This window comes from Thamnophis sirtalis, unplaced genomic scaffold (genome assembly GCF_051295495.1).
Source record: "Thamnophis sirtalis isolate CommonGarterSnake01/CBP01778 unplaced genomic scaffold, rThaSir2_p1.2 scaffold_5, whole genome shotgun sequence".
Taxonomy (NCBI): Eukaryota; Metazoa; Chordata; class Lepidosauria; order Squamata; family Natricidae; genus Thamnophis; species Thamnophis sirtalis.
The window spans coordinates 113,583,317-113,720,300 of NW_028261385.1; the positions used below are offsets into that span (position 1 = coordinate 113,583,317).

The 136,984-nt window shown below is 39.2% G+C and overlaps 2 protein-coding genes across 4 annotated transcripts; both read left to right on the forward strand.

Annotated features, from left to right (window-relative positions):
• The first annotated feature begins 7,256 nt into the window (after positions 1-7,256).
• On the forward strand, positions 7,257-86,697 carry MLPH (melanophilin). 3 transcript variants are annotated; one of them, XM_087716598.1, is made up of 15 exons: positions 7,257-7,390; positions 21,595-21,728; positions 29,829-30,050; positions 31,673-31,809; positions 39,587-39,675; positions 41,500-41,625; positions 42,300-42,501; positions 49,058-49,200; positions 54,998-55,081; positions 55,769-55,960; positions 74,039-74,191; positions 75,218-75,310; positions 79,061-79,118; positions 83,515-83,612; positions 85,013-86,697. In XM_087716598.1, the coding sequence occupies exons 2-15, from the start codon at positions 21,619-21,621 to the stop codon at positions 85,037-85,039; spliced, it is 1,734 nt and encodes a 577-aa protein (XP_087572724.1). In that variant the 5' UTR covers positions 7,257-7,390; positions 21,595-21,618; the 3' UTR covers positions 85,040-86,697. The 3 variants fall into 3 exon arrangements, with proteins under 3 accessions (XP_087572724.1, XP_087572722.1, XP_087572723.1); XM_087716596.1 differs by lacking the exon at positions 41,500-41,625; XM_087716597.1 differs by lacking the exons at positions 41,500-41,625; positions 54,998-55,081.
• Positions 86,698-98,416: 11,719 nt separating this feature from the next.
• Positions 98,417-105,394, forward strand: PRLH (prolactin releasing hormone). Its single transcript, XM_087715145.1, has 3 exons — positions 98,417-98,601; positions 102,033-102,164; positions 105,196-105,394. The coding sequence occupies exons 2-3, from the start codon at positions 102,077-102,079 to the stop codon at positions 105,357-105,359; spliced, it is 252 nt and encodes an 83-aa protein (XP_087571271.1). The 5' UTR covers positions 98,417-98,601; positions 102,033-102,076; the 3' UTR covers positions 105,360-105,394.
• Positions 105,395-136,984: the final 31,590 nt, after the last annotated feature.

Consider the following 136,984-nt stretch of genomic DNA (forward strand, 5'->3'; position numbering starts at 1 on the left):
CGATGACGACGGACACTCCTCTGCCCAGGCATTCCCAGTGCATGCGCACTGACCTCTTTACTGAAATGAGTACGCATGCGCAATCTGAGGGAAAGGAGTGTTGCGTCCTCCCGATGCAGCCGGCAGTCGCAGCCAGAGCCCAAGGCTTCTGATTGGCTCTGGCTGCGACTGCCGGCTGCGTCGGGAGGACACAACAGAGAATACCTGTGATCCTGCATGTTGGAAGTGCTGGCTTTGCCCCACACAGCTGAGATGGAGCAGGCAGCTGCACAGCAACTCAGCGCATCTGACAAGGTCACATGGCTGCCAGTACATCGGCAGGCCGAATCGCATACCATTGCCTGCTGCTTGGAGCATCAGCCCAGCGGTCTTGGGGTTTGGACCCACCTGTGCTGTGAAGGCTAGAGAGCCCCAGCTGCCTCTTGAGGATAGGGGCTCCCTGCCTTTCCCATTTGCCAGGGCCTTTGCAAGTGGGGCAGGCAGGGGATGGGTGGCAGGCTTGCTGGAGGATGAGGTTTGGTGATGGGGGCTGACCATGCAGGGGCTGTAGCATGGTGATGGTGGAGACTAGCTGGGCTGCCTCACCCCAACCCTTGTATGTCTTTGTTCCTGTGGTGGAGCAGATCCGCCCTGGTCCTGTCCCCTTCTGCAAGAGACCCCTCTATCCCCCACAGCCCTGCTCAATCCCCCACTGGCACCTCCCAACACAAGTGACATCAAACTGGCCAAGCCCACCTGGCCACACCACCCAGATCTCTGAGAGCAATCACAATGCTGATGCAGCCCTCAAAGAAATTAAGTTTGACACCCCCGGCCTAATCTCTTCTTAAAAACCTTCAGTGATGAAGCACCCGCGATTTCTGAAGGCAAGCTGTTCTATTGGTTAATTGTCCTCACTGTTAGGAAGTTTCTCCTTAATTCCAGATTGCTTCTCTCTTTGATTAATTTCCAACCATTGTTTCTTGTCCTGCCTTCTGGTGCTTTGGAAAATAAATTGATGCGCTTCTATTTGTGACAGCCTCTCAAATACTGGAATACTGCTAACATGTCACCCATAATTCTTCTTTTCTTTAGAGTAGTCTGTAGAATATTCCTAAAGGGCCAGCAACAGCCTATGCTGCGCCCTTATTGGCTTGGACGCAGCATAGCCTGTTGCTAGCCAGCTAGCACATTCTGATTGGCCAAGGTACTGCGTCAGCAGTTGCTGGACAGTACCCGGCTCCCTATTGGTTCCCCGTTTTACAAACCGCATATAAATACCTTGGCGCGGATTCTGTTCTTTTGAATCACTGTCATCTGTTCCGTTCTGCAATAAAACTTTTGCTTGTTTGGTAGTCCTGGCTCTCGCGTCTTCTGTCCGCCTTCAATCTACAAAATCTACAAAAAACCCAAATCTTGCAACCGATCTTCATATGTTTTAGTCTCCAGGCCTTTGATCATCTTAATTGCTTAGTTGCTTTTCTCTGAACCTTTTCCAAGGTCTCAAGATGTTTTTTGTTGTATGGTGACCAAAATTGGTTGCAGCATACCAGCTGTGGTCTTACTAGGGTTTATAAAGTGGCACTAATACTTCACATGATCTTGATTGTAGGCCTCTGTTTATACAACCCAGAATTGTATTAGCTTTTTGGCGGTGGCTGCGCACATTGTTGCATACACATTCAAGTGATCATCCACTAGGACTCCAAGGTCCCTCTCATAGTTAGTATTTGTGAGCCAGGTCTTACTTACACCTTTGATTTTTCATGCCTAAATGTAAAACTTTGCTTTTCTCCACATTGTCTCCACAAATTACTTTAAAAGTTAACAATAAAAAGATTAATGGAAGAAAGGTCTATCAACAACCCCGTCTTAGTGGCTGAAGACATTTAAAGACAATAATTGCATCTTAAATGCTAGTAGCTACAAAGTAAATTGGGTGGTTGTTTTGAGAGTTTGGAACATCCAGTGTTTAAAGTATAGACTAAAGCAGGGGTGTCAAACTAAAGGTGCTCTCAGGAGGCTGCAGGGAAGCCTATTAGGTCCAAAATGGGGCACGGGGAGAGGGGGTGCGGCATAGCCCTCTCTGCAGCACATCTTTGCTCCAGGGGTGGGTTTCAACCGGTTCGCGGCGGTCCCTACGAACTGGTTGGTCGGCGAATCCGGAAGTAAGTAACTTCTGGGAATGGCGAAGGGTGCGCCCGCCCGCCCGCGGTCCTTACCCTGTTTTGACGAGTTCTGCGCTTCCACGCATGCGCAGGATGCATACAGCGTCTGCGCGATCCTCCAGGAGCAGCTGGAGCGTCGTGCAGACGCTAGTACGCATGCGTGGACGCACGAGGGCGCCGCTGGCCCCGTTCCAACCGAACCAGTTGGAACGGGGCGAGAAACCCACCCCTGCTTTGCTCCCAGGAGGCTGCAGGGAGGCCTACTAGGCCCAAAATGGAGCATGGGGAGGGGGACTGTGCGCACATGCCATCACTGGTTTAGTCCATACTGACTATTTTCAGATCACTTAAGACAATGTTTTTCAAACTTGTCAAATTTAAGATTGTGGACTTCAACTCCCAGCACCTTAAAGTTGCCAAGGTTGAGAATACTTGATTAAAGCCTTGATTAAAGGATATGTTTACATGTTTTGTTTTTTACAGAGAACCATCATTTAGTTGGCACCTGATCTTTCTGGTTGAAAAGCACAGAGGATAGTCGGTTATCAGAATGCATTTGTCAGCCAGTAACTAAATGCGTCACAGATATTTATGTCTAAACAACTATCATTGTCTAGGCATATACCATACCTAGCATTTCCCAAAGTAGAATCCCTATTGTGAGAATGCTCTAAAGCTGGGGAGAAAAGAAAAGAAAGTCATAAATGTTTGGTATTCAGATAATAGTTTTCTCATGTCTGTCTAATTTGGTTTTAGATCATGGGACTCTTTGCTAAATCAAAGCATAATGAATTTGATTCCATTTATGAGTAATGATAAATTATTAAATACAAAGAGAAGCTTGTTCAAATCACATGAACATCTAAATGCTTCTATTCCATTAATTGAAGAGCGCATTTATCTTCAAACATACATGTATTTGTGAACTGGCAAAAACAAGAACTGCCAGGTTGTAAGATCCAAAAAGAATTTTGGTTATCTTTTTTGCAGTTACTTTTCATTCTCCCAAAATGTTCTGCAACAGTTATTTAAAAAACAAACAGGAATCTCCCTTTGTTACATTAAGCATTAAATTCAGGTGGGTGTGGTTTATATTTCATACATTGCTTAGATTTTCTAATCTTCTTCAGATGTGTGAAACCTATCAGATATATCAATCAGACTACAATTCAACTGATAAAGCAATATCTGCAAAACGGTCAAGCAGGAGAGACAACATTTGCTCTACCGAGGGGACCCTGCAAATTATGTCTGAGCATAACAGCAAACAAGGGGAAATTGACTGCTGGAGGGAGACGTCAACCACCACCACCCCAAACCAGAGACCTGCTCCATGTACCCTGTCGGAGAGGATGAGGTGAGCCTGAGGACTCCAAAAAGCCCCACTGGTCAATCTGCATCGGGACGAAAGACGGCTTGGATGGGAGAACCAGGGGAGTCACTCTTACCCGAGGTAGCCGAAAACCAGGGTGGAAATTGGAGTTAGAAGGTCCCTTTGACCAGGAGGAGCTAAATGAAGCCTCACTGAGAGAGGATCGTCTGAAGAGATATGTAACCCAGTTGGTGATGGGGATTTTGGAAAATCTCAACATCCGGGTGGAACCAGAACGGCAACAAAGAGGCATTGGAAGGGCAGCAACCTGGTAATCTGGTTCAAGGGCGGGCTGAGTGATGACCTCTACAGTGCATGCGTGGCCTGAGGGATACAAAACCACCTACATTAATGATATCCCACTGCTGAAGAGGCAGAGATCGACATGGCTAGGAACCAGTAACAAACGGGGCGAATGTGGACGAAATCCCTACCCCAATGGAAGCAAGAGCCTTTCAATCCACAAACGACACCTTCTCCGAAACCCTCAGCCTGTTTCAAGTATGGAAAAGAGGGCATCGAGCTGCAGAATGCCATTCTCAAGCACTGGCTAGGAAACCAGAGCATAGGGAAATCCACGAAACCTGGTCAGCGTGGGAAGGAAATAGCCCTGAGGAGTAGGGAGATTGTAAGATCTCCACCCCTCCCCTCTTTGAGGAGGAAACCCCGGCTTCTCAGCAGGAGGAACAATACTCATCCGGAAGTGATCCAGAGGATGAACCACTGGTAAGCAAATCAATTAAACTGCTTACCCTTCCCCTAAGACTGTTTACCCCCAACTGGGAGAGGATAAAAATCTCTGCTTTAGTGGACTCGGGGTGCACCCGCTGTTTGATCAGCCCAACCCTGGTAAGGAAGTTGAAGATTAATGTAAGGAAGCTGAAGAGCCCCATAGCTTTTTGCCAATTAGATGGGTCAATAGCAGGGGGGGAGCCAGCTTCATTTGCCACTGAGCCTCTACAGATAGGCATCAGAAGCCACGAGGAAATGTTTACATTTATAGTGGCGCCTGGCACGGAATGGCCACTAGTTTTGGGTCTTGCATGGCTGAAAAAATGGAACCCCAAAATTAATATACTATTTGAGACAAATTGCTATTCAGTCTTTTCTTAAAAACCTCCAGTGACGAAGCACCCACAACTCCTTGTCCTTCCCTCTGGTGCCCCTCTCTTCTTTGTTAACCTTCTCACACCTAATTGTTCACAGATAGTTAAAATACTTTATCCAGAACAGTGAGATAAGGTGTACATAAGGACAGTTTCTCCTTAGGCAAGATTTAGAGGCCCTGTCAAGGAAGAAAAAATGTTGCTTGTGTGGAATGATGTGAGAAGAGAAATGAGTGACTGGTTAAGAGGGTGGTATTCAATAGGTTGATTATAGTGTACCTAATATCTACTGAGTGGAGCGGGTCCTCAGGGCTGCTCATCTAATAACTTGCTATCATCTCTCTTAGGCTTAACTTAAAAATAAGTAAATGAAAATATTCTACTACTATATTATATAAAACACTGTAAGAGGGAAGGGCGAAGGTACAGAGTAGGTTTAGTGTGGAAGAGAAACGAATAAAATATACATTCCAGCACTCTATATTATCTACAAGACTGTACTACGGGGATGTATTCCTATTTGCCTTCTGTACCTAGAAGTCAAGAACAAGTCTTACAGGCTCAGGTTACAGGAAGTTTAATTTAACATTACAGAAAGCCTCTTGATACTGAGTCATTTGGCCAAAGAAATGATGTAAAAACTGCTAAGCTCTCTCAATGGAGAATTTCCAGCCAAAACTGGTCTCAGTAGGTGCTCATCTTAGTTATCTGCACAGAGCAGGGTATTAAACCAGATGCCCTTGGGAGCCTCCTACATGATATATTTATGTAGGCTGGCTCAGTGTTGTTTGTGACTGAAGAATTAACTAAAACCCAACTGTTCTACTGTTCAACATATTCTCCATATGTTGCAAAAATCTGCATTAATATGTTCCAAACAAGCTTTGCCCATAATGAATATGAGAGTGATATCGAAGAAATTCGGTGTACTACTTACACAGAATTTCCTCTTCTGAAGCCAAGTGCTTCTAGCATAAAGTCATTCCATTAATTTGTATGTTGCATTTGATCAAGGATGGATAAAAAAAGAAATACTATTGTCAAGTGTTGGAAGAATTGTCCTTCTGGGTTCGGCTCCACGTGGGGAAAAAGGCACTGGAGACATGGAGGCTGCTTGGAAAGATGGTTTTAATGGTGGACAGGACCACATGGCTTGAGTCCTGAACAGAAAAGGTGATCACATGCTTCAATGTTGGTGGAGAAGGGCGGAAGAGAAGCTGAGTCCCTGGTTTTATGCCCCCTCTGACCTTTGATCTTGAGCTTGTATTCTTATTGGTTGTCAGACTCCCATGGGGCCATGCAGTGGCAACTCTCTAGGCTGTGTTTTGAATCCAGGTTTGGTTGAGTTCTTAGATGCCATGTGACGAGTTGGGTAAAGGGCCAATATTATCATGCCTTAATCCCATCATTCTGGAGCTGAAGGGGAGAACTCTTTATTATGAAAAGTAGACTAGCTCAAGCTTTAATGGCTCATTGAGAAAGGGTGGATGGGTAGGAAGCTGTAGGCAGCTATTCTGTCTTTTAAAACATGTTTCCTCCTTTTCACATCCAGAGAAATATTCTGCCTTTTCAATATTTCCTGGGTTATTTCATTTTTTCTGGGAGAGGACTGGGAGATAACTTCCTACAGTAGGATATTTCATTTTTCTGGGAAAGGGCTGGGTTATAACTTCCTACACAAGGAAGCCCACAGCTTACAGACAATTAATTCCACATTCTTTACCAATGAATACTATAAATAAATGTTTGTTCTTCTTCTGTTGCCCAGCCTCAAGCACATTTTTAAAGGGGAAAAAAACTAATTTAAAAGTCCTCTGCTACTCTGCCTTGACTCTTCAAAAGACCTAAGGAATAGCCAGTTTAAAGTATTGGGAATTCCCTGTTCCCTCCTGATTTGAAGTGCAGGATCTGATTTCATTCTAAATCAATGGAATGTCTGAATTAATTATCTTGTACACATTTACTTGTTCAAAAGAACGTTGCAGAATAATATTGGGAAGGTAATTTCCCATACCTTTACATCCAAAGATGTGCAGTGTGCCACTTATGTCGGAACAATCTGGCAACTGGCTTCAGTTGCCTTGCTGTATTTATATTTTAAAGGACAGAACTTGGTGCAAAGAAAAGTTCAGGATTCATCTGATCTAGCATCCTGTTTCCAATGTGGGGCAATTGGATACTTCCAAAAACTAAAGCAGGGCATGAAGAGTCTCCTCTGTTGTTTTGGTCCACCAATTTATATTCAGAACTGCATCGTCTCTGAATAGAAAGCTTCAGTAACCATCATGACCCATGGCCTTTGATAGGCTCACCCTAGTTCTCTTCTAGTAAAACAACAAAACGTTCCTTCTTTCTTTTGCAAAGCATTAAGCAAAAATCCAGTTTGGATCATACCTACAACTTCTGCAACCTTCACAATCGTTTTGTGCAAAATTACTTGCCAGCTAGCCATGCTCATTGGAATTGGGAGGAGGGGGACGTACAATGCCGGGCAGCTGATGAACCACAGAGCAAGGCCCTCCTGCCGCCTTCTCTGCACAAAGAGGCAGCTCTGCAGGAAGTTCACGCGGAGTCAAGTGCTAATCGGACCATGTGATCGCTGTGCCTGATTAGAGGTTTGTTCTGGGGAGCTACAGGGTAGAAGAGAAGAAGTCTAGTGTGGAAAGCATGTGATAGAGATTTTGTTTGTGCGGGTTTTCGCGGGATTTACAGCAGGAAAGAGACAGAGGTCTGGCCAATACGCAGCCAACAGAGAGTAGCACCAGGTAAGAAAGAGAATCAGTCCGTGTCAAGTTAAAATGCTGTTTGTTAAAGACGTTTGCCCAGTAGAACTGAGCGAGCAGGAGCCTAGATGCGGAGGATCGAGTAAAGGTAAGGCTCTGTGACTGGAAGTAGGTGACGGGCAAGGAACCTTTGTAGGTAGAGGCCCTGCACTCGTTGTGTCCTTTTTCCTCGGGAACCGAGGCTAACTGAAATCCTCGCACCAACTGCAGTATTACATTTGGTAACCAGCATTGTTCTGTGATTTTAGGATCAGAAAAAGGATTATCCCCCTTTACATAGCAGATTTCAGCTAAACGGGAGTATTGGAAAGAGTATCCAGGAGATCATGTGAAAGAATGTTTCTGCTCATTTTCTTTTCCGGAAACGAAAAACATATATTAACTATTACTAAATGTTCATTGTATTAGCCATTTCTAATATTTCCTGATTAATCAATGCAAAGCATGAAAACAAATCTTTCTCAAGTACTTTATCTGAAAAACTGGCCAGAGTGCTTGAAAAGGCCATCAGCAGGCCCACCCTGCTTATTTACAAATTAATCAAGAAAACTGATCTTGCAAATATATTAGCCTGCCAGAAATACTTAATGGCAAATAGAAAATTGAGAGCTAATAAGTGTTTGCAAATTGGTCCAAATCCAATAAGTCTGAGCAAATGGCCTGCAGATCCAGTACTTTTTACTATCATAGTAAAACTAATTAAAAGTAAATTATTTTACTAAAATTCACTAACATTTTTTTAATTTTTAAACAAACAGAAACAAGACACATACAGCCTTCCATTTCATATAGTGTGTCATTTGGTTACATGATTTTGTGCGTCCTTTCCATGGTCACCGCTTACAATTATATATCGAATCACAAATTGTTCATTAGATAAACATAAGTATATTATTGTTATATGTCAATTTTTCAACTGTAATTATTATTCCTTAATTTTAAACAAGATATTCTAAATATTGAATCCATACATTCAGCATCATTTTGCATCAATAGTTCAACTCCAATTATTATTCCTACATTTTAAACAAAATATTCATAAATGTTTCATAGACCCAGAGCCGAGGTGGCGCAGTGGTTAAATGCAGCACTGCAGTTCAGCAGTTTGGCTGTTCAAATCCCACCAGGCTCAAGGTTGACTCAGCCTTCCATCCTTCCGAGGTGGGTAAAATGAGGACCCAGATTGTTGTTGGGGGCAATATGCTGACTCTGTAAACCGCTTAGAGAGGGCTGAAAGCCCTATGAAGTGGTATATAAGCCTAACTATTGATATTCTATATATTGAAATCATACATACAGCATCATTCCATTACATCGTTCTAATCTGTTTAACAGTGCTAAACCCTTATAGTATTGCATATATCATTCTATTATTCTTAAAATATAAAAAGTTCTCCCACTTTTTCCATTACCATGATTTTTTACCTATTGATAAAACAAATCCCAAACCTTGTAAAATTGTTCTTGTTCACTAATTTCAAATGTCGATTTACTCATTTCCGCACATTCCATAATTTTTAGAATAATTTCCTCCTGAATTAGTATTTTCTCATTTTTTCAATTTCTTAAAAATACAATTCTAGCTGTGGTTAAAACATTTACAATCAAATATTTAAAGTCTCTATTATATATTTCTGGTATAATTCCCAATAAAAAAGTATCTGGTTTAAAGTCTATATGTTTTTGTGTCATTTTCTCCAACCACGTGTGGATCTTAGTCCAACATCTTTTAGCTTCTGTCCACCACATATGGTAATATGAACCAGGTGTCTGATAACATTTCCCACACTTTTCTGATTTATTCTTGAACATTCTTGCTATTCTCTTGGGGGGGGGGGTAGATGCCACCTGTAAAACATCTTATACAAATTTTCTTTATATGATGTTGACATTGTCATTTTGTAATTTTGAGACCACAATTTCTGCCCATGCGCTAAATCAAATCCCATGGCCAAAAATTTTTCCCCAAGCTATTATATTTCCTTTACATTGTTCTTCTAACTTAACCTCTAGTAAGTGTCCATAAATTTTTTTAATTACTTTTTCATCAGTACCCATCAAAATTTTATCTAACTCAGTCGTTTTATCATAAAAACCTTCCTCTTTACAGTCCTTGTCATAACTAGATTGTATTTGCACATATGAAAACCAGTTCATCTTTATAGCTTCCTTTTCCAGTTCTTGCATAGATTTAAGTACACCCTCTGCATTCAATATTTCACCATATCTGTTTGTTCCTTTTTGTATATCATTGCGCATGAAAAGGCTTCAATAGTTGATAGCCAGACTGGAATTTTAAAATAATATTGTCTTTTAATCTTCTCCCAATTTAGTAGCAAAGCCTTCCATAGGTAATGTCTTCTAAAATACCCCTGTGTTTTAGTTCCCTTGTGCTATAAAAATGCATGTCATCCCAACAATAGATCATGTCTTTCAAGGGTCAATAATCAATAATTAATAATAATTAAAAATTAATAATCAATAATTAGTGTTATCTATTCTTTAACCCACGTCAAACTTGCTGCCTGATGATATAGTTCCCAATTGGGCAGGCCCAATCCTCTTGTTCTTGTATCTTGTAACAATTTTAGATTTATTCTTGCTTTCCCCCCTGCCATATGTACTTCAACACTATTTTATTTAAGTCATCAAAATATTATTTTCCTAGTCTAATTGGAATCGTCTGGAACAGATATAAAATTCTAGGTAGAATGTTCATTTTAGATATTCTCCCTATTATCGAAAGTGGTAGATTTTCCCATTTTTCAAATCCATCACAATCTGTTGTTTGAGTTTATAGTAGTTGTTGTCTTTAAGAGTGCTGCATCTTGCTGTTAAATATATCCCCAAATATTTAACCTTGTTCGTAACTTGCATCTCTAAGATTTCCGCCAACTCTTCTTTATGTCTTGTTGGCATATTCTTTGTCAAGATCTTCGTTTTGTCTTTATTTATTGTTAATCCTGCCACTTTTCCATATTCTTCTATTCTTTCTATCAATTTAGATGCTGTTTCTAATGAATCCTCTAGAATGAAGAGCTTGTATTCTTCCTTTTTGATTTTCATTTCTTTTATTTCTTTTCCTTCTCTGACATTTCTATTTAAAACTTCTAATGTTAAGACAAAAAGTAATGGCGATAATGGGCAGCCTTGTCTCGTCCCTTTCTTTATTTCAATAGACTCTGTCAAATCTCCCATTTATCATTATCTTAGCTGTTTAATTATAATATATAGGTTTGAGGTTTATTCGATTTATATGCCGCCCTTCTCCCAAGGTCTCATCTCTTCCAGTTGTAACAGCATAAAGCTCCAATTCACGTTGTCAAATGCCTTCTGAGCATTCAAAAACATCAATGTCAATTGTTTTTCAGGATATGCCTCATAATATTCCAAAGTATATAAGATTATCCTCATATTATCTTTAATTTGTCTCTTTGGTAGAAATCCATTTTGATCAAAGTGAATGAAACTACTTAAGTATTTTTTAAGTTGTTCTGCCAATATTGAAGCAAACAATTTATAATCTGAATTTAACAGGGAGATTGGTCTGTAATTCTTAATTTGTAGTAAATCAGCCTCTTTTGGTAAAAGTGTAATATATGCTTCTGACCATTATTTGGGTATTCTTGTATCTGACATCATCTCATTCATAACTTCTAATAATGGAAGAGACAACGATTTCTGCAGGGTCTTATAAAGGTCCGCTGGTAGCCCATCCGGGCCCAGGGCCTTCCCGTTCTTTCGTTTTTTAAGTGCTTTGGTTAGCTCCATCATAGTTATTTTGCTGTCTAGCATTGTTACAGTTTCTTTGGGTATCTGGGGTAAGTTGGCTTCCTGTAAGTATTATTTCACTCCTGCCTCTTCTGTATTCTCATGATCATATAGTTTACAGTAGTAATCTTGTATATATTTTTTCTTCTCTTCATTCCCATAACAGGTTTATCCTTGATCATCCATTAACTGCAGTATCTTCTTTGAGTCTCCCTCTTTTCTAAGTTTGTATGCCAACCATCTGCCTGGTTTATTAGCATTTTAAAAGTAATTCTGTTTTGCACCCCTAATTTTTTAGGGCTAATTCCTCTTTTTCCATTAACCCAATTTTATGTTTAATCGTATCCATTCTTACTTTAATGTCCTTCTTTTGTGGGGAATTCTGTAGTTCTTTTTCAAGACCCTTCTATTCATTGTCAAGTCCTTTAAGTGTTTGTCTTTTCTTTATATTTCTCTTTCTTGTATAGTCAATTATCAGGCCTCTGGTATAGGCCTTCATTGTGTCCCAGAGGTTCTTCATTGATGTTGCCTCTATTCTATTTTCTTTAAAGAAAAAGGCCAATTCCTTTTCAATTTTCTGTGCAGTCTTTCTCTTTTAATATAGTGTTGTTTAATGCAGTGTTTTTCAACCTTTTTTGTGCAAAGGCACACTTTTTTCATGAAAAAAATCACGAGGCACACCACCATTAGAAAATGTTAAAAATTTTTAACTCTGTGCCTATATTGACTATATATAAAGTAATTCTCCCACGGCACACCTTACACTATGTCACGGCACACTAGTGTGCCACGGCACAGTGGTTGAAAAACACTGGTTTAATGTCCACCTAGATCTTTTTCTGTGTCTTTTCCATTTAATTATCATTGGGTTGTGGTCTGGCCAAGTACTTGTTTCAATCTCAATTTTCTGTATGTTGTAGGCCGATTCAGTCTCTACCCATATCATATCGATTCTAGAATAAGATAAATGTCTGTTTGAATAAAAAGTATATTGTTTTTTAATAGGATTTCTCCCTCTCCAAACATCCTTTAAACCTGTCTCATCGATCATTTTAAAAAGGGATTTAGGGAGTATCTTTCTATTTGACTTTGTTGTTTTTTGTGAGTTATAGTCCATATTCTTATCTACAATTCCGTTAAAATCTCCCATCATACAAATAGTTTTCTGTAAAATTCATCTTGCTTACCATTAGGTGCATAGATTGCTGTTAGGAGCATTTTCTTATTATTGTTTGTAATTTCCACCATCAAAATTCTTCCATCATCATCTGTATAAATTTGTTCCACTGGGATTGTATCTTTGATGTAAAGTATCACTCCTCTTTTCTTACGGGTTGCCAATGAAGTAAACATTTCTCTTTGGTTGCCTTAATAAGTATTCATGTTGCTTTTGAATCTGCACTTCTTGTAGACAAATTATATCCAATTTTAGTTTCCCTAGTTTGTGAAATATTATCCTACTTTTATTTGCTGAAATAAGTCCATTTATGTTAATTGAGATCTTTTTCTTCTTTTCCATATTTATGTTTTATACATAGGATTTATTGCTCTGGTGGCTCTAGGTTCTCATAGCTCTCTAATATCCATATAGATATATCCATATCTCTAATATCCATACAGCACTTTCTTCTATTTTGATCCCACCTACTGCTCCTTTTTTTTCAGTCGAGGCTAAAGACACCACTCATGATTCTGCCACCAAATTTTATGTCCAGTCTCCTTAGCCTTCCCTCTGAGATGTTCTTCGAAAAATGCTTCTGCTTTTTCAATCGAATCTATTCTGTATCTTTGTCCTTGCCATACAAACATTAAACCTTCTGATATCAACCATCTATAATTAACACCTTTTTTGAATTTTAGTCAAAAATTGATATTCTCTTCTCGATTCTCTCACTTTCTTGGTATTTGCTTCAAAATTACAATCTCCTTGCCTTTGTACTCCAGTTTTCCATCTCTTCCTTTTTGAAGTATTTGCATCCTAATTGCTTTCTTGGTAAATCTTATATGAGCTTTCCTTGTCAGGTCATTTCTCGCTGCATATCTTGTATAAACTTGAAATGCTTCATCTATAGCATCAGCTATCTTCTCGGGTTAACTCGAGGACATTTGTCAAAATTTCTACCATTATTTGTAACAGGTTTTCATCTTTTTCTTCTTCTATGTTTTGGAATCTTAGAAAAAATTCTGACCTTTCCATATTCCAATATTATCTTTTTCGACCACACTCAGTCTGTTATCAATCTCACCAATTTTCTTCTCTCTTTGGTCACCCTTTTCTTCAATTTTTTGTAGTCTATCTTCATATTTCATCACCATTTGTTGTATTGCTATCAATTTTTTCATCAGTTTTAACTGCTTTTTGTTCCATGTTCTCCATTCGTTGTTCTATTGTCTCAATTCTTTTTCCCATGTTTTCTGTTCTCTTTTTGATGGCATCTGTTTTTACTTGCAAATTCTGAATTCCTTGCACAATAATCTCTAAGGTAACTGCCTTCTCTCCCTTTTCTTTTTCCTGTTGCAACATTGTCTGTATTGATCTTTGTCCTCCTGCTGGTAAAGAGGAGGGTGTTGTTGTTGCAGAGCCGGTGGATATTATTTTACTCATCTCCAGATTTTTCTGCATTATAATCCACTTGGTATAAAAAATCAATTATAATCCAAAGTGACCATGTGGTGGTCCAAGGTAAAAAAAGTAAAAAGGTAAAAGAAAAAGAAAACAAACAGGCCGGAAAAAAATGGAAGAAGATTCTTTGGAGAAAAAGCCAAGAGTAAAACAAGAAGGCAAGACAGAGACAGTGGGTAGATCTACTATCAAAAATGTGAGATGGGAAAAAGAAAAAAACATAAAAGAGAATAAAAATCTTCAATCTTTTCTATGCCATAATCCAATTGAAAAAAAAATATCAAAAATTGAAAACAACTAACTTCACAGCAAAAAAAAGTAAACACTGTGACCAGCAAAAAAAAAAAAAGAAAAAATAGTTTCAAGTTTTCTTGTAAAGTTAAAGCTCTCTAAGCAAAAGAAAAACAAATTCAAATTTTTTATAAAATGCGAACACTCCAGACTTCCCCCTACAGTTGTTATCTATTCTCTCCAGGCAGAATTTCAAGAATTGAAAATTTCAGAGTGAGCACCTATGTAAATAACTCTTCTCCTATCAGTCCTGGCTGAGCCAGTAACCTTGGAGAGCAACCTTTTCCAAACATTCATTCAAACAAAAAACAAAAAATAGAAACAAAGTTTCAAAGCCTCTAGGTTACTTATCCAAAATTTTCCCTCTCCGTATTGCATTCTCCGCCTTATTAAGAGAAAAGAAAAAAAGAATAAAAAGCCAAATGAGAAAAAAGAAAATAGTACAAGGAACTTTAAACCACTGTATATAAAAAAAGATTCTTAAACAGTGGAACAGTAGGATTTATTTATCAAACAGTCCCAAAAGTAAAAAGCAGAAAAACGGAAAAGAAAAAAGCCCACTCCATTTAACACTACGCTGAATAGAAAGTCCAGTCAGGCTTCTAACAATAAAAAGGAGAAAAAAAAGTAAAAACTTTCACTTTGACTGTAGCCTTATATTCGCCGCTTGTTCTCTCTCATCAGTCTTTATTGTAGGTTAGTTCTCTTCATTGGGGTATTCTCATAAATCAGAAAAAAGGTAAAAATCTCACCATGAACGACATGCTCTCTCCTGCACTTTCACTTTCAAAGCTGTCAGCAGTTTCACCAGCCTTAATGGCTGCTTCCTAGCCACTGACAAAAGGGCTATTCCTGCATCACCAGAGACTTTGCAGGTGTCTCTGGGATCGGCAGGATATGCCCCTTCCTATCACTGTCTCTTCGGGACGGTTTAGGTCCAGTTGGACCGTCCTGTGGCTGGAATTTTGGCAGCGTTCTCAGAGCCCCGAGATTGACCATCGTGTCACCACGACGTCAGCTTCTGGTCTCACTAACATTTTGTTTTGATTATATGCTGCAAGTGGAACTCAGCTCTAGAGACACTTTCAAGTAGTTTTCTTGGGAACAAAATGGAAATGGTTTGCCATTTCCTTCCTGTGTGTTGTGGATTTTGTTTTTCTTCATTGACTTGTGGAGCCCCAAAGGCTTCTCTCTTGAGTGACTGAACTGCTAGATTTTTTCATGGTCTCCTATCCTAGTGCAATCAGGCTACCTGTAACTACCTAACTGGACAGAGGAAATCTTTACCATTTTGAGTTGAAGTGTCAGTGGCATGAACTCATTTCTTCTATTCGCTTTTGACCAGCAGAGAAATCAAGTAAGATGAAGGGAATCATAGACCCAGGCCTAGTTGGCACAGTTTCAATATGTCCGTGCTTTACTAAACATTGCAAGGATCTATCCTGAACACGGTTCATGTGAGTGTAGAAACTGCTTGGGACGAAAGAAATGCTCACTGCAAGAAAGAATTAAGTGATTAAGTCTTCACTTACACTAGAGTCTAGACTAAATAGAAGTGAGTAACTATATAGTTATGGGATGACTTGGCAATTGTTGGCAAGGTTTGTGGGTTTCATTGCATTGAATTATGCATCTGAGCAGAGATGACCATTGATCTCCTTCTGTTGCATCCATTTATAAATGGATATTTAAGCCATCTTTCTATATACAGATCCAGTGAAAATAAACATTGAAAAAGAATATAATACTAATCTAATCCCAAGGTCAGTCAGATGTATAAATAAACTTTGGATTAATCTTTTCCTTAAAAAGAATGGATAAAACGTCAGTTGATAGTCATGACAATGTTTTTATTGGATATAAAATGATCCAATAAATCTCTAAAATGCCATTCTTGGGAATACTGTGTAGAGTTTATATTACAAGAACCTGCAAATAATAGTGTAGTGCCCACATATACTGAATAATGCATGACAGATGTACCATTAAAAATCATATTTAATATGTTTTGTGGGATTTGGACCCTTGACATAACTTCTCTTATCCGTTATTAATTAATTCTTACCTTTTGTGATGGGAAGGCCCTAGGGCATGGGTTTTTGGAGCTGGGGTGGGTGTGGCCTACACATGACACATCCAGCCCATGGGCCACCAGTTTCACAGGCCTACCCTAGGGGATCAGAGGTTAGACACTTCTGCGTTGTTTGGAAGCTTGAGGTCCTAGTTTTCCCTACAAATTCCTTCTAAATCCCCCCCCCCCGGCCCGCCATACACTTCAAACAAAACCAAAATGTTAAATCACTTCTGGCAAATAGAATATCATTGTGGAACATTTAGAATCTGAGAGGTGTTAAAAGATGCAAAGGAAAATCTGCAACATATTAAATGAGGTTTTCTCTTGTGAGGAAAGTTCTGTTCTATGACAAATAATTGCTATTTAGTTACCGTATTTTTTGGAGTATATGACGCACTGGAGTATAAGACGCACCAAGATTTTGAAGAGGCAAATTAAAAAAAAAAGTTTTTGCCTTCTGCAGACCTCTCCAAAACAGCCCATTTTTCGTGAAAATGGGCCCATTTTTTTAAAGGGCATGAATAGCCTTTAGGAGGCTTGTAGAGTGCTCCTGGAAAGGGGGGGGGGGCAAAAACAAGCAAAAATTGGCCTGTTTTTTGTCAAAAAAAAAGGGCATCCGTAGCCTTAAGGAGGCTTCCAGAGTGCTGCTGGGGGAGCCTGTTTTTCGCCCTCCCCAGCCCCCAGGAACCCCCTGGAAGCCGCCTAAAAGCTATGCACAGCCATTTTGATGAAGGGAGTGAGGTTTCGGGAGGCAAAAAATGCTGTATTCAGTGTATAAGATGTACCCAGATTTTCAGCCTCTTTTTTGAGGGAAAAAGGTGCAGCTTATATTCCGAAAAAATATGGTACTCCATGTAGTGTTCAGGTCCAGAAATGCTCATTGAATTAGGCAAACTCCTGGTATATAGTATATTGTCTGTAAATACAGACAATGGAATTACAAGTCATAATGATTATTTATTTGATGGTTTGTATCTTTCCTTTATTACGTTTATAAATAATCGAAGGTGGTGAACATATCCAAAATAATTTCCTTCTGATATTTTCCTTCCAACATAGCCTTCCACACAAACCTGTGAGGTAGGTTGGGCTGAGAGAATGACTAGCCCCAAGTTATCTAGCTGGTTTTCATGCCTAAGAGAGATTTCATGCAATCTCTCAAATCTGGTGCCTTAACCACTAGGCCAGTAATGGCTAACCTTTTGGTCGTCACGTGCCAAAATTGCACATCCGCATCCATAATGTAATGCACGTGCGATCCCCGCACATGAGTGCATGAACCCCATGCATGTTTGCATGCACCCTGCACATGCACCCTGCCCCCTCTCACCCATTTCTGGCTTCCAGGTTGATGCAGGAGGCTTTCCAGGCCCAAAATGGGGTACGGGGGGCCCTCATGTGGGATCCCTGGGCCTAGAAGGCCTCCTTCACCAACCTGGAAACCAAAATGGGGCGTGGAGCACCATGCAGAATTAATGCAAGCACCCCCCCCCAAGCATGCATCCACCCCTGCGCATTCACATGCGCCTCCCCCATATACACCAACAGGCCTCGCGCATGCAGGGCAGGGACCCAAAGAGCAGCTGGTCGGCGGGAGGCTTGCACGCATGCCTGGTGGAGCTGGGCTGGGGCGACAGCTGGTGTGCCCGTGGAGAGGGCTCTGCGTGCCACCGGTTTGCCATCACCGCACTAGACCAAACTGGTTCTCTTTGCTGTGAAAATATTGATGTAATGCAAGAAACTGACTGACAGATTTGGAGTCAGCCTGATTTACTTTGAAGCGATCATTTTGATCTTCAACACTGGACAATAGCAAATGTCTGTATTTTCTATTTGGTTTTATTCAGAAAAATGGAATTCACCATTTAACCATGGAATTTTTGTTGTAGTTGTTAAGCTATGGGCCAGTTTTCCTGAAAAACAGAAATGCCAGTTTTTTGCAAAGCCATCATAAACTGCAGTCATTGACTGTGTATGGTAGTAGAAACAAATATAACTGTAAATGTGGTTGTCGAGTGTCCAAAGTGTGATCATGTGACTGTGGTGGGGTAACCATTGGAATTTTAAATTTGGATTGTTAATACCCTCCTGATATGTGCATTGCAACTTTGAATTTATGGCCAAGTGACTGGTCTTAAGTTCATAACTTCCTAACAATATTTATGAAAGATCCATTAAGGGGGGGGGAGACTTCTGAGCTTCTAACCTCAATTTTTTTAAATGTATCAATTTGGTTATTTTAGGAGAGAATTCAATAAAATGTGCAGTCAAAGTATGATGTTTATTTAGCCATTTTTTATTTGAATATTTTGTGACAGGAGCCCCCTTTTGTGGGAAATACTCTTGCTATTGTTTCAAATAAATTACAAAGACTTTGGCAAAAGAAATTACAGTTCATTTAGTGACTGTTTGAAGGTACACTTACAACTATTGTCACATCCCCATGGTCACATAATCAAAATTCAGATGTTTGGCAACTGGCTTGTGTATGATGGTTGCAGTGTCCCAGGGTTATGGGATCACTTTTTGGACCTGACAAGCATAGTCAATGGGAAAGCCATATTCACTGAACAGTGATCTATTTTTAAAAAATCTATAGGTTGGTTGATATCAATTCGCAGATATAAAATATTTGAAAACAGTTCTAGAGGAATTAGGGGAATTTGTTCCTTATCATGCTAAATAGCCCATGCTTGGCCTTTGGCCTTTGGGTAGAGCTACTCTTACCTTCAGCAATATTTTCATAATATTTAATATTAAATCTAATATTCCATCATAGTGAACAGTTATTGGACGTATTCTATGTGATATCATTTCAGATAATAGATTAACAGAGTTGGAAGAAAACTCGTAGGTCATCTAGCCCAACACCCCACCTACCCATTACACCATTTCTCACAGATGGCTGTCCAATCTCTTTTTGAAAGCTTCCAGTGAAGATAGTCAAAGATTATCACTGTGTTCCAAAGTTTTTTGTTTCTTTTGAACAAGCTATATCCTTCAACTGTTGAATTTCAGTTATCCCAAAACCTGTATCTAAGAAATCATATTTGTTTTCCTATGATGAGATTTGGAACACATTTGATCTATTTCAGCATTTTCTATACTCTGAGCATTATTATACAAAGACAAAGAATATGCCTTCCTAATTTTTCATAGAATGTTTAATAGATCCTACTATAGTTTCTCTTTTCACTTCCTTTGGTAGTTCACAAGTCCTTATTTTAAGTTTAATTTCCATCCCATACAGCATTCATTATTGAAGAAACTGTTTTCGTTAACTCCAGTGTCTCTGAGAAGTGCACCATATGCTAGCTATCCATCCATCAACCTGGTAATACAGGCCTTGGTCCCAGAAACTGACATCTTGCCTTTCTGTACCATTTCTGTAGCTAATCATTCATCTGCAGCATTCTGTTTTTTTCCTTTTCAGTCCTCTTTCTTGAACTAGAAGGATGAGTGAAGACATCTGAGCTCCTATTTATCCGCTTTACTCCTGATATTCAAAAGATAACCAGAAAAGACTCCAAGTCTGTAGACTTTAGATGTCTTTGCAGCTATTCTGTCATATCCTTGATCTATACTCCCAGAAAACAGTATACTTCCAAGCCCAACCAGCAAATATTTATTTCTGTTCTTCATAGATGAGTCATAGAAAAGAGTCATCAAGAGACTGGACAACCACTTGTCTGGAATGATATAGGGCGGTGATGGCAAACCTTTTTTGGCTTGCATGCCAAAAGGGGAGCGCAGGGGGGTTGCGCATGGGCATGCCACACCCATAATGCAATGTGCGACCCCAAATGCACATGCGTGAATGACCAGTGCTTTCCCCGCATTTTTTGCATGCTTTTTTCGCCCTCCCCAAGCTCCAGATGCTTTATAGGAGCCTGGGAAGGGCGAAAACAGCCTGCCCTGGAACAGACTTCTGGTTTGTTCATAGGGCTGGTTTTAGCCCTCCGGAGCCTTCAGGGACGTTCAAGAGGTTTCCCTGAAGGCTCCAGAGGACAAAAAACGGCCCTACAGACAAACTGAAAGTGACTTCTGGTTTGCTCGTATGGTCGGTTTTTGCCCTCCAGAGCCTTTAGGGAAGCCTCCGTTCCCGAACATCCGGTTTGCCCATAGGGTTGTTTTTTTGCACTCCGGAGGCTTCAGGGAAGCTCCTGAAGCCTCCGGAGGGCCTCGGGGTGGGGGGGGGAGGCTGTTTTTGCCCTCCTCAGGCTCCTAAAAAGCCTCTGGAGCCTGGGGAGGGTGAAAGATGGCCTCAAAAAAAAGACTGAACTCAGTTGGCCAGCACACGCATGTGCGCTGGCCAGCTGACAGGGCAACGCCTCACATGCCCGGACAAATGGCTCCGTGTGCCATCTGTGGCACGCATGCCATAGGTTCGCCATCCCAGATATAGGGTCTCCTACTTGAGCAGAGGGTTGGACTAGATGATCTCCAAGGTTCCTTCCAACTCTGTTATTCTGTTACTGACCATCAAAATTTTTGTTCCCTCTGGAATGTAACACCAACTCATTTCACATTCAGCAGGGGTCTAGTTACTCCCCTTTGTTTCTTCTTTAACTAACTAAAAGCTTTGAGTTCCAGTTGGTAAAATTTCTTCTGAATCTGTTTCTCATTCTAATTCATTGAGACTGTACCTCTGTTTTGCTCTTTTTTGTCACCTCATATACAGGTAGTCCTCGACTTAAGACCATAATTGAGCCCAAAATTTCTGTTGCTAAGCAAGACATTAGTTAAGACCTTTCTTAACAGTTGTTAAGTGAATCACTGCAGCTGTTAGTAACACGGTGTTAAGTGAATCTGGCTTCCTCATTGACTTTGCTTGTCAGAAGTTCACAAAAGGTGATCACATAAGCCTGGGCCATTGCAAGTGTCATAAATATGAGTCATTTGCCAAGCATCTGAATTTTGATCACATGGCCATGGGTTGCTGCAACAGTCGTAAGTCACTTTTTTCAGTGCCATCGTAACTTTGAATTGTCACTAAATGAATTGTTATAAGTGGAGGACTATTTGTATCTCAATCTTAAAGGCCTCTATCCTGAGGTATATTTACTGTATTCATTTTTGAGTACTTATAATGGGTTTATATTTCCTGAATATGCATACTTAATTCTTTCAAGATAAGAAAAAAAATGTTCCACAATTTTATACATCTTAACTGCAGTTATTTTCTCTTTTGTCTTTTGTGTTGTTACCTTAATTGGAAATTTCTTAGACGTCTCATACTTGAGTTTCCATACTGAATTTTATTGTGAAAATCCTGTTAGCTCTCCATTTGCTAGACGGTAGGATACCTGTGAGACGCCAAGCTGAACCAAGTAGAGCTGACACTAAATGTGCCTTGGAAAAAACCCAAGTATCTCAAAATATAATCGTAGGTATGTCCAATTTGATTACATTTGTCTTTTCTTTCAGTTTTAGGCATTTTCCTTTCTGAAAATGGGAAAGAAGCTCGACCTTTCCAAGTTAACAGATGAAGAAGTCAAACATGTCTGGGAAGTAGTTCAGCGGGACTTTGATCTGCGCAAAAAAGAGGAAGAGCGTTTAGAGTGAGTATTTAAAACATAGTGACTTGTCAGATGAAAATGCAAAGTGGGTGTTTAATATGCATTGCTTTCAAGCTTTTTTTAATATTGAACCATATAAAAATAATATTAAGGAATATAATCCAAATTTTATCATTGCAAATGATTTATTCATATTTATAATATTGCTCATTTAATAAGCTGCTCTCTATTTGTTTGCACACACACACACACACACACCATGCAGTTGTGATGCTAGAAAAATCTCTTAACAGCCATTGCTTTTTTGATATGTTTGATTGTTTTCTGAACCCATAAAAGAAGAATATGAGGGAGAGTGGAGAAAAATTTGAATGACTTATAGTAAGGTTTGATGTGTGAAAGCGTTGTTTGATTTGATAGAGGCTTTGGCTAGACAGGACACATTGCCATATATCACAAAATATATGCTTTTCAGTGCTGGGCTTTGTCTTGAAAATCTAACGTCAGTATGGGAAATAAAAGGGATAAATATTGAGGAGACAAGAAAGCCCAATTCAGCCTTGTTAAAGGTTTTATTTATTTTGTGGGAAGAGTCTGGAAATGACTCATCAAAATGGGAGGCTCCTTAATGTATACATTTTTATTAATAACTCTACAGTATCCATAATCAGAAAAATAATATTTTCCTATGTCCATGGTGAGCAGACTGTATTCTCTGAGTGGTTCAGGAAGAGGAACATTTTGGCAAAAAAATGAGAAATCATTGTAGTTTAATCATTCTAAATCTCCCTAGGCAATTTTGACTTTGTATGTTCACATTGCAGAATAATTCAGAATAGATTTTTGTACTAGGTCTCATAGGCCTTTCTAAAAAACAGATGGGTTATTCTATCTATCTAGAATTGTTTGGGACCCTGGAAAGCTGCCCCTTTTGCTTCTACTATCCACTGACTTTCAGTGTTAAGCTAGGCTTCTGCTCTTCCTCACATTTTTTGAGAAAAGCAGCAACCTGAATTATAGACCCTAGATCCTGTATGTAATTCAGTCAATTTATTGATTTATTTTTGTTTGTCTCAAGTACCATAGCAATCAATATAGCTTACTGTGTAGAATAAATATAGGCAATAAAATCATAACAACAATGTCACAGTTTAGTATTAAAAAGCCAAGAGTTAATACCAGTGCAACATGTCGAGTACAAAATTAAAATAATTCAAAAATCTGCTGAAATAGAATCCTTTTAACTGTTGGCCAAATGTCTTGGCTCCTACATTCAGGATCTTCCTTGCTTCTTAAACAAGCTCTGGTAGTGATCATTTTTGTGAGAGAAGATATTGTTTTCAACACTGAACAGAAATAACTATGTTTTAGGACAAGGGCCCCCAACCTGTAAACGATGGCCCACTGCTAGGCCGTGGCCTATTTGCAATTGGGCTGCGTAAGTGGTGGCCTGGCGCACATATAGCCCCACTCACGTGAGGGGCAGGTGCCAGCCGTCGCAGCCCTACTTGCCAGTTGGCAGCACTTGCAGTCCCTCCCAAGCTTCGACACAGCCCCACTTGTGCAAGTGGCATCCCAAAGGCTTCTCTCTTGTGTGAATGGAGGTGTGGGCTGGCCCGCCACTCTCACAGACTGGTTCCCCCCCCCCCCCTGCTGGGCTGCCAAGTCACCTGCTCCCAATACTCCAGAAGCAGAGTGGTGAGAGAGAGGCTGAGTAGGATGAGTGTACCCTGCTCAGCTTTGCTGACTCGCCAGGTCCTGGGCAGGACACCCAATCTGCTTTTGGAGTGTCAGGCAGCCTCAGTGAGTCTGAAGGAGTACAAGACCACAGCCCCGAAGACCTCAAAGGCTTCCCTTATATCTTGTGTGAGTGGAGCTGTGCTTCTGTGTACTGGCCCGCCACTCATATGGCCCAGTTTTTCTCTCCTCCCCAGCTGGGCCACCAAGTCACAAAGGTTGGGGATCGCTGGTTTAGGAAATAAGTATCATTTTAGCTGGGCCAAAAAATAGACTAGATTTCCACCAAAAACTAGTTCTGATAAATGAGATTTCTAAATACCTTATGAGGACTTTTCTACTCAGAGTATGCTGTATCCAGCCTGAATTAGTGATTGCAGCCAGATCCCCTCTTAATTATTTATAAGCATTTAGAGGCTACAAATAACAAAAGACTTGCAAATAATCCAGGCCTTCCAACAAATGGCATAGCTAAATGCATCAGGCGAAGAAGAACATTTTCTTGGCAGGAATAATGATTTGTGCATTCAGATTCAACCCAGTTCCAAAATTTAGCTTTCCCACTTATCATCTGTATCTTTGCTTTTGTCTTGTTCCTTTCCAAATTAGGTCTCTTCTGTCTTTTTTTGTCATTAGATAACTGCTACCTGTTGCAATTTCTGTATTGCTGCTCCAATAATGATATATATTAGAATATGAAATCATAGAATCATAAAATCCTAGGACTGGAAGGGACCTTGGAAGTCTTTTAGTCTGACCCTCTGTTCAAGTTAGGAGATCTTATACTGTCCCAGACAAATGGTTGTACAATCTTTTCTTGAAAACTTCCAGTGATGGAACACACAAAACTCTGGGAGACAAGTTATTCCATTGGTTAATTGCTGTCAGAAAATTTCTTCTTAGCTCCTCAAGTACTTTTATTTTTTTATTTGTTTGTTTGTTTGTTTATTTATTTATTTATTATTTATTAGACTTACACACCACTTCATAGGGCTTTCAGCCCTCTCTAAGCGGTTTACAGATTTTTTAGCAAATTGCCCCCACAGTCTGGGTCCTCATTTCACCCACCATGGAAGGCTGAGTCGACCTTCAGCTGGCGAGATTTGAACCGCTGAACTGCAGATCACAGTCAGCTGAAGTGGCCTGCAGTACTGCACCCTAACCACTGCGCCACCTCGGCTCTTTTGAGAATAAGTCAACCCCCTCATCTCTGTGACAGACCCTCGTGTACTGGAAGATAGTTAATCATGTCACCTCTAATCCTTCTCTTCATTAGGCAAGATGTACTTAGTTGCCTTAACCTTAATGTAACTTAATCTGAATTTGAGAACAAGTATCAATTGTGCTGAAATTTCAAGAGACTATTGGGTAATAAGAATTTATTAAACTTGTATGCCATCACAACAATCAAAAAAAAATTACAATAAAAGCAATAAAAAGTTGGCTAATGGGTTGAAGTGAGGGGGGTCTCCCTTTTCCTTGCCAAATTAATGGTTTTAGTGAATTAGTGATTGCTGCCAGATCTCGGGAAATCTCTCACAGGGTAGGTGCTGTTTATAGAGAAGGTGGGCTTTCAGGGTCCCAATAGATGACATTGTTAATCAGAGTAACCCATAGGATACCAATCTTGCAGGATTAAATTGGCTGATTAGATTGTTACCAACAACAGGCAACCGGTGACCAGGTCCTAGGCCAGTGTTGGCTAAACTTTTTTGGATCACGTGCCAAAAGTGGGAGCACAGGGGAGTTGTGCACAGGCATGTCCACACCCATAATGCTATATGCACGATCACAGCACTCATGTGCGCGCAACCAACACGACTCCCCTTTTGGCGCACCTTTTTCGCCCTCCCCAGGTTCCAAAGGCTTTCTAGGAGCCTGGGGAAGGAGAAAACAGCCTCCCCCCGGAGGCTCTCCAGAGGTTCAGGGAAGTGAAATGACCTGGTTTGGCCGTAGGGCCATTTTTCACCCTCCGGAGCCTCCTGAAGGCTCCGGCGGGCAAAAAATGGCCCTACAAGCAAACCAGAAGTCTGTTCCTAAACTTCTGGTTTTCCCATAGGGCCGAATTTTTGCACTCCGGAGGCTTCAATAAAGCCTTAAAAGAAGGCCGAAGTCAGAGCTGACCGGGCAACTCTTTGCATGCCCTAACAAATGGCTCTGTGTGTCACCTATTGCCATCACGGTCGTAGGCCATGTACCTTTACCATCCTAATTGTAGCTATAAGCTTGATAAAGTGAGGCAAAAATAATGATGAAATGTGAGATGTGAAGTACCAGATTCCCCTACATAGAAGCAAGATGCCCTGATCTACCAGAATTGGGTAGATGTAATGAATAAATAAATGTGGTGGTTCCCATCATGTTTACTTAAGATGCAGAAGGTCTTTTCCTACCATCTAATTATGGAGCCAGTTAAATCACTACCATAAAATGAACTGGGTTTCATGAGTAGACAGATAGTAGGAGCTTTCTCGAGTTACTCAATTAAGTTATTTCCTATACTATAATAAAACAGAATATAACCTCCTCAAAGCAGAGCTCTCTTTTTTTCATTGGGTTCTTTTATGTTGTAAAAAGTAAATGCAAATGATTTGATAGATGTTATCTTACTACATGGAAAACTTACATTTTAAAATTAAACTGATAATCAAGTTAAAGTTCAGCATTTATGAAATTATTCACATTTAACACTTGCATGCTTACTCTCCCAAGCTGCTCATTATGTAAACAAATGTACTGTAGAAACCTAAGATTACTTTATTGTGCTGATATCCATAGACAAAACAGTTTCAAAATATCAGCTATTTAGACACTGATATTTTTCATATGTACACATGCTTAACTTCTATATTTGACTTGCTGAGCCCCTAATTTAATCTCCTTTTTTGTCTGTGTACACAATGTGTTTGCTTATTTGGTCATACCTCCAGACATTTGCGAAAACAGAAAAAGCAAACATCTCAGTGCACTGTTGCTGGATAGTATACCACAGGAGCAACATTAACTATGTATATGAAAATTTTCCAGTTATACTTTCCAGTCCTACCCACCTGGAAATAAGCCATCAAGGACCTGTCCTACAGTGCAAATACTACATTCTTTAATCTTCGCCTCAAAGGCAAACAAAAGATGCTGTGTATTTCTAGCTGTGCTGAAAGCAAGCAGAAGTCTATCAGACAACCTGGCGGATCTGTGCTGGTAAAATCCAGCTTAAAAGTGTTCATTTATGTGAGATGTTGATTGTAATATACTTTTAGTTCCTACAAACTGAAGGTACTATTCCATATTCCTTTACGGGGCAAAGATTTTGACTTCAGCCCAGGGCAGGAAAGGAAGATTTAAAGCCGTCATCGCTTAAGTGCTGTTGACCCTTATTTAATTCTAAGTAGATGCTGATTGTTAGTTGAGTAGATTTCTGTACATAAGCTTTCAACAATAAATCAGTTTAATTGAACCTTCATATGTGGACTTGCTCTTTCATGCCTGACATCCACTGTGCAAAACCTTTCTACTGGATTTGTGCTGAAAATACTCTTCAGATGCCTAAACCACTATCAGAAAGAAACAGAGCTATCCATGTTACTCTTAGTGGGTCTTAAGTAGCATTCAAATTTTGTGACTCAGGCATATTCTTATTCAGCAATTAAGAACCATCAAGAGGAAGCCCCTAATTTGAACCTGACTTCTGCTAATATGACCTAGGAAGCTATATTTTTTTTACCCTTAGCTATCCACCAACTTAGTAAATAAGACAAAGATGATGATGATGATGATGATGATGATGATGATGATGATGATGATGATAGTTTATCACATAGGGCAATAATGACATCAATAAAAAATATGAACTTCTAAATATTTGTTTTACAGGAAATATCACAAAAGATAGATTCACCAGATTTATTCAGAGGATGTCTGCTTTATACTTTGAGATCTGTGGTTTTAGAGTATGATGTAGATAGTAATCATGTTCCATGGGAAACCCATTTTTTCTCTCATTTAGTCTAGATGACTAAGCTAAATAATGAATGTCATTTCAAAGTAATACCCAAATGTAGTCTCTTGTTCCCACATTTTTTGATGTGCTAAGCCACAGAGTTGACATCTAACAAGTTAAAAAGCAAACGTAAATCTCAGACCAAGTGGAGGGATTGTTTCAGTGGCTTCTTCTGTCTAAGAGTTTCTTACTCTTAACAATTTTAAGAAGCATGGACTTCAACTCCCAGAATTCCCTAGGAGACAGGAATTAAAATCCACATATTTTAAAATTGCCATGATTGAGAAACACTCATCTATCTGGATTAGTCTCCCTTTCCCTTCTAGTGAACTGAAGCCAAACTTTAAAAGTAATTCAAAATTATGCAGAATTACATCTATGGAGATTCTCTGTGATTTTAAGAGTTCAGCTTTACATGCACGGTGGTATCTGCCCAACCTTTGTAAACCTTAAAAAGTTAATTTGAACCTGGCTACAACTTTGTGGATGACTAGTCAATGCCAGGCTTGTACATTATTTAAAAAAAATTCAGAAGGAAACCATTCTTGTTTTCTTACAGAAAAAAACTAGATAGATATAACTATTAAATCATTAGGGATATCGTATTTGGAGAAACAGTAAGAAAATTTTAGAGTGTTCTTACTATAAGAAATGTGGAGAGTGTGCTTGGAATGATTATGTTGTAGGATTCTGTGAATATTTTAGGGGAAGTCTCTTTATTCAGTTGATACCACAGAATAATAATAACCCAATTAGTGTAATCTCTGTCCAAGAAATCAGATTCAGTCAGTGGCTTTACTTAAAGGTTAAACAGCATGAACATAAAAGTTCAACTGTCATGAAGGCAAGAAAGGAAGATTCTGTCTTCTGAAAATGGCTCATAGGTGGGAGGGAAACCACCGCATTACTATGTTGTGCCCCCAAATGACAAAGCCAATCCAAAAATGATATTTTAGGGTCCAGAACAACTTGACATGGCTGGCTCACTGCAGCTAGTTGCCACTTCCAACAGAACACTAAGTGTTTCTGATAGTACTGACTACAATGGGATAATTCGGCCTGGCCAGCTCAGCAGGATCAGCTTACCTCTGCCAACGTGTCACCACCAAGTCTCCTCTGCCAACTCATCACTGCCAAATTGCCGTAGGACAACTCCACGTTGTCAATTTGCTGCAGGGACAATTCACTGTGGACAGCCGGAGGGAGAGCCAGGCAAGCAAGCAAATGATGGACAGAGTAGTGGCCTTTTTCATCTCCATATCACCTGCTGCCACTCTGTGCTCTTCCCTTCTGCTCCCTCAGTCACTTGCCCAGCTCTGCCTCCAGCTGCCCACAGCGAGTTGTCCCCGTGGTGAGTTAACTGTGTGAGTTGCCCTGTGGTGACTTGGGAGTGGCAAGTTGGCAGAAGCAACTTGGTGGTGGCAAACTGACTGCAATAAGCTGGCCCTGCCCATCGGGCCTTGCTGCGTTGTCTCATTGTAGTCAGTACTATCAAAAACAGTTAAAGATCCAGCAGGATCCACAGATTTGTATTTTGGAAGAGAGAAGTAAGGAAAGTACTAGATCACAGGTCTCAAAATCAGTCGCATCACGTGATCATGACATTTTTTTGCCTTTGAGCCCGGGTGGGCATGGCCTGCACTTGATGCATCTGGCCCGTGGGCCGCCAGTTTGACACCCCTGTACTAGATTATTTCATTCCATTATCTTCCTTAAATGCAGCCTGGGTCAGTTTCATCCAGAATCATAGAAGACACTAGAGTTTTTTAAGAGCATTATCCAAGTTGATAAATTTACTTCTTTGCACCAGACTCCAATCTTGATGACTGTGTGACAATGGCCTCCCATCCATATCATTTCAAATAATTTTTCTATAATTCTGATTAGGAAACAACAGATATCTGTCTCCAATCTAACCTCCTGCTCCCAAGCAAAAGTGGGAAACAAAAATAATGAATATTGGCTGAATATGGTTTCAGGGTTTCTTTTCATTACCAAGTATATGGTCATGCTCCAGAAAATGCTGTTGCATCCTTCCTATTCAGCCTTGCAAAAGTGAAGATACAGCCAACAGAGCAGGATTAGAAGACCTGACGTTCTATGTCATCTGGCAGTGGAAGGCCCAGGTAGAGAAGAGTTGGGAAACAGTGCCTGAATCATAACATAGAAATGTTAATGTTGACGGGAGGGAATGTGCTTGGATGGTGGGTTGGAGATGGTCCTTGATGTCATGGGTTGTCAATGTCATCTCCCCTGAGTTCTCCTGGAGCCTTTAGTTGGACTGATCGTTTCTAACATTTGCACACTCTGGAGGGCTTGCAGTTTTCAGAAATTCATGCTTATATATGACTGTGAGTGGTGTGTGATAAACAGATGATGGTGTTTTGTTTGTTTTCCCCCCCCCAAAGGGATCTAAAATGCAAAATTGAAAAAGAAAGCACTAAGCGGGAGCTATTGTCCAGTCAATCCCACCTCAACGAAAGACTCTGTATCCATTGCCTGCAGCCCTTTAAGTTTCTATTAAACAGCAAACGCCAGTGTTTGGACTGTCAGTTGTACATATGCAAAAGTTGCAGCCAGTACAACAAAAAGGACAAAGGTTGGATGTGTGATCCATGCCGCCTAGTGAGGTAAGTGGGCTAGACAAGAGTTTTGTCATCTCCTTTCTTTATTACAATTCTGACTAGACATTAAGTGGTAACTTTCTGAAACTTTTTAATTTCTCATGTGAAGCATAGCTTTCATGACTTAGCAAGTCTTACAAAGAATATTGTGTTTAGTTTTGGTTCATTTGAATTTACCTCCCGTTAGTAATGCTGTATATCCAGAACTGAGAACTAGTCCTGATGAGAGAAAAAATATGAAACCTGCATGGTGATGAATTACAAACTGTATCCTTTTAACCTTGTGATCCAATGCTGAATGCAATTATATAAAATTTGTGTCATGCTGTTATAAAGTATGTTTCATCACTTGTTATCCCTTCTCTCTGTGGACATCTATGAGAGTAGAAATTAGAGGAAGGAATAGATTGGGTGGCGGGGAGGCAGGGAGAGAGAGAGAGATACTAATACTGACATCTTCCATTATTAAAAGAAGGAGACGCTTAAACTATAATTATCCAGAGGACACAACACATGTCTTCTGGATAAGCTTGAAGCAGCTTCCCCCCTCACCCCCATTCTTAGAATATGAGAGTTTGATCCACTTTCTAGATTGGCAAATATTTAACACTATGTTAAAAATGTTTTAAAATATATGTATAATGACATATTTTTCAAAGTTAAATGTGCAAAGATAAGAGCTGTGCCTTGTCCTTGTTTTGTCTTTTAAAATGCTAAAGCAATAAAAGTTTTAAAATCTTTTTAAAAATCCTATTTTTTATGGATTTTCCACTGTTATTTATGGCCAATACTTCTGTTTTATCTGCCTCTTCTGCTATACTTTAGCAGCCATTTTCTTTTTGTTCCTTACTTCCTAGGCCATCAAAAACTGGCAATACTAAGTAACTAATCAGATTTACCCTAATTTCTTCAGCAACATCATTGCCTTGATAGTCCTTAATTGATGAGTATTATTCATATAATCTTATAGAAACACACAGATAATATGAATAATCCTCATCAGTTAGGGACTATTCCATATCTAAACAATACCAAATGTGGGATATTGTTTAGAACTTTTCTGAACAATGGCTCTTACTTTCTGACTCAATATCACATTATCTTACTTCAAACCTAAAGGCAATTCTCTTTACCTAGAATAATTTTGAGAAAATGCAGCCTTATGTTTGCATTATTCATACACAGATAATTAATGCATTGTATAAAAAAACCCTTAATCTTGATACTTTGAGTCAAAAGTTAAGAAAAATGTGAGTAACTGGTTGTTTAAAGAGTTCCCTCTTAAAATGAGAACAGTCAATATGTAAATTGTATTTAATTAATTTATTAATTACTTTTTATGTCACCATCTGCCTTTTAAGACAACTTTGGGTTGGCTTGCGGGTTACATTGGTGTTGAAACAAATTCAAGAACAGCAGGACCCTGTTTTTTCTATTTAGATGACTACCCTGAATATAAGTAATGTATTGACAGTCCTCAGGTTTATTAGTTACATTTGAAAGCATTATCATTTTCTAGAATATTTTCAGTCTCCCTCACTGAAACCAGTCACGATATTTTAACTGATAGAAGATTTGGAAGAATTCATCCTGGCTAACATGTGTACCGTCTCTCATCTCTTGGACAGGATTGTCAAAACTGGATCATTGGAATGGTATTATGAACATGTCAGAACTCGTTTCAAGCATTTTGGGAGTGCTAAGGTGATGCGATGTCTCTATGGAAGGATGTCTCATGGACCAAAAACAAATTCTACTTCGCTTGGTATGAGCAATGGTCTTACTGAGATCTTCTCAGTAACTTTCTTTAGAGAGCTTGGAAGATTCTATAAATCACGGGATACCGAATTAAATAGCACATCACTATAATTATCTCTGAATAACTGCAGTCTATTTCCACATATTACATTACTCTCAGGCCAAAGAATGTGGTTTTCCAGCTGGTTTGATCCCCATTAACTTTATTTTAGAAAGTTAATCACTACTGGGAAATGGTTTGGAAATAGTGAGTTGGAATGAGTTATTTGGTAAGTATTTCATTTTAAAATTAGGGATATCCATCTGAAAGTAAAAAGACCCACTATTCTAAAGATAATAATATGAAAAAATTGAAAGAATAAGTTGTTTGTAACAGTGAAAATACCAACTAAGTATTTAATGGTCTTTCATATTTTCCAGCATTCAAACTTGGTATGTTGTGCCAGGAGATATAATAATAATATATGGAGAGATAATGTAATAATGACTATATAATATCACTTTCTTGATTGCTTCAAATAAAGTTTTGTGGCACAGTCATACTGCCTCCAATATAATAATTGAAAGTGTCTAATTATGAGCTCCAGTGTTTACTCTTACCTATACTTTAGATTAGTAAAACTAGGAATATTCTGTTCTAAAAAATCATTGATTTCTACCATCCTTTTTTTCTCAATGACCACAGAATAATTACCAGAAATAATACAACTGAAAATTGTAACAAAAATATACTTGATTGATAAGCAGGAGTTTCTAAACAACAATATTGCAAAATGTAAGAAGTTGTCATTATGCTATGCTTTTTATTGAAAGGAAGCATCTTGTAAATATAGTAGTCCTGTATAGGGTGCTTCAGTTGGCAAGGGAAGAAAATGCTTCAGACAATGTGACGGGACATGTATAGCTCCATCATTGAAGCTGCACAATCCCAGGGGAATGTATTCTTAACTTAAGAAATTTAAGATAAGTCTGTGCACTTGAAAGCAAAGAATTGCACAGCCCATTTGATAATATATATGTTTTTAGAACACTGGTATAGTTTTAGAACTGAAAATGTCACGTTGTTTTACAGATAATCAGGGCTTAAACTGGGCGAGAGGGTTGTAGGAATATAACACTGGTGTAAACAGCCTAGTATTATGGAGTTGGATTTGAGTAAATATATTCTTCATATGATATACTTCATACTATAAAAATATCTGCTTCTGTAAAAGCCTTAAGGATTTGTATCCTTTTTTGTTTAAATAGCCACAAAAGAATTGTCATATGTCTGTGTACAAGCATTTATTGAACTTTGCTTGTGGTTATTTTCTTTCCAGTTATGGCTCTTTGGGTCCAATTTAGAATTTCATTTTCATTCTCTTAGTCAAAATGCACTGATTTTCTGCTGGTTTCTTGGGACACATTAACTTCCAATTTCTTCCCTTTAACACATTCTTCAGTATAGCCAGAGTTTTCTCAAAGCTACTTATTTGTGTTTAGTGAACATCCTATTTATTGTTTGATACTTGCTTGTTGTATTCACCACCCCTCATGCCACAGATAAGCTTCATGGATATTCTGTTTTTTCAGACACTATTTATTTTACTATATGTAGTTTTATATATTTATGTTTCTTAGAAACTCTAAAATGAAATTATAATTATCTATATCTATCTATCTATCTATCTATCTATCTATCTATCTATCTATCTATCTATCTATCATCTATATATATATATATATATATATCAGAATTCATAGCAGAGATGTTACAAAGAGACAAGCATGAGATCCTAAATGAATTGGATGATATATACAGGGTAAGCACTAATTATGCCAGAAGACACCGATTGCCTAGAGAAGTACATATTAGATTCGCGAGGAAAAAGTGAGAGATATAATTTATAGAATAACAAGAGACAAGCTGATGGTGTACAAAGGAAAAAAGATACAAATCCTGCGAAGAGTGAGGGAGCAACGGAGAGACTATCGATTTCTGGCGACACAACTGATTAAACGAGATATACTATTTAGGTGGTTGGTACCTGAAGGGATGCTGGTAACTTGGCAGGAGAAAAGGATTAAAGTTGACAATCTGGAGAAGGCACAAGATTTATATGAGCAACTAGTAGGCCCGGAAGAGGAACAGAGCAGTAAGGAGGAGTTGGAATATAGAAGCCAGGAAGAACAACAACAGAGAATAACAGAAGGAGAACAAGGAGAAAGTAGTAGGGAGGAGAAAGAGCAACAGAGAGAGAAGGAAGTGAGACCAAAAACAAGACAGGCAGAGAATTAGGAGGGTGAAAGAACAAATTCAATTATTGTCAGTAAATATTAATGGTTTAAATTTGCCAACAAAAAGAAAGCGTATATGGGCAAAATTAACAAAACAAAAGGCAGATATAATATGCTTACAGGAAACACACATTAAAAAACAAGATATAAAATACCTGGAATGTCCTAAATTAGGAAAATTATATACAGCATCAGCAGAAGAAAAGGGATAGCGATATATGTTAAAGATGGGATAAAGACAAATTTAATTTATGCAGACCCAAAAAGGAAGAATATTAATGATAGGGATAAACCAAAAATCAGTACTACTGGTAGCAATATATGACCCAAATGAAAATCAGAAGGACTTTTATTTAAAAAACTACATGAAAAAATTAGAGAAATTGAATTGAGGAATATTTGTATAATAGGAGATTATAATGCCATAGTGGACAGTAAAAAAGATTACATAAGTGTCAAAAAAATTAAAGATAAAAAGGTATTACCAATAACTTGCTTTGAGATGATGGAGGAGCTAAATTTAATAGATATTTGGAGAAAAATGGAATCAGAAAAAAATAATTACCTTTTACTCCAATCCACATCAATCCTGGTCACAGATTGATATGGCATGGATGAATGGGGAAATTGGTGTTGAAATGCATAAAATTGAAATATTACCAAATACGTGGGCGGATCACAACCGGGAAGGAAAAAAAACCTAGACGAAGATAAATGTTAAATTTGCAAATATTAAAAAAAAAAATTTATTCAAAAATGTAGAAACGAATTGGAGTTATTCCTTAAGGAAAACACAAAAGAACAGACATCTATACAAAATTTATGAAAGCTTATTCCCACGGAATTATTATAGCGTATTCGGCAAAAAGAAATTAAAAATTTAGAAATAGATTTACAAAATAAGCCACAGAATGACAAAATTAGAAAGGATTGGATGTTAGCAAAAGATAAATTAAATATATCAGACCAAGAAGAAATGGTAAAGGGCCTAAAACTAACAAAACAAAACTTTTTTGAGCAAGCAATTCAACCGGGGAGGTGGTTATCATACAGATTGAGAAAAGAGAGAGAAAAAAGATTAATATATCATATTCAAGAGGAAACTGGTGAATTACAACATACAATGGAAGGAAAGAAAAAGATTGCATACAAGTACTTTGAGAATCCATATAAAGGAGAACAAGCAGATGAAAATCAAAAGAATATCTGAATGGAGAAGAAACATCATCAATACAGAAGACATGAAAGAAATGTTGTCAAAAAAAATAACGAAACTAGAATTGAAACAGGCGATCCAAAAACAGAAAAATAATAAAATGCGAGGCCCAGATGGATTTCCAGTAGAATGGTATAAAATAATAGATGAATTGAACAAATTGATAGGACCCTTGATGTTGGAGATGTATAATGAGCACTGATGAAAGCAAAAATACCAGATTCCTGGAGGGAAGCACATATTACATTAATATTTAAAGAAGGTGCAGATAAAAAATAGATTCAAAACTATAGGCCAATCTCATTGTTAAATGCCGACTATAAAATATTCACAACAATAATAGCGGAGAGATTGAAAAAACTATTAAATGACTATATACATCCAGACCAAAATGGATTTCTCCCAACAAGACAAGTTAGGAATAATACCAGTATAGTAGCAAATATTTTAAAGTACTATGAGGCGCATCCAGAGAAACAAGTGGCACTTGTTTTTCTGGATGCACAGAAGGCATTTGATAATTTAAATTGGGAATTCATGATGCAACAAATTATGAATATGAAATTAGGGGACCAATTTGAAAGATTAATAGAAACGATATACTCTACCCAAAGGGCAATATATTATTAAATGGGGAAAGTACAGAGACCTTTAAAATAATGAAAGGAGTAAGGCAGGGTTGCTCACTATCATCTCTGCTATTTATCCTGATGCTTGAAAGTCTGCTAATAACAAAATTTGGAGATAAGAGGAACTAAAATTAAAAGAGAGGAGTTTAAAATTCAGTTCTTTGCAGATGATTTGGTATTCATTATAGAAGATCCACTAGAAACAGGAAATAGTTTAATGCGAGAATTAGAAAAATATGGAGATGTAGCAGGGTTAAAGATTAATAGAGAAAAGACTAAAATAACTAAAAATTTGAAGGAAGAACAAAATAAAGAATTAGAAAGAATAATAGGACTGCAAGTGACAAAGAATGTTAAACATCTTCGAATATGGCTAACTGCAAAGTACTCAACTTTAAAAGAAAATAATTATACAAAATTAGTGCAACAAATAAAAAAAGATCTAGAATTATAGGGGAAACTACAATTATCATTATTAGGGAAAATAACAGCGATAAAAATGAATGTATTACCGAGACTATTATACTTATTTCAAAAAAATTCACATAAAATTAGAAAAAAAAATTTAATTGAATTGAACAAGATTATATTAAAATTTATATGGCAAGGGAAGGAAGACAGGATAAAGTTGAAAGTTCTACAGGATGACAGAAGCAGAGATGGTATGGGACTCCCTGACTGGGAGCTTTATTACAAAGCAGCAGCATTAACATGGATCAGGGATTGGATAAATTTAAAAAATAAAAGAATACTAACATTAGAGGGCCACGATTTGCAAATGGGGTGGCACTTTTTCCTATGGGAAGACGGTAAAAAGAAACAAAAATACTTTCATAGACACTATATTAGAGATGCACTGATACAGATCTGGAATAAAATTAGAGAAAAATACTACATGAAAATACTGACATGGCTTTCCACTATGGAAGCCACGACACATCCCAATACACTATTGAAAATGGTTAGATAGACAGACAAATTAGCACATCTGCTGACCACAGCTAGAATAGCGTTTGCCCAATGCTGAAAACAAAATAATATCCCCTCAGACGAATTAGTGATATAAAATTTTTTGGATTGTGCAGAGATGGACAAATTAACACTAAAATTAAAAGACAAAGAAGAGTCGGAATATTATTTCTAACCGGTGGGCGGTTAGAAAATTTTACTACTAACAGATACAAAAGTGGGCGGTAGGTATAAAAAGGTTGACTACCCCTGGTCTATATGGTTGAAATAGGTGAAAAAATTATATCTATTGTAGCCATAAGATAGGTGTGTTGAGAAATTTTATTACAATCTGAATGAAAATTTAGCTGCAATCTGCCTGAGAACTAACTTTTGGAAATCTTGAGGAAATTCAGCTAAAATTCAAGAGAATATTCTGATTTGGATTTACATACTTACTGGGAAATTCTGAATGTCCCAACATCTTAAAGTCAGTCTGTCTGTCTTTATAAAGCTGCCAATCTCACCAGAAGTGACTCTGCAACATCCAAAAATAAATACAATCACAATATAAAAGCATTCATTATAACATCATTATAAAATATAAATATAAAATATAAACAATTATTATTTAAAAATCATCAAAAAGTGAAGCATACAAACCACAAACGGGGGAAAATATGAAAACCACATTTCACCCATATTAAGGAAACTACTATAACTTGTCACTGATTTCCTAGGATCTCCAAATCTGGTGTCAAAGCCAAACCTTAAGGGCCTTCTTGCATATTAACAGTGATGAAGGAAACCAAAATTTGGAGGGAAAATATTCCATAAGGTCGGCATCAAGCCCTGCCTCCTGGCACCATCAGATGTAGGTCCCTCACAGATTCAAGTTTGAAAACTCAGATACTCTGTCCTTTTGTCATTCTAATAATTTATTGGGTGCATTATGTTTGTGCTAAATCAACAGGCTTTGAGAAAGGCTGGCACAATTACATGAGTGTGTCTAGGGGGTATCACTCTCATTCTTGCACACATTTCATAGTGCAGGGACAATCAGTGGAATGCAGTGATGTCCCTATCACATTCCAAGTGTGCACAATTATTGTTAACTATTTAGTTCATTCCTTTAATGGCTTGTACGCCATTTCACAGATATGGAAAAGGGCTGCTATTTTCTATTGCTTTTTGTTGACTAGCTATAAACTCTGATAAATGTAATTAGCCTTTGATCCTACATCATGTTTACTCATTTAAGATAGCTTAATTTCTTTTATTCTAGGTCTGCGTGACAGAGTACATAGTTTGCCAGATGTCACCAGTAAGTTGCTTTTTTCATGCTCATGAAAAACATACAATTTTTTTAAGATGCTAAAATAGTGTTGTAGTTTTGAAAGAATCTTGAAAATTGAGTCTCTTACTATTTCAGATTTCAGACATTGAGTCCATATTGTAGGCAGGAATTCATCCATTCAAAACAAAGAAACGAAAAACCCCAAACCCCTAGAAATGGACATCAGATGTTGATGTCCTGAGCAGAAGTGGGACAAAAATTGTAACATTGCCTAACATTTATTTTGGCATGATGCAGAAGTGGTTTGCCATTGGTCACTTCCAAGATGTTTGTTCAGTAGCTTGCTAATGCAAAATAGGATTTTACAGCTTTGGGGAACTCCGAAAGGAAAATGCTTTTTTAAGAAAATAGCTTCGGGGTGGGGTGGGGACCATTTGAGAATTGGACCAAAGGGCCGTTCCATTCAGTGTTTTGATTCCTTTATTCAGATTGCTCCATGCATTTGTTCCTAATTTCTTAATTGTATCATCATAAACATGTTGTTAAGCTATTATTGCACCATTACCTATTGGTTCTGAGATCTGATTTGTGTTTTAAGTTGTCTTGTTTTTATTATTAATTGCTTCATTTTCCTTGCAGTTTAGTTCAGTTTAGTTCAGCAAATGATTCATTTCATTTTTCTCCCTTTTTTCCATTCAGAGTTTTCATTAAATCTCTTCCTTTCTCTTAATTTCTCATTCCTCCCTGCCCCCAACGAACACCATCATATTATTTGGGAATCAGTTCTCTTTCTTGGAGATCCTTCTGTTCAGCCAGAAATCTTTTATTCATTGATCTGAAACTGGCTACAATGGTTTTCCAGAGAACTCTATGATTGAAAATGTGTTCAAATTATGTCCTCAAACAACCTACGTACAGGCATTTTCTTTTCAAACAATCAAAAATCACAGAAGTATAGTTTAAAATTCCTAAACATGTTTCAATGAATCTTGGCAGGATGCATTCCCTCATGCACTTTAATGTGTGTGGAAAAAATCCAAGTCTATTATAAGATAAAATTTAGAGCTGTTTATGTTGTTCCATACTTGCCAAGGGAACAAACAACAGCCCAATTTCTGAACCTCATTTTGGATTTGGCTATTGTCTTAAAGTAGATAGACTGACTCCAATTGAGCCCTGGAGAAACTTCTAAATGGAATTCTGTGGTCTCTTGTGGATTACTATAAGTGGTCAGGAAATTATAGATATAATCACCTTGAGGAATATCCTGTTTTTTTCTGATAAAAGAGGGTGGCAACAATTGAATCTGACATCTTTTGGAATGTAAAATTGGTCTGTAACTGAGCTGTAGCCTCTCTGGTAGGCATCTGATCAACATATATTTGTTTGCATATAAGCATGTGTCTTTCTTATCCAGGTGATGATCACTTGTACAGGAATAACGAGAATGAGGAGGGGGAAACAAGTGATGATGTGGATGGAGCAGAATCTGAGTCTTATGCCAGGGTAAGGATAATTCATGTAATTTTTTTTCCATTCGTGTTTTACATAATGTGGAACTTCATTATTAAATCATATCACCCTTTTCCTCACTGCGCCCCCTTCTCCGAGTTTATCTGAGGAAAGGTGCTTTGGTTACTGTAGCTTTGTGAGACAAATCTCTCTTGGTTTTGAACAGTCCAGACAAAAGTTCTGGTAACTTCGATACATTTCCAGAAATGTGCTCATGCCTCATGCATGTCTGAGTTCTCAAGGAAGGAATATTTTCCACTGTCTTCTTTCAAGATACTGTGTTTCCTCGAAAATAAGACAGGGTCTTATTTTCTTTTGGCCAACAAAATATGGCTTGGGCCTTATTATCAAAGGAAGGGCTTATTGTTTTGGGGTTGCCGGGCAGCTGCTCTCTTGCGAGTGGGCTCCCAAAGAGCCGGGCACAGCCTCAGGGGCGAACAGCAGCAGCCATGAAGTGACCACACTCATGAGCAGCCACCCCGCAAATTCCCTTTCCAGCCAGGCACAGTGCCATTCACTGACCTAGGGGTATCGCCAAGCTGCTTGAGCACCTGTTTACCGGCTCCCGTGGCTTGGCGCCTTTGAAATGCCAGTGAATGGCGCTCTGCACAGCTGGAGAGGAGGGTTGCACGAGCGACTGTTCCGCTCGCACGCCTCCCAGCCTCACGATGCCCTGGCCCAGCTCTCCCTGCAGACCCAGGGCACCTCTGCTGCCGCCGCCCACTACCACCATCCCAGCATGGCTTTTTCTGCGGCTTCCAAACCGAGTCTTCCGGCAATGGCCGCTCTGGGTGTACGCTCTATGGTTGTACACTCTGGGTGTACGCTCTGCCGGCAGCTGGCCCACAACCATAGAGCGTACTTCCAGAGCGGCCATTGCCGGAAGACTCGGTTTGGAAGCATTACATTACATTCCAGAACTGTGTTGGGACAGCGGTGGTGGGTGGCAGCAGAGGTGCCCTGGCTCGGCAGAGAGAGTTGGGCAAGGGCATCGTGAGGCTGGGAGGCACAGCTCTTGCGCAACCCCCCTCTCCAGCCGTGCAGAACGCCATTCACTGGCATTTCACAGGCACCAAGCTGCGGGAGCTGACAATACCCCTAGGTCAGTGAATGACGCTGTGCCCAGCTGGAAAGGGGGTTTGTCAGGTGGCTGCTCATGAGTGTGGTCGCTTCATGGCTGCTATAGTGCACTGCTGCGACAGCGCAACACAGCCGTTCGCCCGAGGCTGTGCCCGGCTCTTTGGGAGCCTGCTCACAAGAGAGCAGCTGCCCGGCAACCCCCCTCTCCAGCTGGGCACAGTGCCACTCACCAACCTAGCAGTATCCCGAAGGCGCCAAGCAACGTGAGCGCCTCCCCCCCGTTGCCACGGCTTGGCAACTTCGGGATACCGCTAGGTTGGTGAGCGGCACTATGCCTGGCTGGAGGAGGAGTTTTCCATAAGGCTTATTTGGGGGGGAGGGCTTATATTTTTGCCCACCCAAAAAATGTGGCATGGCGTTATTTTCAGGACATGTCATATTTTCGGGGAAACACCGTACTTTTTGATTTCTCACCTACAGTCTTGATATTCCCAGGTTTAAGCAATGCTTCTTGCAATTTAACCTCTTGACTTGAGATAAAATCACCAGGTGTGACTACATGCAGAGGCCTGATGAAAATGAGGAATATATTGGCTGAAGCATTTCTAGCCTAGAATGCTATTACTATCATACAGTAAATATCAGGACGGATGTTATCCTTTATTGAAGATCATGTGAAATGTAATATCGTGTATTTGCAGTGAAATTTTAAATCTTTCGCTTTTTGTGCTTCCTAAGATGCGCAAGAAAAAGCGCCTACTTTCTGTACATTCCTTTGATTTTGAAACCGACTCAGAATATTCTTCCCAATCTCGTCGTCAATCTGTCCAGTTTTCTCCATGTCCTGGGAAAGAAGACGTTCAGGTATTAGGGATCTGGTGGTGGTATGAATCTATGATCCTTTTCTGTTCTTTCAGTTTCTTTTCTATTCATTGAACTTTGTTAGTCTAATGTGTAGCCTAAATGTGAGCAATATATTTAAACTAAGACTATTGAAAATCTGAGATGCCTGGGGCTCTTTGCTTTTTTCAGAAAAAATCAAAATGTTCCATGTACTCAGTAGTGTGAGTCTCTCAGCAGAAAATGTATCTGCAGCACCTCCTGGAATGACCATCTTAACCCAATAAACTGGGCAAAAAACCTTTTTAGATTCTTTCATGATGAGAGAACATAGCTTGGGATTGTAGCTTCTTACATCAGAGTTTGCTACCTTTGGCATCTTGGATGAGTTCAGTTTTCCTACATTTTCAGAATGTAGGTAGACGGGTTGAATTTCTGTCAGATATTAAGAAATGTGGCTTAAGAGTCAACTTTCAGTTTTAATGTCGTCTTTGACTTTGACCAGGTTCTACCCTGTCTATGCCCCATGAAAATGTATTTGCATGTTTTTGGCACACAGGGCGTATTATACCACAACTGATTAAAGCTCTTGGATTAATGCACTTGGATTAAGAAGTTGTTGGAAAAGAACAATTGTAAGTGTGCAAATGAGAGAATATGTAGCCTGCTTATTAATACCAACAGATGATTCTTCTTAGATCACTGAAGATTTTCCACATGATGAGGAAGTCTCCATGCAGAAGGACTCCATGGTAGCAGAAGCAGACTTGGCTGCAGTTTTCCATCATATCTTACAAGAGCAAGGAAAGCACACGGCTCTTCCAGAACAGGAATTCAGCACGGAAGTCCAGTTTATAGGCAACTCACATACCAAAAACCTGGAAACAATCCCCAAGGCTGGTAGGTGCTTCTTGCATTAGAGACAATTTTAAATTGCCAGTGTTAGAGGCAGTGTTTACCTAACAATGAATCCTGTATTTTTGGGACAGCTCAAACTTTCAGAAATATATCATCTTTTGTATACATGCAGTGATTTTATATTTCTTTCATAATTCACAAAAAGTTGTCCCATCATTAACAGTTTTCTCACAATCTTTCCAGCAAAATAAAAACTGTCATGTAAATGAAATTGAAGTTTTAAAATTCTAGGTATTTTTATATTGGAACTTAAAGTATTCTCTGTTATATTAGAACAGTTGGCCAAAACCATAGAGGGAAAATATTTCTTCAAGACTCAAAAGTGGAAATGCTAAATGAAACCTCGCCAAAAAGTTGCCAAGACAATCCCAATCTTACACGGGAAAAGACCCAAATACAACAAGACCAGCATATCTATACCCGTGAAAACTAAGAATACATTTGGTTTCAAAATTACAATTATAAGTGATCCATTTAGTTGTCAGATTAATTTGACTGAGCGTATTTTTTGGAAGGGAAATAAATGAACTACCTACAGCCACCAATGCAGCTCTTCATGTCACAACAAATATTACAACTCATTATTTTTTAGCTCAGCCTATTGTCCAGGGTTATGGTTAAAGGGACAGATAAGAAGAGGGAATGTTATATATGCCACATCGAATTCATGAAAAGAATTTTAAAAAATTAATATGATCCAACTAAAAAATGTTGGTGTTCTGTTTGCAAAGGAGTACAAATTCTTCCCAGGCTGAGAGACATTTGTTTTTCACACTTCTAGCTTTATTCATGTACTGCATGTTTTCAAAAATGATGAGCTTGTTACTGCTTCCGTTCCTATCAGCTATTCTGTAATACTGTTGGGAAAATTCTGTTCCCACGTTTTCCAGATCTATAGCAGGCTTTCCTGCTGAAAACAGTCTTAGTCAGCCCATTGGACATAGGAAATGAATGCCTGAATCTGAATGCATCCAGATTCGTGACAAAGGCAGATGGTGAAATATAATTGCTTTGATGTACCTCTCATCATCATAGAACAGGGCAGAAATATTTTCTTATTTTCACACTGGTTACTACATTGCAGAATTTTAGAGAATTAAATTTTCTGTATAATAGGTACAATCTAGTTATGTTCCACGTCTTTGTTGTGTCAGAGGGTTCATTTTTTATCAGTACTATAAATATCTAGGAAATGAAATTATCAGAAACCAAGTTATCCCTAATGTTGTTTCTTTTAACAAGGTGACAAACACTGGAAAGTGCATGAGCAGTGATCAGCCATCTGCTTTTCCTCGGGTTGCAAATAATGTCTTTTTAATTTGCTATAGGTTTTTTTTAACTTACAGGTGATTTGGATGACTAAAATGATGAAAACTAGCCTCAGACCTGGATTAGGGAATAAAGAGGCAAAGTTCCAGAACCTCCCATTTTTAACAAAAGCTTTCCAATTTAGCTACAGAGATTGTAAAAATATATGAGATAACTCATATCAAGGTAAAGTATTTGGAGATCCTGGCCCAAACAGATTGCTTGGACAGTTCATGTCAATCTGCTGTAAATTCTTGTCTCATATCATAGGATATTTGAGAAGTAGAACAGGGAAGGAAGAAGCTACAGCTCAAAAAATTAAGTTTTGCATGCTAAATAAAATAGATTCTAGTTTTTGTGTCTGGACCCACCTTAGATGGATCACTGGTCACACTCAATAAAAGATAGTATCATATATTCAAAGTAACCTTAAGACTGGAGCTCAAAATAGATATGCCTTTATTTGCATGATACTTCAAGGTGCATGTTTTCAAACATGCAAATGAATCACTGCAGAGCCCCACACACAGAGAGCTAAGCAGAAATGGCCATTCAAAATTCTCCAAGTTTATGAGCATAGAAATTAGATGGGGGATTGCTCCTAATTTCTTCTGAGAAAGAAGTTATTGAACGAAAAATTCTGATAGTGGTAAAAATATTGTTGCTGTTAAAACTGTTCTACAATTTCTTCCATTTGAATTTAACTTAACCATAGGAATCTGGGGAGCCTGCAAGCAAATAGGAAGTGATAAAAGATAAAATATTCACGTATACGTATACACATCCTGACCACTCTATAATTAAATAACAACCCCAGATTCCACCAAGGAACTAAAACTATTTTTCCCCCTCAGAGTATTTCTGAAGCAAATTCTCTTTCATCATACAAACCATAAGAACTGGTAGGAACAAAATGCAGATTTTTTTTTTTACTATTCTAGAGTATAATGCCCCTCCCTCACTTTTTCTTATCCTTTGTGATATCCATAATAACTTAATTATTTATTAAATTTGCTTGTGGCCTATGTTGCTGCAAGATAACAATACCTGTCAATTGGTTCTGCCTTCTTGGAATCCCACTCCTAAGTATTATACACCTACTATGGGCTTGTCAGTTAGCCCTGAGTTCTGGGGATATCTTCCCATATATAATTACTTCAATCTCTGAATACATTATTGATCAGGCTACCTATATTTACCACTGATGTCCATCACTGGGCCACACTCTGAAATTGCCCTTTTGAATTACCCCAGTTAGCAGCTGGACTTATCAGTCACTTCTTCTTTTCATGAATATCTCCTGCTAAGTACTGGTAGCTTGCATTTATTTGATTTACATCTGTTTTTTACTCTCAAACAAGACCACAGACTACAACCTCTGAACAAAGACCTAAAGTTTAAGAATCACAAATTTAACTCTTTTGCTTCTTAACTTAGCTGATTACCAAATAATATTGAGCATTTGAAATTTGGGAAATAATTGCAGAGCTCAGTGTCTTATGGGAGGAAAAGGGGAGAAGGAAAGGAGAGAGGGAAGAAGGGAATGAGGAAAAGTCTTAAGAGATTTTTCTAAAAGGAAGGAGCTTCTGCATTTTGATGTTGGGTTCTCACTACTGGTGATGCTTCAGTCTTTCAGAGGTCGGGCCAGGTGGAAAAGGGGTGTGGAGAAAGTAGGAACTCATTGGAGAGAAGAGATTACAAGATAGTAAGTAAACACACAATAGTGAGTACACATTGAAAGGAAAACCTTAGCGTCAATTGTTGGTTTAGCTTACTGGCAAGCTTGACCCTTGAGCAGCTAGGAAGCCAAAGAAAGTATTTAGAATGAAATTGATTAGGGTCATGACAGTTTCAGAACACAGGGACAGCTGATCAAGTAAGGTCACAGAGCTGAGCTTGTTATCCTGCCCTTTGGTACCTTTTAAGTGAGCCCTGGGCTGGGAAGAAAAGCAGTTTAACAAGAGATAGCTTATTTAAGCAATCACTGCAAGGGGAAAAGTTCTGCAAGAGTGGGAAGGAAAAAATATGGCTCAGGTAATCAGGCATAGATCACCCAGCAAATTCAGATCTGTAGTCGTACATCTTTTATCACTTCTTTACAGAAAACAGTCTTGGAAATTTTACAACACTGCCTTTATTAATGGTACTCCAATTAAAATTTATAGCTAAAAAACGTATTTCTCTGAATCTTAGCATCTGTAATGAACATTTCTTCTAAATTGCTTGTTTGCAGAGAATTGTTTTTCCCCTTTTGGTGCCTTAAAACCACTGTTGACTCCTGGCAATTGCCCAGGCCAAGTGCCTGCAGATTTCTTGGCAAGATTTTTGGAAGTGGTTTAGGATTGAGGAAAAGGGACTGGCTTGAATTCACTCAACTGGTTTTCTGTTACATGTGCATATATTTTTTTCTTAATTTGCATCATGGTTTGAGTTGTCCCTGTTGAAAAAAGAACCTGAATCTTGAAGGGCTTACAATACCAGTTCAAGAATAATTTAAATCTTATGTGCGCCCTGTAATACCATAAAGTGTATTTGCTGATTTTTCTCTATTGTCTTCATTCCCCTCTTTTGCCTAAAATTTGGGTCAATATGAAAGGTTGGGGGGGAAATGATATTGCCATAGGTCTATACTACAGGCCACCCAACCAAGCAGAGGAAGTAGATGAACTTTTTGCTAGTCAGCTAATAAGGTATGTAGGAAGCACACCACAATAATAATGGGAGATTTTAACTACCCTGACATCGACTGGGAAACAAACTCTGCACCAAGTGGAAGATCCAACAGGTTCCTAACGAACCTAGCAGACAACTTTGTTTCCCAAAAAGTAGAGAAGGGAATAAGGGGATCAGCCATATTGGACTTAATTCTCACTAACAGAGAGGAAATGATAGAAGGTGTTGAAGCCATAGGAACCCTGGGGACAAGTGACCATGCAATATTGGAATTCAACATTATGCAATCACAAGTAGTAGAAGAAAGTCAAACTAGAGTCTTGGACTTTAAGAGAGCTAATTTCAATAAACTTGGAGCTTGGGAAGAATTCCATGGATGAGAATCCTCAAGGGGAAAGCAACTCAAGAAGTTTGGGAAATTTTGAAAAATGAGATTACAAAGGCCCAGTCTAGCACAATACCAATGAAGAAGAAAAATAACACTCCCAAAAGAAACCAACATGGCTTATAAAGAATTATCTGACAATTTGAAAGACAAAAAAGATAAGTATCAAAAGTGGAAAGAGGGGGACATAACTAAGGCAGAATATCAGCAAATAGCCTGAGCCTGTAAAAATGAAGTAAGGAAAGCTAAGGCTCACAATGAAGAAAGGCTTGACACAAAAGTAAAAAATAACAAAAAAAGCTTCCAACATGTTAAAAACAAGAAAAAAGTTAAGGAAACAATTGGTCCATTGCTGGGAGACAGTGGCAAGAAGGTGACAAGCAACAGGAAGAAAGCAAAATTATTTAACTCATTTTTTGCATCTGTCTTTACACAAAGGGAAAAAACAGTCCAACCTATCAAAAACAGCACCACAAAAATCAGATTAGGAACACAAATTGAAATAAGGAAGAAAGTGGTAAGTGAGCACCCGTCTACCCTAGACGAGTTCAAATCACCAGGACCAGACAGATTACACCCCAGGGTTCTGAAGGAACTAGCAGATGAGATCTCTCAGTGGTTCTGAGAACCACTGAACTATATCTTTCAGAGATCCTGGAGCACCGGGGAACTGCCAGAGGACTGGAAAAGAGCTGATGTGGTTCCCATCTTCAAAAAAGGGAAAAAAATAGATCCAGGAAACTATAGACCTATCAGCCTGACCTCAATACCGGGAAAGATACTAGAAAAGATAAGCAACGAATTAGCGAACACCTAGAAGTAAACAAAGTAATAGCCAAAAGCCAACATGGGTTTGTCAAAAACAGATCATGCCAGAGTAATCTTATTGCATTTTTTGACAAAGTGACAAAATTAGTGGACCAGAGGAATGCCGTCGATATAGTTTACTTGGACTTTAGTATGGCATTTGATAAGGTAGATCATAACCTACTACTAGATAAAGTAGAAGAATGTGGGTTAGACAGCATCACCACCAGATGGATTCGTAACTGGCTGACCAACCGCACTCAACGTGTAGTCCTCAATGGAACTGCATCTACATGGAGAGAAGTATACAGTGGAGTATCCCAAGGCTCTGTTTTAGGCCCAGTACTCTTCAATATCTTCATCAATGATTTGGATGAGGGACTAAATGGGGAACTCATCAAATTTGCAGATGACACCAAGCTGGCAGGAATAGCCAACACACCAGAAGACAGGCTTAAGATACAGAAGGATCTTGACAAACTTGAACATTGGGCACTATCTAATAAAATGAAATTCAATGGTGAAAAGAGTAAGGTTCTACATTTAGGCAAGAAAAATGAAATGCACAGGTACAGTATAGGTGGTACCTTGCTCAATAATAGTAACTGTGAGAGGGATCTTGGAGTTCTAGTGTACAACCATTTAAATATGAGCCAGCAGTGTGCAGCAGTTGCCAAAAAAGCCAACAGAGTTCTAGGCTACATAAACAGGGATAGAATCAAGATCACGTGAATTGTTAATACCACTTTATAATGCCTTGGTAAGGCCACACTTGGAATACTGCATTCAGTTTTGGTTGCCGTGATGTAGAAAAGATGTGGAGACTCTAGAAAGAGTGCAGAGAAGAGCAACAAAGATGATTAGGGGACTGGAGACTAAAACATGAACGGTTGCAGGAACTGGGTATGTCTAGTTTAATGAAAAGAAGGACTAGGGGAGACATGATAGCAGTGTTCCAATATCTCAGGGGTTGCCACAAAGAAAAGGGAGTCAAACTATTCTCCAAGGGTAGAACACCTGAGGGTAGAACAAGAAGCAATGGGTGGAAACTAATCAAGGAGAGAAGCAACTTAGAATTGAGGAGAAATTTCCTGATAGTTAGAACAATTAATCAGTGGGACAGCTTGCCTCCAGAAATTGTGAATGTCCCAACACTGGAAGTCTTTAAGAAGATGTTGGATAGCCATTTGTCTGGAACGGTATAGGATTTCCTGCCTAGGCAGGGGGTTGGACTAGAAGACCACCAAGGTCCCTTCCAACTCTGCTATTGTATTGTAAATTCTTGTGAAAACAGAAAATGTTACTGGTGAATCTGTTAATTATTGATCTGATCACCAATTGTCCAACCCTCTTCTGTTCCTAAAGACAGTCCATGGAATGTGCAACTCCAACTCCAGTGCTCAGCTAAGGTGGATACTTCTGATGAAGACGAAAAGGCGGCTCAAGAAACTTTCATCTATCAACCACAGAACACAAAACCCAGGAGCAGAGCATCCTCACAAGAAAATGTAAGTCATTCTGGAAATCAGGTAAATTGATATTGGGTAGCTTCTATGCTTCTATGCTATATTTTTCTCTTTTGGAGATTTGTTTTGAAAACTATGATAAGACTCAAATCAAAATGAAAGGACACCAAGGTGAAGAAAATAGGGAATAGTAGAACAAAACAATTACAGATAGCAGTATACAGGTAGTCCTCAAGTTAAAACCACAATTGGGATCAGCATTTCCATTGGTAAGCAAGGTAGTTGTTAAGTGAGTTGTGCCCAGTTTCATTATCTCTTTTTGCCACACTTGTTAAGCAAAGTCGATGAATACTAGTTTAGTGACTGGAAATGGAAAAGATTTAAGGAACCCTAGTTGAAGGTGAAAGACAAAGCACAAAAATCAATCAGTTGCTCAGTATTACATAATAAACCCAATTTTATTAACTATGAGTGCCAGCTCAGTGCAAATACAAGTACACCTTGACTTTTGACAGGTTGCTTAGCAACTGTTCAAAGTTGCTAAGGCTGCACAAAGATATGCCATGGTCACGTTTTGGGCCCTTGGCAACTCACTTTTATGGCCATTTGCAGCTTCCCATCTTTTTTTTGTCAGTTTCTGGCATTCACTTCCAGTTTCTGACAAAAAAAAACCTATCGAGGAAAATCTATTTGTTTAACAGCCACCACAAAAATGATCAAAAAATTACACGTGATACCTCAACATCAACCACAACGACTTACAGAACAAAATTCTAGGCTCATTTAACAGTTGTAAGTTGAAGAACACCTGTACAATAATTGTAAAAGTAGTGAAAGTAGTATCTGGGCTCAAAAATTGAAAGGGAAGCTAACCATAACCGTGAAATAAAGTGACATCTATTTCTTGGAGAAATACAGACAAAATTTAATATGTACAGATATTACTTTGCCTACAACCATATTTATTACCAAGACCATGATTGTTTCCTCAGAACACTTATTCAATATTATGTTATAATATTTTTCATGTATGGAAAAATGTGGAAATAAAGGTAACTCTTGATTTATAGCAGATTCGTGGCCTTCCCTGCCAGCTTCTTTACTGATTTCTGGAGAAGCCAACAAAGAAGGCTGCAAACGGCAATAATTTGCATCTGTTCTGATGCTGCAACTGATCATAAATATGAACTGGTTGCCAAAAGCCCAGACTATGATCACATGACCATGAAGTTGGTGGATGGATAGAACTCCAAGGACCAGTCATAACCATCATTTGGTTGGTGGTGTAACTTTGAACTATCACTGAACAAATGGTCATAGCTCGAATACTATCAATATAAAAATTCATTGGTTGAGTCCAAGCCATTATTTTACAGACAATGTTAACAAAAGTATGTTTCTCAACCACATAATGAATTAAATAATTTCTGGTGCTTTTATTTATCACTCGGATGACAAAACTTTTATATATTCAGAGGCAAAGAATACAGTTCATAGATTGAAATGGCTACAAGCTATAACCTCTTTCATGATTCTTAATGTTAATCTCATTCTTTGATATGCAGATATTTGTTGAATTTTAATGACAATATATATATATATGAAGAGCCACGGTGGCACAGTGGTTAGAGTGCAGTACTGCAGGCTACTTCTGCTGACTGCCTGCAATTTGACAGTTCAAATCTCACCAGGCTCAAGGTTGACTCAGCCTTCCATCCTTCTGAGGTGGGTAAAATGAGGACCCAAATTGTTGGGGGCAATATGCTGATTTTGTAAACTGCTTAGAGAGGGCTGTAAAGCAGTATATAGATCTGAGTGATAGATAGATAGATAGATAGATAGATAGATAGATAGATAGATAGATAGATAGATAGATAGAGAGAGAGAGAGAGAGAGAGAGAGAGAGAGAGAGACAGACAGACAGACAGACAGACAGACAGACAGACAGACAGACAGATGATAGATAGATAGATATAAATCTGCAAGAATAAATTTAATTGAACATAGATTTAATTGATCAATAAAACTACAAGATACAAAATAAATTTAGTATTTTATTGAAATAAAAGAAAATAATCTGCTTTCATTCTGAATACAACCCTTATTAGAAATGAGATGCAGAGTATGTTTGTAAATTAATTTTTGGAGTCATTATACATTTAAGTAAATGCTATCACAATGCCTTGGAACCAACACAACTCATATTCTCTGAAGTAGCCTGTGAGAGGAGTCACTGATGGTTATTCTCATGTCCAATCCGCCCAGAGACTGAGAAAGTTGAGGCCACTCCCCTCTACTTCTTCTGCATGGCTCCAGTTTAATCTTAGTCTCGGCCCGTAAGAGTACTGTTTTTGTTTGACTCTTCTGATTGAACTTCTTGTTTGAGAATTTTCCTATCCTAACTTCTCCCATCTCTTTCCCTATTGTTTCTCCTATGTGATTGTTGCTGGGCATAAGCAGGGCTTTTCCCAGGAGCTTTGGAGCCTTCGAGACCCCTGGCAACTCAGGGACAGAGACAACTCAAATCATGATGGTTGTTTGGGGGGGGGGTTGAAGCCGCGCAACAAGAGGCGCCTGGTGGCAGTGTAACCCCATTGCATCGGGGGATTGTTGGAGCTCTGCCGGTTCATCAAAGGTGCTTTTGAGGCAGAGCTCCTGGAGATTTGGACTGCGTGGTTGGCGGCCGCCATCTTGGAGAGGTGGCGGCTTCCAAGGAGACACATGTGGCTGGAGTGTGAGGATCGGCACTCTTCTCAATTCGCCACCAGCACTGTTCAGGGCCACTGTGAGTGCCGGAGGGGCATGGGAAAGGCAAAGCTTCTCCATGCATCGGAGATGGCCTCCTGCTGCGCAGCGCGTGGAGGAGATAAAGCCACAGATCGGGGCTCCACCTTGGCCACATGCACGAGGCATGGCCTGGTCGGGACGCTCGTAAGAAGCCCTAGCCAGCTGGAAAGGGCTAGTAGGACAAAAGGACTGCTGTGAGTACCTGCGTAGGCGGGGGATCAGGTGAGATGCAGATGCCACGAGGCGAACTGGAGCGGCTGCTCCAGGCTCTCTGGAGACTTCTGATCTCGATGAGGGAATTTGAGGGGAACTGTCTCTTCGGGCGGGAAAGGGCCCTAGGTCGGAAGAGCACCTCCGAGTCCTCCAGGAAGGAAGGTGCTCAGAAGCAGCAAACAGTTGGGAAGAGGACCACCAAGACTGCTGCAAGGAGGGCTAGAGATAGCATCAGCTCTTCATCTTCCAGGTCTCATTCGCTCCTGAAGATCACCGGTGGCTGAGTCCCTTTCTAGGTTTCCAGGTTCTCCCAGGAGAGATATCTCCCTGTCTCCATCTCTTTCACCTGAATATTCAGGAGGTCATCTGGCAGACCCTTTTGGCCGGCAGGCTGCTGGATCTAGTAGGCCAGGATTGGCTCCCCAGTCATCCATCACTAGGCCAGACTTGGAGCCTCCCATCCTTTCACCAATGTTCCCAGACATCCCAGAGAATTTTCAGAATGTTATTGCCCAGGCTATTGCTCAAGACATTGCAGCAGGGATGCAGCAGAAATTCCAGCCCTCTAGGTGGAGTTCGTCTTGTGGTACCCCACAAGGTCATCCAAACCAACCCGGAACCTCGACGGCTCAGGAGCAACGACCAGGTTCCCCTTCAATGGCTAGTGAAGGGTCTTGCTCAGATGAGGAGTATCATGAGGCATGCAGGCTTCCGGTGCCGGCTGGCATCACGGCACACTCCACTAGGAGTGCGGCCACGTCTGCGGCCTGGTCGACTCAGGCGCCCATCAAGGATATTTGTAGGGCGGCCACCTGGGCTTTGCCCTCGCCTCACCTTTCATCAGGCACTACTGGCTGGATGCTTATGCTTCAATTGAGCCTTCTTTCAGTAGGAGGGTACTCCAGGGAGTGCTGGACACTTGAGGGGCTCAGGCCCATTGATTCCCTCTCATGGACACCAAGCTTTGGTATGTCCCATCAGTGACATGCCCACAAGCTACTTTGGAGAATGTCAGTTCTGAACTGCATTTCTCTAAGTCCTGTGGGATGAGTCACTTCCCACCCTAGTTAGAGCGCCTTGCTGGCGTGAAAGGTCCTGAGCAAAACAGCCTTAGTGGCTGTTTTGGTCAGTCAGGATCCTGGTGTTGTCTTTCCTTTCCCCTTCCTTCCCAGGTTCTTCCTTGGAGCACTGACCTTCAATTAACTAACTAACGGATCTTTGATTCCATCCACCAAATTCCATCTTTGCTCTTTTCTAGTCATAAAAACAAACCTTATTTCATTTTATTTTCTTCTTTTTCCCTGCAAGTCCATGGATTTCATAGAAATGCTCATTTGGTGAAAGCCATTAATTTTAAAGTGTGTGTAGTTTTCGCCATGTGACCTACTATGGGGAGATCCTGGTGCACGATTAGCTTGACCTAAGACCTTGGAAAATGTCAGCTTTATAATCATCTTGAATAGGAGCATGACTTTAGACTAGAAAAATGGAGCCTTTTGAGAAAAAAAATATTTCCTCCCCCAGTTACAATACAATCGCTCATAAAGATTGGTTATTAATCATTCACGTGCTTTGTTTAATCAGATTAGGAAATTCATTTCTCCTAGGAAAGAAAAAGGGGAAGGAATTCTCTACCTAGAGATATGAAGCAACTTTGAGGAAAATCTTGTTTTAATAAAAATTGAGCAAAAAAATTATAATTCATTTTTGTATTCTATGGCTTAAATATTTCTTGAGATTAGTTATCATATATTTTAAGCATTAATTGGTTTAAATAGCCAACTGAATGAGAACATGTTTTTGACATGAACATCATTGCATTGAAATATGAAAAGCTCTAAGATGGTACTTACAAAGTATATGACCTTTTGATGAATTTATTTGACCAGTGATACAAATGACTCTGGAGAAAGTGTTTCAGTCAGAATCAAGCTTCTATTATATGCTTAATGGACCTCATAATTTAGATTTATGAGGAAAAAACAATCTTGTTTTTAGCTGCAGAAATATAGCTGCTAAGATTTAATGAATTGGGTTGAGGTAAGTCTATAATTCTATTGTTCCTGCTCCTTGTAATGTTGTTAGTCCTCATAATGTTATTAGTGTTTAGGTGTATGTAACCGTATTATTCACCATGTTCCTCATCTAGCTAAAAGCACCACAGGCAATTTTGCACTCCAGATGTTCATCAAGACCCTTTGACCAGAAAAGAGGAAAAAAAGACAAACCTCTTTCCTCATTCATGTTTTATTTTAAAATTAAATCTGTTAACCTTCCATTTTATAAATCTGTGTGAAGACCTGAGATCCTGGTGCGCGATTAGCTTGACCTAAGACCTTGGAAAATTTCAGCTTTATAAATAATTATTATTTAACATTAAAAGTGTGTAAATATAGCCTTAATGGATGTTGCCAGTAGTGTCAGCTAAATATCAAAAGTTGTTTATTGGTGTTTGTAGAGCAAGACACAAGATGCAAAGCTGGCTTGTTACCTGACAAAAGAGCATGTTATTTCTATCTTGCAAAGGAGAGCTCTTAATTAAGAGGTCATGTGCAAAAAAAAACCAAAATGGGAAATACATTTAAATGTGTATAGTCAATATATACAGCCTTCCTCCTTGACATTTATCTAATGGTTACATTCTGTTATTGTTAATTATTATTGTAGTATTCCAGCATTTTCCAAAATGTTTCTTTTCTATTCAATAAAATCGTGACGTTTAGTCCATCAAGGTTATGAGAGCTAGTATTGCTACGTATTTATTTATTTCTCCTTTAACTGCTAAGAAAAATTGTGGTGATGGGTTCTGTCCTTTGCTATCTTCGTTCTTCTCTCTTAGATACTTGAACTGAACAAACGCATCTCTGTTATTGAAAGTATGCTCAGCTGCCTTGAGGAAAAGATCCTAGTTCATTCTGAGAAGGTAAAATCAAAAACAGAGTTATACATACGCCCAGGTTGCTATTTACTCAGCTATGCTCAAGCAGCCTGATTTGACAGCAGGTCTGATTCTGGGCTGCTCTTTAATAGACCTAGATGCCAAGCTGCTCTTTATTCCTATCAGTGCTTCAACACCTTGCCCACTTGATTAGTGCAGAAGCCTCAGGGCAATTGTCTAGTTCCTTCTTCCTCTGAAGGCCAACATTCCAGGGCCAACATTCCTCAGTGCTGCTCACAGGCTTAACTAATTCTTTCAAAAAAGGGGGAGTTCATTTTTTAAACTAGTGAAGTAAGATGTTTTTATAGTATAAATAGAACACATCACCAGGGATGTGGAACAAGAGGTTCCAAATGTAGGTGCTTAACCCACTAAGATTTTCTGCCTCATTATGGATCTTTCATTTAAAGTAGATGATAGAGAAATATTGTACATTACTAGACCTCATTGTGGCATTTTTGCTGCTCATTGGAATGGATGTCTCAATATCTTGTGTAGTTAAGACAATAATCCAAACAGTAAATTGATCAGTTAATTCCTACTACATGGTGAGATTTAGGTTTCCTTAATCCCATGTTAAAAAGATGTTCATCTGTTTACTCATATGTATGTAGACTTAGAATAAGCCAGTTAGAACATATGATTGAGAATGACTTGTTTTTGTTTCACTAGCCTCTAGCTATTGATCCCTACATTGATCATAGCACAGAAGAGAAGGAACTGAAGAGAAAATTAGAAGAATTAACAAGTAGCATAACTGAAAAAGCTGTTTCTACTGATGAAGAAAATGCAGGAAAGAAGACCGAAGAATCCAAACCAGAAATTGATTCATCCAATGATGACCTTCCTCCTGATGCGAAGAAGGTATTGTCCTCTGTTTCATATGGTCTTTATTCTCCTTTCAACAAAGCTCTGTTCAGGCAACCACCTTGTAATGTGACCTATTTTCCTGTAAAATCCCACTCTTTGACACTTCATCCACAAAGACATCTATGTGTTCAGTGAGAATGTGTGGACCAAAAAAGATATTCTTGCTGAACATAGGGCTCTCTTTGTAGATTAGATCTCACAAGCTTAACTTTGAGGAATAGGGCTCAACCCTCTTGTGTCTATGGTTGATGTTAAGCCTTTTTGTAATGTGTTTGAGTTTATGTGTTTTGCTTGAAGAGTAACCAGCTTGCTTTGACTGTATAATTCAATTAACTCTGGCAATCTCAGTGTGGATTTTTTATAATATTACTAACAATTGAAAAATTCCATTTAATTTTTATTTGTTATAATACATTTTATTAAAAGTTTTAAAAAACATAAAAATTAACACAAATTAATGCAAAATAGAAGAAAGAAAGAAAAGAGAGAGAAGAAAAATGAGAAAACAAAAATGTAGAAAGAATAAAAAGAAACAGAAATAAGCTTCCAGTTTCCTCTGCTACAAATATATGTTTGATTACAAAATTATATTTAGTCTATGATTACAAAAAAACACCAAACCCCTTTTTCCTGTTATCTCCTTTTTCCCGTGAAAACTACAAGTCATAAGTCCATTTTTTCTGCAAATAGTCTATAAGGAGTTTTCATTCAATCATAGATGTAGATAATGTCTTTTTCTATCAAAGGAAGTTAATTTAACCATCTTTGCAAATTCCATCAACTCCATCAACTTAACCAATCATTGCTCCATCGTAGGTAGACATTTCTACTTTTGAGCATATATTCGCCTTATTGCAGTTTTCATATATATTTGTGTGTGTGTTTGTGTGTATGTATACATACACACACACACATACCATATTTTTCAGAGTATAAGACGCACCCCTTTTCCTCAAAAAAGAGGCTGAAAATCTGGGTGCATCTTATACATCGAATGCAGCATTTTTTGCCTCCAGAAGCCCCACCCCCTTTACCAAAATACCCTTATGGAGGCTTTCAGAGAGCTCCTGGGGGCTGGGGAGGGCAGAAATGAGCGAAAAATGGGCCTTTTGCCCCTCCCCCCAGTCCCCAGCAGCACTCTATAAGCCTCCATAAGGGTATGCATGCAATATTTTTTTTACAAAAACAGCCCCCCTTTCACAAAAAATGGGCTGTTTTTCTGCTCATTTCCCCCCCCCCCCGAGCACTCTGCAAGCCCCCCCCAGGCTATTCATGCCTTTAAAAAATGCCCATTTTCACGAAAAACAGGCCATTTTTGGGAGGTTTGCAGAGTGCAAAAACTTTTTTTTTCCTTTTAGAAAACTCTTTAACTGATTGATGAGAATTACATTGATCAAGTGCTGTGTCAGCAGAAACAAAGTCTTAGGTGCTGCAGATTGTCAGCAATTTCCTTCTCCAGCACATGGATAAATATACCTGGAAACATCTACCTACCTACCTACTCTCTTTCTCTCCCTATCTATCTACTGTATTCCTCTCTCTATTTCTCTCTCTCTATCCCTCTACCTACCTACCTACACACTCACTCTCTCTCCCTACCTACCTACTGTATTTATCTATCTTTATTTCTCTCTCTATCCCTTTATCTACCTATCTACCTAACTACTCTTACTCTCTTTCCCTACCTACCTACTGTATTTCTCTCTCTTTCTTTCCCTCTCTATCCCTCAGTCTACCTACCTACTTTTTAAAAAAAAATTGTCTCTTCAAAACCTTGGTGCGTCTTATACTCCAAAAAATATGGCATATGTTGCATTTGTGCTGATAAATAAATAAAGGGAGACTAGTATAGATCTATTTCAAGCTATTTAGTTCTCATCAGCTAGCCACACCCCTACTGGGATTCGAACCTGGGCTGTTTTTACATGTTAGGCAGTTGTACTAGCCTCTAAGCCACAAGCTCTCCTCCCTTATCAGCTGAGCCAAGGAAATAATTAAGTGTTATGTCAAAACACCTGGTATGCCCAAATATGGGAGGGAGCATGCTGCTTCCCTTTTGCCTTTCAACTCCACCCTAGGAGCCTTCCAGGCAGAAAATATATTCCTGCCATATTTATATACGTATCAAAAAAAGGTTTGGCCTTTTTACATGTCCATCAAACATAATAAAATTTCCTTTCATGTTGTTCACATTTCCAGCAAAGATTCAAAGCACCTTCAAAGCACAATGTTCAAACCTTTCAGTCATATATTTCCCATTGTTCCATTTATATATTTTAACTGAAGTTTTTAGCTCATTTTTATCATACATTCTTTCACTTTTTATTTATTCCATACTCTGAAAATGGCCTGCCTGACATAATGATTTTTATCTACATTCATCTTAGCTTTGTCATATAATAAATATCCTTACACCCAAATCTAAAATCATGTCCTTAACTCCAATAACTTCTATTCCTTAATACACACTCTTTTATCCAAACTGCACATCAGATAGCAAAATATAATTTCAAATCTGTTAGACCCACATTTCCTTTGTATCTGAATGCGTTTAACTTTATATTTAATTTGGGTTTTCCCACCTGCCATACACATTTCCCCAATAGTGACAATTGTAATCAGTCCCATCTTGACATACCATATTTTTCGGAGTATAAGATGCACCTTTTCCCCCCTAAAAGAGCATGGAAATGTTGGTACGTCTTATACACCAATGCATCTTATAGTCTGAAAAATATGGTATATTTTTTAACTTTATTAAGTGCTTAATATAGTTATTTTGAAATAATATAGTGTTTATATTTGTGATAGTTATATTCAAATATTTTATCTTTTAAATCTTAAAAAATCCATTTTATTAATTTTATTTAATTTTTTATCTTCATATTTTTGTTAACTACTTTGGCTTTTTTAAAATTAATCTTAATACCAACTAATGCCCCAAATTTTTCTAGCTTTCTCATTAAAAATTCAATTCCTTTTACAGAGTTTTCCAAAATTCATCCACAAAAGTTCTCTTATGACTCTTTACATCTTTATGTCTATAATTTGTGTCTCTATTCAATATTTCAAGAACTAAAATATTGTTTTGAAAACTTTCTTGTATCTATTCTTAATTTTTTGCAAATAGTTCTTAAATCTAAATTGCCCTTGTTGGGTTGTTTGTTGTTTTTGTAATCTCATAAAAAGGTTTAACTCACTGCAAAAATTTATCTTTGCTGCAGAAGAAGTATTTCTTCATCTGTAATTAATTACTTCCTGGAATTATTAAGAAGTGGGGAAAAGCAAGGTTTTAATGTCCATTTCTGCTCTAATGCAGTTATAGGTTTCCCAGCATCTCAGCTCTTGGAATGACTGCAAAATCTTTTCCATTTCTTCAGTTAGCCCTGAAGAAACTACGGTCCATAGCACACATAATTTATCTCATCTTCTCTGATTCAGGAAGATTGTGCTGAGTAATATATGCATTCTAGTCAGAGTTCACAGCTGTGGGTGCTGTCTAGCCAGCAGCCTACTATAATTTCCCATCAGACATTCCAAAAATCCATTTTATTTTAATCACCATGTATACAATATAGTTTTTAAATCTAATTCCTGTGTTCCAATTTATCATTGGGAAATCCATGATCCTGCTCTTTACTTTGTAAAATTGAATAGCAGCCAAAAATGCTCAGGGAATGTCTTTTCAATTATTTCCCTTTACTTCTTTAGCTGTGAAATTGTTCATTCATTGCAGTCTAAGAGTGGAACTTCAAAACACACTGCTTTCAACCCAGTTAACTTTCTGGAATCAAAATGAACAGGATTGTGTAAAACCAAAGCAATAATACATAGTAACCCTTCTGCAGCATAATTTTTAAAATGCTAGTCAATTGCCTTGCTTTACCCATTAGTCAGGATTTGCCAAAGCAACATTATTTACTATTACTACTTCAAGCCACAATTAATGAGGTATTTTCATCTTTGATTCCAGGAATCTGTGGCACTTGGCACTTTGGCAACATTTGTTTCTGATTACAGTAGAATGAGATTTAATTGTAGGATGGAAGAGTCTCTGTATCTTTATTACTTCCTAGCCTTTCAGTATATGCTCATCTTTTTGAAATAATCTATTAACAAAATATATATGCATGCTTTTGAGTTCTAATGGTCTTTCTCCCTATTGCTGATGTTTCTAATTAACAGCTTTAGCATATAGAAATTGGTCTTGGCTTAGGCTATCCATTAAGGAAAGGCTATTGTCTACCCTGCCACTAGGTAGAAGAAACATTTTTCTTCTAGAGATATTTTACATTACACCTCTGTCTTGTGGAAATATGATAAGAAATTTGTTGTTATTTTTAAACGTATAAATCCCTTAGAACAGAGGTGTCAAACTCAATTTCATTGAGGGCCACATCAAGGCTGTAATTGACCTTGGGAGGCCTGGAGGGGCCTAGCCAGCTTGATGCCACTCACTGGGTGTGGCCAGCTGGGTAGGCGTGACCAGCTTGGCGACACTCCCCAAATGTTGGCATGTTTCCTCGTTGCATGGGTAGACCGGGGCGAAGCAATGCAGGTCGGCCCCTTACATTTTCCAGGAGAGCCCCAAGGGCCGGATCCGACCACATCGTGGGCTAAATCCAGCCCATGAGCCTTGAGTTTAACATCCCTGCCTTAGAAGTTAAAGCAGGTTCTGCTGCACAGCACTCACATCATTGCTGCATTCCAGTTCTTTAGGACTCTTGAAGGAGAGGAAAGGGGGAAAATATGTCAGGCAATTCAAAATGCTAATCTGAATTTAGCTCAGAGTCTATGGTTCAGAGTCTGTGACTCATTTCTGAATACATAGATGATTAAAAAGTCTGTCTGCACTAGCAGTTCATTAATATTTTCCTTCTCTCTGATTTGTCTTATGCTCAAGATTATGGCCAGTCTTGACAAGGATGTGACATTCATTCATTTAGACATCTTACATTGATGACATAACATTGTTCCACGTTAACTTAAAGGAATTCTTAAAACTTTTCTGTGATTATTGTATTGTGACTTTTACATCTTCCCTTAGTTCATTAATCATGCTTTATTCCCATTGCAGTTGTAAACTGATGTGAATATGGACAGTGAAAGAGAAAGGCAATCATTTTGGAGCATTGAATAAAAAGCCAACTATACTGGCAGTTAAGGCTTTCAGCAGCAACTGTTACAGCCTATATAGTCTTCTCAGTAATTACAGTCTTACAATAGACACAGCTTTCAACAACTTATTAACTTTGATCATTCATCCCAGTAGAGGCTCTGCAAATTGCAAAAGCAAGATGGACTTCTGTATCTTTATCTTTGTTTCTGTCTCCTTCAAAGGACTTGGTTTATGAACAGGTGGGCTGTAGCCCTGAAACATGTGCTCTATGAAAACTAGACATGAAAAGGTTCTGAAGAATGGATATAAACTGTTCTGGCCTTCCTGAATTCACCCAGAATCTCAAGATATGGAAAGAAGGCAAAGCAACTAGAAAACAGTTGTTAAGCCAGGCTCATCAATCTATTAATGATTATATCGAAGGCATTGTTAAACTACTGCTGACTGACTATATTACAAAATAATACATAGAAGCCTAGTGGAGATATGCAGAACAAAGCAAATTCTAAGACATGGTTTTAAAAATTCAGCAAACTAAATGAACATAAAAGTGAAGGTAGTATGCTTCAAATAAGACACTCTGACTTGAATTCTCTTGTTGATGGCCTGGAGCTGCCATTCAGGGGAGAAGACTGGGCCAGCTGCCAAGACTCACTGTCCCACCTACACAAACTGAAGAAATTCATGCTAACAATCCATGATTAATTGCCGGGTGATTTCGCTCTGGGTCACAAGGGTGCGGCTTATCTTAATTTCCAGTGTAGCTATAAAAAGTGGTGGAAAGCACAGGGTCGCTCGTGCCGAAGGAAGAATACAAACTGCATTTCAAACCATTTCTTTGTTTGACTAGTTTCATTATCCCTTCGGAACCTGACAGTTACTTTACTGGCACTCATTAAGTAAATGCTATCATTCCATTTCCTGTAGTTTGGTTTTCATTGTTTTCTGGACACATCAATTTGTTCGTTTATCAGCATGTCTTTGTGAACTTTAGTTCTTCCACTTGCCTCATGAGTACAGAGATTACAGCCAGAAGGAAAATCATTGAGAGTAGCAGAAAGGCTCTTCTTCTTGCACTGGGAAATTATCTGAGGACTGGAAAAGAGCTGATGTAGTTTCCATCTTCAAAAAAGAGAAAAAACAAATGCAAGAGACTACGGACCAGTCAGCCTGACATCAATACTTGGGAAGATCCTGGAAAAGATAATCAAAAAACAGATTTTCGAACATCTAGAAGCAAGGAAAATTATACTCAGAAGCCAACATGGGCTTGCCAAAAACAGATCATGCCAAACAAATCTTATTTTATTCTTTGACAAAATGACTAAATATGTACCAGCGAAATGCTGTGGAGATAATATATTTGGATTCCATTTCATTCAATAAAGTAGACCACAACCTACTTCTTGGTAAGCTAGAAAAATTTGAGATAAACAGCATTACCACTAGATAGATTTGTCACTTACATAGATTTGTGGCTTACAAACTGTACTCAATGAGCAGTCTTTAATAGTACTACATCTATATGGAAGGAAGGAAGGAATTGGATACCACAGAGTTCTGTCTTAGACCCAGTACTCTTCATTATCTTCATAAATGACGTAGATGAGGAAATAGAAGGGGAACTCATCAAATCTGCAGATGACACTAAATGGACTAGAAGACCTCCAAGATCTCTTCCAACTCTATTCTGTATTCTTACCATCTCTCCATTCCAATAGAAAGTCCCAAGAATAGGAGGTCAACAGTGCTGCCAATTTCCACAGGTTCTTTTCATTCCAAAGTAAATATTTAAAACCCAAATTTGCTAATATTTGCTAGTATTATTGTACAAAATATCAATAAATAGTATCTTCCAAGATGTAAGACAATTACTTTAAAATGCTACAGAGTAGCAGAGCATGCCTTTGAACACTGATCATTATTTGCAATTGATGTTTCAATTAGCTACATTAGCTATATAAAGATAATAACATTTAAATCCTTTTCATCAAAGCTAAATCCACACAGTTATCTTGTAGTATAGAGCGAAGCATCTGTCAGTTCAGCGTCATATTGATCATTGGAGGAACGTGATTCTTAAAAAGCTAGCTGGACCACACAACTAGTTATCTTCATTGAATGAGCAGCCACAAGTTAAAGCACAGTGAACGCCATCAGAAATCACATCAAGACTGAAGAGCACAAGTTTATGCTGAACCCAAGAACCCATCCTTGCCATTAATTGTGGACTTGTTTGTTGTTGTTTTTTTAAAAAACCTGAAATAGAAAGTGTGTGTGTTTTTCAATCTGATCACAGTTCACATTCTGACACATGGTTTCCTAAAAGAACAAGTAATATGCAGATTTGCATACTGGTAACACTGAAACTGGAGTGATGAATGCTCCTGTGCTGCTTTTGGAAAAATGGGAGAGTCTGTCACTGACATGAGCTGGTCAGAGTGGATGGTGTCAGCATGCTTTCAAATGACTGTTTTCTGGGTTGTACGAGAAGGAAGCAGGCACTTAAGACACCCTAAGTTTTAGCAAAGTACCATTTTTTTCTCCTGAAGATAAAGTTAGGCCTGTTATGTGTTCATGGTAGTCACTTTTCCCAAACACTGTCCGTAATCAGAAAAGTACCCCACCCAGAGTTTTAGCAGCTTGGAGGAGCCTATAAATCCCATACATAAATGAACCTCTATTCTCTGTGAAGGACAATCCATACATCTAAAATATTGTTCTTTGTTGCTATGAGGATTTAACTGTGTTGCAGAACAAATTTAGGCAGGTAACAAATAACTACTTAAAGCTTATTTTAAAATAATAATAAAGGTGGTTTTTTTAGAACCCCACTTGCAGCCCCAGAAACCATGACCTGTTGGCTCTTCCTTTAAGAGATAATTATTTGTCTTCCCAGTCGTCACTGTTCTCCTTAAGATTATCACACACACTCCCCAAGCCATGCTGCAACCCCGCATGCCCACGTTGGCACCACCATTGCACATTCATTCTCACTCCTGTGCACTCCTTCCAACCCACACAACACTGCTCAGCAGCCTTCCAAATCCACACAGCACCTGCCATGAAGTCTCTTGCACCCCAGGCAACTTCCCTGACCCAATGTAGCATCTCTCACCTTCCCCCATTACTCTCCCCAACCTAAGTGCCACCTCTTGTACAACCAGCCTATGTGCCACCTCCCACACATCTCCCTCCCTCCCCCACTTGCAGCCATTTACCTGCTTGCCACCCTGGTGCTTTTGATTTCCTGCCAACTTCCCAATTGACTTTCATTATAGGAAGCTGACGGAGCATTGGAAATCACATGTCTGTGGTAGCATGGGAGTACTGAAGTGACCATAGTTTTGTGAAATATCAATCCCATGAAGTCATGGATTTTAGACTCCTTCTTTAATTTGGCAGATTTGAGCCAACGATGCCCCATTTTGCCCAGTTGAAGGTCAAGCAGACGCAAAAGTTTTAGTAGCATATGCATTTATGTTACTCTGTCACGGTGCATAAAATGAACTCCATATTTAGCAATGTGCATCTTGGGATGGTATTTGATTTCAGCGAACCCTTTGATGTTATATTTATTCTTCTTATTTGCCAGCATTTATTAAATAAAAATATAGCATTCCAGTTTATTGATTCCTGTTGGCATTTGCCCATTAATCTACAAACTAGGAACTTGATGTATGTTTCAAATCTGAAAATGGATACATTTTTAGCCTGAAAAATTATGGAGCTTGTAACTTTGATATTTCAATAATCACAATCATAAAATAGATGAAGAAGATAAGTATTACTATAACCCCTTTTCAAAGGCAGTCAGTCTCCTGAACCAGTGTGTACCCTAGCATTTGCATTGATCAAAGAAGAGTCCTTAGTATCTCCGTCTTCAGTTCTTAGTATCTCAGGCAATGGAATTGATTAAAAACCTCTGTGTGGTAACTTTAAGGAGCTGAAGAAGCAACAATATGATGTAACAGAAGAAGCCTCCTATGTCCAATTCTTCAGTGAAAATTCTATTCCTGATAGAACTAGTTTTCATGTAATCATATTATCTGTTTTGTAACTAACTGCAGAAGCTAGATTTGGACCAGTTATACATTTTCTTTATTAAAATACAAGAATATACAAAAGGAAGAGGATTTATGCATGGAAGATGAGAATGTTGGTTTTTTTTACCTTTACATTGATTTACATTACATATGGTCAAATTGGGGCAAATATGGTTTCTCTATTACTGTCTCTACAGGTAGTCCTCAACCTACAACCATAATTGGGACTGGATTTCATGATCATAAGTTGAGACACTTATGTGATTGGATGCAGTTTTATGGCTTTTTTGCAGCAGTTGTTAACCAAATCACCACAGTATTTAAGTGAATCTGTGGTTGTAAGTGCAAACGCATTCTTTTTTTTTTTTTTGTAAAAGTTGTTTATTTTTAAACAAAGACAAACAGAACATAAAACATAAAACCTTCATCAATTACATATAGCATGTCATTTGGTTACAGGCTTTTGTGCATTCTTTCCATAATCACCACTTTCAGTTGTATTTAAAATCACAAATTATCCATCAAAATATACATAGATATATTATTACCATGGTACATCATTTGTTCAGTTATAATTGTTATTCCTTCATTTTTTTAAAAAAAATTCTAGGTATTGGGTTCATATATATACCAACATTCCATTGCATCATTCTTAGTCTATTTAATAATAATATGCCTTTATAATATCACCTATATCATTCTTATTATTTTTACAGCATAAAAAATTATCTAACATTTTTCATTTCCATGTGTTTTTTTTCTAACCACTGATAAGAACAAATCGCATACCTTATAAAATTGTTCATCTTCTTGTTCTCTAATTTCAAACGTCAATTTACTCATTCCAACAATAAATCGTGTACTTCTACTATCAGTAATCTAGAATTCCTTAATGTTATCCATTCTTTAATTCACATTAAGCTTGTTGCCTGATGATATAATTCCCAGTTAGGCAGACCTGAACCCATTCTTCTGAATGGGAGGATTTTGCCCGAAACTGGCAAAAAAGGTCACAAATTGCAGTCACATGATCACTACAACCAGTTGTAAAGGCAAGCCAATTGCCAAACCATCAAAATGCAGTAATGTGATCACAGGGAGGATACGGCATGACATTTTACAATGGCTAGAAGTGCTTTACACACATGTTCTGGGCCCGTCTTAATTTCAAATGGTTGTTAAGTGACCAGTTATAAGTTATAGGTAGTTCACCAATAGCAGTGCATTTACTTTTGCTGTCTAACTTGTCATGTACTGATGGATCATAATGTCTTCTACTCCCCAATGATCCTTTCCCTTCTTGTTTTTTTTAATAATTTTATTTTTATTTTTAAAACAGACAAACAAGACATGTAACATAAAAACATCTTCAGTTACGTACAGTGTGTCAATTGGTTACAAGGTTTTTGTGCATCCTTTCCATAATCATCATTTAAACTTTATATAAAGTCACATATTGTCAATCAAATATATTTGTATACATTATTATTATAGTACTTCATTTGTTTGACTATCACTATTGTTTCTTCATTTTAAGCGAGGTATTATAAATATGGGTTCATTTATTTTATAATAATTCATATCATCTTCAATATATCCAATAATAAAGTATTTTTATATCCTATCCTAAATCATTCTATTATTTTAGTATTGGTAACATTCTCTAATAATTTTCAATTCCATGGTTGTTTTTTTAATCTAACTACTTGGTAAAATAAATCCCATATCCTATAAAATTGTTTATCTTCTTGGTCTCTAATTTCATATGTCAACTTACTTGTTTCAGCACATTCCATTCCATTATTCGTATCATCAATCTAATACGTATACAATTATGATTATTAAACATTCATTGAGTATAGCTATTATTACATCCTTTTTATGTGAAGCATACTAAATTTAAAGTAATTTTATATTATGGCATTTCCTTACATCATCCTTACATCATCCAGTATTACATCTTTATATTCTACGCTATATAGAATTGTTTATCGTTTATATAAAAAAAAAAGCTTTCCAACATCATCTCCATAGTCCTCACATGCAGTTTATATAAAATTTTATATTATCAAGCTAGTATATATAAATGCATTATTATCATTGTTAATCATTTATTTGACTATAACTATTATTACTTTGTCTTATACATAATAATCAAAGTTTAACTAAGTTTAACTTAATTTTATTGTGGCATTTCATTTCATCATCCTGTATCCTTCCAATAGTAGTGCAGTCCAATATCTCTTGCCATTTGTAGAATCTGTATTCTAAGTGTTTTCTTGATAAGTCTTATGTGGACTTATGTGGCAACTTGTTGTTCATTGCATATCTTGTAAAGACTCGAAATCCTCCATCTGTTCCTTCCATCAGCTTGCCTTTAGTTCTCACTAGTGCTTCTGCCAAAATTACTATAATTGTTTCTGCCAAATTTTCTCCTCTTTCAGTATTTCATCATTTCCCTCCACTCTCAGTTTGCTGTCAATATCAACAATTTTCTTATCACCTTGTTCATATTTTTCTGCAATTTTTTGAACTCTGTCCTCAAATTTCATCATTATTTTGTAAGTATACTCAACTCTTCCCTCCCTTCTTTCTGTATTTTGTTCTATAATCTCAAGTCTCTTCAATTCTCTCTGTGCTTATTAGTACTTTTTGAATTTCGAGCATAATTATTTGCAATGTTAATTCCTTTTCTTCTTCATGCTGTACCATTTTTCCAGATTGTAAACACTGCCACTAAGACATCCAAGGCATTTTGCTAGGTTTCAGACAAATTCAATGTAATCTTTCAAGTCAAGGCTTTCTCTTTACTCCAGAGAGCACCTGTATAAAGAAAACGTGTTTTCCCACTGTCCCTTTCAGTAAATAAAGCCAATAGCCTTGAGATATCAGATGTTACCAAGCCTCTAGGTGGCAGTGTTACTTTTCTCTGCTTTTACCTCTCTCTTTAAGTTTCGAGCTCAGGAAGAGAAAAAAATGCTTAAAAGTTATGATCCAGCTGAGCCTTGAGAGGGAAGAGATTTTTAATCCACAAATACAAAAAATGGGAAAAATAGAAGAAGGGGAAAAAAAGACCAGTCCAATTTAAAAGTAAGAGGCATTTGTAAAAATTCCATCCATAAAAAGAAATGAAATTAAAGAGAAAAAGATAACACAATAGTTTTAATCCAAACTTGATTCGCCGCTTGCTTTCTTCTGTCTTCGATTTTAATTTAACTAAGTCTTTTTGGGTATTCTCTTCTCTAATATTAAAGTTTTTCTCACCATTTTGACACACTCTCCTGCTCTGCTTCTGTTTCAGGCATCTGTCCCAACCTTTTGCAGCGTCAATAGCTGCTTCTCTTGTAGCCAGAAAAAAGAGTTTCTCCTGGATCGATCAGGGGCTTTGCGATGCCCCTGAGATCAGCAGGACGTGCCCTTCTCTATCTCCATCTCTACAGGACGGTTTAGGTCCAAAAAGGACCGTCCAACAGCAGAGATATCGACAGCAATCCTGGAGCTCCAAGATTGCATGTCGTGTCGACGTCAGCCCCGCCTTCACTTTTCCTTCTTGTTTTGATTGCTTACTTTCAATATCTAGTTGCCAAGTGATGAGAGGATGGTCCCTATTTATTTAAACAAACTTTGGCTATCAAGGTCACCAGATGATCTATGACCGGGGTGTCAAACTCAATTTCATTGAGGGCCCCATCAAGGTTGTGTTTGACCTCAGAGGGGGGACAGGGAGACATGACCAGGGTGTCTGGCAGCTTGATGTCACTTGTGTTGGGGGGGGGGTGGTACGAGTGTTCTGCAAGCAAAAATGGCCCCCCAAGCTCCATTTTCAGCTGCAACGGCTTCTACAACCCTCTACCAGTGAAAACAGCTTGGGAGGGCTGCCCGTGACCCTTCTGAGCTCCATTTTTGTTGGCACAGGCACCACGGGCCAGTCTTTTGATGTTTTCAGGGTAGCCTCGCAGTCTAAGCACTCTGCAAGCTGGAGCCAGCCCCTGGGCCTTGAGTTTGACACCCCTGATCTATGATTTCAACTCCCTTAAAAATAAACTATATATACAAAACCAGATAAAAGCAAGTTCTACTGCCCCGTCTTAATTCTGATGGGGTCATAGGCTGTAGGCAAGATCATTCCTCTTAATTGTCTTCTTTAACAAGGCTTTTCCTGTCAGGTAGGCAGGAGCATAGGTTTGATATGAAAGCCCCCTCTGCAGAAAGCTTTTTATGTAATGAATCATCACATGGTGCATTAAGCGAGTTGTTCTGAAAAGCATTTTCACAAAACAATAGTGATTTTGTTGGTCCAAAAATATTTATTTCCTTATTCCAAAAATTAATCTGTTGGGACTGTTCCAGCCCAGTTCAGAAGAAAGGCAATGTGAGGCAAGGCTTACTCCTATCCTTATCACCCACCAATTATGTATTCATGGCACTGTCTAAATGTGTAATAAGATGAATTTGAATTTTTTGGGGAAATGCTTGATTTCAAATTCAAATAGCCAGAAACTATTTGAGATACAATATAAATTTTAACATATACTGTTAATTCAATATATTAAGGCAAACACATGATACTACCTTATGAAATAAAATTTCATATTTTATACCAATACTTACACAAATACAATACTTCAGTGTTGAGTTTAAAGTCTAAAAGTGTTATATGTGGAATGTGTGAATTCTCATATACTTTCCCAGTTCCATTCCCCCACCGCCTTGGACATCTCCTTCCTGAGACCAACTGGCTTTCTCAAGAGCAGACCGACCCAAATAAAATGTACTGTACTAAATATGATAGTCACCATGAACAGTCCCTTCATATCTTCTGCTTCTGGGACAAAAAGTGCTTGTCACACATAAGCCATTACCCTAATGAGAGCTTTTCACTTGTGCTTTGAGGTAGTGCCTTTGTCCCTGCTGTATTCTGCAGAAGCATTATCCAGGATCAATGTATTATCTGGGTGTTAGTCTTCCTCAGGTTAAGAGTCCTCCATGGATAACAAACCCTTTAATTAAAGCAACCACACACCTTCCTGCTTCCCATTTCCCTTTCCTGCACACAAAGTAACTCTAGTTGAGCATAAAATCTAGAGGTCACTAGCCAGGGCTTTTTGTGGCATACAGCCAAAGCACTTGAGACCCATTAACAACAATGTAGAAATCCCTGAATATCTTCTTGAAAGGATGAAGATGTTGGATGATGAATCGATCTTCTACGGAGCTTGAGAAATAGGAAGCAGGTGCCTCAAACCTAGGAAGTATTAGAAAGAAATGTATGAAAGCACAACTCTGTCTCCCCTGGCCCCACAAGTTGTCACTGAAGTATAAGTTACAACTGATACAACTAATAACAAATAAGTTGGAAGTATTAGTATCAGCACATTTGGAAAATTGGAGGAGGAAATACTAATTAAAAATAAGTTTTAATCTTTTGAATTTACTAGGTTGTCTTATTCAAACAATTCTTAACGTTTATCCCATCCTGTGCAGCATAGATATAATAAAGTCTATCACATAGGTGTGAAATTCCCAGAAGATGACCTAATTGCGTTTGAACTTTACCCCTCTATCTCCACCTTTCTGTATGCATCATAGATCATATTCATGAACTAGGTTGTAGAAATATGAGATCCAACTCTGGCCGAAGGTATGCATGGAATCCTTCAAATGCCAACCTGATAATAGTCATGGCAATGCTTTACAAGTTGACAATAGCTTTCTTACCAGATATTCTGGGATATGTAAATTGTTGCAGTGTAGGATGAGTTGGGATTCACATTTGCCATAAGATTCAATTCTGTTCCCAATACAGCAACTTGAAAAATACTCTGCTTCACTTCAAAGCAATTTGGTAGCCACCCAAATCTTAGTTGGAAATCAAAAAGTTTTCATCCTATTTCTGCTAACTAGAAATTAACAAATGATTATAAGCCTTTTTTCTGTTTGATAGAATTTGATTATACTCAAAGGCAAGAAAGAAAAGTAATTTCTAAAAAAAAATCATTTTTCTGAGATATCAGAGAAATTAATAATATACTGAAATATAAATATTTACATTTTTATTTGTTTTGAAAAAAGAACTATTAATAACTGTTCTTCGTGAGTACACAGGCATATACTTATAGAAGATGACTTTTTAAAGTTTCATATGATAAAAATGCAGATCATTTAGTGCAAATACTGTGGTTACAATTGTGGGAGTGATTCCCAAACCAATGAGCATAATCACATGATGTAAATGAAACGTAATAATAGTTATCTAAGTTTGCTCTGGCTCTGTTCATTTTTCAGGTGCTACTTCCAATATGACATTCAAATGAGAAGTGTGTCAGGCCTGTAGCCATGTTCCTTTTGGATCTTTGGCCTACCACACTTCTACTATTCTGTTTCTATAGTGGGAAAATGGGAGGGGGGATAGTGCAGAGTAGAATGTTATGTAGCCAAAATAAAATTCCTTTCTAGAGTGCCAAGGTCATCCTTTATTTTGGTACCTCTGCACCTGGCCGGAACTGGATGAGTGGAACTGCCAGCATGGCGGTGGAAGATTGGGCCTTGTAATGGACTTGTGGGTGTGGGGGCAAGATCTTGAACTTTAACTTGGGGGGAAAAACGGAAGAAGCTCTAGATTCGGGTTTCCCCCAGATATGTCAGCATGGCTCTCTTAATAAATTGGAACTTTGAGCAGAACGTTGCCTTGGACTCTGATTTAATTTTGGATGTTATTTGGAACGCTGATGAAGTGTGAGCCACAGATTTGAAAAAGGTGTTAGCCCCCTTTATTTTACACTTCTGTTTAATTATTGCAAAAAAAGACAGTTGCATTTTTTAAAATGTGAACTTTCTAAAATCCAATTGGTAGTAGGATCATAACTGCAATAGAATCAGTGTGCAATGACAGGGGCAGGATTTTTTTCTGAATAAAATTTTATGAAGATGTCACAAATTCTATTACAGCTCTCAATATTCCTGCAAAGGGCAGGAATAGGGAAAAGGAAAAGGGCCTAGCAAAGGGCATTTAGTCTCAAACAAATCACATCAATATCCTTGTCTCATAGTATTTGATTGAGCAATCCTCATGAAACTCTTCACTATGATCTGTTTACTATCTGTTCACTATGATAGACACACATGTGCACACTTTAAAAAAAATGACAAGTTGATGAAGAAATCCTCTACACAATCCGGAGAGTGGCTCAGATTACCTATGGTTTAACAAAGCAAAGTGCAATTCACACAAAGACAGGTTCTTTTTATCAACAGTGAAACATTGTCACAATTGGAGGAACAGCCTGTTCTGAATAGGATTTCGTTCCTTCTGAAAGCTGAGGACTATAGTTTGGAACTACCTTCTGAATCAAACATAATTCATGGATGTTCAAATGGATATTACAGCTAGGAATAGTTTTATAGCTTTGGTTAAAATACCTGGTATATTTCTTTCTGAAGAAAATGACCTGGTCAAATTCTTAATCAACTTCCATTTAGATGAATGAATTGTCTACAATTTATTTGCCTTAATGGGCAGGTTTAGAAATCAGAGAACATTTTGCAGAATGCACTTCAGGAGGGTAGAATCTGCTTAAAGCACTGCTGTCTTAGCAGAAAACCTGTTATGAATTTCTAAACAAAAGTTTACCAATCCATCAAGCTAATAGGACCTCATCTGCAGTTCAAAAATACTTACCTCCCTATTTGTTTAAATGTTTTAATGCAAATACCACTATTCCCAAACTAGATATGGGGAAGGCAGGTATTGTGTTGCAGTCTGACATTAAAACGTTGCTTTAAAATAGTTTCAATGATAGCATTTGTAATAGTCTGATAAGCCCAACACCCAGAAATACTTTTATAAGTAAATAATAGAAAATGATTAAATATGCTAGAAAGTGAAAATACCCCTCTACCTAGCCTTTCCCCTAGGCTGGCTTAAGGCTAATAACAACTCCTTGGGGACTAGGATTGCTTTCATTGCCCCCTTTCCTCAGATTCCCAACTTTTTAAAATGTTTCATAGCATTATGAGGACCCAGATTGATGGAGGCAATGTGCTGACTCTAAACTGTTTAGATAGTATTGCAAAGCACTGTGAAGTGGTATATAAGTCCTATTGTGCTATGAGTGCTATTGCTATTGCTATTCTTTATGGGATGTGATAGTGCTATGTCTGAAGGCTGAACTTGACACAGTAGAGATAATATGCCTCAGACTAATTCTCGAGTGCAGAGACATGGCACTCTGCTACATGAAGCATTTGGTGAAGCTGTGTTTTGACCAGGTGCCTCACCTCAAAGGATGGGACTTTTTTGCTGCAAATGCAGAGAAGTCACTATTTTGGAACCCACTAGTGGGTTCGGTTGAAATTTGTGTTCAATCCAGAGCTTTTCTTAATGACCCACTCTTTCCAAATTATTGCACCCCTCAGCTGTGGACTTTTTGTAATATTCATAGTTTAGTAAATGTGTTGAGAAGTCCAATTAGGTGTGGTTGTTTCTATCTGAAATTGGAAAATGGGATGACACAAGTTAATTGCCACAAGTTTATTTTTATATGTGATGTTGGAATTAATTAGGTTAACTTTCCATTTCTGTTCAACTTTTGAATTACTGTCATACACAGTTCACTACCATTACTTTTTTCTAACTAAGAAGCCATTTTTCTTTTTGGCTTTCTTACAACCTTAAAATTAGCCTACTCCACATTATTCCAAATGTAATTATAGAGTTGATTTTGGGAACAGTGATATGGTGCTGACAATTTTATTTTCATTTCATTTCCTAATAAATGCCCGGTTTAGCAAAGGGGGGGGAGTCCTAATATGTCATGTGATGCCACGAATTTGACACCCCTGCTCTAGAGTTTAGAGAAATCATTGACAATAATCTAGCTGGAAAATAACTAGTACTGCTGATTACAGGTGCCTACTATGGAGAACATCTATAGATTGCAGAAAAGACGAAGAGAGTTGGAGGACCAAACCCATCACAGTGCAACAACAGATTCAGAACTGGCAGAGTTGGAAGACAAAGTGGCTTTTCCTGTGGCTGAAGTACAACATAGAGAGACTGAGGTAAATCCCTGTTGTCTTTTCTTAAAAGGCTGCTTGGGTTGATTTCTAAGCAAGAATTCCCCAGAAAATTACCCCATACAGAAACTGAACCCATAGAATAGTTTTAAATATTTTAACCATAGTTGAAATGTGCCTACCTAAACCTTTTCATGAGCCTAAAAAACTATATTTCTTTACATTGTTCAGATAAATGATAGCTACAATCTTTCTGATCACTAATATTCTATCAGTGTTTCAGATAACTCTCATCTACCTAATACATAGTAAACAATGTTGAATGGGTTAATTGGGATATATAATACAACCTTATTGGACTTTCCTGGGCTACCGGTAGATAGCCATATATTTTCATATAAATTGACCAAAGTGTTTTTTACAATGACTCGATAAAAAGAAGGCATTTATTAATAGAATAGAAGCAACTTTGGTCTAAGATTATAAAAGGAGATTAAAATAAAATGCGATTTCTTAAACCAAGAAAAATAACATAGAATCACTTTCCTTTCTTAATATATTTCTCTTAATTAAGAGAGAAGATAAGTCACAATAGGAATTGATCTTACCTAAACTTTATTCTGCAGGCTATCTCAGCACAGCTAAGGCAAACTGATTTTGCCTCAAAAATCTGGGAATCAATGAAGGCAGAGAATAATTGGTTCAGAGAAAAGTACTTTTTTTTTCACTGCTAGGACCTGACTTGTACACTGTAGTGAAATCAGGGTGTAGGCTGTTAAAAAAAGCCTGAGAAAGTTTGGAAAGCTATAGTCACGTTACATAAAGCGTGACATGCTTGTTCCATTTATTATTATCTATAGCACTTAAATAATTGAAGACAGTTATCACCAGATTCCAGTTCATTAGCTTGTTGAATGCCAAATGAAATAGTGCTATTGCTGCACTGACTTAAGTTAGGGATAGATGTTTGCCTCTCCGCGTGTGTATATATAGTATAACCATGTATTGGCTGTATGCTAGGAAAAAGTCCAGTTGCCTTTATGACGGAATAATGTGCTACTTCCTATAAAGGTGTCTGATATAGAATCTCGAATCGCTGCACTGAGTGCTGCTGGGTTGAGAGTTAAACCAGTGGAAAGGCCTAAGGAAAAAAGAAGCATCCAGGTGAGCATACCTGAATTTTACAAAAAAAAAAAAAAGCAATGATGTGCCTTAATGAAATTGTATGGTCTCTGAATCCCAAGTTCTCTTAGCTCTTTTAAAATCTAAGACTCTGCTTTCTTTATGTTCTATTGCTTGTGTTTGCATTATGTTGAATTCCAGTTTCACATGGTCACTCTCACTCAAGGTTCCTGCAGTTTCAGCTCTATCATTTCTTCTCTGTTCATAAGAATGAAGTCCAGTATGGCTGTCTCTCTAGTTCCCTCCTCTACCTTTTGGACAACAAGGTTGTCATTTAAGGTTGGTCAGGAACCTATTCAATTTCTCACGGTGCTGAATTAGTCTTCCAGTTGATGTCAGGGTAATTGAAGTCCCCCCCCCCCAAATAGTATTGTAGTGTGTTTCCTACATATATTTGTTAATTGGTTAGCAAAAAGTACATCTATGTTTTCTGCTTAGTTGGGTGGCCTGTCATGGCAATATCATTCTTTTTTTCTTTTATATTGACCCATATGCATTCTAGGAGGTTTTCATCTTTGGCTTTGTGCATTTCTGTAGCAATACAGTGGTCCTTTACATACAGTGCAATGCCATCTCCTCTTTTATGGGGTCCAATTTTAGTTTAAAGCCCACCTGATAAGTTGAGCTAGTCATTTTCTAAAAACATTCTTCCCAGTCTTTGTGAGGTACAGCCCATCCCTTGCCAAAAAGCCATCATGGATATAGTGCAGACCATGGTCCAGGAATCCAAAGGTTTTTTTGTGACACCAACCCTTTAGCCAGTGGTTCACTTCTAGAATCCTCATTTCCCTTACTGGATGTTGACCTTTCATTGACAGTACAGATGAAAAAACTACTTGTGCGCCTAACTCTTTAACTTTCTTGCCTAGCTGCTTGTAATCACTCACTATTGTTTTCAAGGTTTTTTTGTCATTCATCCCTACATGTAGTAGTAGAAAAGGGTAGTAATATGTGAGTTTTATTATTTTGGTTAGGTTCTCAGCCACATCTTTGATTTTTGCTCTAGGGAGACAACATAACTTTCTGAGTTAACTGTCTGTTCTACAGGCAGCTGGTTCTGTTCCCATGAAAATTGAATCTCCTATTATCAACACTCACTTTTTTTTTCTTAGGGAGGTTTGGAGTATTTTTATACCTATCACAGAAGCACTTTATGGTGCAACTTTTTTAGGGGCATTTGATGTTGCTTTTTTTCTAGGTGTCTGCATGTTTACTTCCAGAGAGATGTAAGCATCTTTGTTGTTCAACAGTTCGTTAGGCTTTTTTAAATCTGTTGTATTCTATCCATGAGAACTGTCATTCAGCCTGTGTCTGCTGGTTTTTGGTCCTTCTGTAATATTTTTTATAGCTAGAGAAGGGCAGTTTGCTTTAAGATCATTCTGCTTTTGTGTTGCTTTGGTCAGAGGTAGGATTTTGGATACATTTTCTTGGATCTCATTTGAGAGTTTAGATATTCTGAATACTGTTTCTAATGCTGTGAAGAATTTACAACAAACATATATATGCCTGGGGAATGACAACACTATGAATTCAGGAGAGATTGGAATAGAAGGAGGAATTCAAACCACTGAGTAACCTGTACTTAAAGGCAAAGGAGATGGAGAAGAGTCCTGGCAGATGGAAGGTTTTATGGGTAAAAATAAAATCAGTTAGCATAAATTGATCTGAAGCACTTTTTAAAGAGCACAACAGTGTTACTGCTAATAACTCCAAAATGGATCATTTCTGATCCATGAATCTTAAACCATTACATATAATGTACTGTAGCAATCTATATATATAAAAGCGAAATACCACTCACACAGCATCACAAAATCTCCAGAACCGTAAAGCCTACACACTTGAAATTTGTCACATATGTTCCTGCTATAAAGGACTCAAACTTTCCTGATATAGTATCACCAGGTGATTGGAAAGTATGTGCAAGAAATGGTTTCTAGGTGCTCGCTAAGAAATGATTTTTCAAAATGACCATCAGATCATTAGCATTTCTTATATTATTATTAACATGCTCTGATGCTAAGGAGTTAGACATTCTACTTCCCCCTCCCCACCTGAAAAATGCTCTGAATCTGATGCTAAGGAGTTAGACTGAGGGAGAGAAGGGGTTAAGATAGGAGAGGCCTCTGTGGGGCAAGACTGAAGGAGAGAAGGGGATAAGATAGGAGAGGATCAATGGGGCCAGCCTGAGGGAGAGAAGGAAGATAGGAGAGGCTTCTGAGGGACAAACCTGAGAGAGAGAAGGAGGATAGGAGAGGATCAATGGGGCCAGCCTGAGGGAAAGAAGGGGGTAGGAGAAGATCCATATGGCCAGCCTGAGGGAGAGAAGGGGAATAGGAAAGGAGAGGCTTCTATGAGGCAAACCTGAGGGAGAGGAGAGGAGTGGCCGATTATAACTACTCATTAATTTTCAAGATGTAAATGTGGGTTTAGCAAGCCCAATCACATAATTTCGTAGCAGAGCCCGGGTATCCAGCTAGTTACTAAATAAAGTCCACTAGTAAAAATTTGTCACTGAACTGAACAGCAGAGAAAATTGGAAAGTAAAGAGATTAGATAAAGGGTCCAATTAATTCTATAGAGCAGGAGTCTCCAACGTTGGCAACTTTAAGACTTGTGGACTTTAATTCCCAGAATTCCTCAGCCAGCATCGCTGGCTGAGGAATTCTGGGAATTGAACTCCACATGTCTTAAAGTTGCCAAGGTTGGAGACCCCTGCTATAGAGGACTCAAACTTTCCTGATACAGTATCACCAGGTGATTGGAAAGTATGTGCAAGAAATGGCAACGATGGAAACTATAATTTAGATGCTCATTGACATTTAGCCAAAGAAGATTTTCCCCAATTTTAAAATCTAATCTTGGATGACTTCAAGACAAGAGACAAGCGACAAGCACATTTCTTCCAAGATTTGTTTTTTTTTTTGAAAAAAATATTCTACTTGCTCTGAAATCTACAATGATTGCCTAGTTAATTTTGAAAATATCATCATAAAGGTTTAAACTCAGATAACCATAGCTTTTGCCATTTAAAAAATTCCATTGCATGATTTTTCCAACATCACCAGCAGCCAATGATAGTAGTGAAAATGCTGATCATGTATGCCAATAGACCGTACTTAATTAAGACTACATACTTAAAATATAGATGGAAAAATAACATTTACCAAATAAAATTCACAAAAGATCAAAGCAAAAATCTTGCCTGTTTTAAATGTGTACATACTTCTACATGATATTAAAGCTGGAGAAGCAGAAACAAATCTCTGAAGCTGGGATCTACAAATGTTCTAGAAATTCAAATACTTTTAAAACCTCTCTTTCAATACTTATTGATGGTGCTTAGTGGTAGACATGATCCTGTAGTCCTCATAAATATTTCTCTTGGCCTTTCTGGTATGACATTAATGACTGCATATTGCAAATGATATTTTGATGCAAACAATTAGTTAAATGCTGTACAGTTGGAGAGTTGTGGGGAGAAACAGGATGTTCAGCTTCTTTAAAAAAAATCTAATCCAAATAGAAGAAATATTTTACTGAACTTCATTTATTTAATGAATTAATCCAGGCAAATGAGTACATCAGCCAAATAGTTGAATTATCCACAAAATAAATGAGCGGACTGACATTTATTTGTGGGCCAAAATGCTGTTCTGATGAAGAAAGTTGCAATGAGGGAAAATACAGCCAACCCTTATTTCCATGTTAACAAAATTTTATTCTTTTTAGGTCATGTCTGTGCCCCATGTGTTGAGGAAGAAATTCAGTATTTCCCATGAAACTGCAAGTAAGACCTTTGCTCATTTATGCAAGGAGGAAAATGCTCAGTTGATTGGCAGCCTCTGCCTAATAATAGTTACTTGATTAAAAGCAGAGTTACTTTCTGCATATGTGCATACCTGGAATGTATGGATCAATTTCACAATGTCATTTTCATACATATCCAGCTATCACTCTGCCAGAGTTTCTGCATCATGCTGAAAGGGTCTTGAAGACAATTCTTTTATTTCAGTTATCCTGCACTCTACTGCCACTGTCTCAATCTGCTGCCCCCAACTGACCTCTGCGGTTTTCTTCCTCCTGTTGCTGAGGCCCGACTGGCAGAAGACGCTGCTGGACCTTTGCATGGCCTCAACATCAGTGGGAGAAAAAACACTTGGGGGCTGGTGGGGAGCAGCAGGGGGTAGATGCAGGGCAACTGAAAGGGTAGAGTTGGCGAGGGGGAGTCAAGCAACCTCTGTGATCATAAATGTGGGCAGGCTTCCAAGTGCCCAAATTTGAATCATGTGACTACAGGGACTCTGCAACAATCATAATTTAATTCAGTGCTGTTATAATTTTGGTCGTTAATCAAGTGGTCATTAAGTGAGGACTTTTTGTTCTTCCAGGTGTATTTTCAACGGATATTAATATTTAAGTAGAAAGTTATACAAATACTCTTTCAGCAACATTTGCAGTAATGACAGGGATGAAAAAGTAACTTTGCAGTCAGAATTCACATTTATAATCTTTGCAGGCCCGGAAAGGATAGCTGAAGAAAATCATAATCACACTTGCAGTTTCATTCAGCAACTGCTTCACTTGACCAAATCACCTTGTCCCAGCTGTGGTGTTAAATGAGGACTACCTATATATAAAAGACAACCTCATAGATTATTATATATAATTATAAGGACCTGCCTCAGCTAATCAGGACTCTTGAATTCATCAAGTTGAATCAAAAGAACTTTTGCTGAGAAAAAGTGATTGCAGGAGAGCAAGGCAAAATCTGAAAAAGCCTGTGCAAAGCAAACAGCATTCTTTCGTTTTCCAAAACTCAACCCCCTGACCACCAGCTGTCCAGCTAGTGAGTCCAAATCAGGAATTCTTGGGTCATTGTTCTTCCCAAAAAGGAAACATTATTGAATACACTATATTGGCACAGTAGTAGTGAAACTAACTCTAAAATTCCCATGTGAAAACTCACATAGTTAAACTTGATTTTCCCTGTTGGCCATCCTGCTCAGTTCATTATGAGGTCCAATCAAGTTCCTCTTGTTATGAGAACAATCTGATCTTGGTGGCAGCAGGGTCTCATGTTCTTCAAACGGGTTAGAGTTGGCATTCCATTCTCCCCCACCCCAGAAATTCCAACCACTCCCCTCCTAATTGTTGTCAAGAAGAGAGCGAAGAAGTAACTGGATGAAAGACATTCTTGACATGCCAACCCCCAGGAAAAGGGATACATCTGTAACACATGTAAACATACATAATCATGAGCAATCCCCCCATTGTACAAAGTATTCATTTAACTTTGGCCAGTTAGGGTATCTAGAATGAAAGCTCTTTTACCAGCCTAGCTACTCTTAACATCTGCTGCTGCTATCCACTCTGCATCTGCTATGGGTTAGCCTTTCCTGCACAAGGTACTGCAATTTCCTTCTATGGGGTCTAGAATCCAGGAATGTCCTTAATTTCGTAATGCTCTTCCTCTTTATGAGGACTGGGGGCAGAGGGAGCACCCCAACCGGCCTCAGTTTAGAATCATGTAAGTGTTTTAACAGGCTACAATGAAACATCGGGTGGATCCGCCTAAGACTTCTTGGCATCTGAAGTTCCTGGTTAATAATATGCACAATGAGAAATAGCCCTATATATAGCCCTAAATAGCCCAGCCGACTTCTTTCAGGGTTGTCGTAAGTTTAAATATTTTGTGGATAGGTACATTTTTATCACTCATCTTAAATGCTCTTTGCAGAGCCCTCTTTCAGTCTGTTTTGTATGGCCCTCCCTTTGGCCTGATGGGACCCTTCAATGCAGATGCTGGATGCAGAATGGGGCAGTCAGCTGCTCAGTGGCCTTCCTTCCTACATCAGAAGCAGGCTCCCAGGATTCAACAGGGCTTCTTCTTGAGGTCAGGAAGAGCACCTTCTTTTCCCCTGCAGGCTGCAGGGTGCCTCTCGGCCATTTGGCAGATTGACTCTCATGTGCGACATGCTGTTGGTACTCCATCAGATCTAGCTCCATGTTAGTACCACACCTGGAGATAGGCAGTTGAAGTACAACTCTTGGTTCAGGCTTCTCCAGAACTGGTAGACCAGCAGGGGCTCAGACCATCCTCTCAGATGGGCTACCAGGCTGCCAAACTCTCAAATGTATTGTGCAACCTTTCGCTTCCCTTGCTGAATAGAGAAAATCCTGGTCTCTGCTCAGTGGGCTTTTCTCAAATCTGTACTGCATCTGTTGCATAAGGATGTCCACGTTCATCAGCTCAGGGCCTCCTCATCGTAGAGCAACACCAGCCACTCTGTGGTGTCTCCTTCCAGGTTCAATGTAACCGCTCACACAGGAGGGCTCCTCAGGGTGCACTGCTCTGTACCGCTCCAAATAATTCCACTTGAGTCTGGAAGTAGGCTGGCTTTTCAAGCTGGCTGTCAAATTTTGCCTTCAAGGGGGGATGTTCCCAGTCTTGTTGTACATAGCCTGGCACTAGCCCAGTGCAGGGGGCTCCTGCCACTGTGGGGGTGGAGGGGCTTACTACTGCCCCTTGCTGGGTTCCATCACTGCAGTTGGGCTTGATATCATTGATTGTAGCTGAGGACGGGATGGGGTAGCCAGCCGCTTGGCAGCCCACACCCCAGCTGCCATCACTGCCAGCCTCAGACCTCTAGCCCGCCAAATTTCTCTCTAAGCTGCTCAATCGAGGGGCTGTGATCGGGAACCTCCACTCTGCTGATTCCTCCCATTTGGCTGCTCTCCTGGCTTTCTACTTGCTTCCCCAGACCACTGTAACTCCAGAGGGAATCAGTGGGTGCTCTGCCTCCCCTGCCTTCACCATGCTGCTTTCCCACTGCCCTTTTTTTTTGAGGCAGGGAGCTCCCGATGGTGCCCCTCCTTGGCACATGGGTGGCTGCTCCAGCTTCTCAGCTCCCTGTTTACGGCATGCACTGGCCGGTTGGTCCCCCAACCCCACTTAGGTTGCTGTCAGCACCTCCCAGAGAGGAAGTGCTCCCAACTTCGCCCTGCCATCCATCTTCTTGTTGGCCACCGACATCTCGATGTTGCAGCTCTCCTGGAGGGGTTCAGGTTGGCTGCAGTAGTGAGAGCCAGCTAATGAATCCAAATCAGGAATTCTTGGGTCATTGTTATTCCCAAAAAGTAAACTTTATTGAATACACTATATTGGCACAGTAGAAGCGAAACCAGCTCTCAAGTTCCTTTGTGAAAACGCACATAGTTAAATCTAAGAGGGAATCCACTCCATCTCCTAAGAAAGTCCACTTCCCTAATTCCCAAGCAGTTACAGTCAAAGCAAATGCATGCAAAAATGCCAGCAAGCCTCTTCCTCCGCCTTCCAACAGAATGGCAGGACATAAACTTGGGATAACTGATACTTGCGGAAAGTAGAATTGTTTTGCTTTAGCTAAAGAAATATCTGCTTAATACAATTAGGACTACTGGAACTGCCATGATGTTTTGTCTAACAGTTGCTTCACTTAGTGATAGAAATTCCGAGTCCAATTTAGGGTTGTTAAGTGAGGACTACCTGTACCTGGGTTCAAACTTTGTTTCTACTTTGAATTGAGGGGGAAGGAGGACTTAGAACATATTATTGATCACTCATTCAGCTACTACAGTATGAAGGCAATAATTCTTACTTACATTGTAGAGTTATTGCAAAGTTCACAAAATAATTTTAAAAGTGCAGTGTATTTTCTCACCATTAAAGCATAGTGCAACACATTGAACATGGAGATTTAAAAGAAAAAGAAAAATGGAATAGAAATCAAGAGTCATCAATATAATTCTTACGTTAATAGAATTTTTAATAAAAAGCATTGGTCACTAAAGCAAAAAGGATGTCATTAAATTGTTTAGATATAATATTTTGTCCAAATTTGGAATTAACGGGAATAAATGATAATGTGGGCAATGCCAAGTAATTCATAAAGATAAATTATTTTAAATATAGAAAAAGATCATTGTCTAATTTGTACATTAAAAGTGTTGCAGGAAAATTACTTTTTTCATGCTGATTTAATTATTATTCTAGAAGAAGTTTTGAACTTAAACATTCTCCCTCCATTTAAACATTGCATGCACACTTTGGTTCTTCCCCCATTCTTATCTTTTAATACTAGCTAAACACGAATAATTTTATTGCAGCATCTTGCCATCCATATTATTTTCTTTACCTTTTCAAGGCAATGCTGAATCCTTTGCTCGGAACTCCTATTACAGAGGATCACTGACCCAACGAAATCCAAATGGAAGAAACAGAAAAACAGATGAGATCTTCGCGGCAAGTATTCAGAATTTACTTCATGGCTTTCCTCCCGACTGAATAGATGGAGAAGATAAATAGAGGAGTCCATTACCTTTAAAAGCCAAATTCCAATAGAAGGCCACTGTTTTTGTAGGAGAAAGATATGTGGTAGTTTATAAAGAGGAGGCTGTTACTAATATGAAAACATGTAAATTAGACAGAATCCAGAATCAGACAAATGGAATAACAGCTGATAGCAGTATAGCATGCTTTTGCATCAGAGTAATCAGTCATATGATCTTATTATAATATTATATGTTATAATAATCATATGTAATTTTATAATCATACAATTCCAAGTAATTCATGCAACCAGATAACTGTATCAACAATAATTTTATCTATTGGCTGATTTCCTATTTTAAAATTGAAATATAAAAGGAACTAGCTATGGTAGAGCTAGCCTACTTGATTGGCAATTTCACATCTCTCGCTTGTTCTCACTCTCTCGCTCTCAGCAAGATGCTGTTCTCCCAGTCACAAAAATATTCCTGCTCCTGCTTTTTCTGTTGTGTTTTTCTGGGGCAGTATATTTGCACCAGGGAGCACTCTTATTTTTTAAAACATGTGTACCTTTCAGTAGGCCTACACAGTTCACATTTGAAATTGGAAACATGACAAATCGTAACAAAACTAGTTGACCCTAGATTCTGTGAATTGCAGGGGGGGGGGGGGAGTGCACTGGTGGGGCGGCATGTCAGCTGGCCTTTGTGGAATAAATGAGTGAGTTAGTCTTACTTCCTGAGAAAAAGTCTGGGTTGAAAATACTCTTGAATTATAATCCAAAGCAATGATCCCAAATCTTTCTAATGTCTTTTATTATTGATGAATATTTTTAAAATGTTACAGATAAGACAACCACTATTGGATTAATTCCTACAGATAAACATATTCTTTCATCTTACCCTAATGTCTTTTTCTTCCAACATAATACATATACTGTATGTAAGAATCTCTGAAATCTCATCTTTTTTCTCCTGTCATTACTCTGGCAGTTCTTTGGAATATCTTAGAGGCGAGCAGCAATCATCTCTTTTTTTCCACGAGACATCTGCAGCTAGAAAATGTTAGCCTCACTTTCTTTGGTTTCATGACATTTTACATTGTTCTGAAGCCAGTCAATAGGCAAACAGTGATTGCTATGAGCCATAGGAGCATATAGCAGCATTTGTGCTCAATCTGCACTGAAACTCCTAAACTTTTAAGTCTGTAAATGACATGGGGAAAATGTATGCACAATCTCAGCCCAGCAATTTTTATGTGTGATTGTTACTTGCTGATTTTGATTGGGAACCACCCAGAGCTGAATGGAAGATGAACATGTTTTAAGTAAGTAAAACTCCAAAGGTTCACATTGGTGTTTTGATACTTTACAGAAACCCGTGATGACCCATCGTTCTTGAAAACAATGGAACCTTCTAAGATCAATACTGCAAAATCCTGGCTCAAGTTTTGATTTTTGTTGCTTTTCTCTCTTTTACTTGTTCTATGAAAGAAGAAAATGGAACAAATTACATCTGAACAAATTACATCTCTGAGGAAGAATCCTATGACATTTGAGCTCTAGCTTCTCCAGCAGAGCAGTAGGTCTCAATGTATGTTATGGAATCCCTTTCTCAGCTTCTTTACATATTTTAAAGAGAACTTTGGCTCAAGCGTTTTTCTTTCTCATCCACTCTTTAATATATATATATGATCAGGTGAATTGAAGAGATGTTTTCTAGGCCACTAAGCCCATTAGCTTTATGAGACCCATATATACATTTTGTATTGTATTTTTTTGCTTGAATTGCCCAAGATTCATGTCATGCTGCTATTACTAAATCATTGGATGGTAAGGAGAAGGGTTTGATTTACTTTACAATGTAGAAAAGCCAACCATTTCTGGAGATAGCTTGCACTTTTTGAATTAAACCTTCATGTTCTATTTGTTAAAAAAAAGATTCAGAAAGACTTTGTAAGACTAATTAATTGGCCTAATAAATAGAGGGAAACAATTTTGTCTAGTACAAACATAATTCTGTTGACCACCGGATTTTAAATCCGGGAAATTTATGCCATGATAACTATAGACTTCCCTCATTTTATGCTAGGGTTATGTGTCCCTAAAACCTTGCATAAAGAGTGAGAACTGAACCAGGAGTCCAGGGGGGAGGATTGTTGAGTATGGTGTCAAATTTTATAATCCAAAATGCATGAGTAAGGAAGATGAACTTGTCAGAGATTTGCAGGATCTGTTGCCTTGGAAAAGGGGGCTAAAGCATTTTTAAAGTCCAGAACAAGATAGCATTAGAAAATGGCTCAGGCAGATGCTGTATCTTCTTAATTCAAGGAGGAGGCATAATGCAATCAGACTTGCAAGATTCTGCTACTACAGCCAATTTCAATAAAAAATAGTTCTAGCCATTCTGTGAAGTTGATTTCCTGGTTTGGCTTATCTAGTGGGGCTGACATGCACAGACAAATGTTCTCATAAATATGTAAAGCCTTCTTCTTAAGTACCACATTACTTAAGTGTTTTCTTTCAATGTGCAATGGAAGCATACATCTTTCTTATAGCTGGATTTCATGGCAAACCAAGGGATAGAATGCATTACAATTTTTGCTAGTATTTTTCATCGTTTTATACACAGTAGATTTGCCCAGGTTAAAAGCTTGTCCTAGGACTGAGGATCCTTCACCCATTTCAGGGCAACATATTACAGATAGTCCTTGAGATACGACAGGCCACAATGAACTTTCAAAGTTACAACACCCCATGACACTATATATGACCCTTTTTCAAAGTTACAGTGGCTGCAGTAACCCCATGGTCATTCATCCTTATGAAACATCATGGGGATGTTTCAGTGCCCCCCGCCTCTCTTCTCTCTTCATATTATATTTTAAATCTAGAATTATGTTTTCAAACTCTAAAATTTGAATTTCTATGCAAGTGGTGTGTACCAAATATTTATAATGGTGAGTTTCATATACAATGTATGAGGTGTCATGTATGAGCACAGACCTTCAGAAAATTAAGATATTACTGAATTCTCTGAAATAAAAAACTTGAACTCTTGTTAGCAACAGTGACCTTATATCAAGCAGTCATTGAAACTGTGAAGTCATTACTGTTCGGTATTCTTAGAATTTGTTTCATGATAGAAATGCAAAGTTCAGGCATCTTTTATCACAAGTAGTTGAGCATCTTTATTCCAATGTGACCAAGAGGCATTATTTTGACTCTAATATAATTGTATCCAAACTATATCTGCAACATGTTTATTTAGGGCTGTGCAGTGCTTCAAATATGATTCCCAATGTGTTTTGGAGCACATGGGAATGCAAATACAGCAACTTTCTGCAACTAAAAGCCATAGGTTTTTTTTTAATCACATGTGTGCTTTAAACTGTTGCAGAGAGGTGCTATAATTATGCCTTTGGCCACGTAGCCTTTTGAAATCAAATCTAAAGTGTTGATGGCCCTGATATTTATGCCTTTGACAATTAGTTACAATACATACCTATTTTATTAATACAGCTAAAGACACCCAAAGAAACTGAAAATGTGAGTTCCTATATCTGTTTATCTGATTAATGTTTTTTCCAAGCTGAGAAAGAATCTTGAGTTCAGACCAAAATTTCTAGTTTTCAGTGCTAATAAATCTTTGCTGAATTATTTTCAGTAAATAACCAAATTAGAAGGAATTTTCCAGTTACAGCTGTGACTTTTTAGTATCTTGAACTTTTAATGCCTCCTGTAAGCTATCTTTCATTACTATGTTCTCATCAACCGTTATGTGTCCAGATCTCTTCCAGTTAATGTAAATTAATTTCATTGATGCAATCAGGAAGAGAAATCTATGTTATGTGCAGTTTCATTCTTTTTTAAGGGCTATGTTTTCTCAAATAAAGCAATTCTGGGACAAGGGATTCTGAAGGAAAAGAAACCCACACTCCACATCCATACATATAGGCAGAACTTCAGTCCAAAGCAATCATAGCTATTGGACCCCTTAACAAAAAGGATTGGGTAACCCCACCTAATGCGTCCCTTTAGGCAGACATTATACTCACTCTGTACATCTTACGCATCAGCTTTTATCTTGATTCAGAAATATAGCCAGGTAGCCTGCATTATAAATGGATGGTTTGTGTTCTCCACAGCAAAATGTATTGTTTCCCTTCCTCGCTTGAGAGAGAAGGGCTTTTTTACCACTCTGATTGTCTGATTAGCTAGCTAAAGCCTTGAGATAAATGCTGCCTCAGGTCCATTTCTTTGGGATGTGGAAAGCACAGCCAATTAGCTCAGTCCTTGATGAGGGCAAATGTTAGAGAGCTTTTCCAGCATTTTCTCTGAAACTGTAGAGTAGATTTCCGGGGTGGGGGTGGGGAATTCCTTCCTCTAATTTCTTACCACTTCTTCCCTCCTGTCATGTGAAGCTTGCCACCATCACTCTATTCCCCAAGGTATAGGAGTTTGTTGCTTTCCTATAGAATGTGAATGTGAGCAGCTAATGGAGGGAGGGGTAAGGCCCCTTGCTGAACACTGGGAAAATCTTACGCTTGGGGAGCATTAAAGCCAGCAGCCCATGGAAAGGACCTTAACCAGATCCCTAAAAGTGATACTGCCATTCAATTGGGAGGAGGGGAACCTCAGAGTAAAATCACTAGCGTGTCTGTAACAACTGAGTTTTACAACTTTACAACTGGTTTCCTGTCACCGGAAGACTGAAGGTCCCAATATCTGGGGGGGGGGATGTTTATGAGAGCCATGTGGGATAACTTACTTTAATGTCTAACTAGAGATAGCCATGGGAACATGTGTTTTATTGACTCTTAGGGCAGAAGAGTTAAGGAAACATCTTCACACTTGTGTATTGGTTAGAATCTGCATTCAGACAAAGGGGAGAGGTCATTATCAGCTTAATCCCATTTGCATTGCCTAAAGGGTTTGAGATGCTGCTTTACTTCTAATAGTTTCCATCCTGACTGGTTAAAGATTCCTTTTGAAATAATCCGTTTCAAGAGTCTTTACTTTCTCAAGTTAGGAGAGGAGCCATTACAATAAGATTGTATAACACCAATGCAAATGAAAATAAAAATATAGAAATACATCATTTATTAGATGTTCATCTATTTCATAACAGGTTAAATGAGAACAGTGAAGGAGATAATTTCAAAGAGATTTAGATCATTTCCAAAATGAAGTGGCTCTGGTTAGAAGCCCCACAAAGTGAAGATAGAATTTCTGCAGTTTTCCAATTTGCTTTGGAGAGTGGTTGCTATCATTATCACTTGTACTTAATATTGTTGTGAACCTCCTGTTATGAATTTTTTCATAGAAAGAAAACATCAGGTAATAGGGATAGTGTTGTGTACTACAGTTTCCTCTCTGGTCTGTTTGGCTAGAGGGGCGTGTCCTTGTTTCTGATTGGTTACCTGTTTGACAGCTGGGGTATATAAAGAGCTGTGAAACAGGGCTCAGCTGTTGCCAGTTAGCTAAAACGCATGAAATGTGAAATGCCGCGTTTGGCAACCTGTTTGAAATAACTGTTAGGTGACTTGAAGTCCTGGCTCGCCTCTGTTTGTCTGACCGCATTCTCCCATCTAGAACATTGGTGACGAGGATGGGATTCCTCTGTGGCTGAGCCCAGGCAGAGCTGAGAAAGTCACTAATCAAAGAGCGAAGTCATTAGAGCTGAATTCCCTCAGAAGCGAGTCACTTCTACTACGAAGACCGATTTGGGGTTAAGCCAAAGGGGAGAAAAAAGTTACCTCAGAATGGCTTCAATGAATACATTAGCCAGTTTTAACCTGGCCACGCAGACTTGGGACTCTTATATTTCCCGATTTGAGTGTTTTTTAGAAGCCAACGGCTTTACTAACCTAACTGAACAGAGAAAGAAATTGTGTTTTTTAAATCTGTGTAGCACGGAGATGTTTAACCTTGCGGAATCGCTAGTGGCTCCGCACACAGTCCTCGATGTGACATGAGATGTTTTGATGACAAAGTTAAAAAATCATTATGCCCCATCAATTTCTCGCACTTCACGCCAGTTTGCCTTTTACAGAAGGTTTCAGCATGAGGGAGAGACAATTAATGAATATGTGGCTGCCTTAAGAGCTGTGGCCCTCCATTGTCGTTTTAAAGATTTGGATGAGTCCATTACAGATCAGCTTGTACGGGGGGGGGGGGGTTAGAGACCTCCGTATTCAGCGCCATCTACTGGCCAAACCTGAGTTAGATTTACAAACAGTTTTAGATGAAGCTAGGGCAGTAGAGCTGTCAACAAAATCCACAGAAGAGATCCAGAGGTTCTGTAGACCACAAGCCGGAGAAAAAGCCACTGAGGTGCATCATGAAGACATTTTCCCTGTTGAAGGGACTATTGGAAATGATGAAGTACATTGCCTGAAGGCGGAACAGGCCAGAGGTCGACAGGGTAAGGTTTTGCCCCAAACTACCTGCCCAGGGTGTGGAGGTAGGCACGATAGAACGGAGTGCCGGTTTAAAAATACCATTTGTCTCCGTTGCGGAAAAAGGGATCATTTAGCAAGAGTCTGCAGGGCGGCTGCTCCTTGCACAAATGCGCAGGAAGGCAGTTTCCCTAGCACCAGTCAGGGCTACAGAAAAAACCCCAAATTTACCAGGGGCCAGAGTTTCAGGAAAAGGGATTCCTGTTTTGCTGTAAATGAGGATAGGGAAGAAGCTGAAGTGGACCAGATTGTCCATGGTCTGAAAGGGAAATTTTTCCTTACGGTCCACTTGGAGGGCAGACCCTGTCAGATGGAGGTTGACACGGGATCAGCTGTATCAATAATTTCTTGGGCAACGGTTAAGAGGATTATTCCAGCTTTAGCCAAGAAAAGTTTGGAGCCTTGTCTGTTAAGATTAAAGGATTTCCAAGGAAATCCCATTCCAGTGCTGGGTAAATATCTCTGTAAGTTGTATTTAAGCAGTTCAACAAAAAGTTACCTCTGATTGTGGTGAAAGGCCCCCGGCCAAGTTTATTAGGATTGGAATGGTTTGAGGCTTTGGGACTTGGCATAACAGGCATTGATCAAATCCAGAGTACTATGTACTTGGATTTGTTAATTAAGGAATTCCCCAAAGTTTTCGGGGAGGGTTACTGGTACTCCCATTTCATTCGCTTTAGACCCATAGGTTCCGCTGCAGAGGCTGAAGCCGCGGCGGGTACCTTTTGCATTAAAACCTAAAGTGGATGCAGAAATTGATAAATTACTGGTCCAAGGGGTGCTAGAACCCATAGACCACGCTCGTTGGGAAACTCTGATAGTGACACCAGTGAAAAGTGATGGATCTGTGAGGATCTGTGCTGATTTTAAGTGCACATTAAACAGAGCATTGCAGCAGAGCGCATACCCAGTGCCCGTGGTGCAGCATTTGCTGCACTCTCTGGGACAGGGGACCATATTTGCAAAGCTAGACCTAGCACAGGCATATCAGCAATTACCTGTGGACGAGGCAACTGCTGAAGCACAGACTATAGTCACGCATAGGGGTGCATTCAAGTGTAACCGGCTCCAATTTGGAATCAGTGTGGCACCTGGACTCTTTCAAAATTTAATGGAAAGGCTGTTAAAGGGCATACCGGGCGTCGTCCCTTATTTTGACGACGTCCTGGTGTCTGCCCGCTCCCTAACCTCTCTCCTGGCCCGCCTGTGGTCTGTACTTAGTCGTTTCCGTGACGTCGGCTTGAAACTTAAGACATCCAAGGGCCAGGTCGTGGTTCCCCAAGTCGAATTTTTAGGATTTTTAATAGATAAGACAGGGATTCATCCTACCCCTGAGAAAGTACAGGCTATCAGTCACGCCCCAACGCCTACCTCAAAAGCTGAACTGCAAGCTTTCCTGGGGCTATTGAATTTTTATAACATTTTCCTGCCACATAAGGCTTCTATTGTAGAACCCCTGCACAGACTCTTAGACCGTTCGGTGAAGTGGGTTTGGGGACGTTGTGAGGCAGCTGCTTTTGAGACTATTAAGAAATTCCTCACATCCGATAGTGTTCTATTGCAGTATGACGAAAACCTCCCTGTAGTGTTGGCCTGTGATGCTTCCCCATATGGGGTTGGGGCGGTCCTGAGCCATCGGCTGCCATCCGGACTGGAGGCTCCAGTAGCATTTTTTTCCTGAATGCTGTCTTTGCCCGAACGGAACTATAGCCAATTGGACAGGGAGGTGTTGGCTATAGTGGCTGGAGTGAAGCGGTTTCACTCCTATCTCTACGGCCATCATTTTCACATTGTGACAGATCACAAGCCCTTACTGGGCATCATTGCAGGCGACAAGCAGACACTCCAGCTTCTGTCCCCCAGGTTCACCAGATGGACTGTATTTTTGGCTGCCTATGACTATACGTTGCATTACAGACCTGGCAAGCACATCAGCCACGTGGATGCTTTAAGCAGATGCCCGTTGCCTATTGCGGTCAAGGACCCGGCGCCTTCCTCTATAGTGTTGCTGATCGATGACATGCAGTTACCGATTACCACAGCTGATGTGGCCAGACATACCAGCCAGGACAAGGTGCTCGCCAATGTGCTCAGATGGACTGAACAGGGTTGGCCTTCTCACCCACTGGGCACTGAATGGCAACCTTTCTCCACCAGGCAACACGAACTTTCTTCGCAGCAAGATTGCCTTCTGTGGGGCAACAGAGTGGTGATTCTGGCCTCCCTCCAGGAAGCGGTGCTGACGGTCACCCGGGCATTGTCCAGATGAAGGCACTTGGCCGGAGCTATGCTTGGTGGCCGGGTATGGATCAGGACATTGCTCGGTGGCTGGCTGGCTGTCCACAGTGCCAGGAAACCCGACCGGCTTGTCCCAAAGCACCCATTCAGAATTGGGAGTAACCGAGGGCTCCGTGGTCCAGAATTCATATGGCCTTGGCTGGTCCGGTTAAGGGCCAAATGTTTATTGTCATTGTTGATGCTTTCTCTAAATGGGTTGAATTGTGTTTATTGTCTGCATCAATTGCCCCTGCCATCATTAAGGTACTACGCCAGGTATTTGCGACCCATGGGTTACCAGACTTAGTGGTCTCTGACAATGGGCCCCAGTTTACTGCTGCAGTGCTTGCCTCGTTCTTTGCCCGGTTGGGGGTCTGCCATGCCTTTGTTGCCCTGTTCAACCCAGCAGCTAATGGTCTGGCTGAACGCGCGGTCCGTTCAGCGAAAGAGGCTCTCGCCAGATTCGGCCCCTTAAACTGGCAGGAGGACATAGATAGGTATCTACTGTGGCAGCATGCTACCACTTGTACTACTACAAACAAGAGCACAGCTGAACTTTTAATGGGACGGCGCATTAGGACAACACTAGATAGACTGCACCCTGAATATGCTCCAGATCGGCCTTTAGATTCACACACTCAACTCAAGGGATTCACCACCAACACGCCAGTATATGCAAGAAACTACTCGGGCCATCCGCTATGGCTCCCCAGCATAGTCCAGAAAATAACTGGTTTGTGCTCGTACCTGGTAGAGGTAGAGGACGGCAGGGTTTGGAAGCGCCATATAAACCAGCTGAGAAATAGACAAGGGGGTGTCAATTTGGCGAAGCAGTCACAGGGCCTACCCGACAGGCAGGAAGCCGAGAGTCAGGAACAGGCCACAAGGCCCCGGGCTATCTCCCTAGAGGAGCTAGAGAAATTAATTAAAAGTCCACCAAAAGACTTACCAGTGGTTCCCCGTGAGGCTCCAGCGGCGCCGGACTCTGAGAGAGCCAAGTCTCCAGCCAGGGCCAGCACTATTCCAGTCCCACCAGCGGAAGGTGTCCTGAGAAGGTCTGGGCGGGTCCAGCGGCAGCCAAGCCACTACGCATGCACATTCTAAGTGTGAAGGAGTGTTGTGTACTACAGTTTCCTCTCTGGTCCGTTTGGCTAGAGGGGCGTGTCCTTGTTTCTGATTGGTTACCTGTTTGACAGCTGGGGTATATAAAGAGCTGTGAAACAGGGCTCAGCTGTTGCCAGTTGGCTAAAACGCACGAAATATGAAGTGCCGCGTTTGGCAACCTGTTAGAAATAAACTGTTAGCTGACTTGAAGTCCTGGCTCACCTCTGTTTGTCTGACCGCGTTCTCCCAGCTAGAACAGATAAGATGCTGATTTGTGATTAATAGCTCTAGCTTCCCACAAGATATTACATTAAAATAGCTTTCCTGGATCTTCCAAATCTAGTGATTAATAGAGATGTAGAAATGCAGAAACAGAGAAGATTATGTAATGAATTATCACCTACAAGATTCTGGACTGCTTTTTATCCTACATCCTGATCACAGTACTTGTCCTTCCAAAAATCTGCTGGCCCTAAAGTTATGTTCCTTCACTGCTTTATTAATGCTAATTGCTCAAAAACTCCACAGAAAGAATAGGATATCTTTTGTTTTTCTTTTATAAAAAAAGCTCAATTCTAAATGTTTAAAGCTGCAAGCCTGTGCTTTAACTGCTTTGCCTTACTGGGCAGTGTCCTATCCTGATGTGGATGCTGAATTATTTTTGAATCCCAAAGACCGAATAATGGCATTTTCAAATGAATGTAAGTATTCCTATTGTTTACACTAATAAATGGAATATAGTCAAAGGTGGCGAATGATTCCTGAATACCAAAAGGCGATGCTTAGATCAAGTGAATCTGGATTGGTCCGTCCACATTGGTCACTTCCTTTCAACTCTGTTTCCAACATCCAGAAAGACTGTATTTGCTTGACTGTTTGTGGAATCCTTACATGTTCAGGACTTTTGATATCACAGTTCTGCTTACATACCCTCTCCCCAATTCAGCTCTGCAAGGCTAGGCTCAGGAAGGGCAAGACTTAAAATGCTATGGGGCAGAATCATTTTTCATGGTGGTGTGCCTCTTATCCACTTTTGTGATACTTAGAGCATCACTGCTAAAAAAAGCTCTAGTGAAACAGTGAAAGACTTAGTACCGTAATGTTTGTTTGTTGGATTGATTGATTGTTTACGGTTCCACCACAAAGCCGCGAAGCCCTTATCCGCGCGACATAAGTGCGGAGGGCAAATCCGCGCCGTCCGAAGCGCTAAGGAAAAACGCAATCCTACCACGATGACATAATCGCGGAGGGCAAATCCGCGCCTTCTGAAGCACTCAGCACCTAAACCTAAACCTAACCCTAAACCTAAACCTAACCCTAAAGCAAACCCCTAAACCTAATCCTAACCCTTACCTTAATTTAAATCGGCTTTCTGCCGCACTGTTTTAAAGCGCCCTTCTGTTGCCACGCTGTTGTTGCGGCGGTGATGACGTCGCGGCTTTAGCAATGTGGTTTTATCACCGCTATTTCGACGAGCGCGGTTTTGTCGTGCCACGAACGTTTACACTTATATCCACACTTAACAGCAATAACATTTAGACTTATATACCATTCTATAGTGCTTTACAGAACTCTCTGTGTGAATTACAATGTTAGCATATTGCCCTCAACAAACAGGATCCTCATTTTACTGATCTCAGAAGGGTGGAAGGCTGAGTCAACCTTGAATCTCATCAGGATTGAACTCCAGGTCATAGGCAAAGTTAGCCTGTAATATTGCATTCTTTCATAGCCAGCTCGTTTCCAATTGGGGTGGGGATCCATGGAGAGGGATGGAAAAAAATGATTTCTTCCCCCCTTCCCCAATTGGAAACGAGCTGGCTATGAAAGAAAAGGAAGCGCAACCCGCACGGCTTGTTCAAACAGCAAAAGAAAGGGACAGGAGAGGAGTTCAGCTGTTTGAAAAGCCCCGCTTGGAACTCCTCTCCTGTCCCTTTCTTTTGCTGTTTGAACAAGCCGTGCGGGTTGCACTCCCTTTTCTTTCACAGCCAGCTCGTTTCCAATTGGGGGAGGGGGGAAGAAATCATTTTTTTTTCTGTCCCTCTCCATGGATCCCCATCCCCATTTGGAATCGAGCTGGCTATGAAGGACAAGGGAGTGCGACCCGCACTGCATGTACAGACAGCAAAAGAAGGCACAGGAGAGGAGTTCCAAGCGGGGCTTTTCAAACAGCCGAACTCCTCTCCTGTCCCTTCTTTTGCTGTTTGAACAAGCCGCATGGGTTGCACTCCCTTGTCCTGGCTGCCCCACTGCCCGCGCACGTCTATGTTTTCCAAGGCATGGAGCTATTCTGGAGCCCATCCGTCACCCCTGTGGAAAACATAAGCACGCACGCACAGCCTGCACAATTATAGCCCCGGAGAGTGGAGACTCTCGGAAGGAAGCCAGAGGCAGCGGGGCACCTGGGTCCCTTGCCCTCAGAGGGAGGAAGGGCCAGTTGGGAGAGGGGCTTTGGTCCTGCTGCCTCTGGTGGACGAAGCTTTATTGGTCCCCGGTGAAGGTTCCGTCCCTCATCCCAGAGCCATTGGTCTTGGGATGTTCTGCGGAGTCCCCCAGGGAAGAACGCTGCTGCCAGGTACTTTTAACCATATATTTTGTTCCCATGTCTGCAGAATGCTGCAAAAAACCATGAATACAAGCCAGTTGTTGAGTGTTTCAAATGTGTTTGGAACACTCAACAAAGGGACCACAGTATGTGTGTGTGTGTCTGTTTCTCTCTCTCTCTCTCTCTCTCTCTCTCTCTCTCTCTCTCTCTCTCTCTCTCTCTCTCTCTGTGTGTGTGTGTGTGTGTGTGTGTGTGATACAGACAGACAGACAGACAGAGGCACAGAGAGATAGAGGGAATGAGACACAGACACGGAGGGAGGGAGGAGAGAGATACACACACAGACAGACAGACACAGAGAGAATCACATAGAGAGACACAGAGGGAGGGAGAAGCAAAGGCACAGACAGACAGACACACAGAGAGAGAAAGAGAAAGGAAGAAAGAAAGAAAAAAGAAAAAGAGAGAGATGAAAGAAAAAAGGGACAGAGAGGGAGAAAACACATGGCTGGCAAGCCATTCCCACCAGGTCACATGGCTGGCAAGCCACTCCCACAAAGGAGGCCACACCCACAGTAGGTTCAAAAAAATTTTGAAACCCACCACTGTACTATGAGGTTTATAAGCTAGTTTGTCCAAGGCAAATCAGTGAACCATAAAACTGAACAGGAATTTCATTGAAAGTTCTAACCTATGGTTCTAGCACCTCATCACAGAAAGTCCTCTGTAAGGGAATCCATAAGATAATGGGTAGCTGGCCATTTTCTTGGTATTTCTGGATATTTACATGTAATTCTCTGCAGCTGCAAAGGTAATAGGAGGAGTCGATGTTAGTGCAGATGAATGGGCATGATTTTCACTTATTGTACACACTGTATCTGCTGTTATTTTAGGGTAGAACAGAAATGTAAATTTCACTATTCCATATTGACCAAATGGTTTACTTGCCTAATCATTGACAAACTAGCCTTTTACTTTTAAAAAATGAGATTTTTTTTTATACTATAAAAAGCGAACACTAGAAACCAAGGAGGTATATTGATGTCTTTTATGATTAGGGAAATTTAGAATACCCATGTATTTAGTTATGCACATATACAATCCACCGTCACAACAAACAGGAAGAAGGAGACTTATGGCCCCTTCATATAACCCACTATGCTGGGTGAACAGGGATGCAATTTGAATGGAATAAATTCCCCATTTGAAGAACAAAAGGAGTTTCTCAGGTTGAAAATAAGGCATATGTGGAATCCTGTATTACATTGGAACAGAAGCCAGAATGTATTTGTCAGGGTTCCGAGTATAAAATCAAAACTCCAAGGCAGGGTTCCTCAAAGTATAGATTTATTAGGCATGTCATATTGGCACAGCTGGTGAAAACCCAACTCTGAAGTTCCCCAGGTTTTCCCCACCCAGTTCAAAATCCAAAGTTCTTCCCCCCCATCACATGCCCCAATCAGGTCTCTCTCCCCATCCAAGATGCCTCCTATCCACGCCCCTCCAGGTGCTGGTGAGAGAATCCTTGGTTCCCAGAAGAATATTATTTTGGCTACATATTCCCCCAGCTATCTCTACTCATTTGCAGTTGCAACCCTGAAGACACTCAAAGATGGATCCAGGGTTGACAGTATTTCTATTATTGTGTTTCATTAGTGACAGCGGAATCATAATAAGTTTTCAATTTCTAGGATATCAACTGTCCCCACTATAGTTGAAGGATGCACATTGTACATCTACCTCCCAGACCAAAACCCCTAGGAAGAAAAGTGACCCTGGACTCTTGTATATGCATCTTCCATCCAAAAGAACAGCTCTGAGGTCCAGATATGCAGAGCTGAAAATCAAATAGGGGAAAGCTGTCCATAATCCTACCACACATCCTGTGCCTGTTAGGATCAATGTCACTGAATGCTCCTCTATGTGCCTCTGACACAGATGTGACCAAGTGTCCAGGAAACACAGTTCAATCAGAACTAGACATTTCAAAATCCAGAGCAAAATGTGGCATTTTATTTAACTTATTTTTATTTATACAATGTAACTTGACATAAAATACAAACAGATCAACATTAGAGGCTCATAGATTAAATTAAGTCAGATGCAGAGTCAAAAGAAAAGGAGGGAGGTTGAAAATTTGAGATTAAAAATTTAAATGTTTTTAATTGTTTTAGAATTGTACAAGCCCCAGAGACATTGGATTGAAATAGATGACTGTAAAAATAAAATAAATATCAATATTGTCTTTTGATAGTCAAAATGATCTTTCAGAATATCTCAAACTTGTAAAATCTCAGTGAAGGCATACAGCCAATCTAGTTTCCCAGTTCTTTACCTCATTTGCCTAAAGGAGGAAAGTAATTCAAAATAAGATAAATCTCCTTCCTTGACTTGAAGGAAAAGAGCTGAAGTTGTAAAGGGAGGAGGGGAGAGCCTGTTGAGATGCCCTGTCCCAATGCTGATGTCAGAGGCTGCCATGCATATACAAAAGGAAGACATAAAAGGGGGGAAAGGACCACCAGCTTGCACTGAGCCTGACCACTGGATGTGCCACTCTCCAGTCCTCTTGACAGACAAGTGAGTATTGCCTTCATTGCAGTCTGCCAGCTCTATGAATGTCTGCTTTTGAGAAAGGTGAGAATAAGGAAGGCAAAACAAAGCATGGCGTGCATGTTCTCAGTAGCCCATTCAAGTTACTGGGGGAAATGCTAAATAAAATCATCTTCCAGATCCATTTTCCCCACTGCATTGTCTAGTTTTTTAGGGTTTGTGTGTGTTTGCATTTTTTGTGTGCTTTATAAGCAAGTTCATTTAACTCTTACTAATTGTTTGCTATTGTATTCTACTAATGTAGTAATTTTCTGTTTTCCAATTCCATTGGTTTTTAAACAAATACTGGTAGTGGCATTCCTTATAAAGAACATTGTAGATGAAACAATTTCCACTGTGCTTATTTGAGACACACAATCTGTCTGCCTTCAAAAGGCAACTTATTCAGTAAGTAATAAGTGTAGATCATATTATCCCAGCTTTCCAATTTGGAAACTAATGTTTAAAGAAACCAGCTTACCTCCAGCTTGCTAATGGACTCCACCATAAAACAGACTGGATCTCAAATTTCCATTCATTTTGCATCCTCTTAAAGGAGATAATGATTTACCTGCAGCCACTATAGGGGCTATTTATTTATTTAATTTAGATAATGATGCTCCAAAAAGATTTAAATAATTGTGAGATAATTTTGTAAGTTTTTCCTGACAGTAGAAATGTACTTTAATTTATATTATGCATTTCATTTTTATCTGTTTTTAATTACCATGAGATATAATATATATATATAACAAATTTACAGTCATTTCTTCCTATTTCCTATTTGGAAAACAGTTACCTTTGCTTCTAAATGGGATGAATTAGTTCAAACAATAGGGAAATTTTTGCTTAATAAATATTTACATTTATGAATAGTGGGCAGTGATTAGCTCAGGAAAATATTAAACATGTAAATAATATTTCTTGTGCAAACAAAGAGAAGAACATGAGAAGGGATCAGTCAAATTACGAAAAATAAAATATTCAGTCTAGCTGTAGATGCCTTAGTGAGTGATCAAACACATTTCGATGTTTGATATAATAAAGACAGCAAGGGGTGGAGGGAGAGGCACAGCCAAAGATGACACTAGGCAAACAGCAAGATGCGTGGCTGGATGGGCATAGGCAAAACTGGTTGCTATTGAAAATGAAAAAAAACCTTTGAAATACAGGAAAAAAACAGGACTTGGACAAAATTATTCAACCAATCATTGACAAAATCAAACCCACTATTTATTACTACACCAACTTGGGTCCATAGGTAAATGGACAGGTGAGATATAGATTTGGTTTTGCATTTCAACATTGTAATACACAGGTTCAATTCAAACTACTTTAAGGATGAGACTGAACTTGAAAAAATATTTGATCATAGACTATAATAAGAAGCACAGGAATTATTGCTACTATTTTTTATACACAACAGGGTGAGAATAGCAGAAACAGTACATTTTTAGAGGATACTAAACCTGGCAAGTTTCATCTATGTATGTATCTTCAAAGGTTTCCAGGGAATAAAACTTTGAAATATTACCTCTTCACTTGTTTTAAAGCAGAAATAAAGAAAGGACTAATCACAACCCTTAAATGATCTAGCAAAGAACCAATTGAAAAGTTGCATTGAACACATGCAAAAACAAGTTTCACTGCAACTTAAAAACAGGAAACAATTACTAAATTGTTTTAACTCTGACTTGTTTCTTGATTATGCCAATCTTGGCATGATAGATGCTGAAAGATGTTGAGTTATCCTGAGATGTGTATCCTCTTGTTCTCTCACTGGGGTGTTATGGATTCTAAGGCAGACAGCATAGCTGGTTGACAAGCTTGGCGTCTTGTCATCATGAGATGGTTTGTGCTGGGAGGCAAGCATGGCAGCCAGGAAGAGAGTACTCTTGAGGTTTCCAGAACTAAGAAATGAAGCCATGAGTTAAACCTCTGATCTTTTGCTCTATTGGCTGCCAGGCTGACATGGTTCCTTTATGCAGAACAAAAATATTTCCTTATGGATATAGTCCAGAAGGATGTCCAATGGTCTCATTCCCAGGGTGAAAGGTAAATTTCTATGGATGTTCATGTTAGATTAAATTAAATTAGATTTATTTGGCTTGTATGCCGCCCTGAGTATTCCCGGAAGACTCAGGGCGGCTAACAATAAAAAGGGGAGGGGGTACAAAAATAAAAATAGAAAACAGCAATTTAAAATTCAACAACAATCGTAACCTCGGATGGGGCTGGATAATTCAACAGCCCCAGGCCTGCCGGAACAGCCAGGTTTTAGTTGCTTTGCGGAAGGCCGGAAGGGTAGTGAGGGTCCGGATCTCAACAGGGAGATCGTTCCATAGGGCCGGAGCAGCCACAGAGAACGCCCTCCCCCGGGGAGTCGCCAGCCAACATTGGCCGGCAGATGGAATTTGGAGGAGGCCTAGTCTGTGGGATCTGATAGGTCTTTGGGAGGTGACTGGCAGGAGGCGGTCTCTCAAGTAACCAGGTCCGATACCATGTTGGTCTTTGTGAAAGAACCACTGAGAAACCTCAAGGTCAAAAGGACACAAACTCAATCTGTGAGTTGCTCACAAACTGATTAGCAGATTCAAGAAACTGCCTGGTAGCACAGCTGATAGAAAAATGGGTATGCTGACCATGGAAATGGCAACAATGGGCTGCTGGTACAGCAGATGGGGAGGCCTCTGGTGTGCTGGACCAGACAGGCTAGCACAAGACTATAAAGGTAAGTCCTAGGAACTGATAAAAGGAGAATTAGAAGAACACATCTCTTTAAATTCAAAAGCATCAGTGAATCTTTGTCCCTATTCAGTGAGATTGCTTGTAATAAGTAAAAGATTACCAATCTGAATCTAGGGTGGAGTGGAGTGCAATAAAGTGTGCTTTTATTATCTGTTTTTTCCCTAAAGCTTTATATGAAAATCATCTTCAAAAGCTCATTTTCAGCAAAAAGGGGGTGAAAGTTTAAAAAAATCTACCCCTGTTTTATTTCTAAAAATTCCACACCTGAGTGTAAAGGTTAGATTGGCTCTAAGGAACCACAAAGTAAATTCAGATCGAAATACAATAATTTAAGATTAATATTTAGAATATGATTCTAAAAAGAAACAAGCCAAAGCAGAAAAAGCAACTTACTTAAGCAATCAAAACAATGGACCATGTTTTTTATATCAATTTGATGGCAATTTTGGTGGCAAACACATTTGAATACCAAGATGTAATTTTTCAGGAAGTATTTTTTTTTCTTGAAATTCAACATTCAAACTTGTTTTGCTGTTATAGAATTTTGCAATGACTCTGTACTTTACTAAAACTTTCTTTTTAGGAATGCTTTTCTTGTATGAGGCCAGTAATATACTTTTTGCTCCCTGTCGCTATAGGTCACCTATTTTTTTTTCTTTGTTTAAAATCAGATATCAAAGTGCTTTGAAGAGTGGGGGGAAAGAACCTGAAAGGAATGAGACTGCTAGTTATTTGCCTTCTGCTGCTGGCCTTTATACCTGAGACTAAATGCCGAATCCTTGAACGATTCATGGAGATCAGGAGTAAGTTCCCACAGCCGGATGATTGCATGGATAGAACTATCTTTCATGAGCAAAATGTCCAGCATATATACAAACCTGAATATGGGCTGAAGGTAGAATCTGGAATAGTACCCAACGGATGTTGGGTTTGTCTCATTTCCCTCTCAAGATCTTCTGAATGGAATGTATTGCAAACTGCATTTCGCAGCAAAAATCTAGACAACCAATAGATAGCATAAACAATTAGATTTGATCCAGATCTAGTGGTTGTCCAGATTTTTGCCACCTACATATGCCTAATATGTGTTACTCTGGACATCTTGCTATGCATTACCTGCAAAAAAATGTTTTTCACTTAATCTAGACTAATCTGTTCCAGACTCTGGAAATCAACCACAGATGTTCCCTAGAGTCTTCTTTTGCAACTCTCAAAAATTTATTGCTGAAATCTAATAGCAAAACCCTTAAATATGTTGAAGACACTTTCCAGGCATTTTAAAAACATCTATCTCCCTTCTCCCCACCACTTTTCTCCCTCTAATTGATTTTTACTTCTTTTATTAATTCAAAGCCTTAAAAATTATGCTGCCACCATTGTTTTTGTAAAGTTGTTGCCACATCACCTGACAGTCTCAAGTGGGAAAACAAAATAGAGAAAATTATTGTCTCTGGTGGGAAAAGAACATTGTCCACCCTTGCCCTACACCACAGTGTTTTTAAACTTTACAAGACCAAAACAACCAAACAGAATATTATAAACATATCTCTCTCATGTGTCTTTTCATCATTTACCTCAGTGGTGGATCCCGGGCGGTATGGCCCAGTACAGTCATACCAGTGGTAGCCAGGAGTAGTGGCCACCGTACCGGTACGGTGGCTCATTTGGCACTCCCACCCACCCACGTTCCTTACCCGTTTTTGAAACAACTGGGCCAATTGTGCATGCACACACAGCGTGCGGCGCCTGCATGACCTTTGCCGAGCAACTGGGTGTCGCAGGATGGTGGTGTGTGCATGCATGGGCAGCACGAGTACCCAACGAGGATGCCCGGCCACGTGCGCAGCGTACCGGTTGCGACGGGAGCTGGAACCCACCACTGATTTACCTCGATTCTGCAACAGCAGTTGTGCATACATATAATATTATTTTCTGCAGAATTACATTCAGACAACTAATGTTCTCAAAATATGCTATGCTCTGATCCATTGATTAATTCCTCTCTTAATTCACACACTTTGATGTTCCAAATACAGCAACACTAGCTAGCAAATGCAACTTTGGAAATAAACATTTTTAATCCTAATCTCTTCCTTGTCAAATTGTTGCTTAGTGTCCAAGCTGACCCGTGTATAGTTTCCTGAACAGAAGATCCTATTGGGATTCATTTCCAGACAGGCAAAAGACAGGCTAGAGATTAGAAAGATGAAGCTCATTTGTGCAAATAGTAAACATGTGCATGAAACCATTCCCTCTCCCCTCCACCACTGGTAGTGGTCCACAGAGCCAGAAAGGTTGGGGACCACTGTATTAGAGTACAGTACCTAGATGCAAATATGGATACATTCATTTTTTAAAGCTGCTGCTCTTTCCATCCTGAAGTCTAGTGGTGAATCACTCAGCTTGGCCTTTTTCACCGACAATTGGGACCATTGTTTCCCAGAGTGATTTGTATTGACCCCCAAGAGTTGATGGAACTATCCATTAGAGCTGGTCCTCAACTTACCACCATTCACTTAGTGACAGTTCAAAGTTACAATGGCTTTGGAAAAATGATTTATAACCTGTCTTTACAACTTGTGATTTACAACAGACCATCGCAGAGCCTGCAGTCATGTGATCGCAATTCAGGTACTTGGCAATTGGCTTACAATTACAAATTATTGCAATGTCCTGCAATTATGTGATCATGATATTGACCTTCCCAGCTGGTTTCCAACAAAAATATCATTTGAGGAGGCTAGATTCATTTAATGACCATGTGATTCACTTAACAACCATTGTGATTTATTTAACAAACATGGTAAAATGGTTATAAGTCACATGTTAACCCATTACAACAGAAATTCTGGTCCCAATTGAGGTCATGTTGAGAACTACCTGTACTGTACTGTTTCTAGTACTATTAGATAAAGTATTTATTACCTTCATTTCATGCAATAAATGTTGGGGGATTGATGAACAATCTAAAACTTCATGGGAGGATCAATGAGCTTAAGAGTTTGGGGATTCCTGGTATATACCAACTTTTTAAAATCAAAGTTCTAAAGTCTAGTAAATGGCTAATACTATTTCTAGTGACTATTTAAAATACAGTTCACCACACACTACCCTGTTTCCTGAAAATAAGACCTCCCCAGATAATAAGCCCAATCGGGCTTTTGAGCGCATACGCTAAAATAAGCCCCCCCAAAAAATAAGGCCCCCCCAAAATAAGCCCTCCCAAAAATATTGCAACGCAGCAGCAGCCATGAGGTGACCATGCTCACCACCTCCTACACCTCAAAAATAATAAGACCTCCCCAAAAATAAGACCAACTGCTTATTCTATGGGTCAAAAGAAAATAAGACACTGTCTTATTTTCAGGGAAACACAATAGTAAAATTATGCAAATGATATACACTTGAAAAAACAAGTGTGAAGAGCATCTGGCATCAAAATAGAAAATGAGGAATTGTTTCTCCGAATTTTTTTTTCCTCCAGACATGACAATGGCTGCATTTTAACACTGCATAATAATCTCAAACAAATATACAGTTCACACTTATGGATAACAAATGCCCATATTTTTAAGTCTTTCTTTTTGTCAATTATGATGACTATTATTACATACAATAACCATCTTTATACAGGTTATTTTATGAGACTGATCTGATAGAAATAGTCCCACCCACCTACCAAAACTGAAACGTTTTTCATAATACTGTAACACTAATACTAATACTAATAATGAGAGCCTCCATGTTTTACAATATGTTAGGAACAATACAGCTGTTTCAGCACACTTTCCCTTTCCACTGAATTCTCACTGTCTTCTGGGTTTTGCCTGACAGATCCGGATATTGATCCTTCCTGGTACACTGGGCGAGGGATCCGACCTGTGGGGCGGTTTGGCAGACGACGAGCAGCTGCAGAAAATGTCCAGAAGTCTGGCAACAGGCATCTTCAAGCTTGTTTCCCTGTAGAAGAAAGCAGTGAATCTCTGCAAGATGAATGAAGCTACATAAATATTTTAATACAATGGTAATATATATTGCACATGTGCACAGATATCCATCTTCATCTTCTATCCTTTCTAAACCTTAATAAATATGTTGGATCTTGCTTCAATCTTTATTATTGTTATTGTACAAATCAAATAGAATGTCTTTTGGCTAAATAATTTCATTAGATCATATTTTTCACAAATACATTTGTGTTATTACAAGGCATACTATTCATTTTTGGATTACTGTACTTATACCAAGTAGTGAAAGTCCTCAATGAAGAAATATTGTTGTAAATATTTTTATTTATTTACTTTGCGTAGCTACATTTTGCATTTTTATCCTTCCTCTTCCATTCCAATATGTCACCTTATCTATTAAAATATAAGACTCACCTTCAAGGAGTTTATAGCGCAAAATACATTTTATTCTATTATACACAATTATACACAATTAACTTTAATTCTTGAAGTTACTGGAAATAATAATAAGTGGACATGGCAGTAGCTGGAGACATCAGAATAGAAGAGAAAAAATAAGAGAAAATCACAAAACACAAAGACCTGCAAGGTGAAGTAGAACAACTATGGCAAAAGAAACCAAAGATAATACCAATAGTAAGAGGTGCCTTGGGTGCAATTCCAAATCATCTCGAATACCACTTGAACACCACTAGCACTGAGAAAATCACAGTCAATAGCAAAAGGCAGCTGTATTTGGAACAGCTTACTTCCTGCAACAATACCTTTATAAAATAATCAAACAACATCTTTCTATCTCAAGCCCTTGGGAAGAATTTAATAGGTGGATAAAAATGCCAAATTCAATCTAAAATCTAGGCAAATAACCATAATAATAATAATAATAATTCATTCTTGTACTAAAAATGAGTAGTATAATATAGTATAATAATAGTATCATAGAACTGGACAACACTAGTAGGAAAAAAAATTAACATTCTTAAAAGATAATTCAATTCAATTCAACCTTTATTGTCAGTGCACATCATGTGTATAATGAGATTGGCTGAGCCTCCCTTATTGCATCCTCCCCTAACATAAGTACATATCAATAATTCACAGTGAAAGAAAGAAAATCCCTAAACCAATAAATCATACTAACAACACACAATCCTCTATACATATATGTCAGTAGTGGGTTTCCAAATTTTTTACTACCGGTGTGCACACATGACGCTTCTGCGCATGTGCAGAAATGTCCAGGCGGGTGGATGGAGGCAACCGGAAGCAACCCACCTCTGATATATGTGGGTAACATATTATAAAATATTGCACCAATATGAACACGTTGCGCCACCCCTGCAAGTCTATCATACTACATACTTATGATGTTACATTGCATTCAGAAGTCTGACAGTCCACGGATAAAAGGTGTTCTTTAGCCTGTTCGTATGATTGGCTATGCTTCTATATCTCCTACCCGATGGTAGGAGAGTAAAGAAAGGCTGACCAGGGTGTGAGTCGTCCCGGAGGATTTTCCTCACTTTTTTAAGCCAGTGAATCTTAGCAATTTCATCTAGTGATGTCAGGGGACAGCCCATGATGTTTTGTGCTGTGCTCATCACCCTCTGTAATGTCTTTCTATCTGTGGTTGTCAAGCCAGCATACTATATCGTAATGCAATAAGTGAGGACGCTTTCTATTGTGGACTGGTAAAAGGAAATAGTTTTGGATCAAAGAAAAGAAAAAGACTGCCAAACTGATTTAAATTAAGACTGGAATTGTGCTATCACAAATAAGAGCCTATCTTTTGTGCACATTCACTTAATGTCAGCCAGCCTGCTGCTTGCTGCCATGGAAATGGATAGAAGAGTTAGTGGAGAAATTTTCATTGCAGGTTTGCAACTACAGTCTGGGCTTTGCATATCTCTCCAAAGTCATTTCTTCTAGCTTTGGTATACAACAGCCAGAGACTATGCGCTTGAATCAAAGACTTTCTCAAAACATTTCTCTGGTTGATTGGCTGCCAGGGGTGGGGTGGGGTGTTGGGCTCTATAGCTTGTTTCAATTTACTGCTTTGCTCGCTTTTGCCTCAGATCTTGCCTGAAACTTGTTGCATTCAGTTCTCTCCAAATAGCAATAGCAATAGCACTTAGACTTACACTAAGACTGTACAGCTTTACAGTGCTCTACAGTCCTCTCTAAGCAGTTTACAGAGTCAGCATATTGTCCCCAACAATTTGGGTCCTCATTTTACCAACCTCGGAATGATGATAGGCTGAGTCAACCATGAGCCTGGTGCGTTTTGAACTGCCAAATTGCACCCAGCCAGCAGTCAGCAGAAGTAGCCTGCAATACTGCACTCTAACCACTGCACCACTGAGGCTCAATTAAAAGTATATTTTCCCTGAATCTATGGAGCCAAGGGTTTTCTTTCCTAGGAATTGGACGGAGGCAGCCCTGACATTTAAGCTCCTGGATACTTGGTACTGTACTCACAGCAGACCTCTCCTGATGATCAGGCAGATCTATATGGAAAATAATCTGTTTGTCAGAAATTGAACCTAGACATACAAACTGAAACAATTGAATCTGCAAACTGGAGACAAAAAAACGCTGAAATAAAATGTACATTATATACTCTGATTCACAAATGCCAAACAAAATCCTGATCATCACATTTTCAACTACAAAATCTTCTAGATTCATTTCAAACGCTGTGCTATGAATTCTACTAGTCCATTCTGGAACTGAGAAATTGGATAGATAAATGAAAACCAATTCTGCTGAAAGTGAAATTTCCAAGATGAATCTGTTTTTTAAGGAACTACTAAATCACTTCTTCATGATTATTCAGTCAGATTGTACACTTTTTCTAGATTGGGCTTCTGCTTGTTAATTCCCATGAGGATGTAGACAAACTTCAAATGATATTTTAACTCTTCCCCTGGTACCAAATTAGAAAAGTGAAATTTAGAGCCTGGTCATTATCGTGCTTGTAACATCTCAGTTTATGTCATCAAAGAGCTCCTGGCCATTCAAACTGACATTCAAAATCTTGAGAGAGAAAATTGAAGTCTATCACTTTCTTTAGCACCACTTTCCAGACAGAAATAATATAACTTTAGAGCAGTGGTTCCCAAACTTGGCAACTTTAAGACTTGTGGACTTCAACTCCCAGAATTCTCCAGCCAGCTCTTGATGAGTGTCTAGTAAAAAGAGTAGAGTATGCTTTCCCTTGTCCTGTTGCTGGATATATAGTATTTAGGCAGCTTTTCCCCCCAGAATCACTGCTAATAACAGGATGATTCATCCAGATAATTACTTTCCCACAGAAAACCCAAAAACCAAACTATAACAATGCACTTGAAAGTTATGAAGAGTTGAACCCAAGACAATTTTGGGAAATGTTATTTAAAAAACAAAGCTTTCATCATAATGTCTTTCAAAATTATGAGAACCTTTCTAAGGAGGCATTGACTACCACAAAAATGTTTAAATAGTCAAGCAGTCAAGATAGTTTCATTTATCTAAGAAATCAATCTCCATACTTAAGTACAAAACAAATTTGCTGATCAAATTTCTAGACTGTAATTCACATTTTAATGGAAATAAGGAATTTTATCTATAAATTGCTATAAATAAGGAGATCACTTATGATTCTGCCCTGGACAAATTGAAAAGATAAGCTGAGTAAAATCCACTAGAGCCCAAATTCTTATAACAAGCACATATTTCTCTCTTGCTGTTTCCACGTTCTACTCCATTCTGCCAATTCCAAGGGTACTCTCTGCCAAATGCTTCCCAGTGTTTCAAAAGGCAACACTGTACTTTAATGGACTGCGTTTGTGAGTTCTTTTTCACTATCATTTGACTTTTGTCTGCATGCATGTCTGAACATATCAAAGGTACATTTAAACAAATTCTCCTTGGAGCTTATGAATATCTTCTCCAAATAAAATGTATGTATACATATATGTACGTATGTTTGTTCCTCAAATTTTCAGAATACCAGGATTTTTTGCCATTCTAAACACTGTGAAATGTAATCAACACATAAAGAAAACATACATAAGGAGGGCCAGGGCAAAACAGAACATTGTGCTGGAGAAGGTGGAACAGAGTGAATTTCTGTCTCAAGGCAAAGTGCACAGGACTCAGCCTCAGCAAACTATTTTGGCACTTGAAGGAAAAAGCCTTGCTTCTCCCATCCCAGAATCTAAATATGTAGTAATAACAAATTCAATAACAACTTGTTGTCCTTCCATAACCCTGCCAAAAAACAACTTCCTGCTTTACTTTAGGCTTGGAACCTTCCCAGGGACAACTAGACAGCCTTCCATGTATGCTGGTATGGAGATATTTCTAGTATGACTTAGGACAGTGTTTCTCAACCTTGGCAACTTGAAGATGTCTGGACTTCAACTCCCAGAATTCCCCAACCAGCATTTGCTGGCTGGGGAATTCTGGGAGTTGAAGTCCAGACATCTTCAAGTTGCCAAGGTTGAGAAACACTGACTTAGGAGAACTCTCTTTGCATTCCTATAACACTGCTCAAGTTTTTTTTTCTTCTTATTTACTTTGATAATCTATACTGCATCTTGATAAAAGAGTTATTGGATAGACTTGCCAGTTATTTCGAATATAATGCTACAAACAGGAGCATAAGATAGCAAAACAAATTCAATAAAACATATAAAGAAATGTTTTCCTAAATTGCAGGAATGAAAAGAAGGACTAGGGATGACATGATAATATTTGAGGGGCTGTCACATTGAAGGGGGGGGGTCAACCTATTCTCCACAGCACTTGAGGGCAGGACAAGAAGTAACAGATGGAAACTTATCAAGGAGAGATCCAACCTGAAATGGTATAAGGTCTCCTGCTTGAGCATGAGTTGGACTAGAAGTCCTCCAAGGGTCCTCCCAACTCTGTTATTCTGTTATTATTCTAATGAAGGTCTTATCACCATCATTAAACACTACAATCCCAGAATTGCAGGTTTGGCAAGTTTTCTGGCAGCATTTAATGTGATGAAAAGTTGTTTCTTACAGATATTCCAGTTTGGAGGCTGGACACTTTCTCTTGCCCTTCATGAACTTGTAGAGGAGAAGGGAAAACAGAATTTTCCTTTGGGATTTTTTATTTGCTTTTATGTATCTTTTATACATCCCATATGATTTTCTTGCCTCTTAGCGCCCCCCTCCATCACCCCCTTTGCCTCTAAGTCATGCCACCATCCCCGAGGTACCGCCCACTTTGGGAACCATTGGTGTAGATTAGGTACTATATATACTGTATGTGTATCAGTGGTGGGTTTCAAATTTTTTTACTACCGGTTCTGTTAGTGTGGCCTATTGTGTGGGAGTGGCTTGGTGGTCATGTGACCAGGTGGGAGTCATGTGACTACCTGGGTGTGGCCAATTTAACCATCCATTTGCCAATTTAGCAGTCCATTAAACAATACACAGCAGCCCCCTTTTCTATTCTTTTTAATATTGCATGGAGTTTTTACTCTAGGTTTTTTTTATTAGGGGGGAGAGGTTGGCAATGCCTGGGGATTTCTGGAAATTTCTCCTCTGTGTTAGAGGCATCAAAATAACCAAGATGATATAAGTTCTCCTGCTGGAGCAGGGGGTTGGACTAGGTGACCTCTGTGGTTCCTTCCAGCTCTGGATTGATGTGCTGTTTCAAAGCATCCTCTGAAGCTGCATCTAGAGCCAGGTTTGTGGTCCTTCTTTCCTCTCCTTTTTCTCTCCCTCCCTCCCTCTCTCCCTCCCTCTATCTATCCATCCATCCATAGTCCTAGCACGCCTCCCTGAAACCTCCTGGGAGCAAGACAGGGTGTGGGGAGACTCCTGGAAGGGGTGGGGGAAAGTAAGGCAGTGAGCCCGATGGGGATGATGGGGGTGGGGGTGCAGCAAGCTCCGGGGTGGGGGACTAGCATGACTTACCTGTAGGCAGGAGGCAGCTGAGTTGGGGCGCAGGGCAGGCACCATGTGGGAACTGGGAAGGCAGCTTAGGCAGGCAAGCTGCCTGGGAGGTGAGGAGTGACTGGATGGGGCAGGTGGGTGGGGTGAGCAACCAGGGACTGGTTCAGAGGCGTGACCAGCCCTACCAGTTCGGCAACCCACCAGGCCCAATTTCACTACCAGTTCGTCCAAACCAGTGCGAACCGATAGGAACCAACCTCTGATGTGTATATACACATACATACACACATACACAGACACACACATAAAGATCTCTTCTAAAAGACACACATTCAACTTCACTTGGAAAAACACACCCAGAGTCCACTTTCTGCCATACATTTAACTATAATTTCTGAACATTAAAACATTACACACACTTTCAGATTTATGTCTCTAGCCTGCACATGACCATTACAGCCAAGAGATGTCATGGGCATTGCCATGGAACTCTGGGCAATGAAGGGGGTGTCAGTCGGCAGTGGGTAACCAAAAGCACATGGCTGGGGCCTACACAGCCGCCCTTCCCCTCACCCTAATGAAGCCGATATCCTTGGCATACTGGCAGAAGCACTGGCAACACATCTTGAGGCAGTAGTTGCCCTCCATGCTGGCTGGAGGACATGTGGTGGTGAGAGGAAGAGAGGATGGGTGAATCAGACCCAGACACTTCCTAGCTCCCTTCATCCCAGAAGCACCAACCTCGCACTCTCCCCTCTCTGCTGGCAGCTGTCCCCTTCTCCCTCTCCCTTCCCACTGGCGGACAATCCCATGTTTCCTACCACTGCTGCTCCAGAAGGCAGGGGACGGCTGGGAGGCCAGGCACTTCCACAACCTGACCAGCTGGGCAGGTGGGAGAGGGCCAGCTGGTGGAAGGTCGATCTGGGTAGCGCAAACTTGCAGCCCCTGGCTGCTCCCATCTGCTGGCAGCCATGGCCCACCAGAGAATCCAGGGAGGGATAATAAGCGGGCTGGGGAAGGGGGCTGAGCAGCAGCAGCTCAGCCTGGCTTGCCTTCCTCTTGGCCATCAGCTACGGCAGGAAGAGAAAGACAGGCAGCGATCAAGGGACATGGCCAGCCAGGAAAGCCGAACCTCTGCACAGCCCAGAGCTGCCAGTAGGGGGTGGGTGAGGCAGGGACTGCAGGGTGCGCTTGGCTTTAATTTCTCAGCCCTTTCTTTCTAAAACTGCCCAAAAGATGGAGGGGAGGAAGACCCCCACTTTGCCCCTGTACATGTGAGAAAGCAACTTATTAGGCGAGTGGCGAAGGCAGGTGAAGGCAGGCAAGCAAGCAAGGAGTGGGAGAGCATCTGGGCCATGAGCACTGTGTGGTCTGGCCGACAAAGGTAGGCAAGCAGGCAAGGAGCGGAGAGCATCTGGGCCACAGGTGCATATGATGCAGCACCTGTGACCTGGTTGGTCTCCACTCCTCACCCGCTTGCCTGCCTTCACTGCTTGCCCACTTTCCTTCACCACTCGCCCGCTTGCCTGCCTTCATTGCTCCAGGAACTGAGGAGTTTCCTGATAATGAGAAATATTAGCCAATGGAACAGCTTGCCTCTTAGAGATCTCCATTACTGGAGGGTTTTTAAGACAAGATTGGATAATCATTTGTTTGGGATGATATAAGGACTCCTGCCTTGGGCAGGGGGTTGGACTAGAAAACCTCTAAGATCCCTTTCCGCCCTATGATTCTATGCATCCTTGATTACACATGTAAAGACTGCCAACTCAGCCTGTGCCCTTGGATACCCCTAATATCTTTGGTGATATCAACAGTAAAATTTAAAGACAGAGAGACTGCTCTCCATTCCATAAATTGGCAATATTATTTGAGTGGGAGTCAACTAAGGAAGCAAATGCTCTATATTACATTGTGTGCATAGTAAAGAAGCCTAAAGAAGGAAGGCAGGACTGCTGTGGCTGTTTCCCACATATATTCATCAATTTTTATCTTTTTGGAAAATTTGACATCTTTCAGAATAAGACTATATATATTGCTTTGCTTGTCCTTTGCCTGAGAACTTCAATTCAGGTTAACCTTTATGGAGACTTTTGAGATTCTCAACTGCTATTGTGAACATTCCAACATGCCCTCAGAATGTCCTGTTTCACAGTGTCAATGGAGGCATTTTCCCAAAGTCAAAAACATGGAATTACCCATTTCATCCAACCCAAACCATGGTTAAAGCAAACGTACCTACCCGCCCAAACAAAAATAAACAGACACAGGTCCTTTTATCATATAGTGCAAAAAGTGTTTTACTTTTTTACCTCTTCAGTGATGTAGATGGAGAAACAATGGTTAGTTGTATCACAGATCTTAAATTTAATTGCAGCAAGAATTCCTTTGAATCAATCTCAAGCAGAATATCCCTCTTTCTCTTGAAGCACTAAAATCTCTTTCCTTATGATTTAATGGACACATCAGTTAGTATCATAAATATTAAGGTAAGTTTATTTAACTTTGCTCTTAACCTCAATTCATATAGTTTCATGTGTTAATTCATTTAATTAGTTTACATTTCTGAAGTTTTCTTTTGTAGGCTTCATTAATAGTCCTCTGAATATAGGGAACAAGGAATGACAAAATAAGTTTACTTATTGTTCCTGGCACTGCTTTCTCTCCCTACTTATAGGCCGTATCAAAGAGCCTTCCTGCTAGTTTCTATCACTGTCTTACATCTGTGATTTTATTCTTCATTTCCTCAGACTTTACTGACACTTTGAATTGCTTTTATTTTTATTATTCTAAGCACTTCATTGTTAAGGCCATCTCTTTACACAGGAGATAAGAATGCCGCCTCCTGTTACCTCCTTTCATCTTCCCACTGACAGCAGGTGTAGGGAAGGGTACATGGAGATAAGTCATGCACTGGTTCACTGTGTACTGTGTTGGTTGTATCACTGGGTGTCACTCTGCTTCCACAATTTTAACAATAGAGACTGATTCATTTTGTGAGCTGGACTTGCATATGGTTGTTATGGAAACATCCAGGTAAAATACAGATAGCTATGAGTGCTGGAATAATTTTCAAACTATATTTGTTCATTCTTGCGCCAATCTCTGCTTGGGGCTGACATTTTATAGTACAGAAGTCAACCTTCCCTAACCAAGTGTTCTATATTGATTGTCTACCAAGTTGTGTCAACTCTTAGCAACCCCACTGATATATTTTCTCCATGGCAATCTATCTGGTCTTTCCAATCTTCCAGTGGTGCACCCATTAATACTGTAACCGAATGCAATTGCTTTACTGCTGGTCTTTCTCTTCTCTTTCCTTCCCTTTCCCAGCATCAGAGCCTTCTCCAGAGAATTATCTTCGCATAAGGTGTCTGAAGTAGATAATTAGAATGTGATCATTTGTGTTTGGAATGACATCTCTGCACTGATTTTCTTCAGTGATCCCTTTGTTTGTTTTCTTGGCTGTCATTGCATTCTTAAGAATTTCCTCCAATGACAAAATTTGAAATTATCAATATTTTTTTCTATTTTGCTTCTTCAAAATCCAACTTTTGCTTCCATAAAGTGTCACAGGGAATCCCATGGCTTGCACAATTCTGATCTTTGTAAGTATAAACATAGTAAGGGATTTGAATGGCTTTTCCAGGCCTTCAGGTCTACTCTACCAAGTGCTAGTTTATGATGTATTTCTTGACTGGTGGTTCCTTTACTTGATCCTAAAAGACAGTGTCCTATGTATGCATGAGAGTGTGTGTGTGTGTGTGTGTGTGTGTGTGTGTGTCCATAAATGTATAAGACCACATCTAACAAAATGAAATTCAATGTAGAAAAAAGTAAGGTTTTACATTCTGAGCAAGAAAAACCAAATGTACAAGTACAGATTAGGTGAAATATGGCTCAATAGCAGTAACTGTGAGAGGAATCATGGAATCCTAGTGGACAATCACATAAATAAGTGCCGGCAATGTACGGCAACAACAACAAAAAAACCAATGCAATCCTAGGGTGCATTAACAAAGGGATAGAATCAAGATCATTTGATGTATTAGTACCACTTTATAAAACCTTAGTAAGACTACACTTAGAATACTGCATCCAGTTTTGGTCACCATATTATAAAAAGATGTTCCTCCTTCAGATGTTGAGACTCTGGAAAGAATGTAGAGAAGAGTAACAAAGTTGATTAGAAGGCTGGAGGCTAAAACATATGAATAATAGTTGCAGATATTGGATATGTCTAGTTTAGTGAAAAAAAGGAAGGAGTGACATGATAGCAGTGTTTCAATAATCGAGGGACTGCCACAAGGAATAGGGGATCAATCTACTTTCCAAAGCACAAGATAAGAAACAATGTATGGAAACTAATGAAGGAGAGAAGCAACATAGAATTAAGGAGAAACCTCCTAACAGTGAAAACAATTAACTAGTGGAACAGCTTGCCTCCAGAAAGTATGTGTGCGCCATCACTGGAGGTTTTTAAAAAGAGACTGGACAGCCACTTGCCTGGAATGGTACAGGGTCTCCTGCTTGAATAGGGGGTTGGATTAGAAGATCCTTAAGGTTGCTTCCAACTCGTTGTTATTCTTCATGTGTGTGTATCCTGTGATCTTCAATAGTTCTTATAACTAGAAGACTGCATGACTGAAGAGAAAAAAATGATAAAATCCTGATGTGGGCCTATCCCAGAGAAAACAGCTTCTTTTTACAACACCCACTATATACCACCCACTTCATGGCTTAAAGAAGAGAGTTGTATCCATCTCTAGACCAACATAGAAAAGGGAAAACTAAACTTTGATATAACTGAGTCCTGATTTTTCCAAAAGTTACAAATCCTAATAATCACTGTTTCCCAGAATATATTTCAAATACATGTTAATTGCAATAACTGCAATAGGATTGTAAACAGGAAGCTAAGAAATAGCTGCTACCTAAAGCCACACTATGAGGTTTCGGAGCAAGGTTTCAGCCAGAAATTTTCAAAACTGTAGTTTAGTGTCAGACAGCCTAATTCTCCTGATGTTTTGTCAGAAGTGAATCCCGTTGATTTTCAAAAAACCTACTAACTCATAAAAACATGAGCTGCATTTTTAAAGAGCACTGGTGATTATCACTAGTTGAGGGATCCTAATAATGTATATGTGGCCTTCCCCAAAGCATTCAGATGGCTGAGATTAGTGATAATCAAGTGAAAAGAACAAGCAAAGATTGAGCATCTGACAAAATGCAAGAAACAGACAACACACCGCTAATTTATTTCTTATCAGTTCCATGTGCAGTATGTAAAAGTATCACCTTTGAGTATTCTACAGGATACAGAAGGTAGGGGTTTTCTTTTTCTGAAAATAGCAAGTCTACATGTCTTAATAGTATTTTGCACCCTGTTGCCTTTTACTTTCCTTGTGACGGTTTGTCCATTGCCCTGTCGCAGCAGAGAGATGAAAGAGTTGTCACCCAGTCACACCTCTCTACTCACTTCCTTGATAACCATATTGATGGCTAGGCTGCCTGAAAGGATGTTTCTTATTTTACCAAGGCATCCCTGGTTGTCTGTCATCTGGAAGCAGTGGATCAGCTGTCCTGGGAACCCAGCTTGTGAGTCAAAAGCTTTACACCAATCTAAAGTTTGGCGTAAAAGAATTTAAAGCTGATCTTGGGGAAGGCATGAAAGAGCTGTAAAGAAGGGACTTGAACAAGTGAGTAAAGCTTGAGAAGTTGAACGAAGCATGAGAAAGAAACTCAATGTGCCTTGATTCCTCAACTCACTTTGCCTTGATTCTCTGATATAAGAGGTGCAGAAAGAAATTCTGGCAGAAATTGTTATTACACCTTGGCTTATCTCAAAGGACGGGAATATGTGTAGTTTGATTGCACAGCTTGAATATTTGCAATCATAACAAGTTTATAAGACCCGATTACTGACTTTTCTATTGTGTATACATTTAGCATTAGCCTCCCATTGCATGAATGGGGAAAAAAGCCCTTGTTACAACATCCAGAGTAAATTTTGTGAGCTGGGTAGCTATATAAATCTGATTAATAAAAATTCTTATATCTATTTTGATAATCCTTATTTTCTTTAAAGTAAAACAGGATTTTCATAAACATATCAATGGATTTTCTTAAAAACATAACTCAAACACCATGGAGAACATATGAAGACAATACATACAGCATGAGCCAAAACAAATGTATTTGTGTGTGTATTGCTCCTTGTACATGCAAAATAGAACCATCTCCATCAGCTGTTTTAGTCATGCCTTTTCCCAATACATCTTCATTTTTATTTTGCTTTTCGTATGTTGAGTATTTCTGGTGGGTACATCCTTCTATGGAAAAGAAACTGAAGGTTATTGGCAAGGAAGAGGTTTTCTGGGATGGTTCTTTGGTCTAACAGCATTGTTTTGTTTTGCAGCTGTGATACATACTTCTACTAGTAGTTGCAACCTCAGTGCTGACTGCACAATGGAAGAAGGCTAAACTGTTTGGGAATTGACTTGATAGCAGGTCTGAATATGAAATCCTAGGAGGTTGCAGAAATGTCAGTGAGCAGCGTTACAAGATTGCCTGGCGTGTCTGGGTGAAGCGGCTGTTGTTTCCCAGTTATGCCACAACTGCCCTCACTTCTTCCCTTCCCCTGAAGGCCTGACCTACATTTGATGCTCTGAATTCCTTTCCTTTTTCGGCACCAACTAAAGCCTCAATACAGGCTTTCAAATAAAAGTAGAACCTCTGGAAAATGCTTCCCTCGCTCTCTTCTAAAAGGCCTCATTTGACAAAGAACATAATAAACCAATGTCTAATTACCGGAGCTGTGATGTCCCAGCATTATCTTTTCAGATGTACCAGTCATACAATGTCCTTATTTGGGTCAGGATTTGTAGGAACGTTGATGCAATTCCTTAGATGAGATGGTGGGGGGAGTCAGTCCACCATTAGCCTGCTTGGCCTTTGCTCCCCCCCCCCTTTACACCACATGCCCCGTTCTGAAGCCAACAAAAAGAATGCCGATTTAAGTACGTTACCGCACAGAACACACTACTGTAATTTAAAATGGAGTATTGAAAAGGGTAGTGGCAGGGCTGGCAGGGAGGTGCCCACTACTGGGTCCAGGGGGGGGGGCGGCACTCTTAAATATTGATCTTCAAGCACAATGTTTTCCTGCTAGGATTCTCCAAATGGCACGGGATAGCTCAACTCTCATTTGTTTTGAACGAAGACGTCTACGTAGCGCCTTTCCAAGATATCAGAAGTTACAGGATTCTCCAAACAGACATGGCCAGATATGACCCAGTGATCATCGGGGCTAAACATGCTCCTTCACAATTAGCCTCGTTAAAGCTTCTCCATGACATCCAGCTGTGTCTTATGCAGCATGATTGATTGCGAGCTCCTCCTTCAAAGGACCCCTGAATTTTAAACTAAAGACAAGGACAAATTAGGCAAATCCTTTCCCCATATTGTGTCTTCAGCGTGGAAATAAACACAATATTTTGAATATTGGTAACCTCTACCAGCATTAAAAAAAACTTAATGGAAAAAAACTAGGGCAATGTAATAAATATTTTTTCTGCTTCAATACTGGAGATGGATCTTGTTCTCCAAAGCAGGCTCCAAATTCCACCTGCCCTTTTCCAGGATACCGCATTTTCCCCATCAGGAGAAACTGTTAGATTGCATAGAACGATCAAGGTATTCTGCCCTGACTGTAGAATAAGGGCATCCTGTGATTTTCTCTTTCACAAATGCACTGAACACAGCATGAGCTTGCACAATATGTTAGGTCAAATTAAAACAAAGTACAGTAATGTGGTTAAGCATCGTGTAAGAACATACCCATTATCTTAGAATGTTGTGTCCACCTATTGTGTCCACCTATTGTGTATGGGCATTGCATGTTCATGTTCAGTGACCCCAAGCTTTGTATTACTGTAAGATCACAGAAATTATTAAAATCTCATCTGTAGCCTGTCCACCACACCCCACAGAGTGAGGTGTAAGTAAGAGGAGCTAAACCATGGGTCTATGATCTATTGCTTTTTATGTCCACAGCCATAATGGATTATGAGAAGCTCACCGCCCCACCCCGAGAATGAAGTATTTTGCTATTTTACTTCTTTTCTTTTTTGAATTTATTATTGTTTCTATATTAGAAGCACAGTGGCACTGTCATCCGTCCCACTCAGTCATCTAGCAAAAAAGACTCTTGGTCATTTGTTTTGCCAAGAGTATAGTTTGGATGTTGGCAACCTGCAGCTCTAGAGCTGCATGCCGCACTTTGCACCCTCTGTTGCGGCTCCCTAGTCCCATTACTGGCTGGCCCTGCCCCTCGTCCTCCCCTCCCAGTCACTCCTTGCTTGGCCTGAGAATGTCAGGGTGATGGCAAGGGATGGAGAAGCAGCCAATATTCTCCGGCACCTCACTCTTGCTGGAGCGTCTTCTGGCCCTTGTTGGTGCTGGGTGTGCCTCGGTCACTTGGGGAGATGTGCAACCTGCTCTCTGCCTAAAGACACTGGCCTGACCTTGCCGTGACTGACACTAGCCTCACTAACACAAGGGCTGATGGGGTGGGAATGATATTCGGAAAAGGGGACAGGCCTAGAGCACCCAGCCACAGCTTTAAGAAGCTCAGGGCAGTGGGAAAAGGGAGCTGGCCCCACCAAACCTTGCCCACCCACCTTGGGGGTCAAGGCTCGTGGAAAGCCGGAGGGCCCTCCCCAAGGATGCTCACCTGCCAATATCGTTCCCTCCCCCCCCCTCTCCCTGTCTCTTCTCACTCTCTTGCAAACGCAAGCCATGGCAGAGGCTTCCCTCCTCCTCCTCCTCCTTCTCTCTTGTGCACCTTCTTGGTCCCGCCACAGCTGGCCTGCTGGGGGGGGTCGCAGGAGGTAAAAGATAGGACAGAATTGTTTAGAATCATTTCAGAAATCAAAATAATAAGCAATGGGTTCAAATACAAGAAACTATGACATCAGGAAAAACTTTTAATGGTAAGCATAATGATAAAGTTGGCAGAAGCTGGAACAAGTAACGGGAGCTCACTCCGTTACACCATTACATCCTTTTAAGGATGCAGGTAGCTTCTGCCAACCTAGCAGTTCAAAAGCATGTAAAAATGCAAGTAGAAAAATAGGGACCACCTTTAGTGGGAAGGTAACAGAGTTCCATGCTTTAGTCATGCCAGCTACATGACCACAGAGACATCTTCGGACAGCGCTGGCTCTTCGGCTTTGAAATGGAAATGAGCACAGCTCCCTAGAGTTGGGAACGATTAGCACATATGTGCAAGGGGAATCTTTACCTTTAATGATAAAGTTGAATAATGGATTAGGCTGCCTGAGAAAGTGATTTTACTGGAAATGTTTCAGTAGAAATTGGATGACCATCTTCTGCAGATCTAGTAATACTGGATGATTTGACTAGTACCTTCCAACTCTTATATTTTATTATTCAAGGTACAGGTAACCCTTGGTTAATTGATGGGAATTGGGAATTGAATTGCTGCTGCTAATGAAGAGGTCATAAAGTGTGATGTCACTTGACCTGCCATTTAGCAGCAGTTATTCCAGCACTCCCAACTGCCATTGTTAAGCAAATCCTCATACATTCTTACACAAGGATGTCATGTTGTTGCCATTTACAAACTTCTGTTGGCTTCCTAATTGACATTGCTTGTTGAAAGCCAGCAATAGAGGCGATGTTGATTGGTTTTAACCCAACACGGGTTTGTCAAAAACAGATCATGCCAGACTAATCTTATTGCATTCTTTGACAAAGTGACAAAATTAGTGGTCCAGAGCAATGCTGTCAATATAATTTACTTGGACTTCAGTAAGGCATTTGATAAAATAACCATAACCTACTATTAGATAAAGTAGAAAAATGTGAGTTAGACAGCATCACCACCAGATTGATTCATAACTGGCTGACCAACCGCAATCAACGTGTAGTCCTCAATGGAACTGCATCTACATGGAGCGAAGTATGCAGTGGAGTACCCCAAGGCTCTGGTTTAGGCCCAGTACTCTTCAATATCTTCATCAATGATTTGGATGAGGGGATAAATGGGGAACTCATCAAATTTGCAGATGACACCAAGATGGCAGGAATAGCCAATACTCCAGAAGATAGGCTTAAGATACAGAAGGATCTTGACAGACTTGAACATTGGTCACTATCTAACAAAATGAAATTCAATGGTGAAAAAAGTAAGTTTTTACATTTAGGCAAGAAAAACAAAATGCACAGGGACAGTATATGTGGTACCTTGCTCAATAGTAGTAACTATGACAAGGATCTTGGAGTCCTAGTTAATTTAAATATGAGCCAGCAGTGTGCAGCAGCTGCCAAAAAAGCCAACAGTTCTAGGCTGCATAAACAGATGGATAGAATCAAGATCATGTGAAATGTTAACGCCACTTTATAATGCCTTGGTAAGGCCACACTTAGAATACTGCATCGCGTTTTGGTCGTCACAATGTAAAAAAGATGTTGAGACTCTAGAAAGAGTGCAGAAAAAAGCAAAAAAAGATGATTAGGGGACTGGAGGCAAAAACATATGAAGAACGGTTGCAGGAACTCAGTATGTCTAGTTTAATGAAAAGAAGGATTAGGGGAGACATGATAGCAGTGTTCCAATATCTCAGGGGTTGCCATAAAGAAGAGGGAGTCAAACTATTCTCCAAAGCAGGGTAGGACAAGAAGCAATGGGTGGAAACTAATCAAGGAGAGAAGTGACATAGAACTAAGGAGACATTTCCTGACAGTTAGAACAATTAATTACTGGAACAACTTGCCTCCAGAAGTTGTGAATGCTCCAACACTGGAAGTTTTTAAAGAAGATCTTAGATAATCATTTGTCTGAAGTGGTGTAGGGTTTCCTGCCTAAGCAGGGGTTGGACTAGAAGACCTCCAAGGTCCCTTCCAACTCTGTTTAAAGTATGGTTTATTTATTTATCTGACATTTATGTTTTGCACATTCCCAGCAAAGTTGAAAATTAATTTTAGGTGATGCTGAATGTAGTAGTTGGACGATATTAATAGCTCTCCATAACCATCATCCTTGTCTAAATAATATTATACGAGGTTGATTCTAGCTTCCCTCTCTTATATGCAGTTTTGACTCTCAGCATGATCGTTGCTTAAATTCTAATGGTGTCCTACTTTCTATGTTGAGGTGTAGAAGGGAGGAGGAGGGGGGGAGGGGGAGGAGGAGGAGGAGGAGGAGGAAGAAGAAGAAGAATATATTATCTTATAATTTTTACTTTTTTAGCCAAGTGGACAGTGTCTGCACTGATTAAGTTCCCAGTCAGGAAGAGATGTCAGCTTGGCTCATGTAAATATATGAATCACGGATACAGCAGCTGAATTGGTTTTCCTGCCCTGGCTGTGCCTTAGAGGGAATGTGACATAATTGAAGTCTGCACTTCAAAGCTGATCTGTTCTGATAGCTTGTTCACCAGAACCTTACAATCATTGCCTCTCTCTGTAAAAATACACAGTAGGAGAAGGGGTGGGAGCACAGGTCATTGAAGGATTACACATTCTATTCTCTTCCAACTCTGTTATTCTGTCCATGTTACTTTCATTCTTCTTCTGCTCAGGTATTGGGGGAGAATATAGTTAATGTATTTGTGTTGGGGAGTTCAGTGTTGGGGAACCACAAACTTCCTTTAAGCATCCCCAAAGGCCAACTGTTTTATTATTTTATTTTATAGCCACACATGTTGCTAAATGTGACTCTGGGTGGCCAAATATGTGAGCCCAGTATGATTTCAATACCACTCCATCCTCGTTTTGTTTTCACCTGCCACAAGACATGGAGTAGGTGGCTGGAGGGGTTGCAGCATAAAAAATAAAACTTGTTTTTTGGAATTTGATTTTCAGCTAGCAATATTTCCATTTACCCTTGAGATGAAATATCTCAGAACAGAGAGTATATACACACAAACACGCACACACACACACATTTCAAATTCAGTTGGCATAAATTTATTTTTTTCGTCTTAGGATACAAAATGCAAAACAAGAACCCCGTGGAGATCCGGACCCTCACCACCCTCCAGACCTTCCGCGCCGCACTTAAAATCTGGCTATCCCGGCTGGCCTGGGGTTAAAGACTCTAACCCCTACTCGAATTGTATGACTGTTGAGTTCTTAAATGATGTAGTGCTTTTATGTTGTAAATTGTTTGTCCTTCCCCCCCCCCCTTTTGAACTGTGAGCCACCCTGAGTCCCCCCAGGGAAAAGGGCGGCATACAAATAAAGTGAAACTAAACTAAACTAAACTAATTAGCCTTTCAGGTTACTTTCAGCATCAAGTGCAGAATAGAGAGAAAAGGAGGATAAAGGGATTACACAAAAAGATCATCTGACAATGATTTTCAGACAGTGGAAAACTGTTGACCACAACTTTCTAATTACAGCTTTACAACTGAAATTGATGTAATCTTCAGTTCCTCTATTCCCAGTCCCACCTTTCCAAAGAGCCAGCCGGTTCTCAGATCACTTCCCTTCTGTCCCACCAGTTAATAACTTCCATTTTGCCTTTGCAAACAAGTAGGCATTTTCCATTTTCCATGCTGATACCACAAGATTGCTACTAAATCAGGATCAACGTCATAATTTTTTAATATGATAACTTTGTGCTGCAGCTGAGTGTACCAAGTACAAAATACCAGATTGTTCTCCTGGTAACTGGGCGGTAGGAAGCAACTGGGGAGCATGTGATTGGATAGAAGACCCCCAAGGTCCCTTCCAACTCTTGTTATTCTGTATTCTGGACTAATAATATAAGGACCAATAATAGAAATGTAACTATCAGATAAAATACTGATCTGAAATACTGGAATTAAAGCCAAAATACTGGAATTAAAGGAGCACTAAAGGAAAATAAGGAAGTGGAACAAGTGATTCACATCCCTCTTAACTGCAGTCAATTTAGGGCAGGGGCAATTGGCTAAATTGACATTTTCAGGGTGGGAGTTACATATGCAGCATCACAAGAAGTTTAAGAAGACATGAACCAAAACCAAAATATCATTGGGACTAAATGGTATCCATCAAAGTGTTATAAAGAAACTTGTTAGAAATATGTCTTCCAACAAAAATAGATAACTTCTTAAGATCAGCCTTTCTTTAAAAAAAAAAGGCTCTTTGAAAATATGAAATATTTTTAAAATGACCTCAAGTCTAGTAAATGATTTTTGAATGTTAATCATCAGCATGGCTTCTGCAGAGAATAACCCTGTTTTGCTAAACTCTGAATGTATACCAAGTATAAAGATAGCGGGGGTTGGTTTGGACTCTCATAAGGCGTATAGCACACAGGAAATACTTCTGAATAAATCTGCACTTAAAGAATAAGAAGGCAGGCCACCAGAGATTCTGTTAAAGGAGGCTCTTGTTACCAATTGTCCAGAAGAGAGTGGGAGAGTGGGGCAGTTACACTTATGACCAGCATTGGTACCTTGCTATCCCTTGTGGCTAGCCCAGAAAGTTTTTCTGATGCACTTACTTTGTTGTTGTTAGTTGCGAAGTTGTGTCCGACTCATCACAACCCCATGGACAACGTTCCTTCAGCCTTCCTGTCCTCTACCATCCTCTGGAGTCCAGTTAAGCTTATACTGACTGCTTCGGTGACTCCATCCAGCCACCTCATTGTCTGTCGTCCCCTTCTTATTCTTCCCTCAATCTTTCCCAGTATCAGGCTCTTCTCCAGTGATTCCTTCCTTCTCATTAGGTGGCCAAAGTACTTGAGTTTCATCTTCAGGATCTGGCCTTCCAAAGAGCAGTCAGGGTTGATCTCCTCTAGAATTCTCCTCTAGGACTGACCAGTTTGATGGTCTTGTAGTCCAAGGGACTCGCAGGAGTCTTCTCCAGCACCATAGTTCAAAGGCCACTTACTTACTTACTTACTTACTTACTTACTTACTTACTTACTTACTTACTAATATTTAGAGGATTATGCCACTTGACTCTCTTTACTTGATGCTCTTTATAAGTCATTGAACAAATTCTTCAGCAATTAATGTATGTGCACTAAATATATACTCGCCAACAAGTCAGAAACATAATTTCTTTTCTACTATGAAAGAAAAAAATGAATGTGCTCGAAATTTACTTTAGCAATTTTTAAGACGTCTTCCACCAAGATGGAGGAAACTAGTAAAAGAGTTCAGGACCAGTGATTTATTTAAGGGAGAAGTTCCTTAAATAAAAAGTAAACAAAAAGTAAAATTATAAACGAACTTCAAGAAATAGATAGAGTCCTGCATATAGTATTTTTGTTTTAGACAAGTTATCAGTTGGTGGTTGTTTATATGTATGTGCAAAGGCAAATTGTCTTTCATCAGACTGAATAAGAATTAGTATGGGGAAATGTAGAATTGTTTTACATGGCATTCATCGTTTCCTCTCTTGTTTGGCAGTGAAAGAAGCTGACTTCAAAATTGATTTTACTGATAGCTGTGCATAGTTTGTCCTAGGTTCCAAACTGAAAGAACAGTGTAAATATCAAAGGACCGACTTAAACTGTGATCATGATTCCTATTTTAAAAGAAAAGTATTATCAGAAAATAAAAAATAGTTTTGCTACATTGCATATTTATGTAGTCATGAGGAGGTTAAATAGTTGATAAGGAATGATATTTAATAGCATTTGATAGTTACTTCGGTAAGGCATCGTATTTTGCTCACTCTTCCACTTACTAATTTTGTTTTTCCACTTAGATGCCTTCTAAAGGATTGTCAATTTCATTCATTTGGATTTGTGATCCAGAGTGATAATTTTTAATATACAGTGCAAGCTTACCAGTTTCTATTCCTTCTGTTTCTTTTTAATACATTACATCTTTGTTGCTATTTTCTAATCATGGCAGTTATCCCTTTATGGTTTTTTTTACATGTATTACATCTTATTGCATTTCTGTAGAAAGACATATTTATTTCCCATATTCTGAGCATTGGTGTTTAAGCATGGAAAATCATCAATTTTATTAGTTTTCCTGACTTTTCACTATATGATTTATTTAATTGATTCATTGATTGATTGTGTGCTATCAATTCTTAGCAACTAGATAAACTCCTGAAGGATCTCTTCCTAACCCTGGACCTTCAGCTTTTCTAATAGTGCACCCATCCACTTTTCTCTTTTTCACTTTCCTTCCACCTTTCCCAGTATTATAGACTTCTCCAGAGACCTAGGTCTCTTTACAATATAGCCAAAGCATGATAATTTTAGGCTGATCATCTATGCCTCAAGACAAAACTAGATTAAATTTACACCTCAAGATGTCCCAGATGAAACCAGCATAGTTGCATAAAGAACTCTCTGACAAACTGAGGGACAAAAAGGACGTATATATAAAAAAAGAAAGGGGCACATAACTAGCACAGAATACCAGTAAATAACCAAAATCTGCGAGAATTGAGTGAGGAAAGCTAAGGCTTAGAATGAACTACAACTTGCAACAAATGCCAAAAATAATGGGGGGAGGGAGTATATTTCAGTATGTAAGGAACAAGAAGAAAATCAAGTAAATGTTCAGTCTACTAATAGGAGAAGATGGCAAGAAGGTGAAAGAAAGCAGGAAAAAAGTAGAACTGCTTAATTCCTTCTTTGCATCTGTCTTCACACAAAAGGAAAAAAAATAGTCCAACCTATCAAAAGCAGCACTGTGGAAAACAGGGTTGGAATTCAATATAAAATAGGCTAGAATTTGGTAAGAGAACACTTCTCCACTCTAGATGAGTTTAAATCTCCAGGACCAGAGTTTACATCCCAGGGTTTCACAACCACTGAACAGAATCTTTCAGAGCTCCTGGAGCAGAGGGGGAACTGCCAGAGAACTGGAAAAGACCTGAGATGTTTCCAATTTTCAAGCTATTACTGGAAAGCAACATGGGTTTATCAAAAACAAATCATGCCAGACAAATCTTATTCCCTTCTTTGACAAAGTGACTAAGTTATTAAATAAGGGAAATGCTTTGGATCAGGTAGTCCTTGACTTACAACATTTTGTTTAATGATTGTTCCAAGTTAGAACACTGAAAAAAATGACTTATGACTGCTTTTCACACATACAACTGTTGCAGCACCCTCATGGTCACCTGATCAAAATTTAGATGGTAATTGGTTCATATTTATGATGGTTGCAGTATCCTGGAATCATGTGATTACTGTTTGCAACCTTATGATAAGCAAAGTCAATGGGGAAGCCAGATTCACTTCACAACCATATTACTAGCTTAACAATTATGGTGCTTCACCAACAACTAGCAATAGCAATAGCAATAGCAATAGCAGTTAGACTTATATACCGCTTCATAGGGCTTTCAGCCCTCTCTAAACGGTTTACAGAGTCAGCATATTGTAATAAGACAGGTTGTACAATGGAGCAAAACTCACTTAACACATATCTCGCTTAGCAATAGAAATTTTGGGATCAATTATGGTCATAAGTCAAGAACTACCTGTACTTGAACTTTAGTAAAGTATTTGACAAAGGAGATCACATCCTACTTCTTGGTAAGATAGAACAATGTGGAATAGAAAGTATCACCACCAGATGGATTCACAGTTGGCTGATCAACTGTACTCAGCATGTAGTACTCAATGGAACTCCACCTACAGGGAGGGAAGCAGGCAGTGGCATGCCTCAAGATTGTGTATAGGGCCCAGTGATCTTCAATATCTTCATAAATGATCTAGATGAGAGGACAGAAGGGAAGCTCATCAAATCTGCAGACAACACTAAGCTGGGGAAAATTGCTAACATAATGAAACATAGATTCAAAATTCAGAAGGATCTTGACAGATTTGAGCACTGGGCCTATCCAACAATAAGAAGTTCAGAGGTGAGACAAATAAGGTCCTGCTCTTAGTCAGGAGAAACCAAATTCACAAATATAGAATAGACAGTACACGGCTCAACAGCCGTGAGGGGGATCTCAATGTCCTAGTGAACTACCACTTAAGTAAGAGCCTACAGTGTGCTGCAGCTGCCACAAAGACCAATGCAATCCTAGGTTTGCAATCCTAAGAGCCGAGGTGGCGCAGTGGTTAAATGCAGCACTGCAGGCTACTTCAGCTGACTGCTAGTTCAGCAGTTCGGCTGTTCAAATCTCACCAGCTCAGGGTTGACTCAGCCTTCCATCCTTCCGAGGTGGGTAAAATGAGGACCCGGATTGTTGTTGGGGGCAATATGCTGACTCTGTAAACCGCTTAGAGAGGGCTGAAAGCCCTATGAAGCGGTATATAAGTCTAACTGCTATTGCTATTAGTAAGGCCACACTTGGAATGCTGCATCCATTTCTGGTCACCACAATGAAAAAAAGATGCTGCCGTCCTAGAAAGAGTGCAGAGAGGAGCAACAAAGATGATAAAGGTTTGGGACTCAGGAGACTAAGTTGAACAATAAAAGGGAACTTAATGCAGAGAAAGTTTAGGAGTGACATGATAGCTGTCTTCCAGTGCATGAGGGGCAGTCAGAGAAGAGCGGGTTGACTAATTCTCCAAAGCACCTGAGGTCAAAACAAGAAGCAATGAGTGGAAGCTCATTAAAGAGAGATCCAACTGAGAACTAAGGAGAAATTTCCTGATAGAAGTTTCAATCAATGGAACAGCTTGCCTCCCACAGTGGTGGATGCTCTATTCCTGAAGATTTTCAGGAGATTGGACAGCTATTTGTTCAGGATTGTATAAGGTCTCCTGCCTTGGGCAGTGGGTTACACTAGAAAACCCCCAAGGTCCCTTTCAGCCCTATTATTTTAAGAACTGTAGGTTGATTTGTTTGATGATCCATTCTTGGATATCCATAGCATTCTCAAGAGTCAGTACTCTTCCCAACTTGCTTCTTCAAAGTCCAGAGTGCTTTAATAGACATCATCAAAATAACATTAATTTCTTCTACAATGTGCACATTTTTACTTGGAGGTCTGGCATTTTGCCCACAATTTTTGGTTGGACAAGAAAACCTTCCATTTCTGATATTCTGTATTTTGTATTCTCACAAGATTTAGTTGAAAGCCCCCTTATTTAGATACATAATGCCTTTGAGGCCTAAACTTCTATCTTACTACTACTAATGCCAATATCTTTCAGGTATCAGAAAAAATGTTTATTAAAATCTATCTTATCTAAGAAATGCATATCAATCTAACTACAAATAGTAAAATATCAACTTCTAAAATTACTTAAATTATTTTTGCTAATCTGAGAAACTTGATTTTATAATTTTCTATTCAGTATATCTCTATATTCAGTGATAGGACTATTTAGAAGGGCAGTTAAGAAACAAATTCTGTTGTGTCTATATTGTTCCAATCAAATTCAAAGATTACCCAAACTGCCTGTTAAAATTAAAACTCACCCCATAAGACAACCAGGTTAATGGTTTATCATGTTCTTTGTACTGTAAAAACTTACAGAGAAATTATTTTGGTTTTTAATGAGAAAAAAAATGATTCAAACAACTTTGCTGATAACACTACAGCTCCTATTAAAGGAGAATAAAATTAAGATGGACCAGATCTATATCTAGATCAGACTTGTAGCCATTTTACAGCTCTCAGGCCACATTCAGCTCTTTGACTATCCCTGTCCAGCCTATGTGAGGTCAATCAGAAATTAGAAATAAAATGTAAATAAGATGTAACATGTATTCTCCCAAGCTACTCTTAGCAGCTAATCACAGTCATATAATTTAACTGCTTTTTATAAAGCAATATATTTAATATTGACCAGAATTAAGTTCAACCTATTGGTTCTGCCTCCACAATAGTCCCAGGTTCTTATGTGCCCCTTAGGAAAATTCATTGCCCACCCCTGATTTAGATGTAGATGTTTTTAAAAAATAGGTGTGCTGAAATGAACTAAAATAATCTGCACTGAGAGTAGTTGTTCCACTGAAGACTAATGGGCTTTGTGGGTTCTTAAATTGTAGTTTCCTGAAAAAAGTAAATATTCCACTGGCATCTAATTAATAACTCAGTTTGACCCTTCTGCTTAATATAAATTTGAAGGTGAGCCAATATTTAGTTGTATTGATTTAGAAAGTAAATTTGTTTCTGTGATATTATGCCCTAAGGGAAGGCAGAGTTTCTGAACATTTCCTCCTCTGCATTGTTTCCTGCTTCCTCTTCACGCCCTTCTGAAGTAATTAGTCACAATGCAGTGTCCCTCATGCAACATGAACAGGACCAACCTTGCTAGGGGCAAAGAGGAATGACTACACACACACACACACACACACACACACACACACACACACACACACACACACAGAAACACAGAGGTTGGTACAAAGAGGACACAGCCAAGGGTTTCTATTGCAAGCTCATGATGTTCACCCAAGTTCTTGGCAGGTACCTATACCTCAATATCAATTTTCCTTATTAAGTTTTCAAAGATTTGTAATTTAATTTGTAATTTTAATAGATTTGTATGCTGCCCAATCCCAAAGGACTCCGGGTGGCTTACATAAAAGCAATTTAAAAAACATTTAAAAAGATTAAAACACAAGACAGTACAACTTAAAAACAGAAAACACAACATGCACTCAGTTATAATGGGGCTGAAGTTCAGTCAAGATCAACAGCTCCAGGCCTGCCGGAACAGCCAGTCTTAACAGACTTACGGAAGGCCAGGAGAGTGGGGAGGGTCCAGATCTCAGGGGGTAGATCGTTCCAAAGGGCTGGGGCAGCAACAGAGAAGGCTCTCCAACGGCAAATGTTGTTTGAAGAGCATCAAACAACATTTGCCTATCCTTGGGAAAGACTCACTAGGTGAACCAAAATGCCAGTCCAGTCTAAACAACTGACTGACTTTGTAATTAGGGTGACCAGATGACCTGATTTCAGCGGGACAGTCACGATTTATAACAATTTTTCCCGCGTCCCTCCGCCTTTTAAAAAAGTCCCGATTTTCTGGCTTCATGTTGAAAGCCCAGTAGATTTGCTTAAGAAATCCTAACCGGGGCAAGACAAAAGACACCCTGTCTAATCCCCCTCTCTCTCTGTCTCAGTACTTTCATTGAAGATATTAAAACATTAAAGCAACAAAATGAACCTCCCACCCCCACCCCCCGCGCCGCGCCGGTCGCGTTTACCTCATTTTATAAGAAAAAAATGATCTAGTACCTTAGAGCTGCAGGAAATGGCTAGAGAGGTCGTCAGTGTTACTTCCTGGATTTTCCGGAGGGGAGGGGCACGGAGATTGGAGGACTCCAAAATGGTGGGAAAGTTTCAATTTGCTCAGTTCTTTGTATTAACATCTATATCATTTTGGATTGACTTGGAATTTCTGCCTGCTGGTAAGTGTGGTGGGTTTTTTTCTTTTATTTTTTAATGCATTTTAAAATAATGTAGGTTTTTAAAAATGTGCAGCTGCTGTTTTTTTATTCAAAACAATATGTGATGTGCCATGGAAAAATCATTTTAAAAAAACCCTGAAAGAACAAAAGGGTTTTTTTAGGGTATTTTCCTGATCAAAACTATAATTGTTTCTGCATGACACCCTTAATCACAAATAACCAACTACACTTCATTCTAAATAGTTTTATTTCCTTTATTGTATGTGATTACTCAAGTCCAAAAACTGAGTTAATTGGATAAACTCAGCTCCACAATTTACTAAATATACAGTTACAGGAATTTCATGTATAGTATGCTGTCTCTTAGGGTTTATTGAACATAGGAGAATAATATGAGAGGGATTTGATGTAAAATAAGCTCTTTTAATGAATTCAAAATCAACGCAGCAGACAAGACATGGGAATGAACATAATACACACTTTAACAATATATTTTTTTCTTTTAGCCATCAAATACTGCAGCAAGTGTGTCAGTAATAATAGCAAGACAGGCATAGGATTTTCCAGCCAGGATAATTTTACTTTTTTATGGTTTTAATGTTGTATTTAATTTTACCTGTATTAGAAACTTATGAAGGCTGTGCAACATTTTGAGGTGATATAGAGTATGTAAAGGCATGAATACAGTAGAACCTCTGGTCACAACCATAATTCGTTCCATAACTTTGGTCGCAAACTGATTTGGTCATGAATCAAACCTAATTTTGGAAATTTGGCGCTTACAAAAAAAATGGTGCAGAAGGGGAAATCAGCAGCGGGGGGGGGGGGGGATGTGAATATTTTGGTCAGAAGCGTTCGTGACCAGAGGTTCTACTGTATAACATCTTCACTTAAGACTTAAGATTCACTTAAGATATAACATCTTCACTTAAGATTCACTTAAGAACTATGGCAAGAAAGGTGGTATAGTGACCAAAGTTACAATGGCATTGAAAAAAGTGACTGATGACCATTTTTCACACTTAGCGACCATTTTCACACTTAGCAACTGTTGCAGCATCCTCATGGTCACGCGATCAAAATTTTGATGTTTGGCAACAGATTCGTATTTATGATGGTTTCAGTGTCCTGGGGTCATATAATCATCTTTTGACAAAGTCAAATGGGGAAACCAGATTCACTTATGTTACTAACTTTTTTTTTTTTTTTTTTTAGGCAATACTTTTATTTTGAATAAACCAATAAAGGCCCCCACCCCCACAAAAAAACCCAGGCAAACATTGAAAAGCCACAGTATACAAATGCAATCCCCACCTCCCTTCCCTCCCCCCGACTTCCCAAAGACCATACGTGGTATAACTTTTGGACAATCACAGTCTAAAATATCTCTACATTGAACTCAGCTTCTTACTGTTACCCAAATTTTAAACAATTTAAATTGTTACTGATACTAAGCATAAGCTATCTGGAGTTTCTTAGTCCCATATTTACTTTTTATGTAATCAATCCATTTTTTCCAGTCTCGTTTATATCTCTCGTTTGAATGTTCTTTGAGATATGCTGAAATTTTGGCCATTTCGGCTAAGTTCATAACTTTCAAAGTCCATTCTTGAATTGTAGGTAAATCTTTCTTCTTCCAATACTGCGCCACCAAGAGTCTTGCTGCCGTTATTAAGTACAGAACCAAATTAGTCTCTGCTGCTGTAAAGTCAATACATATACCCAGTAAAAACAACTGGGGGGTGAATTTTATCCTTCTTTTGAAAATGTTTTGCAGGATCCACCATATTTTTATCCAAAATGCCTTGACATTACGACATGTCCACCATATATGAAAATATGTAGCATCACAAGAACCACATCTCCAACATTTAGGTTGAACATTTGGATACATAGAGGCAAGCTTTTTAGGATCTAGGTGCCATCTATAAAACATCTTATAAAAATTTTCTCTCAAGTTTTGTGCTTGTGTAAATTTCACATTTCTTACCCAGATTCTTTCCCATGTTTCAAGCATTATTGGTTCCTCGATATTCTGAGCCCATTTTATCATACAATCCTTAATCAGTTCCATTTCAGAATCCATCTGTATTAGTACATTATATATCCTCTTTATGTGCATTGAGCTTTGATCTCTTATTTGTTTAAACAAATTATCCTCAACTTTTACAAAGCCAATTTTTTGATCTGTTTTCCACCTAGCCTGTAGTTGACCATACTGAAACCACGTTTGAACTACCTTCTCTTCTTTAAGTACCTCTAAAGATTTTAGTTGCATCACCCCTCTTTCTGAGATAAGAAGTTGTCTATAGGTGGTTCTATCGTGTTTTTGTTCTACATTCATATTTTCAATTGCATGTCTAGGAATTGCCCACATGGGCACTTTATCATTTAATTTATGTTGATATTTTTTCCAAACCCGCAATAAAGCATTTCTTAAGATATGATTTTTAAATTTCTTATCCATTTTTTTGTTAAATAACAGGTAAGCATGCCAACCATATAACAAGTCATATCCCTCGATATTCAAAATTCTGTCATTAGTTAGATGAATCCAGTCACTAATTGCAGATAATGCCACTGCGTCGTAGTATAATTTTAAGTTAGGTAATTTCAATCCTCCTCTTTCACGTGCATCTTGCATTATTTTCATCTTTACCCTCGGCTTCTTTCCTGCCCACACAAATTTGTTAATACCCTTCTGCCATTCTGAAAGATTCGCATCTCTTTTAAGTATTGGTAACATTTGAAAAAGAAATAAAAATTTTGGTAAAATGTTCATTTTTACTGCCGCTATTCTACCCAGCAAGGACAAATGCAATTTTTCCCACCTTTTCAACTCCAACTGTATACTATGCCAAAGTGGTTCATAATTATGCTTATATAATTTCCCATTTGAGATTAAAATATTAACTCCAAGATATTTAACTTTTTTAACTACCTCACATCTTAGCATCGCCCCCAGTTCTTCCTTCTGTTTGATAGTCATATTTATAGCTAATATTTTGGTTTTTCCTAGATTTATTTTAAATCCCGAGACTTGACCATATTGATTGATCGTGTTCAATAATACCCTACTAGATTCCTGCGGTTGTTCCAATATTATGACCAGATCATCCGCAAATGCACGGACTTTATATTCTTGCTGTCTAATTTTAATCCCTTTTAGACCGCCCAAGCCCCGTATCTTATTCAACAGTATTTCCAAAGTTATAATAAACAATAATGGGGACAGAGGACAGCCCTGTCTTGTACCTTTTTCAATTTGAAAGGAGTCTGTCAGACTTCCATTGACAATGATCTGGGCTGTTTGCTGCTGATATATTGCACCAATTGACCGTAAAAAGCCATCTCCTATCTACATTTTTTGCAATGTCTTCAGCAGGAATTGCCAATTAACTCGATCAAAGGCTTTCTCCGCATCCAAAAATATGAATGCGGCCGGGATTTGATTGTTCTTTCCCAGGTATTCTAAAGCGTTAATAATTAATCTAACGTTGTTCTTCATCTGTCTGCCCTGTATAAAACCAGTTTGATCGCTATGTATCAATTGTTGAATTACCACCATTAGCCTATTTGCTAATATTTTAGTAAAATTTTTATAATCTACATTGAGTAATGAAATAGGTCTATAATTTTTTGGTTGGGTAAGGTCTTGGTCTTCTTTGGGTATCAACGATATGAACGCAGTCTTCCACGAAGGGGGCACTTTCCCTCCCGATTGAATTTTATTGAATAGTTCTCTGAGGGGTTCTACCATTTCTAACTGTAAATTTTTATAATAAACAGCTGTTAAACCATCTGTGCCTGGTGCTTTCCCTAACTTTAATTGTTTAATTGCCTGCAAAATTTCCCCAGAGGTTATAGGTTGATTCAGCTTATGCCTATGTTCTTCTCTAACTAGGGGAATTTTCTCTTTATCTAGGTATTTGTCTATATCTACGTCCTTAATTTTGTCCCCTTTATACAACTCTGTAAAAAATTCCCGAAATACCTTTTGAATCTCTTCCTGTTGAAACACTTCCTTCCCTCTGTAACACAATTTGGATACATTTCGAGCTTTCCTTTTTTTTCTAATCTGATAAGCCAGCCACCTACCAGGTTTATTTGCATTGCAGAAAGTATTATGTTTAGCATATAATAAACTGGTGGCTACCTGGTCAGAGATCAGCATATCAAACTGAGATTTTAATATAGCAATTGTTTCCCTAATCTTTGTATCTCCTGGATTCAATGTTAATTATGACTCTTTCCCTTTAATTTCCTCTTCCAATTCTTTTCGTTTTTGCCCTTGTTTGTGTCTATGTATTTTGTTTATATTCATTAATACTCCTCTCATATACGCTTTGCTTGCATCCCATACATATTCCATAGATGTACCCTTATTCATATTGAGAACAAAATATTCAGATAACAATTTTTTACAATCATTAACATAATTTTCATATCTAAATAAGTTTTCATTCAACCTCCAGGACCTTCTTGCCTGGGCTACCCTTCCCAATTCCATCCAGACTGGATTATGATCTGAAAGAACTCTCACCATAATCTTTGTCTTCTTCACCCTGCAAAGTAAATCATTTGTAATTAGTATAAAATCAATCCTTGAAAGAGATTGATGTCTGTTGGAAAAAAAGGTAAAGTCATATTCTTCTGCATGCCTCTCGCGCCAAACGTCTCGCAATTCAAAGTCGTCCAGCATGTCAAAAAAGGGTTTGGGTAACTTAGCTCGGAATTTGGTGTTCGGGCGAGATGTCTTCTTATCTCTTTTGGTGTCGATCACGCCATTCCAGTCACCCATTAATATACAAGACTCAAAGTCCCACTGTACTAATTTAGCATGGAGATTTCTATAAAATCCATCTTGTTGTTGGTTAGGAGCATAAATTCCCAAAAGTAACGTCTTTTTCCCTTCTAAGATTAAGTCTAATGCAATATATCTTCCAAAGGGATCTGCTTCAATTAGCTCAGCTTTAATGTCTTTCCTTAAGTATACTACTATGCCGTTTTTCTTTTCCATGGCTGAGGTCGCAAAATGTTGGCCCAGTTTGGGATTAAACAAATATTTTTGATCGGTTGATTTGATATGAGTTTCTTGCAAACAAATTATGTCATTCTTAAACTGTTTGAGATAATGAAATATTTTCTTTCTTTTCTGTGGGGAGTTCAGTCCGTTAACATTCCATGTCAAAATCTTAGTTGTCATTTTTGGTTGCCTGAAGCTTTTTTAGAGCCTCCCGCAAGGCCTGTCTCACCTTTGGTTTGGCTCCTCCCACAGCTTCTGAGCTTGTTGCAGTAGCTCCTTGATCAGTGGCCAGCAATTGTTGAGATTGTTGCATGGTAGTTTGTTTATCCGTTTGTCTGGTGGTCATACGGTTGGATCTTTTTTCCTTGACTCCTTGCCCTTCCGGGAGAGGGAGATGATACA

Coding starts and splice junctions, on each gene's coding strand:
- MLPH (XM_087716598.1), top strand. CDS start 21,619: ATGGGAAAGAAGCTCGACCTTTCCAAGTTAACAGATGAAGAAGTCAAA. Junction 49,201..54,997: donor GAGCATCCTCACAAGAAAAT/GTAAGTCATTCT, acceptor CTTCTCTCTTAG/ATACTTGAACTGAACAAACG. Junction 75,311..79,060: donor AGGAAAAAAGAAGCATCCAG/GTGAGCATACCT, acceptor TATTCTTTTTAG/GTCATGTCTGTGCCCCATGT.
- PRLH (XM_087715145.1), top strand. CDS start 102,077: ATGAGACTGCTAGTTATTTGCCTTCTGCTGCTGGCCTTTATACCTGAG. Junction 102,165..105,195: donor ACGATTCATGGAGATCAGGA/GTAAGTTCCCAC, acceptor TTTGCCTGACAG/ATCCGGATATTGATCCTTCC.